General features: G+C 34.0%; 4 protein-coding genes across 6 annotated transcripts; 1 reads left to right on the forward strand and 3 right to left on the reverse strand.

The window, feature by feature from the left end:
- Positions 1–17422: 17422 nt before the first annotated feature.
- On the reverse strand, positions 17423–17849 carry LOC111043281 (kunitz-type serine protease inhibitor homolog alpha-dendrotoxin). Its single transcript, XM_039434879.1, has one exon. It carries the CDS (start codon positions 17813–17815, stop codon positions 17558–17560), a length of 258 nt encoding a protein of 85 aa, XP_039290813.1. The 5' UTR covers positions 17816–17849; the 3' UTR covers positions 17423–17557.
- A 7857-nt stretch (positions 17850–25706) lies between these two features.
- On the reverse strand, positions 25707–79498 carry LOC111043264 (lactosylceramide 4-alpha-galactosyltransferase). 3 transcript variants are annotated; one of them, XM_039434881.1, is made up of 7 exons: positions 54711–54722; positions 51489–51491; positions 45278–45655; positions 40028–40266; positions 36910–37062; positions 32939–33149; positions 25707–30114 (listed from the first exon to the last, which is right to left on the reverse strand). In XM_039434881.1, exons 3-7 carry the CDS (start codon positions 45476–45478, stop codon positions 29845–29847), a joined length of 1074 nt encoding a protein of 357 aa, XP_039290815.1. In that variant the 5' UTR covers positions 45479–45655; positions 51489–51491; positions 54711–54722; the 3' UTR covers positions 25707–29844. The 3 variants fall into 3 exon arrangements, with proteins under 3 accessions (XP_039290815.1, XP_039290814.1, XP_022183868.1); XM_039434880.1 differs by lacking the exons at positions 51489–51491; positions 54711–54722 and adding an exon at positions 79338–79498; XM_022328176.2 differs by lacking the exons at positions 45278–45655; positions 51489–51491; positions 54711–54722 and adding an exon at positions 41235–41635.
- A 13421-nt stretch (positions 79499–92919) lies between these two features.
- On the reverse strand, positions 92920–103781 carry LOC111053499 (protein penguin). Its single transcript, XM_022340398.2, has 11 exons — positions 103478–103781; positions 102985–103203; positions 100434–100639; positions 99893–100123; positions 99166–99374; positions 97982–98159; positions 97136–97258; positions 96095–96249; positions 95206–95351; positions 94059–94293; positions 92920–93077 (listed from the first exon to the last, which is right to left on the reverse strand). The coding sequence occupies exons 2-11, from the start codon at positions 103184–103186 to the stop codon at positions 92951–92953; spliced, it is 1812 nt and encodes a 603-aa protein (XP_022196090.2). The 5' UTR covers positions 103187–103203; positions 103478–103781; the 3' UTR covers positions 92920–92950.
- A 63-nt stretch (positions 103782–103844) lies between these two features.
- On the forward strand, positions 103845–116619 carry LOC111053498 (dual specificity mitogen-activated protein kinase kinase 6). Its single transcript, XM_022340397.2, has 7 exons — positions 103845–103991; positions 104737–104890; positions 107468–107519; positions 108187–108352; positions 109191–109427; positions 110597–110994; positions 112149–116619. Exons 2-7 carry the CDS (start codon positions 104884–104886, stop codon positions 112282–112284), a joined length of 996 nt encoding a protein of 331 aa, XP_022196089.1. The 5' UTR covers positions 103845–103991; positions 104737–104883; the 3' UTR covers positions 112285–116619.
- Positions 116620–117526: the final 907 nt, after the last annotated feature.

Raw genomic sequence — 117526 nt, forward strand, 5'->3', positions numbered from 1 at the left:
CGCGTTTTAGCGCCGAAACGCTGGAAAAAGTTAAAGAAATTTGATTTCTTCTCCCAACTTGGCTATTAACGGCAAGATAAGAACCGTGAAGCATGATGGTTTGTGCGCGGTAACAATTTCACGTTGAAACAACCAAACGGGGGGGGAGGTTCCATCTGAACCCAACACTTGAAGGCCGCCTACAAGAGAAGGCCGAAATTCAATTTCTGGTTATAGGAAAGGTCCCGAGAAGTGGTGCCTGCTACTTTCCAGCTGGTAGTAAATAATAAAACCAAGCACCTCTCTATAGTGGGATTCAGTCCAAACTGTCTGCATCGATAGAATGGGAGGCATTGTTGTCACAACACAAGCAAAGTTGACTGTTCTAAGTGAGCCTTATGTACAGAAATGCTTGGCTTCCTACTGGCAGCATTGGTTGAATGGGAAGGAGGCCCCATCCTATATGAAGAATACTGACAGTTTGAAGAATCCCACTATACCAGCCACGTCATACACCTGCCTGCCCTGACGATGTTGCTCAAATAATGATAATGACGATGGTGCATTTTTGGGGGAAAATGCTTTCTGTTCTTGACGATAATGATGAAAATGGAGAGGTAGCCGAAGGAAAAATGAGGTAAGTGAGATCCACTTCAAACTGACAGAATTGGTTGAATGGTCACCTTTTTTGTAAGGAATGCTAAAATATTAAATAGGAAATACGGAAGCCTGTCTTGACGGTAATCTCTAGAAGCTGAAAAGAGATTGTTTTTTATCAGCCATAAAAGCCACTCTAGTTTGCAATATAGTTATGTTGATGATAGTGCTATCATGCTTACTACAGTGGGGTAGGTAAGTAAAGGTGTAATGCGGGTTTTTTCATCATCTTACTTTTATCCTCTCAAAAGCAACTGAAGTTTGTAATAGTTATTATTCAGTATTCAATTATGCTATCCACCTGTAATCCCTCCTTTTTATGACATTTTATCATTTTCCCGTGATAAAAATAGTATTTCCGTGATGTCTGGATAATTATAAGCATGGATCTTTCGTGATTGGTTGACTGTGTGAAAAATACTCAACTTGGATTTCGGCCAATAGCCGCTAGCACTAGTTGAATAACTAGTTTATAATTATCAACTACTCTCGACTCTCTCCTGATTGGACAACAGTTAGTAATTTGACTCAGTATTCTGCCAAGAGACGGCAGCACATGTTGGGTACTATTTTCAACTCCGCCTACTTTCTCCTGATTGGTCGACAGTTTGTATTTGATACTAAACTCTGCTAATAGGTAGCACCATTTGCTGGATAGTGAGATAATAATAAATAGAAGGGTTTTCGATTTAAATTTAAAATTTATTGATTCCTAATTTCCTTTGGGTAAAGAAGAAAAACTTGCGCTCCTCAGTAAACTAGCTGTACACGTTTATTAAGTAACTAATAATACACGTTTATACAGTATAAATTAAGAAATTCATTATAATTTTAGCTAGTAGAACGGAAGTTACCAGAATGATTCTAATTACCTGAACTTTTACAGTACGAAAAATCCCTTATTCAACGCTTTTTTATCGAGATGAATTTTAAAAGACAATTAAAACGTCATCCACTATCTTGAGAGCTTCTGAGAGCTTCTCTTGTGAGAGCTACGGGAGTGCTAAATGCAGCTCAAGATCAATTATTTCTCTCAGACGAGAGAACAAGAACAGCGAATGATTAATGTGCGTTTCGGCGGCAAGATAGGCCGCGTTTTAGCGTAGCGCCGAAACGCTGGAAAAAAGTTGAAGAAATTTGATTTCTTCTCCCAACTTGGCTATTAACGGCAAGATAAGAACCGTGAAGCATGATGGTTTGTGCGCGGTAACAATTTCACGTTGAAACAACCAAACGGGGGGGGGGTTCCATCTGAACCCAACACTTGAAGGCCGCCTACAAGAGAAGGCCGAAATCCAATTTCTGGTTATAGGAAAGGTCCCGAGAAGTGCTGCCTGCTACTTTCCAGCTGGTAGTAAATAATAAAGCCAAGCACCTCTCTATAGTGGGATCAGTCCAAACTGTCTGCATCGATAGAATGGGAGGCATTGTTGTCACAACACAAGCAAAGCTGACTGTTCTAAGTGAGCCTTATATACAGAAATGCTTGGCTTCCTACTGGCAGCATTGGTTGAATGGGAAGGAGGCCCCATCCTATATGAAGAATACTGACAGTTTGAAGAATCCCACTATACCAGCCCACGTCATACACCATCCTGCCCTGACGATGTTGCTCAAATAATGATAATGACGATGGTGCATTTTTGGGGGAAAATGCTTTCTGTTCTTGACGATAATGATGAAAATGGAGAGGTAGCCGAAGGAAAAATGAGGTAAGTGAGATCCACTTCAAACTGATAGAATTGGTTGAATGGTCACCTTTTTTGTAAGGAATGCTAAAATATTAAATAGGAAATATGGGAGCCTGTCTTGACGGTAATCTCTAGAAGCTGAAAAGAGATTGTTTTTTATCAGCCATAAAAGCCGCTCTAGTTTGCAATATAGTTATGTTGATGATAGTGCTATCATGCTTACTACAGTGGAGTAGGTAAGTAAAGGTGTAATTCGGGTTTTTTCATCATCTTACTTTTATCCTCTCAAAAGCAACTGAAGTTTGTAATAGTTATTATTCAGTATTCAATTATGCTGTCCACCTGTAATCCCTCCTTTTTATGACATTTTATCATTTTTCCGTGATAAAAATAGTATTTCCGTGATGTCTGGATAATTATAAGCATGGATCTTTCGTGATTGGTTGACTGTGTGAAAAATACTCAACTTGGATTTCTGCCATAGCCGCTAGCACTAGTTGAATAACTAGTTTATAATTATCAACAACTCTCGACTCTCTCCTGATTGGACAACAGTTAGTAATTTGACTCAGTATTCTGCCAAGAGACGGCAGCACATGTTGGGTACTATTTTCAACTCCGCCTACTTTCTCCTGATCGGTCGACAGTTTGTATTTGATACTAAACTCTGCTAATAGGTAGCACCATTTGCTGGATAGTGAGATAATAATAAATAGAAGGGTTTTCGATTTAAATTTAAAATTTATTGATTCTTAATTTCCTTTGGGTAAAGAAGAAAAACTTGTGCTCCTCGTTAAACTAGCTATACACGTTTATTAAGTAACTGATAATACACGTTTATACAGTATAAATTAAGAAATTTAATCTAAAGATACGTGAATTGTGAATACATGTGACTATGAAAATCAATTAGGCCTATTTGTAATCATGGTATTGACAAATAGACTGTCGTACCTCAAAATTCAAATATCAATTTGTATTTCCCCTTTGAATACTAATTGGGGCTTCACAAAATATTTACAGAATAATTATACAGTTGCTGTGCTCTCTCATGAATAATTTCAGAAATCATGGATTGAAAGTGAGGGATCCACATAATGTAACAGAGTTGGGAATATTTTCCCATCTATTTCAATCATGTATAGGAAGAATAAGCTTCTAAAATACCAGCATTCAATGGCTTGTACATTAAAAAAAAAATATTTTTCTTAAAATTACATGAGACTGAATCACAACTTTCAGTAGGTAATCATTTTTACACAATTAGATTTCCTGCAAGCTTTTAGAGTACAAAGTAAATTGCATCCCAGAGTCACCCTGTTGTGAAGCCGGAGCGCGAAGCGCGGAGGCTGCTAACCCACCCTACTGGGGGTGCAGGGGGCGAAGCCCCCTACAGAGCACGAAGCGCAAGTAGTCATAACTTTCAGTAGATAATCATTTTTACACAATTATATTTCCTGCAAGCTTCTAGAGTACAAAGTAAATTGCATCCCAGAGACACCCTATTGTGACTTTAAACTAAGCTGTGTATCGTGAACCATTTATTCAGCTATTCCCAGTATACAACGCATGTCACGTTATTTTTTATAATTAAATAACGATTAGCCTCCTGCTTGGCATCAATCGGTAGAGCATAAGAATATTTTAATAATTATAAAAATCTGGTCGTGGTTTTTTACTAGGATATAGTCTCATAAAAATCTTTATAGGCCCAGATATGAGCTTCCACAATAATACTGATAATTTATTAAAAAATATATATATATAAAGCTTATATCCTACAGTATTGAGGAATAAAAATAAATCGTACACCATAAAAATTTGATACATATATTAACAAATATCTCAAAAAAATAAATCAGAGCAAAAATATATAGAGCGACAGAAATATATTATAATATAACAAGAAACGAAATCAATAAAATATCACAGATTAATATTATTCTTTAAATTCTATAGCACGAAACGCTACCATGTGCTTTCATTTTTATGATCATATGCATTTATTTGCATGTAGCTTCGATATCAACTTGCTGATACTTGTCAACTTGGACGATTCTATTTAGAATCTAAATTTCTTAAAATGTATTATATAAATGCTAGAATCTGCCACAATCTATTTTGTTCAGTTATAGTGGCAATGCTGCTTCTTCTAATACAATGAATTCAACTCAATAGAATAATGAATCATTTCCTCAATGTGGGACGGAAAAAAACTGGTTGATATCACTTCCACAGTCTTATAAATGATCGCTCTCTAGAGCTGCATGGGCCTGCATCGGTTCATTCATCTCCAATCGTTCCAACTGGAATACAAGATTAAATAATGGAACATTTCTGGGGTCCAATTTAATATTTTTCGATTACCATTGTAAATTTGATTCTGTTTGTTTGATTACCAATGATATTTCAAAATATTGATAAACAACTAATTTGAGAATAAAGAATTGAATTTTATTCAAACTTGAATGGGAGCAATAAATGCCATATCCAGAGAAGATATTCATTATAATTTTAGCTTAGTACAACGGAAGTTACCAGAATGATTCTAATTACCTGAACTTTTACAGTACCTACCCATTCAATTATATTTCTGAGACAGTTTAAAATGCGAAACATCCCTTATTCAACGCTTTTTTATCGAGATGAGTTTTGAAAAACAATTAAAACGTCATCCACTATCTTGAGAGCTTCTGAGAGCTTCTCTTGTGAGAGCTACGGGGGCGCTAAATGCAGCTCAAGATCAATTATTTCTCTCAGACGAGAGAACAAGAACAGCGAATGATTAATGTGCGTTTCGGCGGCAAGATAGGCCGCGTTTTAGCGCCGAAACGCTGGAAAAAGTTAAAGAAATTTGATTTCTTCTCCCAACTTGGCTATTAACGGCAAGATAAGAACCGTGAAGCATGATGGTTTGTGCGCGGTAACAATTTCACGTTGAAACAACCAAACGGGGGGGGGGTTCCATCTGAACCCAACACTTGAAGGCCGCCTACAAGAGAAGGCCGAAATCCAATTTCTGGTTATAGGAAAGGTCCCGAGAAGTGCTGCCTGCTACTTTCCAGCTGGTAGTAAATAATAAAGCCAAGCACCTCTCTATAGTGGGATTCAGTCCAAACTGTCTGCATCGATAGAATGGGAGGCATTGTTGTCACAACACAAGCAAAGTTGACTGTTCTAAGTGAGCCTTATGTACAGAAATGCTTGGCTTCCTACTGGCAGCATTGGTTGAATGGGAAGGAGGCCCCATCCTATATGAAGAATACTGACAGTTTGAAGAATCCCACTATACCAGCCACGTCATACACCTGCCTGCCCTGACGATGTTGCTCAAATAATGATAATGACGATGGTGCATTTGATATATGGATTGATTCGTTACTATCTAATAAAATACCTTTTATACTATATTTACTTGCGCAAGTATTTTTACCAAATTCTTAATTTATAAAAAACCCTTTCGACGAGCTAGCTTTGATTCTTATTTAATTTCGAAGCACTGAGGGCGCCCTATCACTATTTCAATATTTTTCACTCACGTGCCGGAATTTTCTATGAGCTGCTGGTGTCGATCCAAACTCCTGGTGGTCCTGGATTATTGTAGCCGGAGTCGTCTCTTCCAAGGGGTTAAAAAATTATTTAAAATGACTTTTGCTTTACATAAGCATCACAAAGTCTTATGAGAAAATTTAGTAATTCAATTTAACTTTAAATTATTAACAAGGTACAGTAAGGTATTGCACTCTATAATTTTTGGTGACCTCTCATGGTGCTGGTTGGCAGACAAGTCGGGAGTTCTCTCTTCTCTCATTCACTTTTTTCATTTCCAAGTTCTAAATTTACATGAAATTTAAATACTCTGTTCCTCCGCCATTCATGGCTCAAATAGACCATACCAAACCATTAAACTATTACTTATGTTACATCTTTAATAATTTATTTGCCTTCGGGCCATATCCAAAATATAAACTGTACAACAATATTTTATAATTTTTTATCATTTGTAGAAATATATACAAATATATTTGAATCGGCTCACTATTGCCGCCTATCAATTGCCACTATTTGATTGGTGCATGCAAATTATTACAGTATTCATGCGCCTAGTAACCTCCTACTTCCTTAATACATTTAATTATTTTTGTTGGTGTTTTTTAATATGCTTTTACATGCAAAGTAATTTTTACAGATTATAAGTTGTTTCGTATATTACAATAATTAGCCACGTGGGACGTTTAGTTCCTCAAGTTGAATACTGTTTCGCCACAATAAGTTTCTGCCAAGGTGTTTGGTCAGATTCTATGTTGTGCGACTCGGTCGATCATTAGGTCGCCGATCAGTAGATGTTTTATGCCTAACCTCAAATTTTCAATATTTTATATATATTATACAGTAGCAAAAATTATTTCCATTCCTATTCAGCTGTTGTACAATTTGGCCAGGATGCCTGATATTATCTAATCTTTAACGTTCATCTTTGGCGATATTAGCCTATTATTTCACTTAGACCTATAAATTTTTCAAATAGGAATTTTATTTATCCATCCAAATTTAAATACGTTACACGCTTTGTTCGTTTTTATACACAATTTCTTTTCTACCAGTCTGAACAATCAAATTTATATTCAATCATTTTCTATTCAATCTAATTTCGAACTTCAATACAGTTTTAGAACTCATATTAACTAGAGCTCCCCAATCCCTATTGAGTTATGTCGCAGAGAATCGAAGCCACGATTCAGAATCTAGCTTCTAGTTCGAAGTTTCTATGAGGAGTATCTGCTGATCCCTGATAGAAACTGCAAACTGGAACACAATATTCATAGAGAATGAATTTGAATGAACCCTCTTTTCATAGAGAATGCCAAGTTTATTGACGTACTCTGAAAGCTATTTTATCCTGCAGGAGTTGTGTGAGGTAGTTTGGATGCAAATAGCTCTCCAAGGACTGGGGGTGGAGATGTTCTGAGTTCATGTGCGAAGTAATATCATTCCTGGCCACGTCTCACTGAGTGTTAGGAAACGGATTACCAGACAAATAACGCGATAATGGATCGGACACTGTCCTTCCTATGGCCTATCGTCTCTCCACCTCAATCTGCAAACCAATTCAAAATGGCGGGTGAGTGAGGGCAGATTCAGATTGCGACTACTCCTGGTAATGGGTGTGTTTCAGAGATGACTTCCTGACCAATTACGTGGAAATCAATATCCTCATTCAATGGGTGTGAGAATCAATAACATTGTAAATAAATGGAATTTTATGTTACCAACTGTTAGGCTCTTTGTTCCTACTACAAACTAATTCAAACGGTAGATGTATCTACAAAATATCCACACCTGTTAGCAGAATCCAAAACGTTAACCATGATAATTGAATAGTATAGTAAAAATAAGAATAGGGACAGTTTTGGGGATAAGTTAGTCTGTTGTGCTATTTCAAAAGATTTAACTTCTACAATATGTAACACTGTATATAAATATGTAACTTGGAATCAGGATGAAATACATATTGGTCGTTGGAGAAGAAATCAATAAGCTCAGATAGATGTTGTAAATCTGATTTGGCAAAACGGTCAGAATAACGATTCAATTAAACTCAAATTCAAATGGAATGGCTCATTTCAATTAAATTTTCATTAACATAGAACGCCCAATTATTCTAATGAAATTATACGGAACGCCTCTCACGATTTCAATGTTCAATTCTATTTAGTGAATGCCAATTTGAATAATCTGACCTTCTGTGTGTACTATACCTTCTCTATACAATATTTGTAATAGTGTACCTGCAGATTGGAGGAAAACTAAGTAGCCCAAACATTAAAAATAGAATCAGTAATGCAACAATTGAAATAGATGGCTAATCAAGTATTCCAAGTACGTCACGACGGAGGAAGTTTTCCAAGAATTGAAAACTGCAACGTCACTATTATTCCCAACATTTGAATTTTTAAACAGTCAAACTGTCAAACGAATAATTATAGATTACCATATTTATAAAAAATCACGAATTGATATTATAATGATAGGTGAATAATTGGAGAAATGAGCTTATTATATTCCCCCAAATATCTATCTGAACCAATTATTTGATAACCCAAATGCGTGATGGACACTTTGATATAAATACTGTTCACAAGCTATCCAACAACAAAGCCTAACAGAATATAGACGATAACGAGAGGATTAATTTCAAAGAGAAACCAACGCGAATCCAATTAGATCACGTGATCACGAACATTTCTACCCTTTGTCATTATTACGAAAAATACAACCCAACTAATGGCGTGTTACTGCTGCGAACAAGATTAGAAAAAGGGAAAGGAAGAAAATATACCCCTATCCGTTCGTTTGTCTTGCTTTGCCGTTTGCAAAATAAATAATTCTCAGGTACCATTTTTCGTCATTAATTTCATTTGCTGCTCAAATATTTATTCGGCACGGAACGATGAAGATCTCTCGAGCAGAAACAGAATCCTTCGCGGAGTGTTATTCTGTTTCCGACAAATAATAATGTTTCGCTACCCCCATTGCTAAGAAAAAGCAGCAATTAATCATAGCGCCGCTTCTTAGAACAATAGCATCGCTAAATAGAAGCTCATTCTTCAAAAGCTCGGATTGGGTAGTTGCTTATTTCTATAGAATCTTATCAGTTATGACGTGATGACGCAATTGGAGAAGATGCTTCTTAATAAGGATAGAGTCACTGTTGTGAGAGTCAGAGATGTTTCAAGAAATCACAATCTTGCATTATTTTTTTAAATAATTGACATTTTGATTCAAATAACTTCATTTAAGTTGATAAATCAAATGACTTGAGTATTATCAAATCAAATAGGCTAGGCCCAGATGGCCTGTTGCTGATACTTCCAAAACTGCATTTATACAAGTAAAGGAAGTATTGAGATTTGGAGAGGAATGACACAATCAATATAGTGTTCGTTTAATTCCACCAATGTTTTTACTCAATACTCTTTTTATCACGCTTGTATGTGTACTACCCTTTACATACTACATTAATGCTCCATATGATTTATCTCTTGAGTTGCATTTGCCTAAACATTTCCAATATGCAGCTCCATTTCATTCTCTGTATTATTATTACTCATATTCAAACATGTATCATTGAAGAGGAAATAAATAAATTTGAATAGAATTGGATTGAAATGTTATTCTCTATAATAATATGTTATCTTTGATCAGTTCATAATCAATTCTTGATGAAAAAATAAATTGCGAAAAAATTGGATCAATTGTAATTATTTACGATCTGTAGGCTAATCAGTAATTTTCAGTAAGAAGTGATTGTTGTTCGTGATGAAAATCTAAATTGTGGAATAAAAACCAAATCTCTTCCTTCATTCTCATTTTAAATTTTAGCTTGCGATTCCGTTATCCATTCATCACAATAATTTCTGATTTCATATATACGATACGCGATCACATTTAGATCATTTATGGCTCCTACAAGGTACTAAACTCTTTTAGTACTTTATGTTGAACATTACATTGTAACGTGTGGGTTGATTGAGTAGCGTAGTACCCTACTAAGTTTTCATAGAATATTACAACTTCAAATAGTTGCAGGTCTACTGCCATTATAGCAGTACCAAGTAAGGGCGTTATGTGACATAAATATTTAAGAGGATTTTCTCAAGATAAGACTAGGCTAGATCTACTTCAAAGAAATAGCTTGGAAAAAGAGTCAGGGTTGAAAACACTATTTTCTTTCAATAATAAAGTTTATAGCGTAAACATGAACTACTGTGTTATAACTAAGATTAAGACTTAGGATTACTTACTATCGCACCATTTCAAGTCCTTACGAAGAAACCTTGCTGGAAGAATAATGATGAAAATTATAGCTTAATAAATAATATCATCATATTATACCAGTAGCAGTAGTATTAGTAGTAGTAGATGCTTGAACTAGGCAGACCAATATTTTCAGCTCCTACCCGTCGCCCCGCCCCGTGAGGCGACTCAGCTGGATTATGTAAGTGTTAATATATTATAGGGCTTTAGTTTTTTGTTAGAATTTAAGCTTTTCTGAGAAGAGAGGAGAGAGAGAACTCTCAGATCCTAACAGAGATAGAGAGATAGATTTATATATCCTCTCTGCCACACAACCCTTCACATTCCTCAAATAACAATACATTAATAACAAATTTATACTGGAATATTGGAATAATAAAAATGTGAACTCCAAATAAATAACTTAGCTGATACGACAAAAACCCTGAGAGTTTTACAAAGGGTCATTCACACATTCACAAACAAAACTTAAAGTATTAGAGAGTAGATTAGATTTTAGATGTCTTTATTCACCCAGATTATAATTCTTCAATGGGAGAGAGAGAGAGAGAGATTGAGCCTTCAACCTCAAGAATAGCCTATATTCTGGCTGTCTTGGGGAGGGCGCATCCCACCATAATAATGTACAAGGTTATGTCTAGTAGTCATGCAAATAAATGGGTCACGTTCTTCCCACCTCGGTCTGTCTCTTCCCGGTAATAATTTTCCATCTTTTCTCCCCCGCTCTTCTTCTTCTTCTCTTCTTCTTCTTCTTCTTCTTCCTCATCTTCTTCTTTCTCTTCTCCCTCTTCCATTTCCTCGTTTCCAAGTCGTAATGCAGTAAGAGCACGTGCCCTACGAAAGTTAAATACAAAATGCTGCTTTCCAAGCTTGAGTCACTGGCTGTAAACTCCCAGTGATAAACGGCTTACTCTAAGATGTCGACAAAATTTTAGTAGGATACTATTGTATTTAGGCAGGATTTACACTAGCGAAGAGTTGTGTCCTAACACACAGTGGAGAATATTATGCCCTAACACACTTTTCCAGGCGAAAATCCAAGCTTAAATACTATAGAGTTTAGAAGCAAATCAGAATTATCAATGTAATTGCAATCTTATAATTTATTATGATATGAATGTATTTATGAATGAACTGAACATCTTTTATAGTACTTATTCTACTCCACATCACTTCAAGCAAATGCTGGTGAATTAGTATGCTACATAGTTTAGTGTCTCAAATATGGTTGTAACTTACTTTGGAAAACATGTTTTTTTATTATATCCACTTCCTTCTTCTTCTCTAGTTGATACGCAAAGTAGAATGAATTTATTGATAACTATATATTTTAATGTATATAGGCTCATCACCAAGCTATTAGCTTACACATTATAATACTATTATATTAAGCGAGAAATTTCTGTATGTCTGTTTATATTTTTATATCTGGTTATTTTCATATCTGGCTATTTTTATATCTGGTTATTTATGTTCAACGAATCTCGAAAACGGCTCTAACGATTTTCACGGAATTTGGAACATAGTAGGTTCATGATAAAAAAATTCGATTGCAGTATGTCTCATTCATGGGAAAACTCGCTGAAAGACATTAAAAGGATAATTCATCCTTGGAAGAGCAGATGATAATTTCGTCGTCTGTCGATAACAGAAGGTGCGTGTGCCTGTGTGGGAGATCAGCTGTGTAATCATTCAAACAGTTTACCGTATCTCGCGAGAATATTATCTAGAAATTTTATCAAAATAATCTGATTTGTTTACATGACATGATAATCCTCCTAAACTAGAGTATATCATAATTTTCAAAGTTGATCATTATTTGACAATTTCAAGTGATTATAACCTTTAAATTAAAAACCTTTTTCTCATACAAAAATTCATCATAAAGACAATTTTAAAGAAACCTAGAACTTATGATAGTAAGATTTTGTTCAGTGAATTTGATGTTAAAACTATACGACAGTTATATCTTAGTTGCATAACAAATTACAGTTTTAAATACGAGCATAATTTCCCTCTAGCCGATGACATAAATTATAATCTTAGACCTAATACAATAAGAAAATATGAAATATATAACACCAACTCAGCTCTTCTTAGAAGGCAACTTTACTACATTAGCAGTAAATTCATAAATATACTAGAAAGTGAATTTCCACTTTATAATTTCCGAAATAATAAACACAGAAAAAGAGCCATAGGGACATGGCTAAACTTGAATTATTTCCAATCGTTGACTTTTATACAATAATCAACTTCATAATATTATAAATTATATTTTCGAACACTTCATACGCTAGATTCAAGTTTATATATTACATCCCTGATTAAGCTGATTTACGACTCACACTGGCGCACAAGGAATCTTCCTTTTGCCGGTGTTTTTGCCTCACCTACTGTACTTATGCATGTGATCATAAATTGAATCTTCATTTTAAAACTATTGTTTGTAATGTAAAGGATATCATTTCGTTATTATATCTAATTAAATAAATGTATGTATCTTGGATTAAGTGCAGTAGCATATACTTATATTTATTTTTTGTAAAGCTTTTTTGTATTTTGTTTTTGGCAAATAAAATTCATTCATTCATTCAGATTAGTGAGTGTTATTTTGTTATTCAATTTGGTTTGTATATAATCTAAATTAGAAATTTTTTGTTTTCAAATGTTTAAACAGAAAATTGAACTTGAATTCAAGTGTATAAAACATTAACCTACTTTTTGGACCATTTATAGTGTATAAATCGAAATTCGGGGAAGAAACAGTTTTGGGCTGTGCCTGTTTGTCCTTCCCCGATCATTTTGAAGAATTTTGTTCTGTTTATCAATTAATAAATAACGAGCGAAGCTCGGTGCCCCGATATTCATGATAAATAATAGAAGCAACAGCAGTTAACACTCAAAAAATAGAACTTGAGGCCGCTTGACTTGAAATTCAACCTCTCCATGAAGTAGAACCTTACATAATATAGAAAATATTCTAGGCTATTACACAAAACGTATAATAGAGTAGAACAATTGCGTCCCACCTATGAAGTGTACCTTTGTAAAGTGGACTTCTTCCCATCAATAAATGAATCCCTTTTTATAAAGTGGACGCCATTTCTGAAGTGATGGACCTCAAGAACTGGGCTTTTACGGAGTGAACCCTTTTCATGAAGTTTTTGGATGGAGTGGGCCCCTATCCATGACGTGAAACGGCATAAAACAACCATTTCTCATGAAGTGAACCTACCTTATCTCCAAAGCAGATGACGCTTATTTTCAGATTCCTATAAACTATAAAGTGAAGCCTTCATATGAAGTTGACCCCTTTCAATGAAGTGACCCCCATTTTTCAAGACAAAATATTGGTTATCAATATATTTTAAGATCGGTGGGACAAAGGTTGCACTGTACGGGTAATGGCTTTCAACCCATCCTCTTTGAGGGTTTTCCTGCGCAAAGAAATTGAGCCTGCTCTGACATCTAGCGAAAGCTTCTTGAAAAACGACATGTATCACACTGAGAATCAATTTTCAAAACTGTTTATATCCTACTCTATTAAACGAGCAATTTCGTATGTTTAGATGTTTATATGTTTGTATTTCACCGGATCTAGAAAACGGCTCTAACGATTTTCACGAAATTCAGAACATAGTAGGTTTATAATATAAAAATTCGATTTCTCTAGGTCCTATCCCTGGGAAAACTTGCTGAAGGACATTAAAAGGATTTATTCATCATTAGAAAAACAGCTGATAATTTCGTCGTCTGTTGATGATGGAAGTGAGTGAGCGAATGCATGTATGTGGGACTGAAACAAAATTATGACTCAGCTGTTGAGCTTTTGTAATCATTCAATCAGGTACTTAGTGCCGGTTGTACAATTGCTGGTTAAATTTTAATTTTGATTAATTCCAGTAGAACCAATCAGATAAGCTATCTTTTTGAAATGGTCTTCTCTGATTTGGTTCGCGTGAAATTGATCAGGATTAAAATTTAACATGCTTTTGTGAGAGAAATTTTTGCATTCCTCTAGGAATTAATCTCAATCCACTGTGATTGGATAGAACCTTTCTGTATGAACTATAAAGATATTATAATTTCTTCATTCGTAATAAATGTTATGTAGGATATGATATTTTAGCGATGGTAGTTCTATTTTGACGTATGATATAATAAATTATCCTACATTTTGGGGGCTCGTCCGGGGTTGGATTGAATTGAGCGGGATATCTGAAGTTTTGTGTGAAAAATGTCATATTTAGTGAGGTTAAAGAAGTGTGACTTGCTGAAAACAGCAGAAGAGTTGAATATTGATCTGCCTATTAATCTGAGAATAGTACAAATAAGTAAATTGATTACCGAATCAGAAGGCTACGACGAAGAGTTTACCAAGAATTTGTTGGAGAGAGTAAAGACAGATAGAGAAAATGATGAGATAAAGGAACGAAAGCGAAAACGTGAAGAAAAAGAACGTGAAGAAAAGGAACGAGAAGAAAGACGAGAACATGAGGAAAAGGAACGTTAGAGAGACGAGAACGTGAGGAAAAGGAACGTGAAGAGAGACGAGAACGTGATGAAATATTTATTTTGCAACTTAAGCAGCAATTTGAATTGAAAATTTCGAACTTCGAAACAGAGTTTCTGTTAACTATTATCACAATCAATAAGTAGTCTTGATGCGGAGTTGATTTCTAACCTTGGTAAGTTTGAACATTTTTCAGAACCTAGATTTGAATACCAAGATCAATCTAAAAATTTACAAGCATTTGATCTAATTCCTTGTAATGATAACTTGTCAAACCCTTGCAATGGAGAATTATTGAAAATTGATGAACAAAAACTTGAAAGTATTAATGGTTATGTCAGTTTAAAATCTGTAGCCCACAATCATCTGCACATTGGAAATGATGAAAAGAGGAAGGAAGAGGGTGATGATGAGGTGGAAAGGGAACTTAGATGGAAACTTAGAGGAGAATAAAATTGAATCAAATTATGTAATTAAGGAAAAACTTGGAGAACGGAATGAGCGTGTACAAAAAATGAGGAGAGATGAGAAAGATATGGAAATGGAAGAAAGTCAAGGTATGAATTTAGAAAGAAATGAAGAAGAAATATTGGCTAGTATTATAAAAAGTGAAATTGATAGGAATGATCATAAAATGAAGAATATGTATGAATTGATGCATACTCGAAATTCAGAGGAATGGCCTGAACATGGTTGAATTCGTATGAGAAAGAGATTGATGAAAATTGTATAATTGATAAGCGTGGAGGTAATTATGAAGTAATTATGAGGTAATTATGAAGATGAAATTGAAGCGAAAAGAGATAGAAACCGGCAAAATTGGATAGAATCATCAGAATTTGATGGAGCTAGTGATGATAAAAGCTTATGAAAAGCTTATGAAGAAAAAAAGGGATATAAAAAAATTCAGGATATACCTGAAGAAAATTTAAAAAAATCTAGGAAATCTTGGAAAGGTTTTGTCATCAGACAAACAAAAGGCGAGCAGCAATCTTTGAAAAATAGCAATCAGTCAAATCGAAAGCATTCAGCACGGATGAAAAAGAGAAGAAAATTGATGAAAAAGCAATTCAAAGTACCCCAACAGCCAAAGGAAGTCAGTCTTATCAGGCAGTGTTGCGTGTAATGTGTAGTGTCAAGTTTTGTTCACGTTCGTTTCATTTTATATGTTTTGTTTATGTTTGTTTAATTTTGCATGTTTTGTTTATGTTTGTTTTATTTTTCATGTTTTGTTTATGTTTGTTTTATTCAGTGAAGGCTTGAGGGCAAGCCAATTTGTCAGAATGGCCGAGTGTAGGATATGAGATTTATATGATTTACATTTATATGATTTTGTACTCCAGAGCGGAGCTCGGTGCTCCGATATTATGTTCATAACCATAGCCTACTTATCTAAAGTAAGCCATGTCATAACTGAAGCATCAATGTATGTTCCTCATGAAAATGTGATTCTGCAAGAAATTTCTTCAATGTACTGACATATTGAAAGGTCAATGAGATCTGAACAGTGTTGAAGCCTCATCCCTGATCATCTGTTGAAATTATCTCTATTTCCATTGACTGAGATATATTACATCAACCGCATTCTATTAATCCATTTGATCACAAAAGAGCATTTCTACTTTTTAATGAAGGGTCAAAGATTTCATATACCTATATAGGTATTGATTATACCTATATACACCTATGAGCTATGATTTTTTCCATCCAATATTATTGTGGAAGATTGATGGAATGCTTTTGAGATAATTGATGAGTCTTAGCCTATTTATAATATCAATTTGAAGAGGACAAAATATATACTTTTTTTATTTGACAGAATTCGAGAACTTTTGAAATAGCTCTCAGTAAACTGTTGGACTCTATAAGGCAATTATGATTTGATTCTATATTCTATAATTTATAATAAAAACAAACTTTTCAGATTCTGAAAAATGAGTGATAGGTGACTGTGCGGTAACACACAGCCTGCTTAACTATACGTGCAAAGAGAACTACTGGTCATAGCAACGTAATGGAAACTGGAAAAAACACCAGTTTCTACAGTTACTTCTGTTGCTATATTCTCACTGTGAAACAAGCCTTACACTTTGTTGTCAAAAAGCAATCAAGTTGAGTTCGCATTGCATTGCTGTAATATGACAATGTGTTGCTCTCTGTTTGTAAGCATCCTCACCAATTCTTTTGCAGCCTTCAACTTTGTATGATGTAGTAAAATAATAACCTCAAGTTAGCATTGATGCTGCTATATGACCAGGTTTTTCTCTGTTTGTAAGCATCATCACCCACTTTGTAGCAGCCTTGAAGCAACCTTCAACTGTTGTGTCGCCAAAGCTAGATGTTACTTCCCTGTTAGAAGCAACCAAATTTTGTTTTGCGTGTTGCTACCACGATTGTGCTTTCTGCATTTAATCACCCTTAGGTCCTCATCACTTAGTCATATTCATGTATACGTACAAACAGTAATATATATTTTTGATCATAGATAATCTCGACCAGCTTTTAGATCACCGATTTACCAGTTGGTTCATTGATTTTATTTACCAGTAGTATATAGTATACATTCACTTAATTAATAGAAACAATATAAAAATCTTGTAGTACCCTTTCTTAAAAAAACTTTAAAATAGTTCAACAACTAGTTTCGACCCTAATTATTAATTAATTTGTGTTTTAAAATCACTTAAATATGACTGTATGATGAACTAACACACTCATACTATCCAAAATGCCTTCGGGAATACAAAAAATGACAATTAACTTTGTTATTATGTAGTTTGTATTATTTTATTAACAATTGAAAGTTTTATAAAAATGTTTGAACAGACTAGATGCATTGCGAAGTTGACAGACCATTCTAGAGATTCGGAGCAGAATCATGTGAAGGAATGTGGTCTCAATGCTTATGAGGGGAGTGCTCATGCGAGCATTGCTTGTGGCACTCGTCGTGGGTGTTGAAGTTGTTCTTGTTGCCGCCGCATCCCTTGTAGGCGAATGGCTTGCATTTGTCGTCGTCATGGTTGTGGAAGTAGCGGGTGCCGGGTTGACCTTGGCTGCCCGACGGACAGGTCACGCCCACATCCACGTTGTCCCAGCACGGGGATCCGGGTGGGTGATGCGCTATAACCACAAACCAAACCATACAATAAAACATTTATAATAAATACATTCATTTATACGAATACATTTTTAAGTAGCTACATTATCAAAATGATAGGGAGAGGAAAAATAAAGTAACCTTGTGCTATTCCTCTCCCAAATTCAGATAACACATAGTCCGAATTAGTTTAAGTCTTGTAGTTCTTCAATTCACAAAATTTTCAGTCCTCAAGTATTTTCACAAAGTAGATTTTCAAATTTAGATGCTTGAACAATCTTAAAACGTATAAGCACAGATCTAACCACTTGTTTCGATGTTTCATTGTTTCTTCCACTTATTTTTCAAACTAGTGTGTATCTGTTGATATGTATATTGATCCTTCTATATTTCCCCTTTTCTTATTTATAACTCATTCTCTTCTCCTCCTAATTTCTGATCTAATCTGTTTAATCAGTCTATGGTATAAAAGTTTTCACTATGTTGTTTAAAACAATAAAACGTATACGTTTTCTGTGATGAAACTGTGTTGATATTCAGTAAATCTGGTGTATTGGAAAAAAATTGTTGGGGAAAAAAGTTGGGAATATTTTATATTTGGTAGATATTAGTCTATTCTACACAGGTAGATATTAGTTAGTCTATGGTATAAAAGTTTTCACTATGTTGTTTAAAACAATAAAACGTATAAGTTTTCTCTGATGAAACTGTGTTGAAACTCAGTAAATCTTGTGTATTGGAAAAAAATTGTTGGGGAAAAAAGTTGTGAATATTTGGTATTTGGTAGACAGATCAGTTGGTGTGGTTGGATCAGTTTATTTGGAAACGAAAACTTACTGTGAAATTGGGGAAGAAATTTGTGAAATTTGGTTGATGTACACGGTTGGAAAATTTTATTTGTTTAGAAAAAAATATGTTAACAGGATTCGACATTTGTGAAATTTGGTTGAACCTACCTTTCACGGTTCGATCAGTTTATTTGAATAAAAAACTTCAAATGTGATCAGGAGAACTGATCCTACCAAAAAAAGTTGCCCACCAAATTGCATTTGGAAATAATGAGATTCTGCTATATAAGTAAAATAACTTCATTTATATGGGCTACTTTTGTACAAATTAATAAAAACAAAATAAAAACTTGTAGTACCCACCCTTTATTATTAAAAACTTTAAAATATTTCAAAGACTATAGTTTCGACCATAGAAAATGACCTAATATAAGTTATAGTCGAAACTAGTCGTTGAGATATTTTAAAGTTTTAATAATTTAAAACAAAAATAAAGGTACGCTACTATAAGTTTTTACCTATATTGTTTTTATTAATTTGATGAATAATGGTATCACGTGCTTATCATATTTTCATTTATTGTTTAAAATACTATAATCATAATACAAAATTATGACATTGGAGGAAAAACTAGGCTGAGGCTGGACTATTTCTCTCCAAAAATTTTGATAAAATGTTAATGTTGTCCAAAAGATTAGGATATGTGATGAGAGTTGAAAGCTGCTTGGTCCAGAATGTATCAGTTGAATGTCTCAGAAGACTGTGAGTTCGTTCAGCCGATGCTAAACCCTTTATACAAAGATTCATCTGAAATCACCGATGAATTTTCCTTCTCAGGGGACACCTTCCGAGAAAATTGGAATAATTCATTGAACAAATCAGGAAAATCGTAATGTAGGCTACAATGCTGTAATTGTATTCAGTTAGTTCCCATGTCATGAACGATTAAACAAGGTTTACTGGTGTAATCGTTAGTAAGTATAGAAAAAAATTAATATTATGTCGTCTTCAGGTTGTCTTTTTCTTGCTGCAGTTCCAAGTAGAAAGAGATGAAAGTGAGGCGTGAGAATAGAGCAAAGTTTAGTATATTATACAGGTGAGAGAGAGAGAGAGAGAAAGAGTGAGAGTGTGAGAAAGATTGTAATAGGGAGATGAAAGGTAGTCTTTCCTCTAACGCAACTTGCCAACTTGATTTGTAAGCGAGAGAACTTGATCAAGCTCTGTAATTCACATTGTGCTAATCATAGCCTGATTAACAAGAGCAAGCAATTGTAGTTTGATTTACAATAATCAATCAATTCAATAGCAAAACATCAACTTATTTCTTTTACTTGTACAGTACATCCTCAATGTCTAAGTCAACATCGTCAAAACGGGAAAAATCGGGAGTGGACTCTCAGAAAATATAGGTAAGAAAGAACGACTTTGAACATCTTCCTAAGATTTCTCATGAAGAACGTGAGATTTTGAAAAATAGCATGTGAGATTCGGATTTTTAAGGATTCTGCTTAAATATATCAGTTTCATATTGGCCAATTTAGAGCCAACATAAATTTATATCGGCATAAAAGTTTCTAATTGTTATCTCCTTTTGTAGATTTAGGAAAATAAATATAGGTACTGCGTGTATCTCAGCAACATACCTTGTTTTGGTAGTCTATAGATTCTTTGGAGATTTTCATCCTAGAATTTATAAAGGAACACTTCTAAAAGAAAATTTTGGTCCGATATAGTTGAAAAATATTTCTGTTCATTTTTCTATGGTAATATGCAAATTACTATAACAATTATATTTTCAATAATCAATATCCCTTTAAATTCAAGTATTGATTAGTTACGTTAATTGGCATGAGAATTTTACTCAATATTTGAATTTATGACAGTGATAGGTGTCTGGAATGAATTCACAACAAAATAATTAATTTATAAAAAAAAGTACAAATACCATAAACATTAGTTATATTCACACCAAATTGTCAGCATTTCTTATTGTCATGAACCACAAGGTTTGACATACCCCCAAACATCAGTTCCTTCTTTAAGAAGAGAAATAATTTTTTCCAACTTCAAAAACTGAAAGCTGATCAGACAGTTTTGGCTGACAGAGTAAAAACGCTGAGGAGAGGTAGAAGTGGGGCTAGCATTCTAGTCTCCCCTCTAGCCAGGTCATGGAAAAAGCTTTCCACTTTTCTTCTGAATAATTTCACACACTTTTCCATCGCCTACCTCCTGAGACAGACCGAGCTGACCCGTGGATGGACACCCCCTGGTTCTCCATTCAGACCATGGCAGCTTAGGATGGACATCAACAGTATAACGGTATCGTTCCACATTGAAACGTTTTTATTTTGTTTTATTCAATCCTTCCACCGTATGCTAACGAAACTGGATTCAAACCGACAGATTTAGGAATCAATTCCATCAACACAAAGTAAGAAAGACCGGAATAATTCAATTAACGTATACTTAATTAATTTGACAGCAGTCTACAGACCTTAAACATTGCAAATGGGTAGTATTGTAATAAAAACGATATATTCGGTAGTAAGCATGTGTGTTAAATTTTATTTTGAAGATAAACAGAATTGGACAAATTTAAATATAGAATCAAATCAATTGTACAGTTATCAGGTAGCTATAAGAAGCATCTAATTAAATATTGAAAACAGATTAAACGGTGCAACAAATTATGAATATAAAATAAACAGATTACATTTTGATCTCAATACATAGTGATTCAGATAAATACCTTATATGTTGAGGAGGGGCGCCCCAAAACCCTTTTAATCGATGAACACTTTTGCAATATTTTACTTTTCGCGAGCACTGTTTACACTTTATCCATATGGGCGATGTTACGAAGTTTGGCTGATATCCTTATACGTCGATATTATTTGAAGAAGGCGAATCTTGTGGTGTGGCGGGTTTGTACAATTACGAACTCCGGTGGAATCTTCCCAGATTCGTCTGGACCAGTCCTCGTACCAGAATAATTAGACTAGACGTCCTGGATTCGTAATCATCGGTCTGGTTCACCGAATGTAGACTTGCAGCCTCACCATGGAACGTGGAATATGGGACCTGGCTTCAATCATGGACTTCGGGCATGGACATCCAGCATAGACATCGAGCATAGACTTCGAGCGTAGACATCGACCGCTGTTTGGGATATAAAGGAAAAACCATTTTGTAAATCCTATACATACTATAACTTATACAATATTTAATAAACAGTAGAAAATTAAGTTTTAACAAAATTTAATACAATAGAAAGAATTATTTAAATTTTTCCAATAAAAAATTACTCAAGAATTTTAGAAACAAGAAGTCTATTACTTTCTTATTATTTGAAATTTAGACAAATTTACTTCGAAACAGAATTACTACCAGAGCAGAGAAATATAACAAATTAAGGAAATACTTTCTTCAGATATGGGTAAGAAAAGATTTATATGATAACTTATTTGTTTCCACAAAATTAATAGAAAAGAAATACAATGAATTATTATATATAGTAATTACCTTTAATAGCGGGTTTTTGCACGCATTAAAACAATCTGATGTAATATTTGAATACCGGCATTTTAAATTATAAATTTGAGGACTACTGTGAACTATGGAGTTACTACCGGTTTTGTATTAATAGAAAACTTCACATTACTTAGTGAACAAAATAAGTACAGAATTTACAGTTAAACATGAAAAAAAATAAGAAGCGGGAGTTACATCCTTTCTCACCGGGAGCTCGACTTGAACTAGCTGTTTTCTACCAAAAATTGTTATTCGACCGTTAATCAGGAAGAAGAACAAGAAAGAAATTGCAGCGACAAGGACAGAAACTGAGCGAGCTCCATGTTAACAGAATGGGAGTAAGTGAGAAAATTGAATGGGAGAAAGAAACTCTCATTTGACAGTATTCGACAAACCTCCTAGATAAGGATGTTTTTCAAAGAATTAACTGAAAAACAAGATAATTTTTGAAACAAGAATAATTCTGTTACATAATACACCCCCCTCTTAAGAGAGTGCAAGGGTAATTAGCCAAAAATTTACAAAATTTTGAGTTCAAATTAGCCAAAAATCGAGCAAACTAGAGCTTGGAAGTTACTTTTGGGACATACCTAGTATAGTTACTTTTTTTTATTATTTTTCATTATTTTGTTTCAAAATTTTTTTTTTTTAAACAATAAATTAAAAGAAACTTTTAATAAATACATCAATAATTAGATTCTTATAATTCATAAATCTTCTGAGCTGGAAGGTCTAAGTCAAAACAAAACAAAAAGGAGAGAAAAGCTATCCAAAACCGGGACAAGGTGATCAATCAAATACCGATTCTGCACAACAAAGGGAAATCTCTTGCTATGTCTGCTATGCGTCCATAACAGAAACAGCAAAAGATACAAAAGTAAGTAAAAGCAATTTCTTTTCAACGACTGACCTCCAACTCAAAGAGATTTTCTTACAATATCCCAAAAAATATAACTCATTTTAAATAGTTTCATATTCATTCTAAATCATAGAAACAATACAGCATAAGATTACTAATATTAACTTTCCTTAAACCACTTGTTATAACTATTTACATAATTCCTAATATTCATAACATTCTTACTTATAGATCATAAGTTACCTTCTAATTTCCTATAACAACAAATCCACTAGTAGCTCAAAGATAATTATGCAAGATTACTCTAAGACAATACATAACCTATTCTTTCTCAATATACATTATTAAGAAAATCATATCAATTATTTACAAAATTCATCATAAAAGAGGCAATCTTCAACATTTTGATTTTGAAACATGAATGGCATGATGAATACCGGTAGCCTACATAGGTATCATTTCATTAGTATTGTTGGGGTTCATAATCTTGAAATCCCAATTTAGAAATATCCACTACTACTTTGGCCTATTTTTATTGAATAAATTTGAATTAGTTCCATATTTGTATATTTTAAAAGGTTCATTGTATTTTGTAATTGCTCCGAATAACTCAATCAATTAATAGGCCCAAGTTACACATGTTGTGGTGATGGATTATGCAGGAAAATTTGGCAATATAATAATTAAAAAAAAAGACCATGGCAACTTAGGATGGACATCAACAGTATAACGGTATCGTTCCACATTCAATTTATTTTTTAATATTGTTTTGATTTTAGAAATTATAAATGAATAATGCCTCTTAAACTGTCATATAACTTGTTAAATAAAAAATATTTGTAACATTAAATTGTTGAACAGTGGTATCCATAATTCGTAATAAATGATTGGTGACCTGTTTGTAAAGTAATTTTATTAGTCATAAATATTTAAAAATTCATTGACCTTGTCAAACAAACAAAAAACAACGAAATTATTTCAACAAATCTTGAAAACTATTAGAAAAAATATATGCTAAATATTAACAAGTAAAAGTATTGACATTTTTCCTGTAACACTAAACTCCAAGCAACCTCAAAATAACCTGCATCAACAGTGCACAAGCACTTAGCAATTAATAATTCTTTCAAAGCACTCTTGAATTGGCTAGGTGGCAGAAGCTTGAAACTCAACCGACATACTATAGTAAAAATTTGTCTGGGGCTTTGCATGTGTATACTACTGAACTCTTTGTTTTCGCCTGTTTCTCGTATTGAAGTGATGAAAGTTATTGTTTGTGTTATACCTGTCTGAATTAGTACCGTACCGTACCTATGCACATAACCATAGAGAAACAATAGCGTAAGTAGATTTTTTTCAGGGTAACAATATATTTCCAATAATGGGAAAACTTTGCCATTCTATAAACTTTCGAATGAGTATAATCTTTTCAGAAAATTTTTACTTTTTTAAATTAGTTTAACCATTCACGTCGAACAATAATATTGATTTCACGACTTGTAACTCACAAAAAAATCAAATAATACAGATGGATCAATGTCATGTATGACATCTTACTATGTTATGTCATAGAGAAACAATAGCGTAAGTAGATATCCCATGGTATAGGGCGTTTATGTCGCAAATTTTACTCTTATTTCATTTCAAGCCGATTACTGTCAATTATTGTAGATTTTTACTGTTTTGGCCGGGTGAGATTGTATGAACGGCACAATATGAGAGACTGCCAGCGTCACATAGCTTTATGGGAAAGAACTACCTGGACTATCGGCTTAAGATAACAGAAAAAGTTACGACATAAACACCCTATACCATGGGATATCTACTTACGCTATTGTTTCTCTATGACATAACATAGTAAAATGTCATACATGACATTGATCCATCTGTATTATTTGATTTTTTTGTGAGTTACAAGTCGTGGAATCAATATTATTGTTCCACGTGAATGGTTAAACTAATTTAAAAAAGTAAAAATTTTCTGAAAAGATTATACTCATTCGAAAGTTTATAGAATGGCAAAGTTTTCCCATTATTGAAAATATATTATTACCCTGAAAAAAATTTAGAAAAAACTGTTTGAAATTTGGTTTTGCTCTCGACGAATGTTCTTTTGTAAACTTTCAACCCTCATAAAAAGGTCAAAAGCGTTAAAACAGAGAAACAATTAGGCCTATATGAATCTTATTGGGAATGCCTTCCTCTTTCCAACCATATCCTTAGAATTAAATTTTTACTGATAGTTTTCTAGTTATTAACGTTTTAATTACGGCAAGTGGGCCTAATTCAAAAAAAAAACGATAAATAGATAGATATTGAAAACTAAGGTTGATATAAGAAAATATTACTAGGCATTTTTTGTTGGGATTTTCCCTTAGAATCTATGGTCTTCGGCTGTTACACCTTACAGACAGCCTGTACAACATAATATAAGGAAATTTTACTGGACATTTTTTTGCAAATTTCATGTGAAATCTATGATCTTCGGCTGTAACACCTTCGTATAATTTCGGCTCTAACCTAAAGCTAACCATTACTTCTGAAAGTTGGCTACAATATTATTGGAGAGAATAATACTTATTTAAATGTGTTCTCAATTAAAGTAGTTTTTAGAATAAGGAAAATTTTAGAGAAAAAACAAATTTCAAGAATTGTGGTAAACATTTTATTTAAAAATAGAACCAACATAAAATTTAAAAAATCGATCATAATGATAATAGTAATAATATTCAAAGACTATCAAGCTAAAATATATTTTCACAATATTTTGTTCATTACATTGACCATTTCAAAAACCCTTGTCATGGAATCAGTATACTGTAATTTCATTAAAGTTATTATTAAAAGAATAATAATTATAGTAATTTCGTATTTGCTTTTTAGGAGAACATTCAAAGTACTTTGGTACTCTTCAGTATTTATCAAAAAAAAAGTTTTGTAAATTGTGTAAGACAATATTCAAGCATTTAATAGTGTAATTTATTACAATAATCCTGGTTCCAAAAACGAAAGGTTTTACTCAATTCCATTAAAATCACCCAAGAAAAATATTTGTTTATTTTGGATACAATGTAAATAAAAACATCTTGTTGAAATATGAAATTTCTTTTACAATGAGTAAATTCACATTCACTTGTGTCTTATACTTTCAATATATTTTAATTCAAATTTTCACATCGAAAAATGTGATAATTTTGATTGGAATTTGATAAGAATGTTTATACGAGTTGATCTAATTTTGAAATATGTAGAGCAAAAAATACATGAAAACACAATTTATAATGGAATAATTTTTCAGAACATACTGTACTTCGAATATACATTATTTTACATATAAAATCCAACTACGGTCCATTAATACGATAGTCTGCTATTGTTCTAATAGCCTAGATTGCCTAGATGCCTAGAAAATATTCATTCACTGAAAATTGCAAAGTTATTGCAACTTAGTTGAAGGACATGATTATTTTTCATTTATAGAAAATGGTTGAGAAATTATTGTTAAAACTCGCTTTTATATGAGGAAAATGTTAAATACTGGTGGCTTATGGGCCTGAAGTGGTCTATTTTAATCCACCTACAATCTACCGTATCTCACAGAACATTTAATCTCTAACACTTAAAACAGCTTGAATAATATTTTCTCAATGAAATCTTATTATAAGAAAAGTTTTTTCAAGAAAAATCACATAATTTGATCGATTGTTGAATCACTTGAAAATAATTGCTCAACGTTCATAGGAGCTATATTCAATGGCTACTTAGAATAATTCAAAGGAATCACAATAAAAACTTAAAAACTATCAATCTAATATATATAAAGTACAGAATTGAATTTTAACAGTATTAAAGTATCTGCTAAATCTATGGAAAACTGACGATTGATAATATATAGAGGCTACCAAACCTAAAATACTGTCTAATATTTACAATCTTGTCCTACAAAATTTACAACTAGCTCAGACTTATTGTTTCCTTAAAACACTTTCTTTAAACAAGTTTTTCTATTTAAGTAAAGTATTTAAATTATATTACACAGGAATGTTTCTCGTGATTGTAGAGCTGCAAATGCTATTAATAAAAACTTACTTATCTCTATTTTTATTTACCATAGAATAGAGAAACCTATGTTTCCCAATAGATTTATTTCTTCACAACATTTATGTCTAAGACTTTTACTTCCCCTTTTTGATTTCAATACTATTTGGAGAGGGAGGAGATTATTTTATAAGGATTTCATAAGAGAACAATTAGAAATTAAGAGGGGCATCCACTCACTAACTGGGATGAAAATATGGAATTATCATTATTATTGGAAGATTCATAATGAATTTCTATCTAATATAAAGTATTGGGAAGAATCGGAGTCCATAAAACCTCTTATCTTTTACCGTACTTGTTTGCTAAAATCTAAAAACTATTTCTATTACTATAATAGAATTTTACTGTACACAATCAAATTATCAGTTTTTATAATTTAACCTTATAACGTGAGCATGATCGTTGATTATTGATCAATAGCTTTAAAATCACAGATATCTATATGTCTGTCCTAGTCATGGATATGTTACTAAATCAAAGGAAGCCTTGCTTTTGATGATCAGAAGTCTAAAAACATGATTTGATGTTTTGGCCCTTGTTGAATAGCTTGGCATTATTTGTTATAAGCATAAGTACCTGATCCTTGTGATGGTTCACAATAAAACAACCATATAAAAACTGATCGTTTCATCAATTTGGTCATACATTATAGAACATTAATAGATAGCGTCACATATCATTTTCAAGCGAAACTGGGAATTTTAATTCTGTCTGTGAGGATGCCAGTCTTACTCTTGGGGAACACTGGGCAGTTCAGTGGGTACGCTCTCAACTCAGGGATAGACAGTCCCAAACAAGGTGGGTTTTACTTGCTAAGCTCATATGTGTGCGTAAATGCATTTATCGTTCATGGAAAAAAGTAAAAATTGAGAACTCTTTTATAATAAAGAAGGTGTATACTCGTCATTTTTTCAAATTTACTTAAACAAATAAAAATTGACACAATACCTCACCTAATATGCTACGATAATACAGAAATCGGAGTTATGTTTCCAAAATTATTTCAGTTCACAGTGTCTGAAGCTATGAAAATTACTTTGGAGTTATTGAATGTTTAGAGAATTGTTTCAAGTACCGAATAAAAAATTTTAATTGAGGAGCTACAAAAATCAAGTAACCTAGAAGTAGCCTATATGTAGAGTTTTCCCAATATATAGACGCCAAATATAAATGTAAAGAGGAAATTATAATAACTCAGCTATGATGTTTGTATCATGATCTGTGGATATTATTTTCAACAAAATTTAAACCTAAATCTCAATTATTGGAAGAACGCATAGTTAGCATAGAGGAGAAGATGTGATGGAGGACACTATTAATTGCTTTAGCGAACAAACCTCGAAACTTTCTATTGCACAGTCAGTTTTTGGTACCAGCAATATTATTGTTTAAGGCACTAGAGTATAGTATTACAGATAAAGAACATCATTTAGTGGTAATGCGATTGATTTTACTAGAGCCTAACTTCCAAAATTGTACATGTTTAACTCGTATTGTTATCTCATGAGATATTGTTCTTAAACAATCAGTTTTCAACTTATTAAACAAAATATGATTCTTGTTGGCTTCATACTGAGAAGTGGCATCCATAAGAAATAGTTACCAGTCCACCTTCACTTTTACTCGAATGGTTTTCTTTAGAACTTCAAATATTCACTTATTCTGCTAATTATTCCCTAATCATGCCTCTCCTCTTCAACCTACCACTTGCAAGATTTTAATTTTCCAATAACATTAGTATTTCAATGCATTCCTAAAGATCAATCAACTGAAGAAAGTAACTAATTTACACTTTCACTTCCTCATGGTTTTCAAGTCCCTTGTTTTTCAAGATAAAACATCACATGAATGTGGTCAAGAAAAGATTAATTATTATACTCGCAACTTCTCAAATTTTCAATATATTAGTCCATTTTTTGGTAAATGAAGCACCACTAATTGACAGTAATGAGCTTGAAATAAACTTTCCCTGGTTTAAAAGTAGGTTTTTTTAGATACATATTCATCTCACTATAATACATTCAATCACCTATAAGTACACAAGCCAAATGCTCATGCAGGGATCTCATCTTCAGATAAAAACTAAATACAGGGAAAATTGCTTCACAGTTGCATATTTGCATCTTGCATGAAAGTACACCGTAAAATTTTCAACAGTTGCAAGGTTGCATGAAAGTATACCGCAAAAGTTGCTTTACAGTTGCAAGGTTGCATGAAAGTATACCGTAAGAGTTGCCTTACAGTTGTCATCATTACAGGTGTTTGAATACCGTTATGGTATTATAGTTGTCTCACAACTGTAGGCCTTTATACTTGCATGGAAGTATATGGTATGCCTTACTAGCATAGTTCCATAAATTATATTGCAACAGTGCCTTGCTGTTGCGTGGTTACATGAGATTTTACAGTGAACGTTGTCTCACAGTAGTATACCGTATTTGTATGGAGATATACCGTGAAAGTTGCCCCTAATTGCATACTTGCATAAACGGATACAGTAGAAGTTGCCTCCCAATTGCATAAAAGATGAGTAAACGTTGCCTATCAGTTGTTTACTTGCATAAAAGATGCCTCCTAGTTGTATTCTTGCATGAAAGTATACAGTAAAAGTTGCCTCGCAGTTGCATACTTGCATAAAAGATGCAGTAAAAGTTGCCTCCCAGATGCGTACTTTCATAAAAGTATACAGTAAAAGTTGCCTTGCAGTTGCATACTTGCATAAAAGATGCAGTAAAAGTTGCCCCCAGTTGTATGCTTTTCAATAAAAGTTGCCTCCCCTTTGCATACTGGCATAAAGTATACCAGTTTCAGAAGACAGCCCCACTATTAGCATAAGTGACGGGGCAATACTTGCTGGCCACTAGTCCATAAGGCTGTTTGGACCCCACAGTTACGTTGGCAGTAATGCTGAACTTGTTCCACACGTGGATGACGTAGCTGTTCTCCAGCTGCCTCATGGTTGACTCGCTCCTCTCGGCGTCGAAGTAGAGTTTCCACTCGCGCCACGGAATCGGGTAGAACGCCTCCGGGGGAAACACACGGAACCCCTTGCATTGTTCTAGTGTCATATCGGTCACCTGCAATTCAACATTTATAGAAATCAATGAATAAGTTTGTAAAACTTGAAACCACTCCCCAACATTATGATGATATTAGAATCAATTATTGAAGCTGGCATTTGATGGAATAAAAAGTACTATTACACAGAAGGGAACCATACATACAAGGTGGGGCAGCTAAACGGCAATATTTTAGGCAAATTAAATCCACAGAAAATATTTTCAAGTCATATATTCCAACAAATCGTAAGAACACAAATAGAAATATTTTCTATGAATTTTATTTCAATTCCTAAAATAGAGCCGGTTGACTGCCTCACCTTGTATTTCATTTATTCGTGTATTTCAATAAAGATCAGAAAAAATCGATTATCACAACCAAGCAGCTAATGAGGATGAATGTTTTTTTTATTGAGGATGATGCCCACATGAGCTTTTTGCTTGTGCGTGGTTGATGGAAATATTATCGAAGAGTTGATACATCTTCTTAACTAACAACTCTTTTTTTTCATTGATTCCTTTCTAGCACTAGATAAATAAATGTAACTTTGCCTGAAATCTCACGCATTGCATGAAACATATTTGTATGATTGATATTGCAACTAGATTAATAAATGATAAACTTGATTTCCACTCCTATTCAACATAATAAATCAAAAAGTATTGTACGATAAATTCAACTATTGAATTAGAAAAGAGTATTAATATTATACTGAAAAAGTAAAACTATTATACAATAAATTCAGAAAAATTGTGTACAGTAGTCGACAACACTCTAATTTATAGTCTCTGACATTAGAAAAGGAAGACTCAATTATTTGGTCATAAAAGAATCCCCGTGAGCAGAATAACACGAAGAATAGTCGAATATGTCTGCTCCCTTAAAAATGGAGGAGATTGGATGAAAAATGTTGAAAATTATCTTAACCTGGCAAGAATTACTGAAGAAAGTATTACCATAGAGAAACAATAGTATTTTTATTATGACTACAGTAATAAAAAGTTGAAACTTTTTTTATTTTTATGAAACATATCGGAAATGCGTTGAAAACTGGGAGGTCAGGCCAGTGGAGCTTGTAGAAGGAGCGGGACTAGATGGACTGAATTGAGAAAGAAGGCATACTGGAAGGAGAAAAAACGGAGAGTACCCAGAAATGTGGTTCATAGACTTACTTAGCGACTTCCATTACGGGAACTAGACTCGAATAATAATAATAAATTTAACTTCATTTCCAGTAGCACTTTGTGAAGACTTCTGCTTCACCAGTAACCTACACCTCAAGATGTGTGCTGGTTCAAAATAAAAGTATGGCTATATTAGAATACCGTACTCAATATAGTGGAATTGACGGCATAAAAATTAAAAAAACGCAGTACCCTTCTCATCATATATATTCCGAAAACATTCATGTTTTGAACACATTATGTGTTGATAAGGGTACTATGATTTTCAATTGTTATGTAAATACAAGTAACCCTGAACAAGAAAGTGAACATGAAATTAACTGTAAATATTTTTAATGGTGCAAATGTTCTACAACATCAATACGTCTAAGTTTTTGAAGCACAATACATTTTCAATTTTACATTTACAGAGTAATTTAAATTGATGAGTTTGAATTTGAATTGACCTAGTCAACATTTCAAGTATAGTAGCTTTCAACAACATTATGATAAAACCTCTCACATTGAACATAAAAAATTGAGAAAAATGATTGTTAAGTCAATTACACATTCTTGAAAATTTCACTTAGGCTTCTGCTCCACCGCAGTATTAGTTCAACATTAATCTATAAACTATATAGATTTATAAAAACTGTAGTTCAGTAATTGAAAAATACTAATATAAGGTGAATTGAATATAATAGTACAGTGAGGTCCACGTTATTATTATTATGGCAGTATTTGATCAACATTGATGGTGCAATCCATGTCTATCATATTCGACCAAGCAGATAGAGCTATCCTTTTCTACCTCAGCAAAATTGCCAGATCTTTTTTCAAAAATGTAAAAATATAATTTATTAACAAAATATTCATTTTCAGTCTATCATTAAATCATTGAAAATATATTATCTTGATTAAATTACAGTATTAGGTATTGATTAGTTTTAACAAGAAGTGATATTTCTTGAGATATACGAGTATCAGCTATATTCTATAATAAAGAAAAGATAGCATAAGAAGATATTCCATGGTATAGGGCGTTTATGTTCCAATTTTTACTTTTAACTCAAGCCGTTAATCCAAGTATTTCTTCTTTGTAAAGCTATGTGACGCTGGTAGTCTCTCATACTCTTTTGGTAGAGTGTTAGTGGGAAGGATATTTTGAATATTCTTTCCAAAGAATGGACAATGATATGTCCAAAGCTCTGCCAATTTATGTAGATGCATAACAATATTATCTATAGCTATTACCAATTGCTTTTTTCATATTATCATATGCAGTTCAATAATTATTTTCTCAGTCTATATTATGTAAATTCATCTATAATTTTGCTGTATTGTAAGCTATTGTATATAAGTGTAAAAGCCAGTAAATATTGTAATCTAGATAAATGAAGTCAATCAATCAATCAATACTGCGCCGTTCTTACACTCTCACCCCAAAAACAGTAATAATAGTCAGTAATCGGCTTGAGCTAACAAAAAATCGGCTTGAAATTTGGAACAAAAACCACCTATACCATAGGATATCTTCTTATGATATTATTTCTCTATGATTATATTAGAAGGCAGTGACAAGGCAGAGAGTCGGCGCTCCTACCTTCTCTACTGCCATTACAATGTGGACCTCACTATACAGGTAGTGATAGTTTTCGAGAAGGTAGTAAAAGTGCACCTTGTCAACGTTGCAAGTGGCCTTGAGCACCCGGGTGATGACACCGGGCCCGTTGTAGCCCCAATCGTAGCCGCGGAAGTTCTTCTTGAGGTCAAGCAGACACTCGGTGGCCATTTTGCGACCGAGGCCCCTCGTCGAGAAGCTCAGCACCCCGGCGGCGACGTCCTCCGACGACTCGGCACCCGCGAAGTTCACCTCCTTTTCAAATGACCTGGCAAAGCAACAAAATTATAATTATAATTTATTTCAAATTCAAATTTATTTGTCCTTTGTACAAATTCATACATACAATCACATAATATTTATAATACATATACTCGATAGATTTTAATACATAATACATATAATCACAATAAAAATAGTATTTACAAGAATAAAATTATCAATAGGTAGTACAAAAGAACTTGACGCTCACATGACTAATGTCTGATCGTGAGCTTGTATTGAGGAGATAATAAAAAATCGGAATTACAATAGAGAAATAATTTTAACTCAAATATAGAAAATAAGTAAAGATAGAACTAAATTATGGAACGACCTTATGAGAAAATAACGAAGACTTATTCAAGAACTCAATTCAATATGATATTTTCTCTTTTGACAAAATTAGGAATGTGAATGAATGTGAGTATACAGTGTGGAAAACAATAGCACATCATATTATTCAAATTGCATACAGAAAAGCTAATTATAGCTTGTCGTAACAATCGAAACTAGTTCCTGGAACATTCTTAAATAAATATGGTGGTTTCTTGATCTACCGGTGTATTAGAACTAAATAATAAGGTTCCTAGTTACTGATTTATATGGTTCTTAATAAAAAAGTATGGTTCTTAACTATTAGAAAAGTCCAAACACTGAAGAAACTGTGATATCAATAAATAAATAAATAAATAATTGATGATAACTACATGTCAGTGTTCATTTAACAAAATAGAGTTAAATAAATGCGTGGTTGTAAGTATTTAAAGTCGTGTTACTCAATATCCATTGGCCTATCTATCACAAGATCAAAACATCACCTGAACTGCACTACAACACATAATTTGACACTTTATTATTGAAAAATTACAAACATAAAATTAAAATTTTATTTTTGGAAGTTGTTGTGCGTACATGGAGAAGCAATCAATGGAAGAGATCATCATCATCATCATCATCACACTAATTTGTAATTTCAAGCCTTTGTTGTAGTGGTAGAGGAGGACAATGATGTACTGATAATGCTAATAATGATATACCTACTAAAATTAGATTGCAATTGGAAATACGATTCTTAAGCTGCACATTCTGTGAACACCCACTAGCTGCATGAACACCCACTATCTGTGCATGAGCGTATAATTAGATGAGGGAGTACAATAATTATTACAACCTGATATTTCAGATAATGCCCATGAAATATAATTTGAGTATGCGACTAAGCTGCGGGTGATGATAATATGAGAGACTGGAAGATGTTATTAGTATGAAGGCGGATTCTCACATTTCAGTATCAGAATCAGTAAACGATTCAGTGAAAATATAACTATAATGAGTTGTGATAGGACTATTCGCACTCAGCCCGGCCGAGCGAGTATGGATAGCCCCATTACAACTTATGCAAATAATAGTTAGGCTATACTGTACCGGAAACGTTCGCTGATACTGAAATGTGGGAATCCGTCTCAAATTTCTCAGGTGAAGTGACTAAAACCCAAGGAAAATGCAGTGGAAATTTCAACAAAGATGAAAGTTTTACTCCAAATAATATCTATCAGATATTAAGCTTACTTCCTATTTTTTTTATTATTATTATGATGCTATTGGAAATTTGCCTACGATAAAAATATTCACGTCTTATCCAGAATCTGAACATGCTACTTCTTATATGAGTTGGTTGTAACAACATTTCAAATCTATTTCACTTTTTATTACTACTCCATCTGGGATATGTCTAAATTTTTCCATGTTTTCAATAAGTTTTTGAAAAATTATCAATTTATATCTAAAGTTTTATTTTTCCTAAGCTTTGGAACATTTCAATACAAGTTTTTGTAGAATACGTTAATTTAAGATAGACTTTAAAAAATTAATTTTCAGAGCTAGGTCAAATCTGATCTGTTCCAATTAGTAGTGATAGGAAGAAAGGATGATTTTAAGAAAATAGCAGTCTCCGTTGGATGAGAACAGAATTATAAAATACATAGCAAACCACTACGTCTATTCTTTACAAGAGTTATAGGGTTTCAACCTAACGTGTGAAATATGTTTATATTTTTTCTTATCACAAAAGCATTGGACCGTGAACTCAAACACTGAGCAGTCAACAACAATGATTAGTAAGTCTTACAATATTTATGTTGCCAATAAGTCATTCATAACTCTAGATTAGTAATAGCCCAAGCTTCATGTTTGAAAGTTGTTGTTTTGTGACCAAGGCCAGCTAATTGTGATAATTTACTTAGACTTGTGTTGTGACGTTTCGGGTTGGAACATCAAACATAACGTCTCAAATGGCTTCTAAGGCTGAAAAGTTTTTTACTGGCCATAACTTGAATGGAAAAAATCCTGGCTGGAACTATTTTTACTGAGCATAACATGAATTTTGTGTTATATAGGCTTACTGTGGTTGGAAATTATTACGTGTAAAGAGGATTATGCAATTATTTAATTTTGTCAATCCTTGGTTTCAATTATTCTTCAAGTATAATGAAACAATATAAATCAATTTCCTTGAACTGGTGACTTCAAAAATTAAAAGACAATAGACTGATTATTATAAGTTTATACTTCATAACATAACTCAATGGTATTTTTATTGGAAAGAGGTAATTAGACCTAATTCATTTCTATAAAATGTTATAATAAACTTCAAAATAAAACTTTATGACAGACGTTATAGTAAATGATCCTATTTCCAATTAATATATCTGATTGTGAGATAATGGAGTAATTTCAATCCTATTATCATTATTTTCTTTCTGAAAAAAGTTTCTATCTCATACTCTATAATGGGGCAAGCGGGATGAAAGATACACATGCTTTCAACTCTTTCGCCTATTTCACTTCATCAATTCATAAATGGAGCAGTCGTGTAGACAGTTCCCGACTGTTTCTGGATTTTTTTTTCTTCTTTTAATCTTCTTATTCAGAGCTTACAGAGTGAGAATAAAACATATGGGCTTCTCTTTTTGGCTTTATGACAGAAACAATTACAGATAAGCCAAGGAAAACATCCTTTTATGATATACAGGATAAAGTAAGAATGTATTTCCATTGATTGAAAATATTTTATGCTGAGATAAGAACAAAATTCTCACAGATAAGGACGATTTTTACAAGAGAACACAAAAGGTCTCAAATGTTACGGTATTCCGGCTAATATGCCTACAATACAGTAGATAGCAGATATATGTAAGTAGCCTAGTCAATAATGTTGGAGATAATTTCCAAATTGGAAAATTGGTCAACATTTGAGCATTATTAGTATTTATCTATTCAATTATTCAGCTTTACACACCTTTCAAAAAAGTACTAAACACTAAATACAAAGTACTAAACCGTCCAATACGGTTACAATACTATAATTTATACAGCAATCCAAATATAGCTAGATTATTCAACCTATTAGTATTATTCTTTATTCATTATTGAACGCTATCAATGCATTAAGCAATATTTTATGGGGATTGAGAATAATTCAATTATTCTAATTTTATAAAATTTTTATCGCTAAATTCTGAATTGGCTATTGAACCTTCAAGGAGAATTCCTGCTTTCTATCTTTGAGTATTTCTATACAAGCAATTAACATTCTATAATTGATGATACATTTTTATGCGGTCTAATTAAACCAACTCATGAAGAATAAACACGAAGAAATGTTTTCATCTTGTCAACCACTATTTAATAGTGCTTGGTAACATTTATTTGTGTTTATTCAAGAAAAAATATCACTCACAATAAAACTATAATGTGAATCAACTCACTTTACAACCACAACATCCAAGTCAAGATAAATTCCTCCGAATTTCCAGAGAGTCAGATAACGGAAGAGATCACTGGCATGTGACCGAGGGTACTGACTGGCTTGCAGGTACCCCGATTTGTACCATTCCTCCAATGGGGAGCCTTGGAAATACCTGCAACATAACATTGAAAATACACATTCCAAAATGAACAGTACAATATATTTATTTAATTATTAACATTGGTATCAATAGCCTCATTGCTTAGTTTTATGTACCGTACATAGTTTTTGTTGATCCATAACGAACCATGATTGTACAACAAATTGAGCAGTCAGTATAATTCTTTCATGTAATATACTATTATTTGAATTTGATACTACACTCAATTAAAACCAGCAATGTCATAAATGTGTAATTCTCCTCGTTTGGTTGAATTTCTTGATCCGTTACGAACTTTGATAGTATGATCGTTCAGTGAGTAATTAATTCAATAAGTGGTTGATAAATAATTTTTTCCTATTACATAAAGTTTTTACGTAATTGTGAATGAATAACAAGAAGATAACTTTGAATGCATATTCGAATTTTAAACACTTTTGGAAATGAATCACTGAATTAAATATAGCGTCGAATTCATTTTTTTAATAAGGGAGATTCTAAATGAATTTTATTACAAACTTCCAATCCAATTATATTGATAGCCTAACACCAGAGAAAAAAATCAAAATTCACACATTGAGAAAAATAAAATCATTCAACTAAAAACAATCAATAGGTACACAATCCATTGTATATCCAATGTACAATGTAACATTATCATCAGGTCTTATCTAATATTTTGTTAGCCTATACAAAAGGTTTATCCAATTGAATGACACACAGGTTTTCTTCAAACTTATAAGCTTACAATTTACAATAAATATTCACTGCGAAAGAGACAGATTTCTCATTCGGATTCTAATTCATTTCCGGTTAAATAAAAATAAATGATATAAGTTAAGTTCCATTACGTATGATAAGTAATTTTTATATTCATGAAGCCTCGCAAGACATTTTGCCTGAATTGCTCTACAACCAAGCATAATAGGCTTGCTAGCACATTCATTTATTGTATAAAATTCATTCATTTATTGTATAAAATACTATAATCATAATACAATTATGACATTGGAGGAAAAACTAGGCTGAGCCTGTACTATTTCTCTCCAAAAATTTTGATAAAATGTTAATGTTGTCCAAAAGATAATAAGGTTATGTAATCTCACACTGCTTCGTCACTTGATTTTCGGTCCAGGAATGATGATTTAAAATTTTGAATTTTGAAGGTTGATTTTATACTCTAAATAAATTACAGAATGTATCACAATAAATTAAAAACTTAAGAAATATTGCACTTATTCAAAAAATTTGAATACAGAATCAAAAACCCACTCACTATTTCACATATATGCGCTCTGTTTTTAAGGAAAGCATTATTAATCATTTCTTCGGTCTTTAAGGCTACAAGAATCAGACCGGAACTGAGTGCTGAGTTTAGTTGAGTTGATCTATGACCTTTTTGGCATTAACGATCCGCTTTGTAATCGTCTTTTTCCAGACAGCGATTTCCTCCATTAGTCATACTTCATAAGAATTTATTTGTCATCACTCTCATTCCCTTAGCTCGCTGAGAACTTATAAAACAATGAACCATGAAAAGCAACTTTAAATTATACTGAAATTATACTCTCATTCCCATAGCTCGCTGAGATTTTTATAAAACACTGAACCATGAAAAGCAACTACAAATTATACTGAAATGATACATGATGTGCTGGAATCTTTCAATTTATATTAAAAATGTTATGCTCTTGAGCTGCTCAACAACTATTATCACGTTTTAACGTTTAAAGCTGTACATACAATATTTATTCGTTTCATGAGATTATTTAGTTGAATAATAATATTGGAGCAATATTCCAAGGCTAGCCATATATATCGAGACACGACGCGACGTGACACAACGTAACGCGAGTCTGGTAGACGATTAAATATATCAAAGAGTCTATTCAAATTATATAATGTTCACATTGAGAGGAGACTGGCATGTATAATATGATCAAATGCTACGGTATTAATTCGTGTAACAGACACGCCTCACGTTGTGTGCAATCGCGTATCAATTTGCAACAAGCTTAAATCTTGGAAACACATTTATTAAAAACATAATTGACTTATTTTGCAAATAGTGGAATTTTGTATGAAGCCATTCCAAAAGCTCAGAACTTTCAGTCGACTTTATGTCTTCTTGATCACTGTGATAGGCAAATCCAAGTTATTAATGTGTGTAGTACATTTTACAACTTTCTTTGCAATAGATGATACTGTGGTGAGTCCAATTGACACGACCAGAAAGTTGTGACACTTGAAATGAGGCGTATCAATTGTCATTAAGTCATTCAATAAAGAACGAGGAAAAAGCGTCGGTTGCATGACTTACATCTAGAAAGTAACAAGAGATTGAGTTTACTGATGGTCAGCAGCCAAAACTATAGTTTCCCATTTGTAACACGATTTTCTGGTAGCCACTTGTTTCTAACTCTCTTTCTTGTGGAATAGTGAATAGTAGGCCTTTATCGTGGTACATAACTATATCCATTGTAATTCTATCTATTTCAAAAAAAAGAGGAATTACTTTTGGTAGTAGCTTCATTATTATAAACTATAGGTTGAGCTCACTGAAGGCTTTTCCACGTAGAAAAAAATATTACTATATTGGAATTTACGTGGAAATTGGCTTTAAGTCTGATACGCCAGTCCGTCCCTCACATGTGCACCAATCTATGAGACTCAACACGGTAGTAGCCCCTAATAAAAACATTTTAATGGTTCAACAACTGAAACTATAGTATGTGCAAACCTTATTTCGTAGCATTAGTCTTATGGTATATTAGAGCGTAGGCCTGTTTGATAGAATCTGCATGAAAACGGCAACCGTGTGCACCTATTGTTCTATTGAAATGACTTTGCTTATAAAGCTCCATACTGCGAACTAGGGTATGCACAGACTATGGTTTCTCGTTTTCTTCTAATTATTATTAAGTATTTTTAGTAATATTATTTTATTTTATTTAGGTGGCCCCAACCCCCAACTCACCGCTCGGCGTTGAGATGTCGGACACGCACGTTGCTATAAGCGTTGATGACGGTGAAGAGCGGATCGACACGTGTCGCGTTGGGCTGACTGAGCGGCGACGGGTAAAGCACGTACACGTGGGAGCCCGGGTTCATCTTGGCAGCCGACTCCACTGCGCATGCCTGGCGCGCACTCAGGTAGACTGCGCCCTTCGAGTGACATGACGTCTCGTGGAAGAAGATTGATGTGTCCTTCACAACCTGCAAAAGAGATGAAAGAGATGAGTGAAATGGAAGATGAATAGGAGAAGGGAATGGAGGTCAGAATTGGTATGTGTGAGAGATGATCTATCACGGTTACAAGTAGGCCTATCATATCAAATTGTTATAAACATGAGGAATGTCATAAAGTGTTAATGTCATAGCCCATAGGTATAGGTACAATGTCATAACGATATCAATTTCGAATCTTGAATTAGGCTATCATAAATAATTGGCATCGTCTTGAATCCGGATAATCTTTTCAAACCTAGAGTTATTATTTTTTCATATTTCCCTATGGAAATTTGTCAAATAGGTGGATTCAAACCCTTCTTCAACAATTTTTTATCGAGGGTTGATCACAATAATTAGAGATAGGTACGTTATGTGAGGTGAGTTAGGTTAGGCTATTTATAATCTTCTTAAAAATGTGATACATAGGGGGATTAGAGACAAAGGGATCATGATTGTATCCATACATCGGAGAAAATTGATGTGAAAGAATAATAATGTTTTGTTCTCGTAGAACAATACTTTATGGAATATTTCTCGTCGGAAAACATTGATGTGTCCCTCACAACCTGCGAAACAGATGAAAGGTATATGAGACGGTCTATCAGGATTAGTAATCTCGAATTGATTTGATCGAAACATCATGGATCTTAATAGCTGTCCATGTCATAGGATAAGGACAGTTGAGCGAAAATTAAATTGAATTTAACCACTGTTGCATGACATCAGGTAACTTCAGATAGCTTCACTTTTTTTGTTTGATAAACTGTTGGAAGTCTATCAAGTATACATTGGATTTCATGATTATAAAGTAATGAGATAATTCCTATAATTGGATAAATAATTTAAATTAGTTAATTTTAATAAATAATTATTAAATAATTTAATGATTGAGGGCAATCTGAAAAAGCCGTGCACCTTCCCCTACTATTTGAACTCAACATTGTGCTACAGACCTGCTTGGGATCCAACTCCTCTATGGGATTGTCGACGGTATCCAGATAGCAGTAGATGTTGTCGTTGGAGTCCCTGACCGACAGCAGCGGCAGCAGAAAGGCAGTTCGCTGATCGGAGGCGATTCCCAGCAAAACCAGCAGCACAAACAGACCGGAAAATAGCAGCCAGGTGGCGCCCCTTCGCGTGCGTAGGACACGCATTACGAATGTCGCCTCCACAACTCTGCCGCGACAGGCGTCTACTCACCGCCTTACCAGACGGAGGCGGCGACTGCTTGAGAATGTCGCCTTCAGCCATGCACTGCCGCCCCCAATAGATGCCGTCTCTGAGCACAGTCGGATCATCAGTGCCGCCAACTTGTCATTTCTCACCATCGCCTGCAAATAAACCACAAATAAATTACACTAATGAATGAGTTAGGAGCCTCATGTTCCAAATTATTGAAGAAAAATATCTTGCTAAAATACGTAGAACAGTTAAATCAGTACTTATAGTACGTAACGATTGCAGTGTTATATTATTCAAATTAGGTCTATTTGCTGAAGAAAACACTAGAACTAGAATAAGGGCCAGACCAAGTTAAGCGTTTTTCACCCAGGTATGGAAATCTTTTATTTTAGGCTTCTTTATCAACCATCCTCTTGGAACTTTATTATAGAGTTTATTTCTCAAATATGAAATACTTCTACGGGATAGGGTGCTATCAACTCTTTCAATTGTGATTAAGTTTTGAGCGACTTGTCTAGTTACTCTTTGAAAATTTTGAATATTTTTTAATTTGAGCACATGTTTCTTAATAGTCTTTAAAATGAACAATTGTCTTATAGTGAACAGATTGGAATTTTGAAACAATGTGACACTTGGGAAATCTCTCGGATACCTCATTATTGTTTTGATAACTAACTTTTGTAAAACAAATAGAGGTTTTAAAGTTGAATCAAAAGTTCCTCCCCATATAGAATTACCATACTGAACTAAGGATTGGAATAGAGCAAAATAAACAGATTTTAGTAATTTTAGACTCAAAATACTTCTAAGCATGTACATTTTTAAATTGACCACCCTTAATTTTCTACAAAGGTAGCTAATCTGAGGTGACCAGCGTAGATGCTTATCAACAAAAATACCAAGATACTTGTAATTGTTTACACTCTCAATAACCTCATTGCAAGAATCACATGGATACCTGTTACAAGCATTATTCAAACAAAGCCTGTTCATATCTAGATCTCCTCTTGTTGTTGGACTGAAGGTCATACATTTTGTTTTACCAAGATTTAGTCTCAAATAATTACATTTTAGCCACTGAGAAACCTTATAGTAACCCACTTTTGTTTGCTTGATAACATCTTCCCAGGAACCTTCTTGGAAGATAAGTGCTGTGTCATCAGCAAAACAAATTGTCTTAGACCCAACTGAGTCCAGTACACTAGGCAGGTTATTAACATAGATCAAAAATAAAACTGGTCCCAATACAGTCCCTTGAGGTAGACCCCATGTCACATCTCTAATCTCACTATTACTACCACCACAGCTAACGATTTGGCTTCTACCCCTTAGATAACTTTCAAAGAAATCTAACTCTATTCCTTGAATACCAATATTAGATAGTTTCTGGATCATTTTATCATGTGGTACTGTGTCAAAAGCCTTGGCCAGGTCCAGAAACATTACCAAGGTTTTTTTATTTGTTTTGAAACCATTGTATATTGTCTCAGTTAAGGACTCCAATGCATCCTCTGTGCTTCTACCCTGTTGGAAACCAAACTGCCTCTTATCAAGGATTTTATTAACATCTAGATATTCAACTAATCTTTTCTTTACCAATTTTTCGAAAATTTTAGAAATAGAACTTAGCAAGCTAATTGGTCTATAATTTTGAGGTATTTCTTTACTCCCCCCCTTGTGTAAAGGAATAACTTTTGCATGCTTGAAATGCAAGGGAAAGTATCCAGATGAAAAACAACAATTGAAAATTTCTGAAAGAGGTTTAGAGATTGTGTCAGTTAATAGTTTTAGCACGCTGTTGGATATGTTATCCCATCCAGGTGCCTTATTATCATTCAAACTTTTGATTACTTCCTTGATTTCTGTTTCAGTAACAAAATTGAAATTAAATGCATTTTCAATATCTATTGTTTGTTCCAAATATTGATCTTCATTCTGTCCATGTATATCAATTTCCTGCGCTTGATTTATACCTACATTCACAAAATAGTCATTCAAAGCATTAAGATCTTGATTTACATGTAATTGTGAATTCTTATTTACCCCAATAATTGCTTGATTTATCACAGACCATATCTTCTTAGGGTCACCTTGAGCTTTATTTATTTCTGATTGATAATATAAATCTTTTGCTTTTCTAATTAGATCTACTATTCTATTTCTGTAAGACAGGAATTTCCTTCTCAGCTCTACATTAAATGGTTCATTTTTCAATCTTTTATATAATCTATCTCTTATAGTTATGGACTTTAGAATTCCATTGGACATCCAAGGTTTCAAATGTTTTTTAGTTAAATTAACCTTTTTAATAACTGTTGCTCTACTGATGCACGTTTTTACATTATTTACAAATTCATTTACTAATGTTTCAATACTTCTATTCGCGTCAATCTCCCAATTCATTAAAGCACTCTCCTCTAACAACTTTTCTTTATTAACATTCCTCACTTCAATAAACTTACATGGCTTACTAGATCGAGAACAAACATCTTTTTTAATTGATGCGTGAAGAGCAGTCGCATAATGATCAGTAATTGACATTTCTAATACAGCAGTTTTTAATGAGTCATTATGTTTGGATTTAGAAAAAATATGGTCTAAACAAGTATTTGAAGCAGGACGAGTTTTTCTATTGACAAAGGACTCAAACCCATGCGAACTCATAATAGACAAATAATCATGCGTTTTTTTAGAGTTACATAACAAATCAATATTTACATCACCTATCACTAATGAATAATCAAAATTAAAGCATGAACCATTCATATAATTATCAAGTTGTTCTATAAATAAAGGTATACTTGTACTAGGAGATCTATAAACGGATGTTACTAAATATTTATTATTTCTAGTTTGCAGCTCAACAGCTAAGAAAGGATATTCGTTTGGACTATCAATTTTTTTCGAGGAAATACTATTAGCTACATACATGACAATTCCATCTGAACGATTCAAGGAGTTACTTTTTATATATAAATTATAGCCATTAATGTTTAACAGTGATTTTTCTTCTTCTGAAGTCCACGTTTCAGTAAAAATTAGAACCTCAAATTTTGTTCTCATGCTGTTCAAAATAATGAGAATTTGATCAAAATTTCTTTTCAAACTTCTTATATTTAAACTAAAAATATTCAATTCATAATTAAGGGGCTGAATATAGTTCAAGTATTCATCGGTACTTTCACATTCCCTAACACTGTTAATACTATCTACAAATTGCGTGAGATCATTCATAATAAATGTTTAATCAAACCTGTAGCAACACTTTATTCCTCTCCGTTGATAACTTTTTTCAGATGGTCCAGTCCCTTGACTTTGAATACAGGTGAGCCCTCCGACTTCTTAGCGCACATTTGTGAACCACGAAACCAGACGAATTTCCAATCATTTTCCCTAGCTAACTCACGAGCGGCTTTCAGTTCTTTAGCACTCTTGGCAGTCAGCTGAAGTGTCCGTTCGGCAGGTTTCTGTTGATTTTTTTCACGTCGATTCTGGGGCTGCTCCTATCTTCTCTGCTTATGGTTTGGAAAGCCGTCATCCATTTGTCCCTCATACTCCTTCTCACGAACCTGACGTGCATGACATCAGGTAACTTCAGATAGCTTCACTTTTTTTGTTTGATAAACTGTTGGAAGTCTATCAAGTATACATTGGATTTCATTATTATAAAGCAATGAGATAATTCATATATTGGATAAATAATTTAAATTAGTTAATTTTAATAAATAATTATTAAATAATTTAATGATTGAGGGCAATCTGAAAAAGCCGTGCACCTTCCCCTACTATTTGAACTCGACATTGTGCCACCAACCTGCTTGGGATCCAACTCCTCTATGGGATTGTCGACGGTATCCAGATAGCAGTAGATGTTGTCGTTCGAGTCCCTGACCGACAGCAGCGGAAGCAGAAAGGCAGTTCGCTGATCGGAGGCGATTCCCAGCAAAACCAGCAGCACAAACAGACCGGAAAATAGCAGCCAGGTGGCGCCCCTTCGCGTGCGTAGGACACGCATTACGAATGTCGCCTCCACAACTCTGCCGCGACAGGCGTCTACTCACCGCCTTACCAGACGGAGGCGGCGACTGCTTGAGAATGTCGCCTTCAGCCATGCACTGCCGCCCCCAATAGATGCCGTCTCTGAGCACAGTCGGATCATCAGTGCCGCCAACTTGTCATTTCTCACCATCGCCTGCAAATAAACCACAAATAAATTACACTAATGAATGAGTTAGGAGCCTCATGTTCCAAATTATTGAAGAAAAATATCTTGCTAAAATACGTAGAACAGTTAAATCAGTACTTATAGTACGTAACGATTGCAGTGTTATATTATTCAAATTAGGTCTATTTGCTGAAGAAAACACTAGAACTAGAATAAGGGCCAGACCAAGTTAAGCGTTTTTCAAGCGTTTTTTTCACGGGAAACCCCAATCAGCCAATCGGAGAGCTTCCTGCCTTGCCGACTCTAAAAACGCTGTCTGAAAACGCCTGAAAAACGCTTTTAATATGGTCTGGCTTCAAGACTGCAAAAAATACCTCCAATTCAACACATGAAAGGGAAAGCTATTTTCCCCCCACAATAGATCAGTATATAGTCCAATTGGAATTATTCATAAGTATTTACTCAATTATTAGTGATGTGCCAAAAATAATTACAGAAAACAATCAAAAGCTTTATTATAAGATAAAAAAGAAAGTATAATAATAATTAATTCTATTGAGATAGGAATGATTCAATCTACGTACTGGTCATGATTTATTTAAAATGTAATAAAACTCCTACTCATGAATGCATTCTTCGAATTGCTTAATATCAAAAACAAAAATACCATCTTATCATAGTAAAAGTGATTGGAAAAAATGTCCTCTCTAAAATTACTCCCAAATAATAATTTGATAATTTCAAGTAGACGTGAATGGAAAATTAAATTCCTTTACGGTATAAAAATTCTTGAACAAAGAAAGGCGAATAAGTGAATGGAATATTACAGAAGAAACAATTCAATTCAAGATTTGTTCAGTGATAAGAATGAGCAGCGATGTGGAACTTCAGACATTAAACTACTGTATTCTAATGGCTGTTGTGATCATCATAAAATGTACCTTAATTCACCATAACTCCCAGTGTCGAAGCTACGTCATTATTAACAGTAACAATTTGCTCTGATGAGAAAATTCAATACAATTGAATAGAATGCGATTGCCTTCAAGTTAATCTATAACTGCGAAAATCTCATTCAAAATAATAAGGAAAAAGTATTTAAACACAATGGTTTACGGGTTTGAGGAATAAAAAATTCTATTCAAAATAAAAATCAATCGGTATTGAAGAGTATCAAATCGCTGTAATTCATAATTAAAATCACAGGTAACCTTTGCAGTTAGTTGCTACGTGAAAACTACAAGGTTAGGGACCAGTAAATGTATTCGCCGATCATAAAATATATTATGCAGTGGTTCTGCAGGGTGGTCTTGTACTGGAGAAATAGTGTAGCTGCTTCCCAGAATATTCAAACAAATTTGACTTGCAAATTTCAAAGGTCATTCTGTTGCTGGTTTGAAGTTGGTTCAATTGAATATTGGGTTTGAACAGCGGCTTTAATATAATTAACTGAACTTAAACTGATTAAAAATAGATTGAATAAATGTGAGAAACTGGTTTTAAAAAATAAGCTGAAATTTTCATGAAATACGTAATACAGCGGTGTCAAATTCTAGTTGGTTTATTGGAGCAATGGTACAATTGGTAAATTAGTAATAATGTTTTATTACCATTCAATATTCATACTAAAATGCATTTGAAATTGATAGATAACATATTCTTGGATGTAGATTTCGATTTGAGTTAGGATGATCAAATCAAAACAGAATATGAAATCGTTTGAATCCTATACTGTACTATTAAACGAGCAACTTCTGTTTATATGTTTAGATGTTTGGATGTTTAGATGTTTAGATGTTTGGATGTTTAGATGTTTAGATGTTTATATGTTTGTATTTCACCGGATCTCGAAAACGGCTCTAACGATTCTCACGAAATTCAGAACATAGTAGGTTTATACTTAGTGTACTTTTTGCATTCCTCTGGGAATTAATCTCAATTTACTGTGATTAGATAGAACATTTCTGTATGAATGTTATTATAATTTCTTCTTTCGTAATAAATTGTTTATGCTTTTGTACTCCAGAGCGAAGCTCGGTCCCCGAAATTTAGTTATCTATATATGTAAAAGCGAAATGGCACTCACTCACTGACTGACTGACTGACTCACTCACTCACTCACTCACTAACTCACTCACTCGCAGAACTAAAAATCTACCAGACCAAAAACGTTCAAATTTGGTAGGTATGTTCAGTTGGCCCTTTAGAGGCGCACTAAGAAATCTTTTGGCAATATTTTAACTCTAAGGGTGGTTTTTAAGGGTTTAAAGTTCGTCTTTTAGCATGTATATTCTTCTTATTCTCTTAATAATAATTGAAAAATGTCCATACAATATGTTAATATGGAACTATAATCTAGAGAGAGTACCTCTTTGAAACAGTTGTTAACTGGTAGCTAAATTAATAATTTTGTCAGGTTGGCATTAGTTGAGTTGACTTTGTTAGGTTGGCATCAAGTTGAAGATTGAAATGCATTTATCGCGGAAAAATTGATTGTGCACTGCTACTTCAATCAGAGCTATTCCTGGGAATATTATATTACTAGTCGTCAGGATCGCTTCGCTCGCCATATCCGTTTAGCCAGACGTTTAGTCTGGACCCCCGACTGGATCGTCCTAACATATTATAAAAATGCTAAAACGAAAAATGCAGGCGAGCGAAGCGAGCCTGCTGATCTCATTCTTGGATGATCCAGTCGGGGATCCAGGGGGCGGAGCGGATATGGCGAGTGAAGCGAGCCTGACGGCAAGTAATCTATATAAATAAAAATCGAGCCTCAAATTTTGACATTCAATAACTTTTTTATGTGTGCACCGAATTTGATGATTTTTTTTAGTTGTGTTTGTTATGATCAGGAGCAGGTTTATGGCCTATCAAATTTATGATCCGACTTCAGGACTCTTTCCTACGGTCCTTCAAAGTTTACATGTAATCCTTATAGGAGAGGATTTGTGAGCTGACCACACACAGAAATAAAAATCAGCTGTTATAATCATTGCGTCATCCAACAGCCGTCGGTAGATCTGTTTTTTATTTTCTTTCTACTGATTTAAATTTTCATTTTCTTTCAATTCACAAAATTTTAATTCTAATAATAATGCCACGGTACGAACGACGTCCAAAGTTGGGTCGTGGAACTCGAAATGCTGTAAATGTTGAATATGCACGGGAAACATCAGCAACAAGGAGATATACCACTCAATTTCCCAGCAAGCTGCAATCAACTATGTCTAAAAATACAAACTGCTGCACAGAGGAAGTCAATATTGAGATAATGTAAATACTGATTGTTGGATAATTTTCATAAAAATATAGTGCATCTGATTAAGCTAAGGCTAAGCACACCTGAGGAGGCTCGGCTTGGTGATACAAAGTGTTGATGTTATGGAGATTGCCTTATCACACTGTTCCACGCCATGCCCGATTCAGTGAGTGTGAGTTCTTCCTTTCAAACCAATAAGCAAGAAGCACCTGGATGCAAAATGCCGCATCGCGCCACCTTAGGTGTGCATCCAGCTAAAGTTTGTCATGAGATACATTAACTATTTGGCGGTACGAAGTTCACCAGGCCAGCTAGTATCAAATAAAATTCGTGAGAGACATAATTTGAGGTTGAACCTGTTGTTCCTCTTCCAATTTTTGTAGTCATTTGTGGTTCTTTGAATAAATAAATAGATTGGTCCAATTTTCACCTCACATGAATCAGATTTGAAAATAGAATGGGAATAAAGCTTTTAAGCTTTGTCTTTGGAGCTCAATTGAATTAAGAATTCAAGTCTCATGTCAAGTGAATGGTTTGAACAATGACTTTCTTAATCAATCCAATTACACCAAAAATAGGTTGTCGTGAATCATGAAGAGAAGGGTTACAATTACAAACCGTAGCTCTCTTAATGAATCTAATTTGATTGAAGATTGATTCTCGAAGAGGGCTCGAGAGTGATTCAGATTGAGAAATTAATTGGATTTATTGAGTGGAAGGGGTGTGACATCTTGCTAACGACCACGCACAATCGGACATCTTTATCAGAGCTTTTACTTTTCCGTCTGTCATGCAGCTCCTACAGGCAGGTGGAAAAATCGAAGTTTTCCCCGTGTCTGGCTGTCTGTTCTTGTTCGTGGTTTTACACAATAAACGCCAAATTTACTGAAATATCAGACTGGAAGCTTTCTCAGAGCCGCTTTTCCAGCGTCTATTTTCGGCTCGGCTTGCTCATTGCCTGGTCGCGTGATCCAACCGAGGCAATAAAACTACCGCATTCCTCTCTTCAATTTCGTTCCTTATCGTTTCCACTGCTTCCTCTCCTCTTTTCTTTCTCACTCCATTCTTCCTTCCCTACTCGTTCTCTCAAGTTCCTCTTAGTCTCAAAATTCAGAACCACCAGAATCATTTCCACTCATTTCAGTTCATTTTCTCTTCATTGTTTCTTCTCTAACGTTCCTCCCTTTGAAAAACCGCAAACCCACGAAACACGTTCTTACTGCTCTGCTCACTATTTTTCCCATTCACTTCATTCCAAAATCCCTTTCTCAACTCTGTCTCTCAATTTATTTTTCACTCATATCATAAAAATAACACAATATCTGAATATTTGCGACTAATAGACAGAATACCAGAGTGTTCGTCACTTTCATTCTCTCCTGTTCCCAATGTTCTATCTATTTTCCATGCATTCTTCAACCAGGGGTTCCCACAGGGCACCGTGTCCTTGGGGTGCCCCAAAAGAAAGGTCATTGACGAAAGACGAAATTCTTAATATTTTTATAATGGGGGGTGATTTAGAAGCTGATTCGACTAGGAGCAATTCTATTTTCATGTGGAATGCTATTCACAATACGAAAATTGTTCTCTGACGGCAGAGCAACAACAATGCAGTCAGTCAAATCGCTATGAAGTATGATCAAGAAAAAAAATTATTGCTAGTCGAAGATGGAAGTTCAAAACACCTACTAAAAAAACCTACACCTTCTAGTACAACTCCTCTCATTCAGACACTGCCTTTCCTTTCGTTTCCTCTGTCTTCATCTTTTTCTGGCTCTCATCTCCCTCTCATTAGTATTATTGAAATTTGTTGACACACGTTGACACAATCCTCGTGACTCCCGCATTATCAAGTCTCAGATATAGTAGCATCACATAATTAATATGCTTTTCTCTACAAAGATAATGTATCGTAAAATTAGTGAAACATCATTTCTCCATATAGAAGAATGCCAATTAATTTGGATTACCCATGACCTTTAATATAATGATAATGATGTAATAATCATGATAGTTCCAATGTCAAATGTCACATTTCTACAAAAATAAGAAACTGCCTTTTCATTTTTCGATACTGCAGTTCAATTACTTACGAAAAGTTTCCAGATTTTCAAATTTTCAGCTTTTCTATCATTTTATATTTTGTCTTGTAATAAGACGTATATTCATATTATTTTATGCTTAAAATATCTCTTAAAATGTCACATCTTCCATTGTTAAATCTACAGGACAGTTATTATAAAAATGTCGTTGTCAGTTTACAGTTCACAAATTCTTCACCCGGTTGCACCTTGCAAAGCCTTTTGAATTTTAATCAAGATTAAATTCCACGAGAATCAATCAGAGAAGGGTTTTCTGGTAAGAAGAACCAATAAGAGAAGGTTTTTTTGAGAAGAAGGCTTCTCTTATTGATTCTCGTGGCATTTAACCGGGATTAAAAGGTAACGGACTTTTCAGCAACCGGGTTCAATATACATATTTAATCTAACTATGAGTAATATTTTAGGTATGTAGATTTAGACTCAACAATCTTAATATCTCAAGAATTCAAAATCTTGAATGGAAATATCCTGACTCATTAAAAATGTAAGTCCCTACACACTATGGATTTCATTGTTTACATGAGGAAGTATTTTGATTTTTGAATAATTTTTTTTGTTTTTTTTCTTGTAAGCTTAATTAATAGAGGCATTTGTCTATAATTATCCAAGCTACTAACAGCTCAGCAATGTCTCTATGACTATGACTAGTTCGTGCACACAATATTTGCATCTGCTACTATTTTACAAGACTAAATTTTTATGAAACATGTCCAGAACTCTCATGTCACATGTCAGATGTCACTCCCATAAATACGATCCATTCCAGATTCTCTATTTATAGATTATCTATTTATAGATTCCCAACGTTTCTCAAATCCTTACAAGGAATTAGGCTGACATCACTGATTCAATCATCTGAAAATCCTCACAAGGTATCAAACCGACGTCACTAATCCAATCCTCCGAAAATCCCTACAAGGTATCAGCCTGACGACTGACATCACCAATTCAAACCAAATTCGACAGAAACGTGCGTTAGCGCAGCCTGCTGTCAAATTTAGACATCAGATTTAGCTATTAGCTCATTCATTCATTCATTCATCAACCTAAATAGAGCCTTGTGAATGGAACTGGGATGAGTAAAACAAGAGTACTGGGGATACAAGGAGAAGAGTTGTGTGGTGGTTCTGGCGTTGAGGGGGGTAGAAGGGGGGAATTCAGCTGCTTGCATGGAAGCAAGCAGAGCAGCGTGAGAAAGACGTCCAAACCAGAATTAGACCGGCTTGCTCTCTTCTAATAGACTTTAAATGTTAGAGCCGCATTAAGTGGATTAGGTTGTTCTGGAAGGGCAAAGGTCCACCAGACCGGGTCAAGATCACGGCTCCAGTCCCGTAAACCCATCCAACACTTAATTGATTCCAGACACATGCACAAGTTCGTCTAGTTTCGGTTTGGATGCTCCTATTGTCGTATTAATAGGCCTGGGACACCACTTGGAGATTCTACTTGGGATGTTATATCACTTGAGGGATGTTATGTCACTTAACTTAGGGTGACCCTTCTAGACACGGATCAGTGCTCGTAACTTTATAATAATTCATTAACCCCTCGTCTACCTCCTACACTTCCAGACAGATACAGAAGTTTGTTTCGTTTAGGATGCTTCCTATTCCTATTATCATAAATTAACAGGCCTGGGATTCATATTCTACATTCTATACTACAGTGAGATTCACTTTAAACTATCAGCATTTCTTATGAATAATATCAAAGCACCCCGTTCAATCGACGCTGACATTTTGTTACTAAATTCATTGTAGGATATCTTGCATGGGATGCCATATCACTCAACCTGGGGTCACTCTTTGATACACGATGACCTCAATGCACGTTACTTGATAAACCTTAAACATTGTAATATAGATGTACAGTAGGCCTACTGGATACAAATAAAATGAGTTTACATATTCACTGAAATGTGATTAGAGTAATGACAATAAAATACCAGAGCACTGTGTGAATAAAAGTGTGATTAATTTTATAGTATCTATAAAGTTACATCGGAGAATGTTCAAAAGTTGAACTTTGCATAACATACTTTGAATGCGCGACTCATAGAAGATGGATACGAATAATGTGATAAATATTGAAAACAATATTTGTTTTATAATCAATTGTTTGAAAGTTAAATATGTGATACATTATTCTAGTGTAGGTACAAAATAGTGTAGAGTCAATAGTTTGAGCTTGTTTAAATCTAGAATCTCAATCATTCGAATTTGTTAATGTTTTTTCTAAATCATAAGATGATGAATCTGACAACTGTCTTATAAGAAATTTGGTTGATTCGACATTTTCTCACGGAATCGTAAGCGTTCAATTAGTGATGTTGAACTGTAATCTAATTTTCTACTAATAACACTCCTTTCGTTCATTGCACCCACGTACATTTCCTAACTGAGGGTCACCCTTCCATAAAAAGATCTCAGTGCATGCTACTTTTTAAGATTAATTCTTATTGGAATGCATGGAATACAAATAAAACTGGAAATCACTAAATGAAATACTATATTTGACCGAGCGAAGTGAGGTCTAAGATTCAAGTCGACGGTTTTGCATTTCTCTTTATGTTTATATGTTGCGCATTTACGGCAAAACGCAGCAATAGATTTTCATGAAATTTGACAGGTATGTTCCTTTTTGAATTTCGCTTTGACGTATATATAAGGTTTTTTTGAAATTTTGTAGTTTAAGGATAATATAGAAGGAAAAGGAGTCTCCTTCGAACGCCAATATTACCGTAGAAATTAGACTATAGAATTATTGATCATAAATCAGCTGTCGAGTGGACTATTAATTGCATTCAATGAGGCATGCAATAATTGATAACTCGAAATAACATAGTATTTTCTCCCGACTTTTCTCAATGAAACTTGGTAAAAAAATCAGCTGTCGTGTGGACTATTAATTGCATTCAATGAGGCATGCAATTGATAACTCGAAAAAACATAATATTTTGCTTTCAACTCGGTAAGCTTTTAATGATAGTAGCATATTTGTTGACAACAAATTATTAGCATTGTCGGTACAACAACCCAAACAGCCATTAGTTGTTTACACACCAATATCTCGCCGACACGACAGGACAGAACACAATTTACTCTGATTGACAGTATTAGAGGAGGTTGACAGTACTACTGTTCACAGAACTAGTAGTAAGTAGCTAATATGATTGCAAATAAAAATAAGTAATAATGAAAATACTATTCTCGATTATTTGAGATGATCTTGAACGAAATTGAGGTTCTACTATTGGTCAACAGATTAGGCATCGTCTATATCGACTTGTTGAAAATAGGAGTGTCCTCTCCTAATTTCCAACCTTCAGCCAACGAGCCAATCACATTTATATGACTCCTATGTAACTCAGCTCCACACATGCTGTCAATTTACCGTAAACATTAAAGTATTGAAAAGAAAGGAAAACCTTATGAAGCAATATTCGTTATTCAAAATTATTTGTAATCACCAGTGTTTTAGAGTATTGAAATAAAAATGATCCGTAATAATTGACGTATTCACTGAGACCTTTACTCTCAATTTACATTTTTTACTCCCTGGACATCCAGGTACAATCTCCAGCTCCATTAACAGAAAAAATGATTCGATTCAATTCAATTGTCCAATTATATCTTATCTATTGTGAACACTGAAGTACATTTGCCAATCCAATTTACAACGCAATTTCTGAGGTTGCAAAAAAACATCAAGTGCTAACCACACTTTAGTACTTCCTTTAGAAATGCAGCCATTGTATTGTACTCCACTTTCACATTGGCGAAGATCAATATCACTTAGGGGAACTTCCCCCTGTATCTATTGTTTGCTGTGACAATCATGACCACCAATGGTCTCTTCTTGTTCAGTGGCTCTGGTTCACCTCCGCTCCTTTGGTATGATGCAGCTACAAGCAGCTACACTTTCAACCCACTGTATCAGCATTCCTTATAGAAAACATCATTCCTTCCTATTCAACCAATGCTGACAGTGAATATCACAATGAAAGCTTCTTTTTATAGCTCCTTCCCATCATGTATCGCTTCACAGCATCTTCTCAGCTCATCTATTACACTACAGCCATATTTAAATTCAATCATAAATAGCTGTCGATCTGCAGTTCTTCTATACGATTTCTAGGGTTCCTCTGCTTTACACCTATAGCTTCTCTTGACAATATATCCTGTCCACAACCTTAGACAACAAGTAGTTTAAACAAATAGAAGAGAATTGGGAACATATTGTCACAACAAATTAACGTTTTTTATCATTATCATTATCATAAACATCATAATCAAACCATCATCATTAGTAAAATCGTAAATCTGCAAGCCTAGAAGCCTTTATTCGCTAACATGCTAACCTAAATCTATTATAAGTTTCAGCTTTTTCATATAAATCCATGGTACATTTTACCAAATTTCCCAAAATGAGAAATTAGAATTCGAGTGTACTTATCCTAACAATATTCTGAAGAGTAATAAGTATTCTGTACTCATTTCTCAATGCACAAGTGTCATGAAATACAAATATAGACCTTATGCCATTGAGTTCTGGAATCGATATAAACCTTCTCATCTTCCGAACCGTTTTATATCATGAGAGTATTCCTATCTCTCCTATATTTTTTATTTCTAAGCACAAAAGATAATATAGTAAAATAATATGCAGAATACTATCATCAATCCGATTCTCCATGAACTTCTTTCAACGCTTTATCATTATCTATTGGAGATTTTCAGATTTAGGAACTTATAGCCTATATCAGGACACAGTTCTAAATATTCCTCTTTTTTCCACCTCAAGGATCTCTGAAACTTCTTATCGCAAGATTTGTATCCGAGAGATACTTTCTAATCTTCCAACTCCTATATGTCTGACTGAAGACTTACCAAACTGTATAGAGCTTATTTTCTCTTATATCTATATCTTCACAATTCATATGGAGCTCTTCTATATCTTCATCTATTCAAATTGTGTGGAACTCACACTTGCTCTATCTATATCTATTCAAATCGTATGTCGCTAAGCTATCTATCTATCTACTCTTTTTATATATCCAGCGAGCAAATACGGCGATGTGGAGCCTTTTTATCGTACAAAAGGCGAATCGATCTTTGGTTGTTAAGAACGCTCAGCCGGGCACATTATTCAAACGTAAAAGAGAGAATAGAGGATTAAGGAGGAGGGAAAGAGAGAGAGGATAGAATTGAGAAGAAAAAAGTATAAATTAAGGGTGGAAAAGGATCTTTTGAGTGGGAGGGTCGTCCACTGCCAAAATGAAAAGAGGGAACGTTCTCTTTTTTCTTTTCAACATGCTAAATTGGAACGGGGTTGGAAAGCTTCCGATCAGCATGATGGTGTGATTCACTTTTAACTGTCAGCATTTCTTCTAAATAGCGTGAATACTTCCCATTCATCCGGTGCTGATAGTTTGGAGTGAGTCTCAGTGTAGAACAATGGAAGGGAAGAAAGATTATCGAGAACCGAGTTGGAGTTGCTATTGAAATTGGCCTCAAACAGCACTTTACAAATCGCACCACTTGTCAGTTGATGTGAAACGAAAATTTAAAGCTTGTAGATTGATTGATTGATTGATTAATGGTATAGAATTCGGTACCCAATAATCAACTACTATAGCCTGTACTTTAACCATTTTCAGCACGCACTCTATGAATACAAGACTATCTACTATCTTTTACTGGGAAGGGTGCATGTTCCAAACATTATAAATTGATAGAATTCCCGATAAAAGTGAAGTAATGTGGAGTTGATGTGTGAGCTAATGGATAGAGCCTTATGTGGAGAAATGTATCAAATATTTAATTTGATATGGAGCTTCATAAAAGGAGTTCATGAAAATTAGCTCCATCAGTCAATATCAGTAGTATTTGTACTATTGTATCTAACTAGAAATAGGTTTGGATTCCTCATTTCTCCAAAATTATGTTTGAATTTAATTGTTTTACACGTAAAAAGTGCGTGATTACAGTAACGAGTACGGTAGTATTGGTTTCAGTGGTACAAGGTGATGAAAATATTACAGCGACTCATATCATAATTTTTAATATAAAACACCTGTATATTACAATATCATTAATAATTTTGAACCTCTTTAAGAGAAAGATTTGAATTTGTTGTTCATCAGTAGCAAACAACACAGACAGTATTCTCTAGACACCTGATCAATGCATATCACTACAGTAGTCTACATTCGAAACAAGAGGAATGTACAAGTACATTCTACAAACAGAAAAGTACATACAAAGTATTCAAAACAAATTCACCAACCAATTAAAGTTTCTACGGTGAACAGAAGTTTCACAAGCTGTCCAAAACCCAGACGTTCAAATATATATTCAAGCTATTGTAAAAAAATCTAAAATGCATTATTATACTTTATCATTCAATCATCAAGTTTTGTCTATTATCATTTTAATCCATTTGTATTTTTGAAATATGTTGCATGTGCCATGTCGAACAGAACGTCATGTTGATCGGAGTTTGCGCTTGGAACGTGCATTGAACCGGATAAAACCGGTTTGGTGTGATTGAATAGACAGGAGTCATCATCCGTTCTATTTCACCTTGTTTCTTGCGCCATCCAGATCTGGTTCTGGCTTTGGCGCCAATTTTTCTTACCGCCAATTCTCCACTTCAGTTGCATAATTCAAGTATATTTGGTACACGGTTTATGCTCAAAACCGAGGATTGAATTTTCAAATTTCCTAACAGTAGTAGTATTTTATAAAGACAATTTAAATTTTATATTCTGCAATGACACAACAACATAATCAACAAGCAAAAATACCTTACAATAAAAATACTTTACGCTATACGCTATAGTAGTGACATTGAGAATCTAATTGTAAAATTCTTTCATGGTGAAAGTATGATAATAATCATTACAATGACAATTGTCATGCAAATTATTATTGCATTTGCTTCAGATCAAACAGCTATAAACAGTTTATAGTAAACTTGTGCTTGATGTCAGCTATAACCTCAATAGTCTATAGCCTCATTAATATATTTTTTCAAGGATTGTACCTATTCTAAATATTAAAATAGCTATAATCTATTCAACGAAACTGCTGTGAAGTAGAAAAATTTTGATTTAGTTAATTTTTTTCAGTTTTTGTTGGAAATTTGTTGAAAAGCACATTTTTTTAATATGAATCTTGTTGGAAATTTGTTGTAAAGCATAAACTTGTGATTTGAAATTTGCTGAAAAGTACAAATTTGTTGTACTTGTCACTTGATTTATTCATAGTCTTTTTTTGGTAAAAATAGTAAGCAGTGGAAGCACTTGAATTAGTTGATTCTACGGTTCTGTTGTTAAGCACTGACAACACAAAGACCCGGTTGCACAAAGGCCTGTTTAATTTTAATCGTGATCAAATGCCACCTGAACTTGAACCCATCACATAAGCCTTATTCTCGAAAAAACCTTCTCTGATTGGCTCTCGTTACATTTAATCACGATTAAAATTTGAAAGTTTTTTGTGCAACCGGGTCTAGGACTTTACTATCACATGTTTTCAGTTTTTAAAGCAACCTTCCTCAACGGGGTAACTTGAGTTACTTTAAACAATAATTAAGTTGTTACTTTTCAATTCAGAACGAAATACTATTTGTTCTAAATTGAACTATATCAGGTGGAAAGCATCGATTTCCTGAAGTCAAGATTTTGATGTGATAAATTCCTAAACACATTTCCTGATTTCAAGATTATGATGTGATAAATTTGATCAACTAGGAGGAAATACAAGGGGGAGTGAACAATGTTTGCTGTGATTAACCGGTGATTCACTCCAACAACCTACTTCCGTTTAATGACCACAGTATCCTACGCCTTAATATGTCTATAACCCTCTACTTCTAAGAGTTTCCGGTTTTTTACCAGATCCTGGAAATACCTCATTTTTAAGGGAATTGGACGAAGGGTCAGCCAGGTGTAGGACCTAGGCTACATACGAGATGATCTGAAATAGACAACTAAGTAAAATTATATTGACAAAAAAATAGTGTATGAGAATTGCTATCAATATGAAAATTGATGTTAGGAGGTCTGTGAATAAAAATAACGTTATGAAATAACATTAATAGCATTATGTATGGATAAGTATAGTTTATATGAGAATATTTATAAATGCGTTGTATAAGAACAAAGAAGTACTCATAGCAAAGAACCTCTATTGTTATAACTCAAGAATTAGATGAAATCAACAGTTTTTGGATTCTAATGCTCTATTTCTATGTTATTATGAGAAGAATATGAGAATTAAGAGAAAGAATTAAGTTGAGAAAGAGATTGGCAAATATTGAAAGGGAGAGAGATAGAAAGCAATGAGAAGAGAGAGAGAGAGCACAGTAGACTAAATAAAATTAAAGTTGAGATTGATTGATTGATTGATTGAGTACTTTATTTTTGTAGATTACAATATATACTGGCTTATACACTTATATACAATAGCTTACAATACAGCAAAATTATAGATGAATTTACAAAATATAGACTAAGAGAATAATTATTGAACTGTATATGATATGAAAAAGCAATTCGTAATATAATAACTATAGATAATTATATTGTTATGCATCTACATAAATTGGCGGAGCTTTGGACATATCAATGTCCATTCTTTGGAAAGAATATTAAAAATATCCTTCCCACTAACTCTCAACCAAATTTCTGAGAAAGAGATTGGCGAATATTGAAAGAGAGAGAGAGAGAGAGACAGGATAGAGAAATTCAGATAAAGATTGTGTATGATCTTGCTCGCACCAAGGAATTTCCGTATTTGCATTTCTCACGATAGACGAGCGTAGTAACTCCTGGAATTTAGAATTGTTGATAAAGAAAGAATTCCTCCTATAAAAGTACATTCATTTTCAAACTCGAATGTTGAAAAGCGATAAAATTGAGTTGAAGCAATATTCTGCTAATAATGTACCTATTTCGTTTCATTCAAATGATGTAATAAATAAATAATTTTTTTTATTGTGCAAAATACTACAATCATAACATAATTATGACATTGGAGGAAAAAATAGGCTGAGCCTGTACTATTTCTCTCCAAAAATTTCAATAAAAAGTTAATGTTGTCCAAAGTTTGAGGTTATGATATCACACACTGCTTCTTCACATGATTTTTGATCCAGGAATAATATTTAAAGATTTTGAATTTTGAAGGTTGACATAATACTTTAAATGAATCACAGAATGTATCAGAATGAATGAAAAACTTTAGAAATATTACACTTACTTGAAAAATTTGAATACAAAATCACAAACCTATCTATCGATATCATAGCGAATATTCGATATATTATTATTTATATATTATTGATGTAGTCAGTCTATTCATTCTATTCTTCTTGATAATGGAGCGTTGCACATCCACAGCATGCATTCAAACTAATAGCTCTAACATTTGAGAAACTCAAGTAGTCCAGTCAACAAAGGTTTTTTTAGGGAGAGTATAAATAATATTAGGCCAGGTTTTCCGAAACCTATATTATGATACAGATGGGTCTCTAGGTAGGTAGAGCAGTCCCCACACCTATGGTGGATAACATGGTCTCGTGGGATACAATAATACAGTGTGAATCTAATAGAAGTCCAATTAGATATGCAACAGGTGATCATGTATGAGGCGACAGAGTGTGTGTGTGAGGAGAATAGAAAACTAGTGTTTCATAGCCATGAAGCCAGATATTAGAGAGCTTATATAGTGACGCTTTATTGGCGGCTACGGTTGGATATGGTTCATTATCATTGTTGTAGTTGCCAAATTACTTTCAATGACTTTCCACATAGAACTTTCTGTGTACACTGTATAGTACTTTGTAGTACTTTACTATCGTTGAGCTTTACTGTATTTGCTGGAACTATCAGCTAAAATGTTTCCTCTTATTGAGCGATTCTCTTTATACTGTCAGGAATCACGAATCAAAGGTTCCCATTCGACCAATTTTGATAGTCCAAAGTAGATCTCAAATATCGTGGTTTAAAGTTGAAAAAAAGAAGAGATAGTGGGTAGAAGTGCCAACTAGTAGGTTATGTAGAGAAGTAAAAATAAGGTTGCAGAGACGGAGTGATCTGTCTGAAGGAAAGTAGTGTGATGTGAGATTAGAGGAGAAGAGATTAAATGAGAAGCATGGAAGAGATGGGGATATCATCAAAATTTAATGTAAAATATAATAGTGTAGCTTTTCAGTTTCTTATCCGTCAGTATGTCATCTAATATTTAGATATAGTACTACACTAGTGAAAGAAAATAAATTAGAGAGCCTTGAAAACATAGATTTTTAACAAATTTAGGATTTGAAAGAAATTCTTCATTTGAAACAGTCAAGACTATTTCCTACAGTTCAGTCAACTATCAAGTTTTGTCGACTAAAGATTGAGATTGTAGAAAGGTATGTTTGTCATGTAAGTAATTGAATCTATCTAGTCATTATACTGACGTAATTGAATTTCCATTTGAAAATTACTCCAAGTTCTAACCAGACCAGTTACAAGCAAATCCAGGTCTTTACTCCATTCACACCAAAAACATAGACATTAGAAACGTGAAACATAAAAACTCAGCAACTCACAGTATAAATAAATGTATAATTTTAACCAGATACTGACGTGGAGATGGGTCATTCAGACCCAAAACGAATTTAATTAAGAAGTGTGGAAGAACACAAGAGTGGTTTTGAAGTTTATTTAGCCTACTAGTAAGCATGACATTGATTGGATGCAGAAAGGCATAAGCCAGACACAATGTGTTTATTTTCAAAAGAGATACCAGAGATTCAATTATTGACAGGAGATGCGAGAAATTTACCGAGAGAGAGAAGATTAGGAAACTAAGATAACAGAAGTAGGAGAAAAGAGAGAAAGAGAAAGTAGAGAAAAGTAAACGTGATGGGATTAAAGAGAGAGAAATTCAGACTGAAAATTGTATGAAGAGCAGCATGCTTGTCCTATTTCACGGTTTAGCGGAGAGAAACAGAAATGAAAAGATAAAATAAAAGAGAAACCGAGAAAATAGGAGAGAATTGTCTTATTCACAGATTAAGAGAGAGCATCTACAGAGAAAACAAAGAACATTTGATTAGATTTTCACTGAAGAGGAATGAAACTGTAGGGTAATAATTCATTTATCCAATCATACAAGCACAAGTTATGATAATGATTTGTATTGTAAGCTTGTGGTGAGTCTGTTGCGCTCATCTAAAATGATTCGATCATTAGTTAATGTACTCAATGAACACGTTAAACTGTCGGTCCCGACTTGTAAATAACAGTCGTGAGGCCCATTGACGGCTTAAGAATTGTATAGTCAGGCAACGTGGAACTTTCGTCAGGGGTTCCCCAACAATAAAAATCATACGAATATTATTATTGTACATGATTAAATAAATTAATTATTGGAAGAGAAAGAAAAGATTCAATTGAAAACTAAAATTAAAACTAGATTCAACTAAAACCCTATTTATAAAGAGCCCAGTTCGAAAGATGACCTTTCCTTTTTCAACGATTTCAATCTCCAGAAGAGGAGAGATAAATTAGGAGAAAATTCACAGCTAAGAGGAAATAGAAGAAGAAAGATGATAAAGAGAGTATAGAGCTGTAAATCCTCTGTAGAGGGATTCAGTGTAAGGGACACTGTATAAGAGAATTTACGACTGGAGTACGAACGTATGAGAAGAGGATGAAGGAGGAGGAGCTTGAGCAGGAGGATAAGGAGGAGGAGGAGGAGGAGGAAGAAGAAGAGGAGGAAGAGGAGGAGGAGAAGGAAGAGGGAGAGGAGGAAGAGAATGAAGACACAAAACAAATTCATATTCTATGCTCTGTGTGAAATACATGACGAATGGAAGCGAACGGATGAATATATATCAACCTCAGATTTTAAATTAAGGAGATATAGGTATACAGGTAACAAAGAAACCAACGGAACCTATTTATATTCCCTTTCCCTGCCATAAACACCAAGTTACCGCTGCAAAGGTGACTTTCAGAAATGAAAATGAAAACCCCGCTGCAGCAAATAATGTCTAGAACGCTACTTATTTATTCCCTTCTATTCAATTGTCCCTTTTTGTGCCTCCAGTTGTATTTTTATTCTGTTGCAGTATTGTAGCGTGCAGTATCGTACAATGGTATCACTTGAAAGGAAGTAATTGGTATGAGGAACTGTTAATAACTTGCTTTGTGTGATCAAATTGCTCTACTACTTTTAGAGTATTGTAGGAGCTTATTTATTAGGCCTATTTGAAAATGTCATAATTCAAAAGAGGTTGTATAATGAGCAAATCAAAAGAAGTTATTTGAATGAACGATTTCATATGATCAAACTGCTCTACGTATATCAACAGTTTAACAGTTTATTTATAATTTGAAGTGTTCATTGTTTACGTCAAAGGGAGTAATTTGGATTCACAAGATTTTTTAATAGAATTCTAAAGACCAAACTGTTTTGATTGTAAACCAGTGCATTGCCTAATTACGAGTATTAATCGTAATTTAGTGAATCAAAGAGGGATTATTCATGCCATGAGTAAACTGGTAATAAAAAATTCACGGTTTGTCTTTGTGATACAAGCGAGAGAATAAAAATTTCTTCTTTTTCTATTGCCAAATATTGGGAGTGAATTTTGACAATGCGATGACATATTATTGTTCCTCTTGTCTATGATTCTTGAGATTTTAAGCAATTTTGCTTTTTTATCATTCTTTGCAAAAATTCTTGATGTTTTATTCATGCGTTTTTTTTCAAATTGCCAAACTTTGTAGATCAAATAACAGAATTTCCTCCTTATGAGTTGAAAAGCATATTTAGTAATAGCATACAGCTACAAGCAATCTCTGTACGGCTCTCTGGTAATAGGCCTACAACCTGATAGTAACTGAAAATAATAAATTCCATGAAAACAATGACTTAGAGGGATTTAGATGGAAGATAGACAAACCAGTGCCCTGTATTTCTACATAGAGGAAGTGAATATTACTTATTTTATCTGTGATTTCTATTACCGGAAGATCTAAACCAGTGCCCTGTATTTCTACATAGAGGAAGTGAATATTACTTATTTTATCTGTGATTTCTATTACCTTTACATGCAACGATGCAAGAGTTTTGAATCATAATGTTCGATCCACAATTTTCCAATTTAAGATATCTAACAAAAATCCTAACTTAACTAATCAATAAGTAACTTATCTTATAAATAACTGTTATAAAAATCATTTGTATCATTACAATCATTTCACTATCAATTTCGAATGAGATTCGTCGATGAATCTAAGTGATTAGATGTCTCAAAAGGATGTATTCTTTCACCCATCCTTTTCAATCTATACTCTGAATTCATATTTAGGAATTGAAGACATAGAAGAAGGCATATCCCTCAACGGCCTGTGTATCAATAATATCAGATATGCAGATGATACCATCATCTTTGCAGATACACCGGAAGGTCTGTAGGCACTTTTGAACAAAGTTGTACAAGTAAGTGCTAGATGGACTAGAATTGAACGTCAACAAGACAAAACTTTTGATAGTTAGCAAGGAAGAAATCAATAAAGTCCATATCACTGTCAATAACATTAGCATAGAAAGATTGAAGCACTACTCATACTAAATAAATTAAAAGAAGAAGAAGAAGATGATGATGATGATGATGATGATGATGAAGAAGAAGAAGAAATATCAAAGAGCGATCATAATTTATTTCAGTAACAAACTACCAGGTTGCATGTAGAATGTATATTATTTATCGAAAAATATTGTACTATTTTCCAAGTTACCTCATTTACCGATATTCACATAATGATACATTTAGTGCTACAGAACAAACTGCTTTGTAATAGATCCACATGTAGATATATTTACAAATAATACTCAATATAACAGCTCACAGGTGAATCGTTACTAGCATGTCATTGTTATAAAAACACATTCAATTTGTCACTGACGACGTACTACATGATTAGCCTTGTACAAGGAAAGTAATCAGTAGATTGCAAGAGACCAAGATCGATGTTGCTCTTGGTTATGTGAGAGATATTTGAAGAGTGACAAGGAAGAAAAATAGACCGGAAGGGTGAAGAACAAGGAAAAAGAAGAGTGTGAAAAGGGGGGAGTATGTCAGAGAGCTACTGATGACATTTTTACGGGTTCCAAACTCATCAGGCTTCCTCTTAATCGAATTGGAGCAAATGTCTCCCTATCTCAAGATTCACTCTAAACTGTCAGCATTCCTTATAAATTACATCAATGCTTCTCATTCCACCGATGTTGACAGTTTGCTCACTATAGAACTGACAACACCCCTTTGAGAGTCCAGCTCATGAATAATACAAAATTAGCGTACATGTAAAGCCCTAAAGATTATCGTGCATGCAATTCTGCTTCGTGCATTGCGTTTTTTGCATTCAGAGCTAATTTCAAGGGTGTTTACCCTTCTGTTCAACTGTAAAAACTGTTTTGTAATTAATTGAAGTGACTGATTATTAGCACACTAGTAGATAAGGGAAAGATTAGTGAATTATTTTGAGATGTGAACTCCTTCATTTATTACGAACTGCAATGCACAACATTTTTTATCAGATATTGTTAATTTTCAACAGTAGAAAGGTTTGTCGACTTAATTTTAATTACTTTTAGAGAATTTATTGGATAGAAAAATGATCAAAAATGAAGGGTACTTCAAGATTTTTATATTGTTCTTATTAAAAATGATCAAATTTATTCCATTGAGCACTAAAATTAAGTTCAATCGACATTATTTTACAATAAGCTTATAATTCACACTATAATAGGATATTCATAGATAAGTTTTATTTTTACTCATTATATTCGTATATTCTATTAATATTTATACTGAACATTTCCTTCCCGTATAAATTCGTTTATTTACTCTGTATATTGAGTTTTGTATCTTTTTAATTGAATTTGATTTGATTTTATTTGATTAGTAGGTATGTAAATTCGTATGGCTTTTTTTGGTGGGGAGTCCATTGCGGGAAGGTCCCACCGCCTGAATATATAATTTAAGCCGTCAATGGGGCTTACGACTGTCATACTTCAGCCGGGACCGACAGCTTAATGTGCCCATCCGATAACACGGGAGTGATCTGGTGAAAAAACTCTTGATAATGAGAGGGTTTGAGCCCAGGATCTCTATGCTGCTAAGTAAACACTATCCACTAGACCACGGATCACATGATTAGTAGGTTATCGTAACTGATTCAAGTAGATAGCTGAATAATGAGTACAAATTTAAATTACAAGTAGAAGATCGGGTGAAGTGTTAGATAATCAGATAACCGAATTTCCCTGCAAGTAAACAACAAATGAAGTGTGAAATTCAATCGCTGGGGAAAATTCGAAATTGGATTGATTCGAATAGGATAAAACAGTGAATTTTCGATACATTGGAAATGTATGAAATGCCAGTATGAATTTGTGCACTTTGGTTAAGAAATGTGTTTTTTACATAAATTGGTCGAAATAAAAATAATTGTGAGCAAATTTGATACTGTTTGAGAATGGAATGAGTTCAATAAACGCAATTTTACTATCTGAAGGGAATAACGGCAGAAAACAAACGGATGTCCATTGCTATTAACCTTGACATCAACCAACAAAGATGTGTTATTCCCACGGTTTAGTTAAATACGCTTCAGACAATTGTAGTTCTAACAAACCATTTTATCTTGATTTTTACATTTTTCATTAAAAACTAGAGCTAGACTATTGTATAACAAAAATGTGTAAATAGATACTTGAAGGTACCACAATGCATAAATACCTACACCAGGATACTAAACTATAAATCTGGATACTGAACTAACTTAATTAGTCTTTGATACATATCATGCATATTTAAATATCATTATATTAGGTATAATTAAATTGATATCAAATTAGTCATGACACATAATTTTGATTCTATAGTTTGTGAACTGACTAGTCCATGACAAACTAGGAGATCTTAACAACTAATATTCTTGAAACTATAATATCCAACATGAGTCATGAATTCAAAATTGATGAATAAAATAAGCTTCCTGTTTGATATGCAATAAGTCAACGTAAGATGGTCAAGCAATTTGTAATGACGCTGGATATTAAAGAGCATGACAAGTTCTATTGCGTCATATTCCTTGCTTATTACTTGATAAGTACACTGTGATTCATTCACCAATGATCAATTATGGAATTATGACCAAGAAAGTACTTTATATGTTTTGCTAATTATCTTATTACTGTAATACTCTCTGAATCAAACCAATCAAAATATCCTTCCTAGTTAGTCTGAAAGTTGCTAATCAATTAATTCATGTATCTGAATCATAGAATGATGATAGAATAATGTTCACACTATTGATGATTCAGATACATGAATTAATTGATTAGCAACTTTCAGACTAACTAGGAAGGATATTTTGATTGGTTTGATTCAGAGAGTGAAAGACACTGTCAATAAAACGTAATCATGTCATATCTAATTCTCACTAGTAAAATTTGCAATACTATATATTGTCTAACTCATAGCAAACTATACATTATCATTATCAGATCGTCTGAAATAAAAGTTTATTGGAGTTGTATTGAACAAACAATTTGTCTGATTCTCTCATGACCAACCAGAGAGTATACAAAGTAATATCATAGCTAGCAACATAAATTAAAGTAAAGTGGGTAGCATAGTTCTTTTCTCTATGATAATATTCTGACTTTAGTGACCGGTGACTTTAGTGACCGGAGCCCATTCTTCACAACTTTAGGAGGGTCACTAGCCTTTGTTTACCTGCTTATTGTTTCCCTATATCAAAAAACTTTAATCGACAAATTCAAGATTTTTTTTTAATATTATAACTAGTAGTTCTGTGAACAGTAGACCTCTCTCAGTATTCTCATCCACATGTACCTGATTGAAACTATAGACCTTATGGAAATACAGCAATAGACTGGCCTCTCCACACATCTGTGTAATCACTTGTCAGCTGATTTATGATGAATAATTCTATAGTCTGATTTTTACTCTAATATTGGCGTATGAAGGAGGCTCCTTTTTCCTTTTATGTTATCCTTGAAATGCAAAATTTCCCAAAAAAACTTGTATATACGTCGACGCGCAATTAAAAAAGGAACATACCTGAGGTAGGAAAGCCCCCTGCCGAGCGCGAAGCGCGAGTATACAAAGTAATATCATAGGTAGCAGCATAAATTAAAGTAAAGTGGGTAGCATAGTTCTTCTCTCTATGATAATATTCTATACTCTCTATTACCAAAAATCTATTATTTAAATGAAAATAATATTGTATATTTTCAATAGAATATAAACAATTTATATGTCTTACTCATTCAATCTAGTTGATAGATAGAATCAATCTTCTCTAATCATACAGTAATTATTTTCAATTGTATCGAAGAATTCAAACAGAAATACAGAATATCTGTTAAAGATCTTGAAAAGCTGTTTATCACTCTTCAGGCTGGCTCGACGCCAGAAGTCTTCAGGTAGGAGTCCAAAATTCTGAGTTCTGACCAGCAAAAGCTTTATTCTCGGCGGCGGGAAACTATAGAGCGTTACCTGTGTCTTTTTGTGAATTGTCCACCTGACAATGACTTGCGAACCAACAGCTTGGTTACCTTGAAACAACAACAGGCCATCCTAATCTGGATGTGGCGTGGCCCTGTGGGTTGACGTATATAGGACGGTATAGTATGCTATATCTATAGTTACTAGTTACTAGAGGTACATCACGTTAGATGGTCCTGGTTTTCATAGTATCAAATTGGAGCCAGGGGCCATCTTGACGTGTTACCTATTCATAGGGCTGGTGTAGTAGGCCCTATATTTTTACAATATCCAAGGTTATAGTGAATGTATCTATAAATAAAATAACCCGTCTATAATGAGCCGTCGGGCTCGCTTCCCTCGTCATATCCGTCTAGCAAGGGGGCTCCGCCCCCTGGACCCCCGACTGAATCGTCAAAAAATGAGATCAGCGGGCTCGCTTCGCTCGCCTGCATTTTTCATTTGAGCATGCTTCTTCATTTCATCAGAAACTCAAAGTACTGAGAAAACGCAGAAAAGCATTGGAAAAACACTGATTTTGGGCGTGAAATATGAAAGTCACCTCATCACAACATTATTACACCCTAGCTTAGCTTCTGTAGTGAATTTGAAAAATGTCTGTTCATTTGTTCTCGATAAATCTGAGAAAAAACAAAAAAACGCTAGAAAACGCTAATTTTGGGCGTATTTTTGTCGTTATTGCAAATTCCTTTAACACAACATTATTACACCCTAGCTGAACTTCTGTACTAAATTTGAACATTTTCTGTTCATTTGTTCTTGATAAAGCTGAGAAAACGCTAAAAACGCAGATTTTGGGCGTATCTTTGGAAATTTTTCCAAATCCGTTCTTAGTGCGCCTCTAAATGCCAACTGAAAATGAGTGAGTCAGTCAGTGAGTGAGTGCCATTTCGCTTTTATATATATAGATATGATATACAGTATATTATATAGTTGGTCCCAGGAGGATTAAGCCCAGGTATACTCCGAATTCACGTCCTCATACAGTAAAAGATAGAAAAAGCACCAGGTAAAGAACTATAATGAGATGGCAAAAAGGACACTACTAAAAACGTACAACTTGAAAAAGAAAGAAGAGTCATTTGATTGTGCGTGTTGGTGCGTGCGCGTGTTTATATGATGTAGTTGAATTGAAGTGAGCACGAGAATGCCACATTAGCATTGAGCTGAAGCAATGGAAAGCAGGTGTTTTGTCTGCGCTCAAACTATGTGGGTAGTAATCAGGTATAGGGGAGTATAGGGGAGCCTCTATGAGCACATGCCTTCAATATATTTTCACTGTTCAACACCCTCCCTCATACCCTATCCTAATTCTCTCTCTTTGTCATAATTTCTCTCTCTCTCTCTCACATTCCCATCAGTACTCTCCTTCTCTCTCTTCATATAATATCCTCTAGTTCTCTTCAGACCATCTCTCCTTCCATTAGGTTTCTTTCTCTCGCATCATCCTTATTTATTTTATCCACTTTCTCTTCACTGACATTATCCTTGTTCTCTCAACTCTCTTTTTTGCGTTTTTTCTCATATGATATACACTCCCTGCTCCTCACTCCAAACTATTCTCTTTTTTCTAATATTGTTATTAGTATTCACTGTCTTCTGCCACTCGATATCCTCTTGCTCTGATCAAATTCTTAATCTCTCTCCCTCTTTCTTCATTTTATTTTTCTCACATAGTTTCATTCTTGTTTTTATTCACCATTTCTTTTTTTATTTTATATCTTATTTTACCAGATCATTCTTTGCGGTCTCGTACATTTTCAGTAGTACAAGTTCCCACTGACATTCTTCATTCGATATCCTCTGGTTATTTCATGATTTCCACTTCCTTCAACATTCTCCTTTGCATCCATTCCTTGACTTGATATAAGTACTCTTGTTCATACTTAATACTATGCTCTCTATCCCTCGAACATTCCCTTCTCTATTTCTTCATTTTCTATTCTTTTCATATTATTATCAGAAGGTTTCTCTAGTTCACCCCTCCTGCCTTTTGAAATCTAAAGTTCATCCCTTGGGAAACACATGGCTCTTATTGTAAGGTTGAATGGAAGCATCTGTTTTTGGGTAATTGCTTTTCTAGCCCTTATCCTATACTATTAAACGAGCAATTTGTGTTTATATGTTAAGATGTTTGGATGTTCAGATGTTTATATGTTTGTATTTCACCGGATCTCGAAAACGGCTCTAACGATACTCACGAAATTCTGATCATAGTAGGTTTATAATATAAAAATTCGATTGCACTAGGCCTCATCCCTGGGAAAACTCGCTGAAAGACATTAAAAGGATAATTATTATTCATCCTTGGAAAAACAGCTGATAATAATTATTTCGTCGTATGTTGATGATGGAAGTGGTTGAGCGAGTTCATTTGTGTGGGACTGTGTCAAAATTATGACTCAGCTGTTGAACTTTTGTTATCATTCAATCAGATACTTAGTGCCGTTTGCAAAAAAGCCGGGTTATTTTCAATCCTGATTAATTCCAGTAGAGCCATCTTTTTGAAATGGTCTTCTCTGATTTGGTTCACGTGAAATTAATCAGGATTAAAATTTAACCGGCTTTTGTGCAACCGAGCTTCTGTGAGGGAAATTTTTGCATTCCTCTGGGAATAAATCTCAATTCACTGCGATTAGATAGAACATTTCTGTATGAACTATGAATATTATTATAATTTTTTCTTTCGTAAAACATTATTTATGCTTTTGTACTCCAAAGCGAAGCTCGGTCCCCGATATTTGTAAAAAATAATAAATAAAAAAAATTAAAATTGCGAAATTACAAATATATGCTGATAATAATTAAATTGGAAGGTATTTAATCAACAGTTCATTATTCCATTGAAAAATTCTCATTATTCAAAAGTTTCTTGCTCCTCCCTCATTTTTGCTCTTTTTCTTCATCTGATATTCTCTCCTTTTTTCTTGACTATTTTCATCCTTCCACCGATATTCTCTTTTTGATTAATTCACTTTTTTATCTGTTATTTTTAAAAGGTTTCTCCAGTTTCTTTAGTATAACATCCTGTTTTCCTAACATTGTAGAGCCTCAATACTCACCCTTTGGAACACGGAACACACATCCTTGTGAACCTTCCTTGGTACTAATTATAAGCTCCAGCGGATAGGCCTACACCGGTTCTGTGGTAAGTGCCTTTCCAACCCTCATCATGATTTATCATAATTTGACCTGGATTATATCATGCAATAAGCATAGAGGAAAAACAACTAAATAGTAACATAAATCTGAAGCGTATCGTTTCTCTATTATTATACTATCTATCTAGACCAGAAAATCATACTAGTAGGCTACTAATATTGAATTCTATTTGAATCAAATTGCATTCAAAAGTTCACGGATATAAAAATTACATTGTGATTGTACTTAATATTTATATTGTAATTGGCAAATCACACAATCTTTTTGTTTTTTTCGAGAGTTTTCAATCCAATTGAAACTAGTTTAAAATTTTGTGTGTTATGGAATTTTTACGTTTACAATAGTAAAACTCTTCCAGTAGCAAGGTACACTGAAGATGGGCCCAGTGTCTTGTAACACATGTGCTATTTTAACAATATTTGGGAAAGTAAAAATTTGACTAAATTAGAAATACTCCAGATCTAAATTACATTACTCCAGTTCTCCAGTACATTTGAAATAGATTAGATCTGTGATGAGGAAAAGGTTGCAGTATCTATATTATTCACTCAACTATACTTCGTGTAAATCTTTTTCAGACTTTGAGGAATTTGTGGAGCAGAGAAATGGAGGGAGATCAGCCAATTGCAGTGATGGATTGAGTCATAGGTGGAAGCGTAGTTGTCAATTTGTCGAATAGAGTCAGTCGAGACTGTGATTGCAGAGAGGAAACTTCCTAAGTTTAACATGAGCGCTTGAATACTCACTGGAAATTAGAGAACGCTGGCCGATAGACAACGGCAACATAGCCGCCGTTGTATCCCTGCCGCTGTATGCCTTCTCTGCTGCGCATGTCCATCCCAAGTCGGAAGTTAATTTAAACGAAGTATAGTAAAGGTTTCCTAATTTAGCTTCACCTTCACACAGTTCACCAGTAGGCCCTACTACTACTGCTGCTGCTGGAACTATCACAGCCAATTTACAAATTTAGTGGAGCGTCATTCATTGAAGAGCCAATTCACAAATAGACCAGCAATGTCTAATTCAAGCTTCCGGCTACAGCTGTTCTCAGCAGTTTGTTTATCTTTTTCCTTTGAAGAGATTTCGATTAAGATTTGGAAACTAGTCAATTCGATGCCATTGAGTATTTGCCGCGCGTTTACTGAAAGAGTTTCCATACCATAACGTCTATATTTTGGCTCCAGGCCAATCAAATTCAATCTCCACTACCCACAGGTTACAGTTTATCTAGTAGTTGATTTACTCACAGCTTCCTTTATTTATTCGATCAATAAGTGAGTGAAAATGATGATCCGGTGTCCCGAAAAAACTCATGGAATGAATTGAATAAAATGTATCCTTCCAGTCTTAGTTGAGAATTTTTCTTATTTCATTTATTTTCTACCACTAGAATTCAAATTATGCATTAATGTTACTACTTATTCTGGTGAAGAGTCTAAAAGATTGTTCCACCTCGCCGGATAACCATCAATCCTCAATGAAGGGGGAACATGGTTTTTTCCTTGTGCTTAGTTCTCATTGTCTAATTTGGTCATAAAATATTGCACAGCCCAATAAAAATCTTATTTACGTTTGATTTCATTCCATCTTGCAAAGAGTTGTGAGTTGGAGACATGTTGTAACTAGAAACTGAATGTTGAAGATTATAGGCTAAACTCTTCAAACTTACAATTTTCTCTTCCCACTTGGAACAACGTTATTTATAATTTGTCAAGTTCAAAAATGTATGAAACTGAAACATCGCAAACCTTTAATAATGCTTGATGATAAATGGAATTAATGATCAATGATAAATTATAGCCTACGAGAGATTCCAGTTATCATTGTTTTGTTGCTTTTGTAATGGAGAAATGATCAATAAGGAAGTTTTGATTTAAACCATTTCAAGATTATCAGACCAGTGATAGTGACATCATGACAATGGTATTACAATAAATGATACAATATCACCCACAGTTATTCGAACTCTGAATTGATTCTATGAACAGAAATTTCGTTTACAGGAAACAAACAAATCAATATGTTTTTCATAAAATTTGAAGTTGAGAAGAATCTAGTTTAAACTATTAGGACATTTCAAAAGATAATTTTATGTCATTCTCAAATTATATGCAATCAAATAAATAATAAATTTATCTTAATGTTTAGACCTATTCACTACTGTATCTCATATCCTCATGTAAAACGCAATACACTACAAATTTTCCTCCTAGACTAGCAAAATTGTTTTATTGGACAGTGATTTGTTTCACTGTACAGTAAATCTATGCTTTAGGTGCTGGAGAAACATCAAATTAATCAAAAAATCGTATAACTGTTTCAAGTATTTGAGTTAGTACTGCATCATTGCAGTGAATTAGGGCGTAGCCAAAATACAAACTTGCACGTATTTCACGTGCAATTGTGCAAAACCACTAGTAAACATAGTGAAGGTCATCATCCTCTTCCACATCAGGGCTTCACTCCCTAGTCTCTACAACCTCTCTCTTATTCCTTCTATCTCTGTCATTCATTATTTTTCACACAATCCTTCTGTTATTCTCTGATCCTTCTTTTTCTGTTATTCTTACATCCTCACTTACTCTCTCACTCTTCCTCCCGCATCATTTGATTACTTTAGCATTATCATTTCACCACACTTCAATAATAATTTATTGCAAATTTGCATCGTGTAACATGACTGCAAGTCATGCAAACTTCAACTTGTTATCAATGCTCTTCAAACGTTTGGAGCTTAATTTTTGCATCAAAAGTGAAGAATAGATAAACATAATTGGACGAACCCTATCTGAGTCACTGTCAATATTGGCTAATGGATTTGAAGCGTGAAGCTTACTCAAACGTCATATGTTTCACTCATGATAGAGATTGGTGGAAACAATCCAGTATTTGTTCCCGTTTATGACAACTTTTTTATCTATGTATTTCAATTATATTTACGTACGAGAATAGTTTGTCTTTCACTTCAAGTAAATGGATAACTATTAATATTGAAGCAACCATGAAAATATATCGATTAGTCATCACATCAAGCAAATATGAACAGTAGCAGATTATATCAGCAAATATATAAAGATCAATTTCAAGGTCGAGAGAATAGCTTTTTACTATTAGCTAACTCAACTAAATTCTGAAATAGATTTATGTAGCCTATTACAAACTAAACATCTTCAATTACGCATTTCCTTTTCAATGCTTTCCAAGCATACAATTCATAAGAATCAGATCCAATGTATGGTCAATTAAGGCTCTACGATGAATGTCTATATAAGTTAAATTAGATTTGTTATTATTTTAAGCTTACTTGATCTTTCAAACTCGCAAAAAACTATATGAAGGCATTTCTTAAGATCTTGAACCGCGTACTTCTAACTGTGCTCCAGGTAGGTTTTTATTGTAGTGATAAAAACGTTCACTCAAACTATTTGAGTGAAAATGTTCATTCAAAAAACTCACTGAATAAAAATATACTCCCTATATAAAACCAAAGATTCTTATGCCAATAAATGAATGAAATCATTCAAATTTGATCATTTCAAAATTAATTTGATTTAGAGAAAGAAAGGTCGTATAGTTTTGATATAAGAGCGATTTCCAAGTATTCAACAACATTTTTCCAGACATCTATTGTTGCTTTTCAAACTGTAGATTCTTCACCAACTTGAGTGTAATTAGACGAATGCAGATTATTTCATATGAGATAAGCCTGAAATAACTAACAAACACTTGACTGTTTTGCCTCATTTATTCTCAGCATGATAATGTACCACCATTGACTCCCCATGAAGATAAAATCCACGTTAAAATGATCAGGAGATAAAAAATACTCTAATATTTGATGGAACTCAGATTTATTTCAAGATTTTTAAGTGGTGGCAAAGACAACTCTGAAATCACAGAGTGCACTGCACATGCTGTACCACCCTTTAAAAGCAATCCCTGCTGGAGGCAAATTACATTCTCCTGCTTCTCTCTCAAATTAAATAGTAAGGGTCGTGGATAGCGAAGCCCACATGAGCCCTAGCTCATGGCGCAAAATGAGGGATGATTGATTGGTTAGTAAAGTTACTAAACTTATTTCTTTTGTTGATGAGGAGAGATGAGATAATTTCGTTCTTTTATCCAATCAAGAAAAAGTTGAAAATCTCGACATATGTGAATGTACCTGCAGGCTGCACCTATCTGAAATTTTTATGTGGTTGCGAACAATGTGGAAGAGATTTTGAAAGTACAGAATCTGATAGTCTTAATATGTACTACATTATTCATACTTATCAAATCAAATGGTTCTTTATTTTGACATCAATAGGCTACAATACATGAACAGTAAATAACTATTACAGCATCGCATAATTTTTCATATTGTAATATAAATAATAAACATTATTCAAAATTACATACTTAATCTGACAATATGTCAAAAAGAAAGGAATACTGCTTGCTCAATTATTAAAATTGTTTGCAAGTAGGAGTAACTCACATGAAAAAAAGTTTTTCAATTGCTGCATTCACGCATAGACTCACACACCACTCACGCATTAAAATAATATTTCATGTGTTACTAAAATCAAAGTTAACCAATGACAGTGAACAAACTCTCAATATTTTCAGGAGGAGAAGAAAGAAGCCATTTGAAAATTCGTTTTTTAAATGAATGAATATTATTGATACTTTTTATGTAATCAGGCACATTATTGAAAAATTTAGGACTAAGAAAGACAAAAGATTCTTGAAAAATGGTGTTGTAAGCTTTAGGAGGCCTTAGAAGACTATTTGCACGTCTTGTGCTATATAAGTGATTGCCCTCGTACAATTGCCTTCCACGATCTCCTGATTGGATAACGAATGAAGATAAAACTTTAAAAACATAAATATAGCGCAATGGTACAAAATTAAACATTTGGAGAATTGGGAATGAGTGCTCGGTTCTCCTCACACATTTTATTTATTTATCATTTACAATCAACTTAAGGACAAAGAAACAAACTACAGTCCAAAACTTCTTTTCATCCCAATTTCATAAAATAAATTGTCCAAAAGTAAAGGTCATGTGCGACTTTCCAATTCTTCACTAATTTCCACATTGAAACAAAACACAAACACTTGAAACAATTAATTTTGAATTTAGGAAAATTATGACACGTAAATGGATTATTGGATGGTGATTACCGGCTTTAAGTGGGTTTTATATGTGGAGCCCCAACAAGTTATTGCATAGTTCAACTTGGAATCCACAAGAGCGCATCAATAAAGTTGTCATAAACCAGGTTGAGGCAGAATTTTTCTAAGGAAATAAAATTTTTTTAACAGTACAGTATTAGTAGATAAATTTTCAAATAATAGATAAGGCAAGACCAAGTGAGTTTCTCATCTAGTAATACACCAAGATATTTTATAGAGTCAGATTGTGTAACTACTTCACAATCACAATTAGTTTGATTGCACGAATAATTATGAAATTTTAGTGCTGAATAGAATTGCCAAGTTTTAGTCAGAGTGAAAAGCAAGTATTTTGTTTTGGATACATTGAGGGAGAGACCATTACTGTTGAAACAAATAAGTAATGTGAAATGAAATGTTTATTTATTCATGTTTCAAAAGGTTAGGTCACGGTTAGGTTTTTTGAATAGGCCTACAAATAAATCGAGATGTAGGGTAGGTGGGGGCCAAGGTACGCACTTATGAAATTTTCATCTCCAGTAAATTTTTTAATGCTTCAATCGACCCGAAATTATGATGAAAACTGAGTAATACATTTATTTATTATATGAGGCAAATAGGAATACTTCAAAATTATTCATTTGAAATTGATTAAATTTTTTTAAAAATGTGAATGAGTACCTTTGCCCCACTCAATTGGGTAAAAGTACGCTGTCTGTACCCCAAAAGTCTGTACCCCAACCATATATTCCAAGTGGGGAATCAATGAAAACACAAACTTTATTACTTAGTGGAATATTTATTGAGGATCAAAAATAATTTATAAAAAAATTAAGCAAGTGTTAAGTTAAATCACTCAGGTCTGTAGTAAAAGAAACCATATTTTTGAATGTGAGGATACTGCTTGTGATTGGTTTAGACAGTTTTCGAACAATATCTAATTTGGAAAAGGAGGCCTCCTCTTCTGTTTTCATGAAAGATGAAACGCATAGTTTTTTGTGCTCTTTTGAAGAATACTCCTTCATATTCGTTCTCATCCATAATCTTGATAACTCTGGCAACGTACAATCTGAATGATTTTTCTTTTTCAGTAAAAACTTTCACAATCACAAAATCATCAGGCTCAAATTTTATTGATTCAGAATCTGAATCACTTTCAAATCCTATTATATTGAGCGAGCAATTTCTGTATATCTGTTTATATTTTTGTATTTTTATATTTTTGTATCTGGTTATCTGGTTATTTATGTTCAACGGATCTCGAAAACAGCTCTAACGATTTTCACGAAATCTGGAACATAGTAGGTTTATGATATAAAAATTCGATTGCACTAGGTTTCATCCTAGGAAAAACTCGCTGAACAACATTAAAAGGATAATCCATCCTTGGCTGAAACAGCTAAGACTTTCGTCGTCTGCTGTGTTTCGTCTAGTAGAAAGTGAGCGACGAGTGATTCTGTGGAAAATCAAAATATCGCATCCCCGAAATTCTTAAGCTCACTTATAGCCAGCTGTAAAATATAAACACGATCATTTTAGAGAATTGTGTTCTGTTTATCAATAAATAAAAATAACGAGAGAAGCTCGGTGCCCCGATATTGACTCTAATGCATCATTTGATGTATATTTTCACAAAATAGTTTGGAGAGCATGCTCATTTGAATAAGCCCGATTCAATCAGCTGTCTCCCATTGCCAAAATATTGTGAATTTCCCTTATGTTTACTGCATTAAAGTCCTGGACTCAAATAAGTCGAGAACTTAATAGACCCCGGAGTTTAGAAGATCAATCCGTGACTCAGAAAGTCGATTTAGACCCGAGTGCTTATTTTAGTCCTGGACTCTGTAAGTAGATCCCGCGTTCGGAAACCGGCCCTGCCCTGATAATAATTATTTTATAATACTCTACCTAATATCACTGCAGAATCTTCATTTTTATATTAGCAATGATTAATTGACTTTAATATGAAAAGCATGACTAAAAACTAAATTTAATTGTACATGTTAAAATGTTGATGCTCAAAAAGTATATAGCAATGCTGCTACGGTACCCTACTACTGACAAGCCAGTAAGCTATCAATAATATTGTAAACTCATATATTCATTTAATTCATGCATACAACAGTTCATGAAGCATCAAAGCATGACAATCATTGAAACAGGCTTGAGCAGAGAATGTTGTTCCTTTCCCATTCCCAAGATTTGATACTATTTTTTTCAAAATTGAGTATGCAATTTTACTGACAAGCTGATAGTCAGTTATAAAGACTATTGTAAACTTGGATTTTTGTTTGATTTATTCATGCATAAATAATCATGACAATGATTGGAAGAGAAACAACATGCTCTTCGAAACCTGTCCCTCTTTCAAATCTTTATACAATTTTAGGCTATTTAGTAGCAAACGACCACTTACACACTGTAATAGGGTTGTGGTGGTAGAGGCTGCACAACATACACTTCACAACATTCACTGATTAACCTGTGCAACAATCCACTCGCGGCAATCTGATCACATCGACAAAATAACCTCAACTGCACTGGTTGGCTGCTTGACACGGACTGATGCTCAATGCTTGCTCGGCGACAAGGGCAGGGATGGAAGGAGGGGAAGGGACCGAGTGGAAGGGGCAGAAGGACCCTCTGGAGGGCAGAGAGGGGAAGGACCTGCTCAGCAAGTGTCCTGATGGCTTGCTTGCTTGCACACGTCCCGGCGTAGCGATGCCAACCGCGCAAAGGGAAAACTGCCGCCGAATTTCCCTTTTTCCAACGGGTTTGGTGTTTTGGGGGAGGAGCATTTTCCGAAAAGCACGTGGATCTGTTCATTATTTCTATTTCGGTGCGATTCCATGGTGAAGCGAAGTTATAATAGTAGTAGCAAAGTTAATAGCGATCCGTATTTTGTTTAGAGTTTAGAGTGATACCCTCTTGAGTTCTAGGCCTCAAAATAAGATAGGGTTGAAGTTGGAGTTCTTTATTTATGTATGTTACAATATATATTTACTAATTTATATACACTACTTACATTAAATGGCAGTATTGATAATAATCATTATTCAACGAATTTTACAAAGTATGAAAAATTAATGAGAAAAGAGATTGAATAACGATAATATAATATTTTGATGTAACTTCATTAATCAACGGTGTTTCAACAAATAATAGTCGATTCTCTGAAAAGTATATAAAATAATATTCTTCCCATTAACACACGACCGGGGGGGGGGGGTTGGGCGAGGGATTGTGAGGGAGAGTGAAGAGAGTGATTGATTGATTGATTTTATATTTTGTGCTAGGTCTAGGACAGATGCATTGCACATTAAAACATTGTACAGCAGAAATTACATAGTATAAAAAATAATACAGAATTTATTAAACTAAGAGATGGTTTAAACTATGAGAGAGTAGAGTAGAGTTTAAGAGAGTAAACTATGAGAGAGGATTAATTGACTGAAGTTAGGTGGGTGCCGAACCATCGGCACATAGGTCTAACATTGAGCTTGGAGTAATGCCTCCTAGACCTCATAAGGATGAATTTGAACGATCCATTAGGAGTATGTTTCATGAGTGGGTCAAATGGAGAAGTAAAAGATCTTTATTTTCATTTGGTTTCCCCAAATTAAGTATGATTTCCAATACTGCTGGAATTGCTAAGAATAAGCCTATTGCTTTATAAATAAGGGAGAATGGAGCGGAAAAGGAAAAATTATGTAGAATTACCATTGCAAGCTGTGATAAAATAATAAAATTTATGAGTGAAGTATAAAAGATAATCGCATAGAAGAATGAAAAATCTATCCTTTATAATACAGGAGTATTTTAATTTATTACTAATTGATACATCCTTTATTTATACATCAATTGATATATCCTTTATACTATTCCTATACCGGAGTATTAATATACAAGGGCAACGTGACCTTGAAATCATTGAAAACATAAATCTACAAGGTAATCACAAACTCACATTCTGCTAGTGTGTCCTTGTCATGCTGTAATAGAATTTGAGTATCAAATTTGTACGTTTCTGACAAGGTAAAGGCAGTATTAAAAATTTTTTAACAGCACAAACCGATTACTTCGAGTGTTATTTAAAGGAAATTCAAAAGCCCCTTGATTACTCAATCTAAATTTCTCTATACAATTATAGTTAGTTTCTCTGTTTCATCCTCGAGAAGTCCCAGAGAACGCATTTAAATGATATGAATGCCAATTATTTTTGAATTATTCATGGTAAAACATTAAAGAGTCTTTCCAAACTATAAAATGGAATCAAGTGTATTCCTATTACTTTAAAGATTATAATATCTAATTGAAAAATATATCATATAATTAAAATTAATAAAATATAATTAGAACAGTTGTTTCAGCGAATCCTTGCGTAATCAATGCGTACTTCGATCAGGATAGTGACAGAAAGATGTTGACCAATCAGAGAAGAGTACCACCCAATAACTCCATCTACAAACTTTTCTCGCCTTTCCAAATGGTCTCCTCCTTCACTAATGGTTTCTAAACTGACTCCTCCTTCTCCACACTTCATATTTTCAATTGAATTCAACTACACATCAACATCAATCATAATACTGTAGATTTAATGCGATTAGTCTATTATATAGTCTACCGGTACTGAATAATGTAAAGAACTACAGATCATTTTCGGCTGCATTTAAATATATTCATTTGTTAATTCCGTTCAAATTTGACCCAAAACTTACTGGTAAAACAGTAGCAGAGGATATATGAATACGTATGCACCAAATATGTATGCTACATCAAAAGTTCTCCATCATATAATTACCAGAGAAACTGGATCCAATAAAGAGTTCAATATATTAAATATATCTAGCTCTAGCAAACATTATTCACAGAATTACCAGTGTACCTACATTTTACTCGCAGATAATAAATCAGTTAAGTTCACAATCATTAGGGTGGTTCTCGACTACATAATAAATGGGAATTGTCAGTTCCACACTTCTGTGTTCAATCTTATCTCGAGGAGACATATCAGTGATTTATAACAGAGAAAACTATGTTTTTATCCACTTTATCATAACATTAAAATATGAATCATTGATGGAAGAATGAACAGATGAAAGAATGGTTCACTGATGATATATTAACGAGTACAGATAACCCGTCTGAATAACCCATCAAATAATTTTCTCATAGTTATCAGTTGAACAAAAACTCAACTCATATGATTGTTTGAAGATAACCTCTGCCTGTAAAATATGAAAGATTGACACTTCGGGAATAACTAAATGAAATTATTGTTAAAATATCTGGAGCACTGCATTTCAATTATCGTCATATTCTATTAGTATTGATTTAATCGGTTCAATATTCTTTGCCGTTCCTTCTATGTCACCTTATTCGTCTGATGAGTTTTTCCAGAATAATCATAAAACATGAATTTATTTGTTGGTACATTACAACAACATATACATCATGAGTTATATAATAAATTATACTGCACTACACACAGAAAAATTTTCTCATCATAGACTTTTTTTATTATAAATATATTGGAAGTCATGTAATATAGAAAAAAGGCCACCACTCAGCCTACAAATACATCACACATTTCGCCGTATTATCGACGTCTATACTTCGTTCAATTTAACTTCGGACTTGGATGGACATGCGCAGCAGAGAAGGCATACAGTGGCAGGGATACAACGGCGGCTATGTTGCCGTTGTCTATCGGCCAGCGTTCTCTAATTTCCAGTGAGTATTCAAGCGCTCATGTTAAACTTAAGGCAGTTTTCTCTTTGCAATCACAGACTCGACTGACTATTCGACAAATTGACAACTACGCTTCCACCTATGACTCAATCCATCGCTGCAATTGACTGGTCTCCCACCATTTCTCTGCGCCGCAAATTCCTCCAAGTCTGAAGAAGATTTACACGAAGTATAGTGTGCAACCTCTTGTAGTGGCCTCTTTCCTACAATAACTTCTAAATTTTAATGAATCAGGTCTCAGAGGTCATTATTAGGCCCGTAGGTCATTATTTGGTCCCAGCTCAACACGATAAAAACAACATGAGAAACGGGTTCCGTTCCCATTCCCTTACAGCAATTACACCTTTTTCCTTTCCTTCACGAAGTATGATCGCGTGCCACTCTGTTGTTAGTGCAAGTTGGCATGTTCTTCCCGCATCACAATCTCTGCTTGCCGATGAAAATACAGCTCAAACTACTCCTGCGGCTGATGTTGGTGCTATTTCTGCGGAAACTTCTATTGAGATTCACTGCACACTGTCAGCATTTTGGTTGAATGGAAAGAGTTGATTTTATTTATAGGTAATGCAGATGCAGAGAGTTTAAAGTAAATCTCAGCATTGGGAAGAATTGATTTTATTTCGATGGAATGCTGATAGTCAGGATTAGTTGGGTGGGGAAAATTGATCTTATTCATAAGGAATGCTGACAGTTTAAAGTGAATTACACTTTATAGATTAGAGTGAGAGAGATGAATAACTTGAGCTCGAAGTTAGAGCTCGCTTTTGGAGGTTTGCGCTCTAGTACGTGTTTACGAGATTATGTTTGCGTTTATGAGAATACGTTACCTTTGCTTTAGCGAGTTTGCGAGTATTCGTTTCAGTTACCGTTCACATTTGCGATTTTGAATATGAGTTTGCATTCGCGTTCCGAGTTTAATTTGAACTCAAATGCGGTAAATTATATTGAGCTAAATGAAGAGGAGATTAAGATGGAGAATGTGGAAGAAAGAAAACAAAGATAGTGGGAAGAAGATAAAAAAATGAGAGAAAGGTGGAATCGAAAAGAGGATTGTGAAAAGGAGGGAACAGTGAGGGATAAGTAAGTCGTGAAGTACGGTATGTGAAGGAATGAGGGTGTGGTATAGGATGTAAATAGAAGACTGGTGTTCAAGTAAAGAGGTGACGAAAAATAATAATAGTGTTTATGAGCAAAATACGAGTAAATGGAGAGAACAAGATGATATAAAGAGGAGAAGAGGAAGATGAAAGGGAGAGGTAGAGAGGAAATGTAAAAAGTATTCGATAAAAAATTATAAAGGTCAAGAATAGAACAGATTGTGGAAGGAAGACAGTGAAAATGCAATTGGAGAGGATGGAAAAATGAGGAGAATGAACCTGAGTCAAAGTGTAAGGGATAAAAATAGTTAATCAGAGATTTATCCTCAAGAAAAATACATTTTTACTTTCCTTGCCCTATTACAATAGGTAAGGAAAGTATTGCTTTCCGAAAAAAATAAGGTACCCCAATTTCTATATGTTTCAAGGTCCCCTGAGTCCAAAAAAGTGGATTTTGGGTAATGGTCTGTGTGTGTGTGTGTGTGTGTGTGTGTGTGTGTGTGTGTGTGTGTGCGCGCGCATATGAGTGTATGTGCGTCTGTGTACACGATATCTTCTCATCTCCCAATAAACGGAATGACTTGAAATTTGGATCTGACACGAACAATTTCGATCTAATGCAATTCAAGATGGCGGATAAAATGGCGAAAATTTTGTCAAAAACAGGGTTTTACTCGAAAACGGCTCCAACGATTTTGATCAAATTTATACATAAAATAGTCATTGATAAGCTCTATCAACTGCCACAAGTCCCTTATCTGTAAAAATTCCAGGAGCTCCGCCCCATCTATGCAAAGTTTGATTTCGGATTCCCATTATTATCAGGCTTTAGATACAATCTAAACAAAAAATTCTAAGTGGTAAAGATTGAGCATGAGCATCTCTACAATTAATGTTCAGTAACATTTTCACCTAAAATTTAAAATAAGCTTGAAATTCGATAAAATGTTATTATTTCAATTGCAAACTGTTTGGCAACTGTTGATTCTATTAAATCATTCACTATGAAGAGATAGCAGACTTCGTGTGCCTCCAGCGTTATTGTCCTGTCACCAGCTGGCTTGGATCTTTGAATAGTAGACTTGATGTGCGTGAACACTAACGTCAGGTGATAAATTTTCATAACGGCAAGGAAAGTTGTGTGAGTTCGCCACACCAGATTTCTTAATTAGACCCAAGAAAGGAAACAAATGGAAGAAAGGAAGAGGAGTAGAAACGAAGGAGAAGGGTCTACAGAAACGTCGAACATGTAAAAGATAGTAGAAGAAAAACTGTAAAAAAGGAGAGGAAAGAAAAACTGAGAAGAATATGAGAGCAAAATGACAGTAGATGAAGGGAAAGAGATAAAAAGAAAAAAGGATATTGGAAGGATTAGTGTTGGAGAGAATGGAAAAAGGCGTGAATAGAAGAATATGAGGGAGAAAGCGAGTAATAGTTCAATTTAGTGGAGAGGAGAGGAAAAATGAAGGAGAGTGAATGTGATGGAATTGCACGGAACTTTATCTTCGTTGTGAAATATAAATTTCAACAAATTACCCATATTAATAATAATTCATTTAAACTGAGTCTTTAAATTCTCACAATGTGGAATGCACATTTTCTTCGTACAGTAAATGAATTCCAATGTTATAACTAGTAGTTCCGTGAACAGTAGACCTCGCGCAGTAAATTCTGTCCTGTCCTGTCGTGTCGGCGAGATATCGGTGTATAAACAACTAATGGCTGTTTGGGTTGTTGTATCGACAATGCTAATAATTTGATGTGAGCAGTTATGCTACTATCATCAAAAGCTTACGGAGTTGAAAGCAGAGAAAAGTCGGGTGATAAATACTATGCTATTTCAAGTTATCAATAATTGCATGCCTCACTGCATGCAATTAATAGTCCACACAACATCTGTTTTTTCACCAAGTTACAATAAGATATTGAATGTCAAATCATGAATCGCATGCGTCATGGCATGCAATTTATAATTTATAATCCACTCGACAGCTGATTTATGATGAATAATTCTAAAGTCTGATTTTTAAGGTAATATTGGCGTTCGAAGGAGACTCTTTTTCCTTTTGTATTATCCTTGAAATGCAAAATTTCAAAAAACCTTATGTATACGTCGATGCGAAATTCAAAAAGGAACATAATCTGTCAAATTTCATGAAAATCTATTGTGTGCGTTTCGCTGTAAATGCGGAACATATAAACATAAAGAAAAATGCAATACCGTCGTCTTGAATCTTTTAGACCTCACTTCGCTCGATCAATAAAGTTTTATTTGATTATTCCATTCTTATAATCGTTTCTCATAATATTCTTATCATTTGTGCAGGGAGATATTTCACTTGCACTCAAAAGTTGATTCTTTTACATTCCCATTGGCATATGTGAATAAATTAATTGCTTCATCGATCAATTTCAAACTCCATTTCTGACGAGTATCAACGCAGCTTCAGAGAGAGAGAGAGAGGGAGTGAGAGTGGGAGGGAAGTACGAACTGCATTCATAGGGAGATATTATTTTACTTGCATCCAACACAGGGCTACCTGCTCATCGTTTGCTAATAGCCGTCCTGCAAACCTGGAGGGTCCTGCTCCACCCGTTTTAGCTAACAGGACTTTCCCTGTAACCTGTAACCATGGTGATGATTGCGAATCGACTGCTGCTCTCTCTCTCTCCCCTCTTGCGCACATTCACCCCCTCATTCATCAACCACCTCTCGAAGCGTCAACAGCTCAATCCCAGGGGAGCGCGAGCTGAATGAATGAGAGCCCTTGTCGAATCGGCTCACAGCCTACTGCTCCTCTGTTGTCGTACCAGCAGGCTAGTTTGTATATGTATATCAATAGTGCCGCAGTATAAATAGTACATCAACAATGGTCCCACAGCAGCCCTATTCAGGAGCCATGAACAGGTGAGGGAAGATAACCAGAACCTGGAGTAAACAGTGTGACAGAATACAACAGATGAGTCACCGAATCAATATTATTGGAGTGTGCTTGGGACATGACTCGAGTCAATGAAATATTTCCATCAGTCATCTGCCGAAAAAGTAGTACAGTATTATAGCCCAGACAATGAAGACTAACAAATCAGGGTTTTGTGCGACAAATTAGGGGAAAGCTGAATTTTGGCAGGGTGTTAGTATACATAGAACATAGCCTGGAACAGAAGAATCCCCATCGTTACACCGCTTGCTTCCCCCTCCCCCGCGACGTTCGAAACTGCAATGGTTTCAAACAAGTAATGTTATATAACATTTATTGTAGATCTATTCTTCCTTGAAAGGATAAAATCAAAGTGAGATCGATATTTTGATTTGGTACCGAGATATATAGGTACTTGTTTTAAGAAACCATTACAGTTTCGAACTTCGGGGGGTCCTGGTGGGGGGGGGGGAAGCAAGCTGTGTGACGATGGGGACTTTTCGGTTGCAGGCCATGTACTATGTATACTAACACCCTGCATATCAATTTGTTGCGTATCAATGTCTTTAATGACTGGGCTATTATGGAGATGTGTTTGGTTCATGCATTGAGTCACGATTAGAGTCAATGATAAACTCTTATCAGTCATTTGCGAATTAATATTGTTGATAAGTGTGCTGAGAACGTGACTCGAATCTCGATTTTAATCAATGGAAGAATCTCATCAGTCAACTGCTGAAATTCACAATAAGCACTGAGTCCAGCCAAAACCTGTGTTTTAATTGTAATCGTGAGACATGATTAAACAAAAATAAATTGACTTGAATCGTGGATGGAGTCAAGGAATCAACTGTTGACGGCTTGACGCAAGAGGTGTGCTTGGTACATGACTTGAGTACACAATAAGCATCAAGTCCAGCCCAACGTTTTCAAATATGAACGATTAGAATCAATGGAACATTTCTTGAGTAATCGATCTTATGAATAGCATGGTATAAATCCATGGTATAAATTTGAAGAAAATCGTTAAAGCCGTTTTTGTGAAAAACGTGGAAAACATAGTTTTTAGTAATTATCCGCCATTTTTTCCGCCATCTTGAATTGAATTTCTTATTGTCGGATCCTCATGGTATAAGGACCTTAAGTTTAAAATTTCATGTCAATCGGTTAATTAAGAATGGAGTTATCGTGTTCACAGACATACACACATACACACACGCACACACACACACACACACACACACACACACACACACACACACACACCACACACCACACACACACACACACACCACACACACACACACACACACACCACACACACACCACACACCACACACACACCACACCACACACACACACACACACACACACACACACACACACACACACACACACAGACCAACACCCAAAAATCATGTTTTTGGACTCGGGGACCTTGAAACGTATAGAAAACTTGAAATTAGGGTACCTTAATTTTTTTTTGAAGGCAATACTTTCCTTACCTATGGTAGTAGGGCAAGGAAAGTAATAAATTGACTTGAATCGTGGATGGATTCAAGGAATCAACTGTTGACGGCTTGACGCAAGAGGTGTGCTTGGTACATGACTTGAGTACTGTACACAATAAGCATCAAGTCCAGCCCAACGTTTTCAAATATGAACGATTAGAATCAATGGAACATTTCTTGAGTAATCGATCTAATAAATATTATTCAGGAGTATATAAAAAGCCCCTCTTATATTATACCATAGTTGGAAACCCCTCCAATCCTCTTTTTTGCACCACTGGTCTTGATTTAGTATATTTTGATTTGTTTTTATATTCTTTGCATGTGTGTATTCAGGCTATTTCATTTGTACTGTATCTGTGACAGTAAAAATAGAAGATGAATCAAAATGAGCCCTGACTCCAACCAATAATAGCTGAGGTTTTCGATGTGAATCATGATTAGTCAATAAAATATTCTAATCGGTCATCCGCAGAATCAATATCAATATTTGAATGGGTGCATGAGTCACAATAAACAGAGTATCCAACGATTTATGAAATAAAAACAAAATGTGTTCTCTATTCTACTGGAATAAATCAGTTCATATTCATTCCAAAAGTATAGAGTATATTTACAATTCTAAATAAATGTTAATTCTAAATCTCTGACGACAGTGTCCAACGATTGATCTTCGTTTATGTATTGCACACAGGAAACATGAGGTGAGATGGGTAGTCTGCAGTTGAAGAGTTGTTAGTGGAATTTCACCAAGGTCGAAGCAACCAATATTATACTAAGATCAACATGACTCAAATCATGTCAATACATGACAGAAGTTTATTGATCCACCAATCAATAAAAGGTATCTCAGCTTAGAGCCAATCACAAGCAGCATCCTCAGATTCAAAAATATGGTTTCTTTTACTACAGACCTGAGTGATTTAACTTAACACTTGCTTAATTTTTTTATAAATAATTTTTTATCCTCAATAAATATTCCACATATTACATAAGTAATAAAGTTTGTGTTTTCATTGATTCCCCACTTGGAATATAGAATAGAATAGAATATCTCAGGTTAGAGCATTAGAACTTATAAAACTAGAACTTGGCTTATAACATTGAAATAAAAAACAAATCCTCTGTATAATTCTGTACCCTCTTCAAGCCATTTCGAGAGTTCTTTTTTTCTAAAGTAAATATTTATTTATTTATGAAAAACATGGAATCATAAAGGATTTCTCCCAAAAATTGCTTCCATAACAACACAATTACAATAGTAATATATATACAGAGTGGGTGAAAAGTCCGAGAACGGCTTAATATTTCATACACAAAGGTTACTTGACGGTGGGTGTGATTGGGAATCCTACTCAAATTGAAAATACTTCTTTACTATTACTTCAAAAATCTGGTCTGCCATCTTGGATCCGCCATATTGAATGCAACTTTACAAGTTCCCGTACAAGTTTGTAATGGAAGACATAGAAAAAAGCATAAATTGATGTTAGAATATCAATAATCTAGCAAAACTTGATATTTAATTGAGTTGAATTAAATTGATTCTGAATTGGTATTATCAATTAAGATACGCTCTATAAGTTGACACCTGGGAATCATCAAAGTGAGAACAAAAAATTAATGATAAAGCTATGAACATACAGAGTGGGTGAAAAGTCCGAGAACGGTGGTGGGTGTGATTGGGGATCCTACTCAAATTGAAAATACGTTTTTACTATTACTTCAAAAACCTGGTCTGCCATCTTGGATGCAACTTTATTTTTTTAAATAGGAAGGTGGTCATGCCATACATGATTTCGATACGAAATTTCAAGAAAAAAAGAATGGCGAAAACCGCATATCGATATTTCAAACCGTTTAGAAGATATTCACATTATTAATCAATACTATTCAAATCAGAAAGGAGAGAAAAAAGTATGAGGACGGCTTCATATCTCATACACAAAGGTAATTCGATGGTGGGTATGATCGGGGATCCTACTCAAATTGAAAATACCACTTTACTATGACTTTAAAAATATGCTCCACCATCTTGGATCCGCCATATTGAATGCAACTTTATTTTTTTAAATAGGAAGATGGTCATGCAATACATGATTTCGATACGAAATTTCAAGAAAAATGAATGGCGAAAACCGCATATCGGCATCTCAAACCGTTCAGAAGATATTCACATTATTAATCAATATCATGCATGGCTTGATACAAACTGATACCAGTTTGTATGTCATCATGCATATCAGAAATGAAATACATAAGTGTTATTGATTAATAATGTGAATATCTTCTGAACGGTTTGAGATATCGATGTGCGGTTTTCACCATTATTTTTTTCTTGAAATTTCGTATCGAAATCATGTATTGCATGTCCACCTTCCCATTTTAAAAAATTAAGTTGCATTTAATATGGCGGACCAGATTTTTTAAGTCATAGTAAAGTAGTATTTTCAATTTGAGAGGGATACCCAATCACACCCACCTTGTAATTTATCAATCTTTTTGACCGAGCGAAGTGAGGTCTAAGATTCAAGTCGACGGTTTGGCATTTCTCTTAATGTTTAAATGTGTGTATGTTGCGTATTTACGGCGAAACGCGATAATAGAATTTCATGAAATTTGACAGGTATGTTCCTTTTTTAATTGCGCATCGACGTATATACAAGGTTTTTGGAAACTTTGCATTTCAAGGATAATATAAAAGGAAAAAGGAGCCTCCTTCATACGCCAATATTAGAGTAAAAATCAGACTATAGAATTATTCATCATAAATCAGCTGACAAATGATTACACAGATGTGTGGAGAAGCCAGTCTATTGCTGTATTTCCATAAGGTCTATAGTCTATAGTTTCAATCAGGTACTTGTGGATGAGAATACTGCGTGAGGTCTACTGTTCACAGAACTACTAGTATGAGATACTAAGCCGTTCTCATACTTTTTTCTCTCCTTTCTGCTTTGAATAGTATTGATTAATAATGTTAATATCTACTGAACGGTTTGAGATATCGATGTGCGGTTTTCACCATTCATTTTTTCTTGAAATTTCGTATCGAAATCATGTATCGCATGACCAACTTGATATTTAATTGAGTTGAATTAAATTGATTCTGAATTGGTATTATCAATTAAGATACGCTCTATAAGTTGACACCTGGGAATCATCAAAGTGAGAATAAAAAATTAATGATAAAGCTATGAACATACAGAGTGGGTGAAAAGTCCGAGAACGGTGGTGGGTGTGATTGGGGATCCTACTCAAATTGAAAATACGTTTTTACTATTACTTCAAAAACCTGGTCTGCCATCTTGGATGCAACTTTATTTTTTTAAATAGGAAGGTGGTCATGCCATACATGATTTCGATACGAAATTTCAAGAAAAAAAGAATGGCGAAAACCGCATATCGATATTTCAAACCGTTTAGAAGATATTCACATTATTAATCAATACTATTCAAATCAGAAAGGAGAGAAAAAAGTATGAGGACGGCTTCATATCTCATACACAAAGGTAATTCGATGGTGGGTATGATCGGGGATCCTACTCAAATTGAAAATACCACTTTACTATGACTTTAAAAATATGCTCCACCATCTTGGATCCGCCATATTGAATGCAACTTTATTTTTTTAAATAGGAAGATGGTCATGCAATACATGATTTCGATACGAAATTTCAAGAAAAATGAATGGCGAAAACCGCATATCGGCATCTCAAACCGTTCAGAAGATATTCACATTATTAATCAATATCATGCATGGCTTGATACAAATTGATACCAGTTTGTATGTTATCATGCATATCAGAAATGAAATACATAAGTGTTATTGTTTAATAATGTTAATATCTTCTGAACGGTTTGAGATATCGATGTGCGGTTTTCACCATTATTTTTTTCTTGAAATTTCGTATCGAAATCATGTATTGCATGTCCACCTTCCCATTTTAAAAAATTAAGTTGCATTTAATATGGCGGACCAGATTTTTTAAGTCATAGTAAAGTAGTATTTTCAATTTGAGAGGGATACCCAATCACACCCACCTTGTAATTTATCAATCTTTTTGACCGAGCGAAGTGAGGTCTAAGATTCAAGTCGACGGTTTGGCATTTCTCTTAATGTGTATATGTTGCGTATTTACGGCGAAACGCGATAATAGAATTTCATGAAATTTGACAGGTATGTTCCTTTTTTAATTGCGCATCGACGTATATACAAGGTTTATCGCATGACCACCTTCCTATTTAAAAAAATAAAGTTGCTTTCAATATGGCGGAACCAAGATGGCGGACCAGATTTTTGAAGTAATAGTAAAGTAGTATTTTCAATTTGAGTAGGATCCCCAATCATTCCTACCATTAAATTACCTTTGTGTATAAGATATTAAGCCGTTCTCGGACTTTTCACCCACCCTGTATATAAAGTAGTATATTTTGCTTTGATATTTTGGAATTAAGTATTTCTTCTTCAGAATTTTAAATGTCAACATTTTTGTGAATATTTTTTTGAAACATATGTGGTAATTTCATGGGATAGGTCCCACAATTAAGGAGAAACAACCCCATGTGATGATGTGATAGTTGCAAAGGCAAGCTGAATGATAATTGGATAGTGAGACTTTTTCCTCTATGAAGGGACTTTACAAGGAACAGGCCTGGAAATAAATAATACAATACATATAGGAGAATAATTGGGTTTGTTGAAGAAATCAAAAAGATAAAATATGAATACTGAAGTCTATTCAATAACTATACAATTTTTTTATACAAAATTTGCGATCCTTTACTAGTTTGCTTTGATAGTGTTTTGAGAATGTTCTTGGAAAACCTCTGCTTGAGACTGGCTACACTGTCTTCATCAGCCGATTCCAAGATCCTGGAACAAAAATTATACGGGTGTAATTTAGAAAACGAAAACAAGATTAAATTTTTATTAAATTTTACATTGAATTTCAAAATTTGATTGAGTTTCAAAATGGCGGCTGATTGAAGTTTTAGTTTTTAAAAAAATAATTGATAAAGTTCAATCAGCCGCCATTTTGGATGAGAGTATCATAGAAGATTTTTATTGATGTCATCTTTCTCAATTTGAAAAGGCCTTTGAAATGATGTATCACACAATGGGTTTTAACGTTCAAAATATTTGAGTTGCAACCCCTAATTTCCTTAAAAACTAAAACTTCAATCAGCCGACATTTTGGAATGTCATCTTTCTTGGTTTAAAAAGCCCTTTAAAATGATGTACCACACAATGGATGTTTACATTTAAAATATTCGAATTACAACCCCTAAGTCACCCCCTTATGAGGGGTTGAAATTCAGTTGTACGTGAAAAGATAGAGTATTTGACCAATAACTTATCCTGAAAGTTACAGTATTATATCTACAACAGTCTCCAACTTATTAAAGGGTTCCCATACATATGACTCACTCAGTATGTTATTTATACTGATTAGTAATATTATGCTCATTACACTCACTCATACTATTTTACTCAATATTGGATTTAATTTTTCTTTATAAAACTACAGAAACAGTACGTGAAGAATCTCTTCTCCAAGTAATTCATCTAATGTTCTCATTATACTCATTTATATATACTGGTTATACCAATAATTCATCAAGTTATATTTCCTCTCTGTGTAGTAAAGGATAGATAGGTAGAGCTGAGTCAGCATTATGTATTGTCTATTGTACTGTAACTTATTGAAGGTGGGAGCGCTCAATCTGTGTTTCTCTGCGCGTGCTGTTAACATGTCTCAATAAATAAAATATTGTTTCAAGTTCAATCAACTTATTTCCCATATAGGCTAAAATCATCCATGCTTTCTTACACTACTAGGTGATTAAAACTCACGTGATAAGAATAAAACAAGCCCTATTTATTTTGATCCAGTCTAGCAGAACGGTGTCAGTGAGAGCTTGTGTGATGGCCGACGAGAAAGTGCTCTTGCCAGCAGAATGGCAGTTCTTGTCGTTTTGCACTAGCTTTTTGAGTGCGATGTGCAGACCTGGGTCTTCGATCAGATTCTTCTTATCGGGATCTGCGATCAAGGTGGCCACGGCTTTCTGTGCTGATGTAAGACTGTCGCCTGGCAAAATAAAGAAAATTCAAATTTGCCATAGATACTAAAATTATTCAGAGACTGAATGGAGGATGTCAAATCAGCCAAATAACATTTTTTTATGAAATTAGAACATTTTAAGAACAAACTATGGGAATATAATTATAGGAACTTGAATTTATTACAAGACGGTGGAGATTGTATGTTGTAACACTTGAAATGAAATCTTATTAGGAGCACAAAAATTATATTCCATCCAATCCTAGATTGATACAAAATATCAGGATACAGGAGTGGAGTTCAATTATTTTCAGTTCATTTCTCGTAATTGTTAGGGTGTGTACATACTAATGTGCCATGGACACGCCCATTTCACTTTTCATTAGCTGATGCTAGACATGCTTATATATCTGTATCTTACTATTTCTCCACAAATAAAGATATCGATAAGTATTTCTCCACAAATAAAAGATATCGATAAGAATGGCACCAGCTGATGAAAAGTGAAATTCACTTGTTCGTGGTGCATAAGTCTGTACGCACCTTTACAATGATATTGGAATAAGGAAGACTGAATTTCAAAGTCTTAATTGTCATAACATATTGATTGATTAACAACTGAATTACAAAATTGGAAAAGGTTGTTGAAAATAGAAAAATACTTTTTCAGTGAGTTATTATTCATGGAAATTTGGGAGATGAACATTATTGGGCTGAGCATATTGTTCCCTCTCGATCATAATTTTGTATGATTTGTTAATAATTTAGTGCTGATGGATTAAAATTGTTAACAGAAAAAATTGATTCAATTTTCAAATATTTAATATTATAAATTATGCAAATTATTGCAAAAAGATTAATTTATAAAAATAAATCCACTAATATCAGGAAATACTTTTTTCAACTAGATTGAATTTGATGTTTTTAGCTGAACTTTACCTTGTCCTGCTTTCAGAATAGCAAGCATTAGCATAGCTATTGAAGGACTAGCTAGGAAGTGGGCAGGATTCTGAGCCACAAAGTTCAGTAACGGATCTATCACAGCTTCCAAAAGTTCCTTGGTTTTGATTTCCGGGTCCTTTTTACTGTAAAAAACAAATAGAACTATGAGAGTTCATTGGACTATTACATTAACATTACATTTTTTACACATACAAATGTGTTGATAGAATTATTATACTTCCAAATCGCAAATACAATAAATTAGGCACTACAGAAATTTACTATTTATAACACATAATTTTTTAGTCATTGATCTAGAAAAGCTACACGCTAGCTCAATCTAGGAATGGCGCAATAAATTCAAAGAAATTATTACGCATGAATAATGATGGTACAGTATGTTGGTAGGATGCATTGTTGTAAATCAATGTTAAAGCTTGTATTTTATTTTTTCAAGCGTTGTTTTTACAAACCTTACAGATATGCTACTACTGAAAAATATACTAGATTATAAAATTGAGTCAATCTAGACTTTGTAGGTCTACATGTGATACGGAATTGAAGAAAATAAATACTTTAATAATTCAAATTGAAACAAGTAGAAAAATTTCGAATTAAACAAATTGAATCATACTAATTTATGACCTAGCTTTTTCATGTGTTATAGTGTTGGAGAAACCTACTAAAATAATAATTATAACAATAATTCGAATGCATGAATTGAATAAAAAAAATAATCAGGGACCTAGCTCGTTCGTGAGTTATAGTGTTGGAGAAACCTAATGTAACAATTAAAATCGAAACAAGTTTTAGGCAAGTTAGAACGAATTGAATTACACATTCATATTGAAGGAATGTGACGTAAACGGATTTGAAGACAGCCAACCTTGTTCCGCCGGAGCAACCTTGACGTAAGAGATTGATCTCTTCGGGGTGGAAGTAGGCTTGGTCCCAATGAGCTGTCAAATGCAGCAGAACTCTGCGCCCGATCTCGTCAGCTGATATCGCCTCGATATTTTCTAGTAGTTCAGGGATGAGAGCCTGATGGGATGAGAAGAATATTGCATTACACTCAAGATTAACCAGCTCATGAAGATATCTCAATGGTAGATCACGTGTTCATAGAGTATAGTAAGAGAGATAGTCAGTTCTAGAAATAACCTCAATGATTGATTGAAATAATTCAGACTTAGATCCAGTTTCTGGGACACTTATTAAATCTAATGGACAATTGAATCTATATTAAGTCTATATGTTTAATGACCCATTGAATTTAATACGTGTCCTAGAAACTGTGCCTTATAGAAATAAAGCAGTCAAAATTTACTACTTGAAAAGAGAAAAGTAGCTCTCATCAAATTTGCTTCTATAGTGAGGTTATAAAGGTAGTGGAGAAAGATGGGAGAACAGCGTTGCCGATTCTCTGCCTTGACAATGCCTTCTAAAGAGGATATCTTATGTAACTGTTGATTTTCATGTTAAAAACAGCCATTCATATTTTATTCTTCAAGAAACTATATTTTTCAATGACTGAATAAAAAATGGTTCATAATATATTTCTAAGAGATTAAATATTTTGTTAATTATATTTCTACATTGTTGAAAAACGATCTGGCAACATTTTAGAGCTAGAAAAAGATAGCGCTATCTGTTTTTTCGAATGATAAACAAGGATAGCAAAACCAACGTTGATCGAATACTGCCTATTATAACGTGGACCTAACTAGCTGTTTTTGGACAATATTTGCAGTAGAAGAAATTTTCAAGGTAATTGACAGCAAATAATTTGGATTTTCCTTAAGTGAGTATTGATTTATAAACGCAATTAAAACCAGGTTCTATAATAGCAAGATATGAATTGAGATAGAAGCTGAAGGAGGCTAGATAGAAAAAGATAGCAGTTGTATACAAAATCATTTTTACATACCTTTTTGATTAGAACAGTGTCATCCACAGCATCGAAAACAGCTAATAGGAGAAGATGACCATTTTCAAGTTCCGATACTTCTTTCACTTTTCCTTTCAAAGTTTTAACAACTGTCTTCTTTATCTGAAAGTTGAGAGATACAGATAAACAGTTACATTGAGTAGAGAAGGGTTTATTTGTATCTAATATTTAAAATGATACTACGTTTTATCATAATAATTAAGGTAACTCTTTATCGCTTAATACAATGTTCTCATGATTTAAGGTAACTCTTCATTGCTTAATGAATTAATGTTTCTGAAATTCACAAGTTTTGTCCCAGCAAAGTATAAATTTGGGATTGGTTTTCCAACTTCTAGTATTATAGAAAACTCGTAGCAAAATTCAAGTTTATGCGAATTTACAACTGTTACGGAGTTGATTAACTTCGATTAAATAATGTGAAATTATCGATCAAATTTATGGAATAAGGAACTATCTTATCACATTTGAAATAAATTCAATATGAAAACAAATTGGATAGATGATTCAATGTATAGGCTAATTGTAAAATCGAATGATGATCTGATAGTCTCCTCAAAATTAAATTTTATTGCAGAGCAGTGTTCAATGACTATGTTTTAATTACTTTAATATTTGATTGTAGATTTCAATTACTTATTTAATCTAAGGGTGATGCTCACATGAGCTCTAGGCTTGTGCGTGAGTAATGAGACGGATGATGATGAGAGATGAGTGGAAATATAGCTTTGGCTATATGAACCACCGGGAAGAAGACTACGTTTCAAGTATCTTAATGGTTGATTATATGTGTTAATAATTAAAACAGAGTACGAAGTAAGTTACCTTGTTTGTTCCCAGCCAAACAATCTTCATGGCCATGATGGAGCCTTCTCTGGACGTCAACAGCTGCATCACAGATTCGCAAAGAGAGTCGATCAGCTCCGTCTTGCCGTTCTCATCACAGTGATTGAAATAGTCAAGCAGTACACAGTGCAGTAGACTACTCACTAGAATGTGTTGCCTGCAAAAATAAATGATCATACCAAATTGTAATTCATTTTAGTACGTATTCATTACATTGCTGAATTGGATGAAAAAGTGGAGAAAATTCTAATGAGAATAGTTCATCAAATAGAGTGCACTAAGATAAGAAGCTGAGTTTTCAATAGCATAGACCCATATTTTGTTGAGTTCCATGAGTGAATGGCATTATTGCATTTTATAATATAAACATGTTATTCTACGATGGTTTTAGAGTGAGAACAAAATTTGGAAAAGATCAATAGTATATTTGAGATCAGGTTCTGACACTATTATCCAACACAACAGAGACTATTTTCACTGGATATCAGAATTTCAATTAATGTTATAGCATGAAATGGAAGAAGTATTTTCCAAGTTAATTATCAGGTATTTTGCTTGTGTCAACAATTCGGCCAACACACTACTCTCGCCTTCAAATATAAATTAGCAACAATGAATAATGCCAAGTCACATGTATGAATGAAATTAAATTAGGTATAATTAGTTTTGATGGTGTCTTCGTCCATTCCGAACTTCATTATATTAACACACGATTTTTAATGTTTTATTCAACGGAGTGCACTCAATTATTCAAGTAAATAGGCAATTTCGTTCACTAACTCTCTGGAAAATGGTCAGTGGCTGTTGAAAATGGACACATGCCATTCTAAAGTACTCCAGTCAGTAAGTAAACTTAATTGCTTATTTACTTGGATGATTGATTGTACGTCGTTGCATAAAACATTAAAACCGTGTAGAATTAGATGGTAGGGGTCATCAAAAAATATAAACACAGTAGATCTATTGAAATTTTTCATGAAACAGATAATTATTGAAAGAGGAATGAACCACCTAAAAATTATTCTCAACATGAGTGTCGCCTCTACTGTCTTCAGTCTACTGTCGCCTCTAAGTACCGCGAATTAGATTGGGCGTGGTAATAACACTTATAAGCTATTCTGGTATTTATTAGGCTACATAAAGTAATGAGAATATCTACGTACTTAGTCAAAGCTTTGTAAACAATGCATTTGGTAGCTGACAGGATAGCAGGCTTCAGATTTGGAGCCTTGTTGAATAGATCATCGAGACAGCTGGCATCTTCTTCCCTTTCAAGTTTGGCTAGTTTACCATACAACTCCTGTCGCATTTTCAACTTCTGGTTTTTCGTGGCCCAAGTGCTGTATGCCAGCTCCAATGCTTTTGTTCCGATCTGATAATGGAAAATTACACAATTTTATTGATAATAAATATTCATGATAATTGAATCATTTATGATAATAATTAAATACTGAGGTGATATTCTAATATTATATTATTTTTAGCAGTGGCGTATTCTCAAGGCTAGGCTAGGAGAGCTACAAAGCCCAACTAATTTGAAGCAATGGAATTCGAAACAATTCATTACCTACAATTTAGGTATTGAATATAAGTAATTATTTAGGTGATGAATTATTTATAAGTAATTGGTAATGAATACTATATAATTGTAGGTATAATAATATTATAGGTAATGAATTTAGGTAATTCATCATATTGTAGATAATAATTATAGTTTATTATATTATAGGTAATGAATTATTTGAAGCTTTTTCAGTCAATATTTTCCACGATAATCTGAATAAAGATTTACAACGAATGGGAAACATTTTGTATCTGAAAATAAGAATCAAATCTAAATTGATGATGAAGATAGGTACTAGGGATATCAAGTAAGTTATAGTCACATACCGTATGGTTCAGCAATCTTTCCACATTTCCACACATGGCGTCAACAATTTTTGCTCGATTCTGTGGTGTGCTGTACAGAAACAGCTTCTTCATGCAGAAGGACGCATATTTTGAGGTGGATATCCTTACAATGTGGGGTAGAAGTTCTGCACATATTTCATTCCGAATTGTGGCTGAACCGTACTTCAAAAGACTCTGTACTGTTCGAGTCATGTCGTGTGAATGGATTATCTGAAATAAAAATTAAAACGAATTGAAAATATCAATATACAATTTCAATCCAATTTATTTGCCATTTTATAAAATAGGCCTAATACAATTTTTCTCTACAGTCTATCATTAAGCTATCATTGCGCCGATTAATGATGCACAATGGACAATACACAAAAAAAAATACAATGAAGAAATTGAAATAGAATGCATATTTTCAACGCAAACAATCATAGACATAGATTCATTTGGACAGGAAGTGAAAGATATATTCATTGAAAGATGGATAGGTACAAAAATAAATGTTTTGTTGATATACTTGGCAACTTACATTTTGGTAATTCGTTTTCAGAAGATCGTGCATTTTCACCACCACCTTATCTTTGACGTCTTTCTTGACATTATGATTTCGTAATTGTTCCCACATTTTCTTCACTTCCAAATTCATTTCATAGAGGGGCTTAGATTTTAGTCTCTTTAGACGCAGTTCGGTCTTCTGTTTTTTTATCTCAATCCAATTCGGTTTGCCTTGTGCATCTAGAACAAAAAATTGAACAAAATAAATTGTAAAATTCTTGGACAATCACAAACTGCTAAATTTCATCAAGTTTTGATGACAACTTTCAGACTCAGAATAGTGATAAATATATAAAACTCACTCACTGACTGGAGCATGCTTTCGAAACAAATGGGATTCATTCATTGAATAATTTATTCAATTGATCATTTAAGAATAGAATAGTCTCGAAAAGAAATAATGAAAAGATTTGCTGCACAAGAATTGTGGATACTCATAACTTATTGACCAATCAATAATTTGAGTAATGAATCATGATATATAAATGATGAATTATTGTCGACAGTTAAATTAGAAAATGAATGACATTCACTAATCATCCTTAAAGTGGCAGGTGCCGCTGGTGTTCAGTTCATTTGAATCATTAAGAGCTATTGACAGTGAGTGTATGGTTGAGATTGTTAATGGTTTCAAGACCGCCTACAACTAGGATATTATATATTATGGTTCCCGTCTTTTTTCTTTAGGGCTACTTTAAACATAAATAAAAATATAAATATTAGTACCATTTTAAATTATTTTATCACAACATGTTTCGGACATTAATGCCATATTCAAGTGCAAGTGTTGTGATAAAATAATTTAAAAGGTTAGGCTACTGAGATTTATATTTTTATTTATATTATGGTTCCTCTTTTGAAGTGTTTAAGAAGGTCATTGATGTTTTGATTGATCTCCTACTTGTGCTTCTGGATGTCTATTTGTTGAATGGAATATTCCCTGCTTGCTTTCAAGTCTCTAAAACCATTCCAATTTTAGAAAAACTCTACTGTGGCAGGTAGCCTGTCTCTATACTACTCATTATTGCCAAGATAGTTGAAACATCAATAATGATACAGTTGAAAAGGTATCGAATAGGTTGAAGGGTGATATTCTCGATTTCGTAAAGAAAGATCACAACCTCTGCCCTTTTTTCTATGGTTGAAACCATATATCGGGCTTTTGAGAGTCGTAAGTCAGTAAACCGAATACTATGTGACTTAGCAAAGGCGTTTGATTGTGTACCGCATGATGTCCTGCTAATGAAGCTTCCAAGGTATGGTGTACATGATCGTGCATGGGGAATGGTTGAGAGTTATGGTGGATCGCCGGCATTTTGTCCGCATGATGGGTGGTTCGAGGTGGAAGGAGTGAAATATGGTTCTGTGTTGGGCCCTCTACTGTTTATCGTCATGATAATTGATATTAGTCTGGATGGTTCAAGTATGCTGTTCGCATCACACTTGTTGGTCGATAAATGGAACCCTTGAAGCCAAGAACAAAGCTCTAAACCTTTTTGAGGAGGCAAAAGATTGGTTCCAGGCTAACAGAATGTTGCTAAATGTGGGGAAAACGCCGGAGCTGATGTGTACGGAGCTTGGTATAGAAGGTATGAATGCTGCACCAGTTACTCTGCTGGGCTTCAGTATTGACAACCATCTTAGCTCAAGACAGCTCGGTTTGGAATTTTTAAAATAACTTGGTGGCTGATTGAAAGGAGCTGAACGAGTGTTTAGAGGACAAAGAGGACAACCTGAGTGACCTAATCTTAACGCTGACTCTTGCCAATTCAATTCAATTTTCGTCATAAGAAATTTTGGATTTGTCATTTTTGAAATTCGATTTTGTCATAAGAAATTAAAAAACACAAACGTTCATAAAATTTACACTAACTATGAAGATGGCATGTCAAAGAGACAAATAAAACTGAGTGATCTCCTCTTCACTCAAGGAATAGAGTGGAAGTTTAAGAAGTAAATTTTAAAATTGTTAATCTTCCAATACACGGACACACAATGGGAGCCTGTTGAATATTTTCAGGGTGTGAATTAGGAAACTGGTTTGTGATCGGGCCAATCGCAATTGTGGCAGGTCTGCATCATCACGTCTTCTAGTAAAATAATCATGAACCTGGCCTCTTACTTGAAATTTATGTAGCTGTTCTTTTAGAAACATTAACAAGGTAAGCAGGTACTGACTGAAGACTGAGGATCCGTAGTTCTTTGAACAGTGGCCGGCAATGTTCCAGGTATGGCAAAAATGTAATGATGCGGATCACCTTTTTTGAAAAAGCAGAACCTTCTTACAACAATCCACATGTCCCCAAAGCATTATCACATAGTTGATAACTGTGGAACAAAGAATGGTACGCAGTCACCAGGTAGCTTCTTGGCACAATATTCCTCAACTTCCATGTTGATGTGCTGGTCCCAGCAGCACAGATTGGGCCAATCTTTAGTTATATTATAACTCTAGTGCTTACGACGTGATCTAACCAGAAATACCCGGTCATTGATCTATTGGAATATATAGAAATTAAACTCACCTTTAATTTTGTCGAACAAGTTCTGCTTCCTATCAACTTTACTAAATCCTTTGATTTTTCCAGTCTTCTTAGGCCTTTTCTCAAACTTCTTTTCGCTGTCAGTTTCCATTCCTTCTACAGATTTGGGTTTTTTTGTTGAGATGGAACGATCACCACTCAGCTGTTCAGTTTTAGTAGTCGAGGATTCAAATTTCCGTTTCATTGCTGAAACAATGTAGTCTGCAAAAAAAACATCTTCATGTTGAAAAATTAAAAAAAAAGATTACCTATTATAATTCATTATTGCTAGAAAGATAAATGTCAAAATAATTTTATCCTATAGTAGCTGTTTAAGAGTTATAACATGTTCTGCAGTTCACTGTTCACTGTTTACTGTTTACAGAGCAAACTAATGCCACTGCAGAATATATATTGTCATTTAAGCCTATGTATAAAATAATAAGCACATTTTTATAATCCTAATTAAAATTTAAGGTATTTAGGAAAATTTTACCTTTTAACAATCAACTGAGGAAATTCACTAAATTTGTTTTGAAATATTGAACATGTGGACGACGATCTGCCTCTCTCCAAAATAGAATTTGAGGTTAGGTTTTTCAGGAAGAGGCAATGCCATCTATATAATCTATATATCTATTTGGTGTCTCGTCTTCTGTGACTTTTTAATTTAATACATTATTGAAATATAATTAATCCTTATTAACGTTTTATGATCAATTTAAGTCTAAAAATTATTTAAATATTTTTATCATCTGTTCTTCTAATTTATCAGCCATGAGTAAACTGCTTGACTCACTTGACTGCTCTGAACTGTGATACAGCATAACCTTGGAAGACATTTTGAATTTAAATTCACAGCTGTTTATTTTGATGTAAAATTACTAATCCCACCACCATTCTGAGTTTCTGAAATTGAGTGGGAGGTTGTGATATTGAATAGCCAGTTATTCCAGTTATCGCGTTAATACTTGATTTTGCCGACAATTTCTTGCAATTTTTAAAATCAGGTATAGTTGATTATTTTTCAAATTAATCTACAAAAATATGTCTATTACTTTATATTAGCAATTTATAGTGCTAGAAAAAGCAAACTCCAGTCAATCATGTTTACCACTTGTCAAGGACTAACCGGATTTAACAAGTGTCTATTTACAAAAATATTCTATTTTGTCCTAAATGTCCTTGTTTAATTGCTTCTTCTTTTTGTTACTATGTTGTTTTCATAAATTCTTTGTTAAACATTATTGTAATTATATATAATAATATAGATCGTCGTTAATCGTAATGATAATATTTAGGTTATCTTTTGACATTTTTATTTTCTATCAAGTTACTTACACCTTACACATTTAAGTCACCTAAGTTACTAAGTTAATTATCTCAGAAATAATAAGTTATTAATATCAGAGGTGCCAATAATTATAAATTAGTCCATTTTTTAAATAAATTTTCAGAATATCTATGGCAGGACATAAATTATGTAGGTACCAACTTACATGAAATAGTTTGAAAATATTGTTTCTACATTATGGATGTTTATGCTAAACCTTTGTTTATTCATTATCATTTCGCATTATTCAAGCAAACAATTTATAATCATATTAGGCCCAAAGCATTTGATTATTATGCATGTTTAACTTATAGCTTTTAAAATATACCCCTGGTCTATTTTAATATGTTTATTCTCTTTATAATTCTAGTGTTCACTGTATTAGTCCAAGTTAATTCATATAAATAATGTTTTAATTCTAGGTCATTACACCACATATTGTTGAGCTACAATGAAAATGAATGGAAAAAGTGCTGCTGATTCAGGAACGTGAATATTCAAGCATGTTTTAATTTTTAATTCAGATAAAAGTTAAAATTGTGGTAGTAATTTGACTTATTCAATACATAATGGCAGGTGAGTTCAATTAATTAAATTACATCACTTTATATTTATTTAAGTTATAATGAAAAATAACAATAAAATAGTTTGAACAATCATTATAGAGAAAAAAGACTGAAGAAAAAAAGGAAAGCAAAATAGACTAACTGACTAAACGAAAAAGAGTTTTCATGTAAAATGTGAGCAAAAACTTATTATTCGCTCAATACTACTTAACTTGATATCGGTAGAGCGTGTGTGGAATTGAATGAATTGAGTTATAATATATATACATTGGGTTCGTATATTATTTCAATCAACTGATAGTTGATCATATAATTATGTTATGAAAAATCATGAAATACCTATCAATTGAGAAAAGTAGGAAGAAAATAGTAAGTACTGTAATCAGGAAATATGAAGTCTTGAAGAAAGATATAAGCTTTGTAAAAGTATAAACTTTCATGATGTCTTGAAGAAAGATATAAGCTTTGTAAAAGTATAAACTTTCATGATGCTTTTGAACGTGGGAGTTTTCCCAGACGAGCTGAAGATTTCCAGGACTGTTCCAATCTCTTTTGAGCCTTTGTTTGCCAAAATCATGAAGGTTGATGAGGGAGTAGTTGATGGCCTATTTTGTGAGTGAAGATCTCTTTTTATCTTGCCAGCATGGCTTTCTAAAGGGTAGATCAACCATCACTGCTGTTGAAAAGTTGAAAGCCTTACAATGCATGACCTCAGTAAGGATTTCGTTAGCATTTCTCATGGTGTTCTGCTGAAGAAGCTGAAGTCATATGGAATTGGTGGGGCAGTTTTCAGCTCTCTGTCCTCTTACCTTGACAACAGACGTCAGGTGGTAAGTATTGATGGCACCTCAAGCAGTGAATTGGTAATGTACGTTGTACCCCAGGGATCGGTTCTGGGCCCTCTCCTCTTCATCTTTTAATGACATTAATCTGAGAATGAATGCTTTGGTATATGCTGACGACACTACACTGATCAATAGAGGATGTGATGTGCAGTTGCTGGGACAAGCTGCTGATCATTCTTTGAGGTCTGCTAAGAGCTGGTTCAACCAAAACAAGTTGCTGCTGAACAAGGACAAGACACAGAAGCTTATCTGCTCCTTGGGACAGGCTGGTCGGGTGGAAACTAATATAAAGTTGCTGGGATTTTCCTTGAATACCAGAATAAGCTGGACAAGTCATATTGTCAATGTTTGCTCCAAGCTGTCCATCTCGCTCTATCTTCTGTAAAAGTTGAAATCTGAAATTGGTGCCGGATACCTCCTCACTGTCTACTATGCCATGTTTCACATCCATGTCTGTTAGTTATGGACTTCACCTGTGGGGACCCTCTGGACGACTTGGTGATGTGCTGCTTCTGCAGAAAAAGGCTGTTCGAGTGCTGACGGGCAGTGACTACATGGCTCTTTGCAGACCACTCTTCAAGAAGTTGAAAATGCTTACTGTTGTAAATCAGTACATTCTTGAATGTGTGGTTCGCATCAGAGACAGAGCTAGGAGTGCTGATACTCGTGGTGAGATACATGGCTATGTAACCTATCAGACTCACCTTATCTAAATGCCAAGATGCCGTTTAGCAAGGACTCAAGAGTTATCCTTTCATTGCATTCAAAATGTTCAATAAGCTGCCAGAGTGAGTCAAGGATAGTGGAAGTGATAGACAATTCCGAGCAGTTTTGAAATCTTTCTTGGTGGAGCATCCATTCTATAGCCTGAGTGAATTTCTTGATAGTGAGATGACATTTTGAAACCTTCTTGTGACATGTTTTATAAACCCTTGACACAGTCTATCCAGCAGCGCTGATCAATGACAGGATAAAACTAAAACTTTTACACAGGAATAGCTTATTATCTCGCAGAGACAATTTATGAGATATTGATATAATATGGTCTCGCAGAGACCAGAAAGCTAAAAATATAGTCTCGCAGCCTGAAGTTGATGCTTTTTCATAATATGTTAGTATTTTTAAGTTATGTGATATACTGGAAGATATTGTATAATTAAAATACTGATAATCCGCTAAATATCAATCAATCAATCAATCAATCAATCAATTCATTTATTTCACAAACAAACATAATACAGAATAAAAAATAAAGATATAAAAAATGTGAAATAAAAGTGGACACCCCTAGGCATAAGCCCGATTGGGTAAATAAATCATATATAATAGTTATATGGTAGATTCAATCTGAAAATTTCAAATTGAAACTATCGTTCATAAACCATTTCTTCATCAATCCAGTTTATTCTAATTCATCACAGTTGAAGTTGTATAGAATTTTGTTCAAATTCTTCTTAGTTTCTCTTAATTTCTTCCGATCTCTTCATCACAGTCCAAAGATCGGGGAATTGTCAATGATTTCCATCGATCTTCTTGTCAATGTCAACGGCAGTCAAATAGGCAGATTGGCAGCGAGTGTGTCTTGCACCGCTATCATCCAAAGTGGTGGTATTTGTGATATTTAATAAATTCCGTCACTTGATAGTATGCTCTTGTAGTAAGATACTTTTTTCAGTTCCTTGTGGAATGTTTGAAATCTCTATTCTCTTCTAATCAAATCTCATTTGTTTGTGTTTTTCCAGAAAGGAAAAGGGGGCCGCCCAAACTTATTATACCCAAAACTGAAGAAGTAATGTAAGTAATATTCCTATTAGCGTAGTTTGATAATTAGTAGTTATACTTTTTATTTTTCTCATAAGCTTCTCAAGAAAATAAAAGTATTGATGATCTAGATACCGTACCAAATATAATTATCATTCAAGTTTTAGCTGGGATGAAGACAATTCACCAATAAATCTATTCATTAAAAAAAATTCATATAAATTTTATTCATTTATTATATTTTTACGACCTCTCTTGGCCAGCCAGGTCACACAGTACTATTATTACTACTGTATTACAAACTCTCAGAAACAAATTAGAACTACTGTTTACGTGTAGCCGCCTAATCTTCTTTAGAATCACACATCTCTAAAAAAATATTATATATTGAACATTCTACCCTCTAATAATAGGTATAAGACTGGAGAATTGAAATCTAGCCGTTTCTAGTATAAAATACAAATTATTAGATAGAGTACAGGCCAGAAAGCTTGATATTTTTTGAGGATTCTGGATTTCGAGTTCTGTGAACTCCTCTGACACTTCAAGAAACTTCCTTTTCCGGTAAGAACAATGTTTTTATATTATCTGAGTTTAATCGTAATTTGAAAAATCCTCTATACCTATTTTCTGAGCTTTTATATAATTATAGAAATGATCTACTTTCAAAATTTAATACATTTTTTGTTTTTCCATACAGACAACCTCCCAGGAACTTGGACAAGCGCACTACAATTACAATAGGTGACAAAACATTTGTAGTGGAGGCTGACGACCTCGAAAAGATCTGTGATCTTGGCAGGGGAGCTTATGGAATCGTAGAAAAGATGAAGCATCTACAGTCTCAAACAATCATGGCAGTAAAGGTACCATTTTTTTATTAGTACTTATCAACCTACAACATAACACATTACAGATGACAATAATCTTCGAGGTGGTTTACAATATTGACTTGGAATTTTCGTTTAATAATGATAATACATGAGGGTGTCATTACATTGAATTCGTATGTGTGAAAGTGAAAGCTTAGTTTGCACTTAAGAAATGGCGAGTCCCTTGCAAATGTTCGGATCTTTTTTATGATTCTATTAACTTTTCTCCATCTCCCTTTTCTATAATTTGAACCCCTCTTTTCTCATCGTCGTTTTGACAGCATCTCTGTGCCTTTTTCAAATTGTTCAATTTGGATAAAACAAAGTTCATTATAAAGATTGTGAACGAAATAACACACCAAAGCTAAAACAAAGCATCTTCTTTTGGATTTAGATGAAGGTTGGCAATTCATTGTCGAGAGTTTATATGAAAATTTCATTCAATCTAATGTCATAGTATCCATAGACAATTTTTCATTTAAAAGAATATAATTTTGAAATGATTTTAGCTATAGTCTCTCGCTGAAGTACACCAATTATTCACTCCACTCTTTGAACATTCTTGTCTCAAGCTGGTTGTCCTTTTCCCATTCAGTACCGCGGTACCCATTCAGTACAAATCATCGCCCACGTGTCCTAAATTCTCGCCATGTGTGCTGTCCACTTCCACTTGGTGATTTGTGCTTCTTCCTACACATATTGATATTGTGTCTGTGTTAATGAAATATTTTACTATTGTCCTCTCTAGAATTATTTTTATACATCTTACCCTGTGAATCAGCTTGAGGCCAACACACTTGCCAATAATCTGTTGATTTAAACATTTTTACAGAGAATAACAGCTACGGTGAACACACAAGAGCAGAAACGACTACTGATGGACCTGGACATCTCGATGCGATCGTCCGACTGTCCGCACACCGTCCAGTTCTACGGCGCTCTGTTCAGGGAGGGCGACGTGTGGATCTGCATGGAGGTCATGGACACCAGTCTCGACAAGTTCTACACAAGGGTCTACAAACACAAACGCAGCATACCTGAGAATATACTCGCCAATATCACGCTGGCTGTAAGTTGGATCTGCTCATTTTACTTGTCATTTTGGCATTTAAAAGCCTGGTCTAGATTTGCAAACAAGTACCTATCAGGGATTTATCTTACTTGTATGAGGGTTACTTACTTTACATGTATGAAGGGTTTGTCAAATTGACAGTTTTATGAGAACCTCCTTATACAAGTCAATTTGAAACTTTGTATGAATGGTCATAAAAGCATGGAGACATGGCATGATGAGCTGGATCACTAGAGAATTCAACTCTTTACTTTCTATATTATAGCTGTGTTGTGCGTGATGTATCCATAATAAAAACACAAATAGAAGTTGTGAAACCACTTATTAAAAAGTCTCCATTTTTTTCTTGGATTTGCTGCACAATAATGAGAAGTATCTTGGAGTATACCTCAGTGAACTAGCAAAAAAGAAAGGATCACTCCAACACTAAGTATTGAAGCTGTCCAAAGAAAATCTGTGAGAATGTTATGTGGAACATGTCTCTCCTTAAATACAAGTGCACTGCAAGTCCAGGGATACCTTGAAGATGTGTATTGGTATTGTTGTACTGTCACATGCATTCTGGCACTGACCCTTCAAACCATGTATCAAAAGACATTTCTCACCTGTCGGGAGAGGTATTGATATATTGATACTTAGAATTATGTATTTCCAGGTAGTGATAGTATTGTAAAATATTGAAATATTTATAAAATAGTTTATATCAATAACAAGAAAGTTTTTCATAAAAGAATAATTTAATGAATCAATTATTCATTGCATGTACATTTTCTACAAATGTTTGGCAGTTCGTCATATATAAAAACTAACAACAATATAAGCAACAACAAACAAAATAACAAGAACAGCAAATCAATTAGTTAGAACAATCATTATTCAAATGTCCAACTCAAATGCTGTAAATTTACATTTGTAAATTAGTTGAGAATAATTATCATTAAAAGAAAATCCAAAATAAATGCTGTAAATTTCTATCTGTAAATTAGTTAAGAATTGGCAGATATGGCAGCACCCCCCGAAGAACTCTGCTACACTAAAATTCTTTGTTTATTAGCCAGTTTGTGAGGCAATTCTTTCATTCCTTTTTATTCTTCAGTTGTGATATATAAAGTATCACCTATTCCGTTTCATTTTAAAATTCATCAGTTGTAATGTTGGGTGGTAAGGTGGTGAGCGCACTTCACTACCTGCACTCGCAGCTGAAGGTGATCCACCGCGACGTGAAGCCGTCCAACATCCTGGTGTCGCGACGCGGGGAGGTGAAGATGTGCGACTTTGGTATCTCTGGCTACCTGGTCGACTCGGTCGCCAAGACGATCGACGCCGGCTGCAAGCCGTACATGGCGCCCGAACGCATCGACCCGACCGGCAACCCGTCGCAGTACGACATCCGTAGCGACGTCTGGTCGCTGGGCATCTCGCTCGTCGAGCTGGCCACCGGGGCGTTCCCCTACAGCAGTTGGGGCACGCCTTTCGAACAGCTCAAGCAGGTTGTCAAGGACGATCCGCCCCGTTTGCCCGAGGGAAAGTTCTCGCCAAATTTCGAGGACTTCATCAGCAAGTGGTTAGTGCTCAAGCAAAATATATCATTCATTTAGGTTTAATGTTCGTATTCAATCAACTACAATACAATACAATTCCATTTTTAATGTGTTGTTTTTATGCCTTCTTCAAACTACTGTATGATCTATAAGTGTTTTTTCAACCATTTTTATGTTTTCGTTTATTCAACACTACACAAAAACCGGTAATAAATAAAAAATAAATAATTCCAATCAAAAAGAAAAAACATAATCATTATAAAAAAATACAATGAAGCTTAGAAAAATAAATTGATGCCATGGTTGCATTTCGAGGACCTCATCAGAAGTCCCTGATACAAAGCTGTGAGGGGTCAAGTTTGTAGTAGCTTGATACTATAAAGCTAAAAATATGGAAGGGAATATTTGAAAATGATAAAATATTAATAGACTAAATACTAAAAAAATCAAATCAAGAAACGTTAAAATGAAAAGTAACCCATCTTACATAGAAATTACATTAGTAATAATCTAATAGTAATAAACTTCCATTACAAGCAGTTTTCATTAATGCAAATACGTGTAACGCTAGATCGCTTGCATATGGTACACATTGGTCAACGCTAACTGGGCAAGCAAATAATGGCAGTCTCACAAACTTATGTTCTCCTGACCAAACACTACAGAAGTTCTCAAAGAAATTAGAAATATACTGTGTATATGTAGGCATTTGTGACTTATGAGCTTTATATGTGGTGTGTATCAGACATACGCTTAATAATAAATTACGATACAACTAAAGATCAAAAACAAATATAAATACTCTTAGTCGAAAAACCGTTGGTTCGAATACCTTGTATGCCATACGCTTAATAATAAATTACGATACAACTAAAGATCAAAAACAAATATAAATACTCTTAGTCGAAAAACCGTTGGTTCGAATACCTTTAGTTTTCAGAAGAGTGCAGACTTTGAACGTGTGAATACTACTCTAATAACTAAAAGTATTATTTCGCGGTAGAATCTTATACAAAACTTTTATCTCACTATAGATAGAATTCTTGATGAAGCAGCGGCTATTTGAACAAAGCAAGTGGTGCTTTGCGCTGTGCATGTTTCAAATATAAGTTAAATTGCGGAAAAACAAATTATAGTTAATTTGTGGAATTAATGTTAATTTTGTGTTGTGTTTCAGCCTGCAGAAGAGCGTGGACTCGCGACCGAACTACACCCAGCTACTGGAGCACCCGTTCTGTGGCGCTGAGCGCAGCACCCCCACCGACATCTCGGCGTTCGTCTGCGAAATACTCGACTTACCAGAAACACCATAGTCTCCACTGGCCTCGGCCATCCGAGCATCACTCAACTTCTCAAACTTTTTCACCAACTTCAGGCGTGAGTGAAACTGTAGCCCTAGCCTTACCATCAATCTGTAAATAGGTACCGTAGCTGTTATAAGAGTTTCAATCTAAAAACAAGAGATGTCATGAGAGTTTATCAGAGTAAATCTAAAACCTAAAGATGTTATGAGATTTTGAATCTAAAAACAAGAGATGCAGTACTCTATGTCAAATAGGTTGCTGTTATGAGAGTTTGAATCAAAAACAAAAGAATTACCCATTTATGTAATATATGTGTATTATGATCTCTTTGAAAGATAGATACTGTTTGCATCTAGAACCAAGAGACCTACTACTTCTATATTTGTCCCATGTGCACCATTTATATTTAACGTTAATCTTATTTTGCATGACGATATGGTCGCATTTATTATTATAATGTGTTTTATTCTGGGTTTAAACCATTAGCTGATCAATCTTATTTTAAACCAGTATGGTGCAAATGGGCCTTAGAGCCATATGCACCATCTCAGTTTGAACGGTGATTGATCGGCACTAGGCTCTAATCACTACCTCCGTAAACTAAGCCGTAGTGCATTCGTGTGACGTCAGCACAGGTAGGGCTCCTACACCAATAAAAATTCGTTGATTTCAGCTGATCTATATCAGCTAGTGTTTTTATTGGTGTAGGAGCCCTACCTGTGCTGACGTCACACGAATGCACTACGGCTTTGTTTACGGAGGTAGTGCTCTAACACGGAATGTAACACAGTCATTATAATAAATACGATCATAACCTCATATAAACCTAGTTTAGTGTTGAACGTAAATGGTGCATATGGACCTAATATATTATGGTCTCTCTCGATCTGGAAAACTATAAGAATATATCATCAAATTTAGGGCAGAAATGGTTTCTTTGGCTATAAAAATCATTACCTAAAGTACTTGAGAATCTTATTACACTATGTAGTTAATGTAGATTTAGAAAATATCACCTATATTACCCTTCATATTTAGGTGTAATTTATTTTGTGACTTGATCTAGAAAGTATCACCTACATGAGGATTACTATTACCCAAGATCTAGAAAACATCACCTATACTGCTCTATTTATTTAGGTGTAATATGGTATGTTAGAATCTAGAAAATATCATCCACATGTACGTACAAGATCATATTTATCGATGTATTCAGAGTTAATTCATAGTCTTCTAATCCATGTGATATTACCTACAGAAGAGATCATAATAAACTATCTGGAAAATATCACCCACATGAAAGTCATATAAATCGATTTATTCTGTAATGATAAAGTCTCTCTTTATCCAGTAAATATCATAAGTACATAAGGGTAAAACGAAGACAATGCATTCATTTGGTCAATACTAAATTTTGGAGAATATTTCTTCAATTTAACACCATCTAAATGTACTGTATCAATAAATCGTTCCTATTCAACTTTGAAGCTCTCATAAACGTGAATTAAAATGTTCTGCATACGTATTAGTAAATTTACACCCCACAATTTATTGTTTATTTTGGTATTGTTCAATTTCAATTTTCTATATTTACGGTTGCTAACCTGAAATCGCCATTTTCTTGTATTGTACTCTAAACTTGTAAAAATAAGTGGTGATTAACTGAAAGAACAATGTACTGTATATAATTTAAGGCAAGCCTTAGCTATGTTATCTGTATTTTAGATAGTATTCGAATGATAATTACTATAGTAATAGGATTTATTTGGTTATAGTAAACTTACAGAATGAAAAACCAATTTCATGATATTATATTGTTGTGTTAACTGTTACTAAATGTAAGTAGTAGGATAAGTGTGACAAAAATGATATTTCATTATTTTATGTGTTGTGTGTGTGTTATTTCAATGAAATAGAGATGTTACTTATTGTGGTAGCAATTATGGGCGAACATATTTGTGTATTGTATTCGTTATTTGAATTGATGAAAGTATAGTTTTGTAGTGCGAGTGCGGCTGTCTGTCAAATACTGAAACAAAGTTCATGTTTGTTTACAAGTTATTGTCATTATTGCGACTATTTTCTTGATGAGCGTAGTAAATGTAAATATTGTATTTATTTCTCAATTATCCAACATATTATTACAACAATTAGAATTAACCAAATTATACGTATTTAAGGGCCACTTTCTAGCCAGTAAAAAGTTTCGCAGCTATCATTCTCAATTATTATTAAGCTGTTTGCCATTTAAATGAAGCCATTAATTATGTACATTTCCTAAGATTTCTTAGCCATTTGAATTCGACACCCAATGAGTGTCGTCTAACATCTGAAAAATATTGAAAGTTAGGACTGCTCAATGATTTGTTAAATAGCTGCAGTATTTCAACTGTTCAAATATAGATTAATCAATGTTCAACATCATAACGATTTTCTCTTTAACCTTTTTGAAACAGATTAGTAAGCTTTGATTCGCGGTACGGAATTACACTCTTATCTGCTCTGCTTTTGTTTTCGTGAATTGTTTCGAAACATTTGGTGATGGATTATAGAGAGAATTTAAACTCTTACTTGCAAGTAAATGCTGGCGAGTCAATTGAACCGGTCCATGGATCGGTGAATCTTTGCGATTCTCGGAATTTAACTCAATTGGGGATTCTCTTGATCATGTTTTCGGGTATTGAAATTCATTTTTCCCAATAAATTCAGCTATGGTGTAGTAAGGTATTGTCATGAAATACTGCTTCAGCTCCTTCAGGAAATGTGGGTAGGAATGTATCAGTGACTTGGCAGGATGCTAAAGTAGTGTGAGCCAGCGTAGATTGGGGTGCACTGGTATTTGCCGATCCTATGTTGCGGGAAATCAATATTTAGTCGGCTTCGGGAATTGCTATTATGTTGATTAAATCAGAGTTCAGGTCTTGTTGCAAGAATGATTGTTTCTGTAATACAGATTGAGATCACTATCTTGATTTGAATTCCTTGAAATCTTGCCTTACAATATTATTCTTGATGCTTTTTTTGACAGCGAAGTATTCTATCCATAAAGCTTCTTGTTGATAATCCCCTTACTACAATTCCATACCGCAACAAAAAGGCAAAATATAATGATACTCGACAAATGCTGCTTTCTCATATTCAATGCTTCTAATTCTCCAAACAAAATAAATGGCTGAAGAGAGTTTTTTTCTTAAATGGTTTGTGTATTCATTCCGGTTCAGGTAAAAAGTAAATTCGTATGACTTTTTGTTGGTGGAGAGTCCCTCGCAGGAAGTTCCCACCTCGCATGAATGTATCATTTAAGCCGTCAATGGGCCTTACTACTGTCTAACTTACATACTTCAGCCGGGACCGAAAATTTAACGTGCCCATCCGATTCAGGTTTTGGTCAAACATCACCCCAAGAAACATTGTACGGCCAGTTCTATCCGTGTTGCTTTCTGTCTCGTGTTCTTGCCTTTGGTTGGGTGCAAAAACCATCTTTACAGTTTTCTCCCTGTTAATTTGTAATTTTGAAGTTATTGCATACTGAAGAGCCTCTTGGAATGCTTAATCTATACTGATGTCTCTGTCCGACCCTCTTTCTGTTGGAATCATGATTGTGGTGTCATCCGCAAACAGTACACATTTATGATTCTCTCAATTTTTTATAGAAAATCATTGATGTAGGTCAGTTCCTTGAACTGTAAACGTTTTTCCAGTATTAGTCGTGCCGTAGCTGAAAACCAGGGAACTGAAGCCATTATTATGAAGTCGAATCGTCTCTTGTGCATCTTTTCATTTGTCTTAGTAATCGCATTCTAGCAAGACGGAATCCTTCATCAATGTTTCTTTCTCAGAACCCATGCCTCACTTCCATAAACTAAAGTAGGAAGACTGTTTCAGCATTCTCAGAGTTTAAGCCTACCCATCACTAACTCATTTAACCTGAGGATATTTGACTCCAAGGTGTGGCTGGGTAGCTCAGTTTAATGAAGGATAGGATCCTCTGAACTGAAACGTAACAAAAACGTGGCTCTGAACGCGGAAGAGGAAACATTTCGCAGAGCAAATTTTTGAAGATATGGTATTATGTTTGTTTTATAATATTGAGTTCAACATTTTTATCGATTTGAAAAATTAAAAGCTGTTGGATCATAGTTTTTGAGAAAAGAAAAATAATCAGCGAAGAATATAGTCTGAACATAACCAACTTCTTGATTGTTGATAGCTCTAAATTAGGAATGTTGGTTTTAAGCCTGTTGTATCATCTCATATTATTTTGTAATGTATTGTCAATAATAATAAAAATAATATATTGCTCATCTTCACAATAACTTATGAAAAATTACAATATAACTACAATAATACTACTTCTACAAAATAAAAATAATAAGGAATAGATTAATTCATGATACATTTGAAATAACTTAGCACAAGTAGCAAAGTGAACTCTGGAAAAATTTATGTCTACATACTAGGCCTACTTATTTTGTAAAATTTACATCAATTATACTTGATACTTTATGACACAATATAGAATTTTTTAATACAAAATATTGTACTTTATCATAGTTTCTCGAAACGTTTTCAAGGTCTTAGGCGATGTTCGTAAAGCATATTAATGCAGTATATATTTTTTTATTTGTTAATATTAATTGAAACAGGAAACACAGGACATAGATAGATTAAAACACTTAGTGCCGGTCTCCGAGCTCAGGATTTAGCTAAGTTCTAGACCTTAAACAGCTGGAGTCAGAACATTGACTTTCAAAAACGGGGCGTAGTCGCAGTTTTTATGACAGTAGACGTCGTTTTTATTTTCTCATTTCTATTACTGGAAACGTTTCTTCTTGACGAAATTAAGCATTGCTTAATAATTCAAAATAGCTGAAATTTTGCACTATTTTCTCTTTATTTTATTTTGTGTTCAATTTTCTAGTTTTTCGAAATTTAATTCAAACGGTACTTTGACAATGACTACGAGTACACCCCGTTTCGGAAAGTACATTTTCTGACTCCAGCTGATTAAAGTCTAGAACTTGGCTGAATCCCGAGCTCGGAAACCGGCCCTTAGAAACTTACATTATCTTTGTCGACCGTGCAGAGAGTCTTTTTTTTTGTTTTATAATAATTATGTGATCGTGTTCCAAATTTAGTAAAAGTCAAAACCAACGGTAGTAGGTTTTATTCTACTAGTTTTTTTTAATTGCACTAAGATTATTAAAATATTTGTTTATAAAATTGTACTATAATCTTTAAAAACTCAGGC

This window comes from Nilaparvata lugens, chromosome 8 (assembly GCF_014356525.2).
Source record: "Nilaparvata lugens isolate BPH chromosome 8, ASM1435652v1, whole genome shotgun sequence".
NCBI lineage: Eukaryota > Metazoa > Arthropoda > Insecta > Hemiptera > Delphacidae > Nilaparvata > Nilaparvata lugens.

Coding starts and splice junctions, on each gene's coding strand:
- LOC111043281 (XM_039434879.1), bottom strand. CDS start 17,815: ATGTTTTATTGTATGGTTTGGTTTGTGGTTATAGCGCATCACCCACCC.
- LOC111043264 (XM_039434880.1), bottom strand. CDS start 45,478: ATGCGTGTCCTACGCACGCGAAGGGGCGCCACCTGGCTGCTATTTTCC. Junction 33,150..36,909: donor TTGGATGTTGTGGTTGTAAA/GTGAGTTGATTC, acceptor TTGCTTTGCCAG/GTCATTTGAAAAGGAGGTGA. Junction 30,115..32,938: donor CCACTTGCAACGTTGACAAG/GTGCACTTTTAC, acceptor GTTGAATTGCAG/GTGACCGATATGACACTAGA.
- LOC111053499 (XM_022340398.2), bottom strand. CDS start 103,186: ATGAAACGGAAATTTGAATCCTCGACTACTAAAACTGAACAGCTGAGT. Junction 99,375..99,892: donor AAAGATTGCTGAACCATACG/GTATGTGACTAT, acceptor TTCCATTATCAG/ATCGGAACAAAAGCATTGGA. Junction 98,160..99,165: donor GTTTACAAAGCTTTGACTAA/GTACGTAGATAT, acceptor TTATTTTTGCAG/GCAACACATTCTAGTGAGTA.
- LOC111053498 (XM_022340397.2), top strand. Junction 107,520..108,186: donor CCCAAAACTGAAGAAGTAAT/GTAAGTAATATT, acceptor TTTTCCATACAG/ACAACCTCCCAGGAACTTGG. Junction 108,353..109,190: donor AAACAATCATGGCAGTAAAG/GTACCATTTTTT, acceptor ACATTTTTACAG/AGAATAACAGCTACGGTGAA.